At 41.8% G+C, this 121,896-nt stretch overlaps 1 protein-coding gene across 2 annotated transcripts; it reads right to left on the bottom strand.

Moving 5' to 3' along the window:
• Positions 1-1,942: 1,942 nt before the first annotated feature.
• Znrf2 (zinc and ring finger 2) lies at positions 1,943-71,968 on the bottom strand. Of its 2 annotated transcripts, none has more exons than XM_052173770.1 (5): positions 71,405-71,968; positions 27,507-27,602; positions 13,876-13,981; positions 9,626-9,707; positions 1,943-6,951 (listed from the first exon to the last, which is right to left on the bottom strand). In XM_052173770.1, the coding sequence occupies exons 1-4, from the start codon at positions 71,868-71,870 to the stop codon at positions 9,650-9,652; spliced, it is 726 nt and encodes a 241-aa protein (XP_052029730.1). In that variant the 5' UTR covers positions 71,871-71,968; the 3' UTR covers positions 1,943-6,951; positions 9,626-9,649. The 2 variants fall into 2 exon arrangements, with proteins under 2 accessions (XP_052029730.1, XP_052029731.1); XM_052173771.1 differs by having other exon boundaries at positions 1,943-6,932.
• Between the last annotated feature and the right edge of the window lie 49,928 nt (positions 71,969-121,896).

The raw sequence follows: 121,896 nt of genomic DNA, 5'->3' as shown, positions 1-121,896 counted from the left end.
GGTGTTGCCATGGATATGCTGATAGAAGACTGTCTTTGGGCCTCCTTCTTGATCCATACAGCTTACCCTGAGGTTGCTACTCCTCCAAGAAAACTTTTACTAGTCTCTCCTTTCCTTTGCTCAACAGCAAAGATCATCAAGCAGCAACCTGCAGCCTTCTGGTACAACTACAGAGCAGAACACAACCTATCTTTAACAGCAATCAATATCAGAACCACTGGCATTCACGTATGCTATCAAGAACCCAGATCAAATAGTGCCTTCAGTTTTGTTGTCAAGATTTGAAGTCAGGCACAAAAGAAAGGGTACAGAAAGTGAACACAAGACAATACCCTCAAGAGTGTTTTGGGGTGCATGCTGGTACTTACTAAGCAAGGGCCAAAGCAACAGGAACTAAGACAATGGGACCTTGAGAGGTCCAACCCAGCCAAGGTAGTGTAACTCATTCTCCAACTAGTCAGCTAGTGCTGACAGTGTCTGCAGCCCCGAGGCACAGTGACCCTGAAGCAAGGGCCCCTTATTCCTGTCTGGCTTTGTTCTCCACCCTTTATTCTGGCCTGCTCCGCCTCCCCAAATTAATTCATCTTCAAAGTTCCATAGGAATACTCCTGGCATAACTGGATTCTCCCAGAGTTAACCTTTTAACACATCATTATTAGAGTTGTCCTGGTCCCTCTCTACCCCTTTCTACAAAGATGGTTGCTGAGATAAACTGACTTTCCTTCCTGAGTTTGCTGGTTCTCCTGCCCTCATCTTCCCTTTACTTAAGATTTCTTTACTCTAGATTTCTTCATAGGCCTTTCTGCCTCATCTCACCATCCCCAATCAGAAACGTAAACATGATTGTCCTTTAAAGTCCTCTCATCACAGACGTACACACACTGCACGATCTGTTGCTTGCTCGCCTCTCTAGACAGTGAAGGCCAACTTTCTCACTGTCTACTGTGCACATCCCTTTACCTACTTTCTCTACAGCTATGAATCATATATTTTCATCTCTCTACAGCACATTACTCTCTAGTGTAAATTTACATTAGACTTAGTTTTGTAGAACAAAATTAGGCTCCTAGAAGTGCGCTGTCTTTCATTATTGTGTAGCTGGTACAAGACACCATGAAATCAAATGCTGCTCAATGTAAAGTTGCTTGAACAGCACTTTCATAGTGTGGATGGGAATCCAAGCCCAGATGCTGTTACTCCATGGCTTCTTTTAGTGCATCAGTTCTCATCAGTTATTACCATCATACTTTTATGGTAAACATATTGATAAAAATCATATAAATGGGCACAAATGTTTTTGTCTAATCAATCAACATTTATGTGTACCACATATCTGATTGTGCACGCGCGCGCACACACGCACGCGCACACACACACACACACACACACACACCTTCTTCCCTCATACAAGACCAAGACAAGGTATGAGGAATAAAACCCATGGCCACGGATGTCAGAGATGAAGAGATTCCACCCTAAAGCATAGTTTCTTAATCACTTTTCTACAGAACTCAATCATGTTTAAATCTTGAAAAGTGATTCCAAAAATAAAGGCAAGTTCTGAAACAGAGTCTCCAAAGGGTGACTGCACACCTGCAGTGTCCAGTACTTAGTGCCCAGGTACATAGCAATGATAACATTAGCAGGTTTACCTGAGGTATTTCAATGTACATCTTTACCTACACAGTCAAGGAAGTGCGAGTCCCTTTTTTCCATTATCATAAGCTAGTAAGAAATTTCACAATTTTGAAACTAGCTTTGTCATTATGGGTATAAAAAAAATAGGCAATAACCTCAATTAAAGCATGGCAACTTTTCAGCATTTAAATAATCGTTTTATTGTAATACACTGTCAACTAAAAGTTATAAGCTAGAAGAAAGGACAACTTCCCTTAAGATCATTTTACTGTCTATTTCTAAAGAACATGAGAGCTTAAAGAAATCATTTGGAAACTTTATTTATTAAAATATCAATGATGAATTGCTCTGTTTCTGTTCAGAAAACACTAATACAGGCTGTTCCTAATACATTTTCTCTATTTCTTATAATCAATGCTTTTAGGGCCTTGTTTAACAAGAACAGAATACTTTCTAATAGAGGAAATTAAGAGGTATTATAGAAGAGTTATGGAAACCATGAATAAATCAAGAGGTAAATATTGTGATTTTTCAAGCAAAGAAATCCATATAACAAGTCATCTGCAAAGCGATGCAATGACCCGTTACTTGAAAGTCCACTGTTCATGTTGTTTCTTCCCAGACCAGTCTCCTAACCATGCAGCATACATCCAACACTCTAACATGACTACAACCAAACTTTGAGACAAGCTCTCATGTTATAGCTCAGGCCTGTCTCAAACTCACTGTATATAGCCCAAGCTGGTATCAAACCCATGATCCTCTGCCTCTGCCTCAGCATCTCTGGTGCGGGGATACCAGCAGTGCACAAGCTTGGCTGATAAAGTAGTTCTGGTCCCACAGTAACTGCTAACAAAACGCAGGCGGTTATTACAGCTCCCAAATACATGATGGATATATGGCAACTCCAACATACAAAATCAAAAATGGCAGGCATGGGCAGGCAGTGATAAGAGAACTGTTACTTCTGATGTCCAATCTTGAGATTCTCAGGGCCAAGGGACAGAGCTAAGAAACACATACATTAGTAAATACTACAGTATCACATTTTTCATTTTTTTTTTTTTTGTGGAGATGTTAGCTCATGCCACACTGCTCATTGCTTCTCTATGAACACACACACACACACACACACACACACACACAGTCAAAAATTAAGAATAGTCTGAACATCTGATAACAATCCTGTGAGGACAGTGATGTTAAACTGAAACTAAATATTAACATTTCTGGTGTTCAAGGACTTTTATTTCTCACAGAAAGTCAACAGACTTAGGAGATCAGGTATTCCCATTTAAAACAGAACGCTTTGATTTTTTTTAAAGTCTATTTCCTAGCTTAAGTGCATTTACAGAATATGGTATAAAGTATTAGTTGGGTACATTATCACCGACAATTTTATCAATGATTTCAGGAGTACCCCAGGCAACAGCCTTTCATACCCAGCAGGAGTTGTGGGATGGAGAAAGAGTAGGGTAAAACAGGTAAGGTAACTAGTTATATCACACAGCTAAGAAAATATCAGAAGTTATATACCCTAGGAAAGACAGGAGAATGGACTCCAAAGGACTGACATGCTACAATTTTAAAGTCAAGTTAAAATCGCTGTATTCTGAATAACAAGGGACACTTCATGTCTCACCTCTCACTGTCAGTGAATGTGGAGTTTAGTCCAGGGTAGACCAAACCTACAGAAAAATGACTAAGCGCAGCAGAGACCTGCAACCAGCACACAGTGCTTGTGACAACAGCACCTGAGTCACTTTGTATGCTCCGATGATTTTGTTTGGTTTAGATGGAACCTCCTCTGTGAAGAGTAAGCTATCTGGATTATAAGGTCAAAGCACGGTGTGGCTATCAGTCAGATGGCAAACTCAACCAATTCTTGAATCTTAATAGCTTTACACTTCGCTCACCTTTAGCTTCCTGGTGTGGAACTCCTCTTACTTCCCTTAAGTTAATATAGAAAAAGCAGGTACTATTTACATTGAATTCACAATCCTTCTTACTAAAAGGAATATATCTTGCTGTAGCATAGTAAAATGATTTTTTTTTTTTTTGAGACAGGCTAGCCTAGACCTCACTATATGGCCCAGGCCAGCCTGGACCTTGTAGCAATCTTCCTGCCTCAGTTTCCTGAGTATTAGCATGAGTCACCATGTCCAGTAGGAAATGAGTGCTCTGAAACCTCACTATACCCACACTTAGAAACACAGTATGAAATATGCTCTGGAAAAGATTCTGCCATTTCTGGCAACTCAGTCAGGTGGCTTTTCTGTGCATACTGCAGATATGCTAAGGATGGTTATTCTGGGCTGCAATCTAGTATCGAAGTGGAAACCAGAATAACTATGTAAAATTTAAGAATGCAGACTTGCACTGGAAAGCCCAAACCTATATACTCCAACAGTCACCAGGGCTTTGCCACTGTGGTTTCTGCTGTCATGGAGACAAGCCAAGTAGAGACCATTGCTTATATCTTAGTCATAAATATTCTTCTTAAAACAATCTTACAGTCCGATCTGTAACTAGGTTTGAAAAACATTGTCTACTTCTCTAGAGAGGAGCCAAAGAAAGAGAATGATTTTACAAAGAAAACAGTGCTTCTCTTAAATATACTGGCAAAGGAGGAACGAAAAGGTTAAAGAAGGATCGACACTGGCAATACATTCACTATGGACAGAGTGGACTGGAGAAAGCCAAGCATGTGCCTCATTCCCTACACACCTGTGACCTTATCTGAAGAGTATTTACAAAGATTCTAGAAGGCTAGGACCGGCTGGATAACTGATAACTGAGGCTTTCAATTTTTTATTTTGTCTCCATATTCAGTAGTTTCAGCTGAATACTCTAAAACTTTATGACAGATGCTACTCAGTGTCTGCATACAGACTGATAAATATTATAAGCAATATTATATAAAGTATCACTTATAGAACATTGCCAGAATAGTAACTGCAACATCTAAGCTTCTCTCTTTTCTTCTATTTCTAAATTATTCCTTTTAGAAAATCATTGCAGACAAAATCTAAAGTAAAAATGTCAACTTTATAAAATTTGACCACATGAAAACAAAAACAAAGCAGGCTGCCTGAGAGGGTTTCAGCACCCACTGTCCAGACAGACAACGGCACAGCCAGTGTCCACGGCCTTGCATGGCAGCAGCGCGCCCTCTCACACTACAGGAGCTTGGAGGCAGCCATAGCACAGGAGCCATGAGGACCGCCGGGACGGTGGCCTGTGCCGGGAGGGTGAGCTCAGGCCGAGACACCAAGAAGTTGAGCTCAGCACGAAGCAGGCCATCTTCCGGGGAGTCTAAACATTAATTAGCACAGCTGCACTCCGAGAAGAGAAGACAGTAGAAGTAATTCTTCTCCAGACAATGTACCAGTAGTAAAGAGCAAAGTGGTTATTTACATTCTCAGAGCTCTTCCCTGGAGAAATCAGGGGGAGAGGAAAGCTTACAAACTGAAAGATGAAGTAAAATGGATTCAGATTTCATATTAACAGGAAAAAAACAAAACCAAACAAAACCTAAGGAAAGACTACTTCCCTCGAAGAAGAGTAACCTTCCTACCTTTGGCTGAAAAGAATACCTACAGAACTGTGTGGGCAGCTGTCACACTGGATCAGACCACTGGCCCTAATAGGTAACCAGAGTGTTAACTGCAGACATACTATCTAGCCTACAGTCACAGAAAGCAGGTAAGTTCTTCCCAGCAGGACAATCCCCACCGCACCCCACCCCACCCCAGCAGCAGATGCTCCTGCACTGCCCATGTGAACAGGAAGAGGCAGAAGCAACAGGGCTGGGGAGCAATCAGCTCTAAGAGCAGAGCAGCACTACAGACTCACCCCTTCTTTCCACACCCAGGGCAGCTCAGCAGGAAAGCAGGGCTGTGCAGCCTTGACTGGACCAGGGAAGCAATGCTCTCCCCAGAGACTAAACGTGAGATCTACTTAACATTTTCACAATTATTTAAACAGACATTCACTGTTGTAGCCCTGATAACTCTCTTCCAGTATTCTTAACCATTAGATGTATTTTGGGGGAATATTTATTCACATAATTTTGCTTAATACAGTTCTTTCTACAAAGACTGAATTTAAAAGTATCCACAACATTTTCAATTACAGTAACAACACATTAATAAATTATAAATTAACAAAATCTTTATATTTGTTTAAAAAATCATTTATCAAATGCTAACTTCCAGATTATCTGGAAAACTAAAGATGCAAGTTGCTAGAAATCTGGCATCCCAATTAAATTCTGATTTTTAAAAGTATATAAAATGTCCCTCAGATTACTCCAAGTCCCACTGCAGAAGTGTTTATTTCACCCTTTTTCATAAGGTGTTATGTTTACAACTTGCTAAACATTTTACCCAAACATAGGGAAACTGCCTGGAAATGCAAAGCACAATGAAGTAATTACAGGAAAGGAACAAAAAACACCTGTTAGGACAGAGTCACTGTGGCCCTAGAGCGGGGACCATCAAATCTGGACTTTTCAAAGTTGCATAGCTGCGAGATGGTCACTGCTAACAAGCTATTGCACAGTTTCATTTTAGAAGAAACAATGTATTTCAGAAACTGCAGTTCAGTAGACAGCTCTGTGTAATGAACTAAAAGTAATTATGTACCTTGATTTACTCTTTGGATGGCACTTTTATATTAACCTTTAATTCACACTACTAATTCATGTAGTTTAGCTCTCCAACCCAGAAACCTACTTTTCATACATGAGGGGGAGGTGGAGGTGAGGGTGGAAAAACTTCAATTATACTCTCCATTCACAGAATATTATACTGCTTTGATTACATTTCTTAGTTCACATTGAAGAGTTTGTAAGAAAGAAATTGTGTGGTTTTCAAGTTAAGAATAGGTGAATGCAGAAACATTATGTTCAGGGAAAATAAAAAGTCCCCAAACTAAAAAAAAAAAAAAAAATTAAAAAAAAAAAAAAACCAAACAAACCAAAACCAAATACACTAAAACAGCAGCTCTACAGAACTTAATAAAAAGTAAATCAACTTTGAAATGAGTTAACTTTGGCGTCTGAATACAAAATGTTTATCAGTGTCATCTATGCAGTGACTGGTACAGGATGTGCAGCATTTTCAAAATCCCTGTGTGTCCCTTATATGCAAGTTTGGTACGCTGAGTTCTGTGGTTCCTGTCCTTCTCTGGACTACCCAAGTGTCCCAGAACTCAGATCCTGGCTGAATAAGCCTGCAGTTCTCATTTTCTTCCAGAGACAGATCTTCAAATCTTCTAGATTTCTCAAGCATCTTGAAAAGACAAGAAAACCTGTATAAAAATAGATTATCCTAAGTCATGGTCAATAATCGTAATGCAATAGAAATAAATACAATATCTACTTCCCCGTGAACAGAATTTTTATCATGGTAGCCTTTCACACCTCCCCTTCTACTGCTTCAAAAATGTATATAACTATTCTGTAGAACAAAGCAAGAAACAGAATGATCAGTTAAAGCTTAACAGAGTCTAAAAAAAATTAAAAAATCAGCAAAAACTTAAGTCATTCCTTTTCCACAATAAATGTTGAGAACTAAGTACACCCATGTACACACACATGTACACACATGTACACACACACACATACATATACACACCTTCACAATCATAAAATCATCTCCCCAAATAAAAATAGTAAGCAACTTCATAATTAATCAAGACTATGCACCTTCATGTCTCTATTCTGAGTTGGTAAATTCTTATGCTGTAAATATAATGTGGGGTATCACTACTTAAAAAATAATTCCTTCAAGCTTTTGGAAACAGACTCTGTTGTTTAGATTTCTGCAAGAAAGATCAACCTCTCCTGTTTATTTCAAAGCTCAGGTGTCAGGTGCAGGACCCCTAACATGGATGAACTAAGATTGTTAAGAACACAGAGATATTGTTTGAGGTTAACATAAAGATGCTGGTAACTGAGATGGGATGTGTTCCAAAACTCCCATAAGGTTTCTGTTGACACCAAAAAAAAAAAAAAAAAAAAAAAAAAAAAAAAAAAAATTTAGTGATGAGACCATGACTGAAAAGCCTAGGTTTGTGGTTTCAGTGTCTCCTAATCTCCAACACAGCAGCAGCAGGGTCCATTAGGGTTCTGCCATTCAAGGACACCCAGGGAGCATCATCCCAGACACTGTCTTCTGGCACCTTGATCTAAGTAAGACCTTGTCCTGTACAGAACTGTAATTTTTGTTCATTAGCCATTTAAAGTACTTTGTTGGACCACCTTCACTGTGCTAGTGCAGACTAAAAGACACATATTTATCTGCAGGTTAAAGTTAAGGGATATAATTGGCATATTAACCATTAAGTTAAAAATACCTCCCTTTTAATATAGCTCAGGCCGACCTGGAACTTCTGCCATCATGCCCAGTAAAACTCTCATTTTATTAGCACTGGTTTTCTGTATCTCTTAAAATGCTTCAGTAATTTTCCATAATTGTGTTGACCTAGACACAGGGCAACATTTGACAGCATCTCAAAGTATCCTCTTCATCCAGAAAACTTTTTTTTCAGGCTGGGGATTCAGCTCAGTGGCATGGACCGCCCACCCCCCCCACCCCCACCCCTACTCCCCTGGCCAGCACATGTAAAATTTTAGGTTCAAGCTTTAAAACAAGCACAAAAAACCTTCATAAGGACTGTGGATGTACCATGGTGTAACTGCTGGCATGTACAAGACTATGGGCTTGACTTCCAATATCATCAAACAAGACAATAAAATCTCTACCTTTTTAATAGTGAAGTAAAAACAGAGATGTGCATGTGCCCCAATACAACTTCAACATATCCCACTGCTCTGACCAGAAGAAATCTTACTATCCCATTTTTACTCAGGCTCCCACTAGCTTCCCAGGTGATGGTCTTTTCGGGCCCCAGGCTCCCAGTGCCTCTGCTTTCACATGGGCCCTGCTACAGTCCTCACTTCTCAATCTGTTAACTTTAAAATTATCATCAATGCTGCAAGCAAGTTTCTTAAATACTTCACTTCAGCAACTAGACTTCAAGACTAAAGAGCAAGAGCTACTAATCGTATCATCCTTTATTTATTGTCTATGGGGGCAGACATGTGTGGAGGCCAGAGAACAAGATATGGGAATTGGTTCTCTCCTTCTACTATTTAGGTCCAGGTTTTCAGGTCTGGTGACAGTCACCTAAACCCATTGTCTTAGGGTTATCACTGCTGTAATTAAATAATTTATGTGTTTTATACTTCCACATCACTTTTCATCATAAAAAGAAGTCAGGACAAGGATTTGAACAGGGCAGGAACCTGGAGGCAGGAACTGGTACAGAGGCCACAGAGGGGTGCAACTTACTGGCTTGCATGACATAGCTTTAGCCCTCTTTCCTTAAAGCACATGACTCAGATGTAAATGACATACAAAGTTGTGCATATGCCATGTAACTGGATGAGTGAGGTACAACTTGCTTTTTAAAATCATGGGTCTTAACTATTAACTACTCTGACCCTTAAAGAATTTTTCCTGGACAACGTGATCATGATAATGTACACCTCACTGTCTGGCTGTTTCCTCCCAGCATTAAACTTTAATTAAATAAACAAATGTGTTTTAGAGTACCAAGAGTATTCTAGTTACTCAATACCTAACTGTATTCCTGAATCCAGAACAGCTGCTGTCTTTTCTTTTTGCTGTTGGTTTGGGAGTGGTGGAGTGGTTTTTGGTACTGGGAATTAAGCCCAGGATGTGTTAAATGTACATTCTAACAATGAGCAAGACTCTTAAGCCTCCATAGTGTATCTTTACTATATAAAAACTCATCTTTAAAGATACAAAATATCTAGAAAACACACACACACACACACACACACACACACACACACACACACACACACTCTCTTAAAAAGCTGAAAACAAATGAAGATGAAAACAATAATCCAAAATAACATTTTACAAACCAATTAAAACAAAAAAGGGACAATTACCCATAACACAGGAATCTGGTGTGCTTAATCTGAAGGGTGCTCTGGACAAGATCTATTTACTTCAAACCACTCATCTATGCAGCTAGAAAAGAACAAAATTAGAAAAGTATAAATCCTATGTATAATTATATCCTAACAGTTACAATAAAAATACCCACTACTTGACTTTACTGTCTTTGGAGGGGGGAAAATGGTATTTTTACTTATTACACCTAAAAAAAAAGATGTTAATTATACTTCAGTTATTCTACATTATTAAGGTAGAAATCCTCACAACTATGCAACGAAGTACTTTCACTATCATTTCATCAATATTTAAAAATCAAGTAAGAGTCAGAAAAATATTTCCTTTTCAAAATAGTTACATACAGGCCTGCTCAGGTTGTCTATCAGTATAATAAAAATAGATTTAAATTTTTAGTTCTTGGCATTACTGCATAACATTTAAAAAGTACACATTTCTGTGTAATTATTGAACCTTTAATTCTATTCTGCTCTGAAATCCATAGATACACAGACAAAGATACCAGTTATAGTGCACTCATGGACTTACTGGAAATTATATACAGGGTATATATAAGTATCCTTTTTGGATTTTTGTGTGTGCATGTGGGTATATGAACATGTGCATACATGTGGAAGCCAGGCACAACCCTGGAGGGCATTCCTTGAGTGCTGCCCATCTTTTCTTATCCAACAGGGCATTCTCACTAGCCTGGAATTCACTGGTAAGGTCGTGAGGCTAGCAGAGCTGTGGTCCCAGGGACCCACCCACCTCCACCCCTAGCACTGAGATGATAAGTTCTGGTCACCACACTAGCTCTTTTTTGTGGGTTCTGAGGATTGAACCCAAGACCCCATTCATGCAAGACAAGCACTTTACTGAGTTGTCTTCAACAGTCCATAATTATTCCTAATATAGATCTGCACTGCCCAAAGCAGCAGTTATGTAAATTCATTAGCTTAATTAACAACAGAATCCCGTTTCTCATCCCATTTCAAGTGCTCACAATAGTGATACCTGCAATGGCTGCTCTGCTATCAGCATAGATGTAACACATCCCCTCACTGTACAAAGTTCAAAGTCACAGAGCTGTAGCAAATAAACAATCAATGTCTTCAAAGAACAAGTAACTTGGCCCAGCAACCTGTAAGCAACTAAAGAAGGATTCAAACATTCTCACTGTGGGCACATGTTAATTTCTGAACGCTCATAAAGCCAGGTTAGCTAATGCTAACATAAAGCTCTGTTGTCATGTTCAGAGCCACTGGCACCATTTCTACCTGAAATGTAAATATGCTTCAATCTGTAACACTTTTATCAGTCATCTCAGTTTATCTTTTAAATCTGACTGAGTGTATGTAGGTGACGCACATGTGTACATGAGCTCTGGACGTCAGGAGGGACAGGGTTAGAGCCTCCATAGCTGGGATCACAGGAGGCTGTGAGCCACCGTGTAAGTGCTGGGAACAGAAGCCAGCTTCTTGGCTGCTGAGCCATCTCTGAGCACTCCTGAGGCTTATTTTGGAGAGATGGAGAGAAGAAGGATATATCTTAAGCGAAAAGAAAGTTCTTGTAAAAAGGTAAAAAAATTTCCTCATTTTTTCCCTACTTCCTTAGATGCTGAATTTCACATGTATTGCATAGACAACCTAGAATTTTTTTCCCATTTCCTCTTCACTGAACTTTAATTATGGAAATAGAGGGATGCATTTCTTTTTTATCTTTAATCTTTTTTTTTTTCAGCCCAGTCGTTATCCCCCTCCTGGTAATGAGGTCTGTCCTCAGTTCCTCATCCCATTCCTCACCTCCCCCCACCCTGCCACTCCCCAAGGCCTCAAGTCTCTCCAGGGTTAGGCTTTTCTCTCTGAGGCCAGTTCTCTGCTGTATATATGTCGGGGGCCTCATATCAGCTGCTGTGCTGCCTGGGACAACCTAGAATCTTTAGTTTAAACTTTTTTTCTTTTTTTTTTTAATTCAATATATTCTTTATTTACATTTCAAATGAATACCCCTTTCCTGGATCCTCCCTCCAAAAGCCCCCTTCCCTCCCCCTGTTCCCCCATCAACCCCTTCCCATTTCCCTGTCCTGGTATACCCCTACACTGCTGCACTGAGCCTTTCCAGGACCAGGAGCCACTCCTTCCTTCTTCTTGGACATCATTTGACATGTGGATTGTGTCTTGGGTATTCCAAGCTTCTAAGCTAATATCTGCTTATCAGTGAGTGCATACCATGAATGTTCTTTTATGATTGGGTTACCTCACTTAGGATGATGTTCTCCAGCTCCATCAATCTAAGAACTTCATGAATTCATTGTTTCTAATGGCTGAATAGTATTCCATTGTGTATATATACCACATTTTTTGTATCCATTCCTCCGTTGAAGGACATCTGGATTCTTTCCAGCTTCTGGCTATTATAATTAGGGCTGCTATGAACATAGTGGAGCATTTATCCTTATTACATGCTGGAGAATCCTCTGGGTATATGCCCAGGAGTGGTATAGCAGGGTCCTCCAGAAGTGACATGCCCAGTTTTCTGAGGAACCGCCAGATTGATTTGCAGAGTGGTTGTACCAACTTGCAATCCCACCAGCAGTGGAGGAGTGTTCCTCTTTCTCCACATCCTCACCAGCACCTGCTGTCTCCTGAGTTCTTAATCTTAGCTATTCTGACTGGTGTGAGGTGAAATCTCAGGGTTGTTTTGATTTGCATTTCCCTAATGACTAATGATGTTGAACATTTCTTAAGGTGCTTCTCAGCCATCCAAAGTTCTTCAGGTAAAAATTCTTTGTTTAGCTCTGTACCCCATTTTTTAATAGGATTATTTGGTTTTCTGGGGTCTAACTTCTTGAGTTCTTTGTGTATATTGCATATTAGCCCTCTGTCAGATGTAGGGTTGGTGAAGATCTTTTCCCAATTTGTTGGTTTTAAACTTAAAAAAAGGAGGATTCAACTGGTTTGTTTTGTATCTGTAACTGATTGATCCCAGCACCATTTACCAAATGCTTACTCTGTCTACAACACTGTGACAGTAACTCCCTCCAGTCAAATGGTTTTATTTACTTAATTTTATTAGTGCTAACATTTTCCAAATTTTAATGTATTTAAATCCTCATAACTAAATAAGTTTGTACTATTATCCTTACCTTAAATATTCAGAGACAAGGAAACCAAACCTGTCTAAGATCACAGAATGAGTTACTCAGAGGAAGGACTGGCAGTTCTGATAGCAGCTGGCCTGTCCCTCGGCCTCATGCTGTGAATGCCCCATGCAGGCTCAGGTGCTTATGAACTCAGTTCCGTGCTTGTTTTATTTCTGCATCTCTCATGATACGTGCCAACAAGATTATTGTTCGGGAGTATGCTTACTGCTCTGTCTGGCCTTTTACTTTTAGTCCATATATATTTTTAGAAACACTGTGTCCAGTTACAAGAAACTAAGATTTGATTGGGGCAGCATTAACTATTCAGATTAATTTGGGTATAAATATTTTTATAATACTAAGTTCTTCTATATACAATATGATTTATATGTATATTAATCTTAGATACCTTATGTTTCAATAAGGTAAATATAAAAAACATTTACATTCATCAGACTGAATCACAGAGCTAAGGATGCAGCTTAGTGGGAAGGATCAGCTGGCCCCGGTAAACCCTGACTCCATCTCCATCTGAGAAGTAAAAGCAGATGCAAGAAGTGGGAAGTCAGGCACAGAAAGTCACTTGCTCTCAGGAGGCTGAGGGAGGACACAGCAGTGAGGGAAGCTTAGGCTACAGGACACTGTGAAGCTATCCTCCTATGCTATACAGTTAGATTCTATCTGCACAAATAAAGTCTAAACATGGCAAGCTACAACTGCTCAACTCTTTTGTATCTTGACTCACTTATTTTTTAGTCAGGAAATTTTTTAAATAATCAAGGTAGTTTATATCAAGATAGACAGATAATCAAGAAGAGTTTTCTGTATTTACCATTACATAGTAATTCTAGTCTAATGTTTCCTGTGATGGTTTACTTTGTGTGATGTTAGTATACATTGTTAGTTTAGTTATTAATTGCCTAGATATAGTTCTCTACCCTTTTAATTTTGTACTCATCTGCGTAAGGGAGAGAAACGAGGTGGAGTGTTATTAAGAGTTTGCATGAAGAGGAAACCTTTTAGTCCTAACTACGATGCTTGAACTAAGGAAATAACCACTTTGCTGAGACATCAGATGAGTCAAGGGACCAGCGAGCTCACCCTTTGTGATAGATGCACAGGCAGGGCAGCCGCGCTATGGTGTCCCCCTGCTGCAGTTCTTCAAGGCATATTGCACATTCCCCAGCATCCTTACTCAGCACATCCTCTGTGAAGAGAGGAAGAATTTAGTACAGCAAAACTAGGCATCAAACTGAAAAACTAAAGATAAAACCAAAGCCCACCAATGAATGACATACTGCACCTGTACAGCTATACATAAAACTCAGCGCCTATGTATCTTGGAGAGCTGTTGACTACGACCAAGGTGCTCACCACACCTGCCTCTGGATGGCTTACATTCCCACTTCACCGAGGCTTGAGTAAGCACAGACATGTCACCATCATTCTCAACTTGCACAAGATGCTGATCCAAAGCCAACAACTCAGTTATTTGTAATTTGAAGTTCATATTCTTTCCCCTATGTAACAATATTAGTTTGGTGTCTAAAATAGTTCAAAAAATTTGGTGTAGTATGGCTAAGAAGACATGAATATAAAACACCATTCTAAGTTTTTGTTTTTTTTGTTTTTAATTGAAGAAAATAAAAAGAAACAACACCCTACAGGGAATTGCTAAAAACAGTGCTTATCTCAGAGAGGGGGAGGGGGAACAAAGAAGACTATAAATGTTTTTGTTTAAAAATTCCAGGGTTGGGCTGGAGAGATGGCTCAGTGGTTAAGAGCACTGACTGCTCTTCCAAAGGTTCTGAGTTCAATTCCCAACGACATGATGGTTCACAAGCCAATCATCTGTACAGCTACAGTGTACTCATATACATAACTAACTAACTAACTGAATAAATAAATCTTTAAAACTCCAGCATTTTGGAGATTAGACAAAGAGAGAAAAAAAAGGAAGGAAGGAAGGAAGGAAGGAAGGAAGGAAGGAAGGAAGGAAGGAAGGAAGGAAGGAAGGAAGGAAGGAAGGAATTTTAACTTTTCCCAACAATGGCATGCCAACCCCAGATAGTGGTCTAAGTGGTTTCCAGACAGCGCTGAAGGTACTGTAAAAACTCCATGATGTTTAAGAACACAAGGGAAAACCCCTTACTACAAATCACATGTTCCTTTAAAAAAATTCAGAAATTGTAATTTAAACCATTGCTGTTTTTGTTTGTTTGTATGTATGTATGTATGTATGTATGTATGTATGTATGTATGTGTGTGTGTGTGTGTTTGTATGTATGTATTTATGCATTTATTTGTTTTTGAGACAGGGTCTTACTATGTAGCCATAGCTGGCCCAGAGTCACTATGTACACCAGGCTGGCCTCGAGTGTACAGAGATCCTTCCTTGCCTCTGCCTCCTGAGTACAGGGAATAACAGTATACACACTACTTGAGCTCAATGTTCTATATTAATGTTTAAAGGGACCCTGGTCGAAGTTCATGTTAGTTACATATCCTTTGTGTTCCTTTAAAAACGCTGAAATCCTTAAGTATGCCATCAGTATCGAGTAAGAATAAAACCTTTAGAGACTATGTAGCTCCCCTCAATGATTTATTCTGATGAAGCCAACTCAGACTAGAAGCCTGGTAATGAACAATTTCCATGAATAAAAAGGTATCAGCATTCATAAATTAACATATACCATGATCAGCAGCTAACACGGAGATAAGGACAAGTGCCACAGCATTCTCAAGTTCCTGTACTGCACTGTTTTTCTGTTGACCACAGGAGCCACTATCATCAGCGGAGACTGGACCGAAGCCATTCTCTTCCTGTTTTCTCTCTACAATGGCGGTCTCCTTCTATTGCCACCTCCCCCTTTCTTCTTTTCCACTGAAGTCTTAGTGTCTTAGTGTTTGGCCTATCATTTAAGGACCCAGATTACAGTTAAAGTTAAGGACCCAGTTAACAGACAGATAACAGGAAGAGCAAAAGATGATGGGCTTCGTCACCAGCACTGCAAAACAGAGAAAACCACTTAATAAAGATTTCTAATTCTTAAAAAAAAAAAAAAATATATATATATATAGTATATTCCTACCATGTAGATTTTACCTGCGAAAATGAAACCAATTTAAGCCTAATAAAGGTGTGAATGAGTTTTCTAATAAACTGAAGCACTACTTTCTATGCAGCCCATACATGACTATGAGATATATCACTGGTTTTTATATCCCAATTAAAAAAAAAAACACCTCCATAAATTATGACACACAATGCCAGCATGGGAAGCTTCAGGCAAGAGGACTGCAAGTTCATAGTTACCCTGAGTTATACAGAATGACCCTGTATCAAAAGAAACAAAAGCAAACAGAACTGCAGCACACACTCATCTTAAAATAGACCCGCCTCCTCCAGCTGACTGACAATGTATTCAGGGCTCAGGAGACAGACATCGGCTCTCAAGCTCACTCATCATGACAGGACAGATGAGTGAGATGAATAGCTGAAAAACAAATCTGTTTCCTAGAAGTCCACACAACAGATTCAATAGGAAATAGCATATGAAGAACCAAATATATTGTTGAAAGAAAAATACCTGACTTCTCTAACACTTCTATATTGACCTATAACCAGGTTAATGCCTTAAAAAATTTTGCTATGATAATTTTAATATTTATTAAAGCTAAAATATCTAAAATTTCATTAAATATATTTCTAAATGTTATGCTACCCATAAAATTTGTACAAAAGGCAAATCCAATCTATAAAATTATATTTTAAGAATATAAGAGCTGGGCAGTGGTGGCACACGCCTGTAATCCCAGCACTCTGGGAGGCAAAGGCAGGCGGATTTCTGAGTTCCAGGCCAGCCTGGTCTACAGAGTGAGTTCCAGGACAGCCAGGGCAATACAGAGAAACCCTGTCTCGGAAAAAAAAAACAAAAACAAATCCAAAAAACAAACAAACAAACAAAGGACCAAAGAATATAAGAATAAGAATTGTATTTTAAGAATTCTATATGTTTTAATACTTGATGAGGCAAGTATGAACGTCAGACACTTTGAAGTTTAGTTAAAAAAAAAAAACTGTCCTACCTTAATTCAAAATGCTATATTTAAGGCAGTTATTCTGATTTTAAATTCTTTTAAGCTCCAGTACAATGACAACTATATTTTCAATATTAAGAAACGTGCACCCATACACAAACACCCCAAACAGCAGCTTAAAGCCAAAGATCAAACTCTGCTGGACAGGGTTTCCTGTAGAACTTTTACCAGATCAGACAATTAAAAGCCAATGTTAATACTTGAGATACTCAATGCTCAAATGATATCTGGCAAGCAACCAAGTTAGAATGTAGCTCATTCTTAAAATAAAACCTCATAATCACTGTCTCAAAAAAAAATGCCCAGTTTTACAAAATTTAAAGTCCTCTCATAAAATCTACATGAAAACACTTTTATAGTTAAAAAAAAAATTCACTGTGCAATATGAAAACTGAACTGCATTTTTTCAGTGTTCATCACTGATCTAACACATTTGGAGTAGTTGGCACAAACACCATTCTACCTCTCTGGTACTATTGACGTATGAATTTAACTATGATGTAGTATGTGTGTGTGTATATATACACACACACATGTATGTATGTATGTATGCATGCATGCATGTATGTATGTATGTATGTTAAAATTCACTTTGGGGCCCATTCCATTTCAACATATACTTGCCTGAGAAAGGAGATTGGTGGGGGAGGGGGCTGTGCAGAAAGAGCAGGTAAGAGTAGGAAGTGCATGAGGCTTGGAGTTGAGCCGGGCATGGTAGCACAGTCCTACCTACCCCCAGGAGGTTAAGGCATTCGATGAAGCTAAGGAAACAGTGAGAAATGGAGCTGGGATGAGACCACCCACAAAAATGTAAAGATTTATGGGCTGGCATGGTGGCATCCACCTCTATGCCCAGCACCTGGGAGGCAGAGGCAGGAGTATCTCCTCTCCTTAAGTCTGAGGCCCACCTGGTCTACATAGTGAGGACAACCTAGAGTACTATGAGAACCTGTCTCAAAAAAACAAATAAGAACCCCCAAAAAATAACTTAAAAAGTTGAAAATTGAAAACTTAATACAGATTTCCATTTTGCTAGTAATCTAAGTCAACCTTTGAAACAGCCTATTACTTGTCTTCAATAGTAACAAAGGGAATGTACTAAAAATATTGTTAAGATTTTAAAGAATTCTGTAAAATATTTTGTAAGTTACAAAATTTGTATAAGTTACCCAAACATTTTTATTAATAGGAAATACTTTACAGACTTCTTCAAGAAACAAAGCCAATTATTATCCTATTTCTTACACCTCATCCTGATATTGCAAGCTGCTGTGGCACGTCTAAGCTCCTTCTGAGCTTACACACCGCTTCTACGGGCAGACTCCAACAATCGCATGCGATGTTGCCCAACACTGCACACCGTGGCTCATTCACATAAGGCAATACAAATAAGCACATTATTGCATTCTTTTGGACATACTCGTACATGATGTTGATCTTACACAATAAGACTGTTATCTACATTTACATGTGAGCAAAAAGGCTTGAGGAAGTTAAGTAGCTTATCAGAAACACTAAATTAGTTGTGTTTTGGGACCATAACTTGGATTTAGGTTGGCTAATTATGATTTTGCTTACTTTGTGAATTTTGTTAAGAAATAACTTCATTCCATTTTTTAAAAATCTTCTCATGAAACTAGCATAAAAATGGATGCAAAGGAACAGTTTCAGACCTTAAGTGTGTGAAATTCTCAAGCTGGAGAGGAGCACATATTTAGAGAGCACACACTGTGTGTGCTAGTCCTCTCAGGTTAGAGGTGGGGGGTTCTCTGTCCTGCCTGTAATCACAGGCAGTTGTGAGCTGCCCCATATGGTGCTAGATATTGAGCTGGGGTCTTCTGCAAGAGTCGGACATTCTTAATCACTGAACCTTCTCTCTCCAGCTCCTGGGGCAAAGTCTTGAGGCTGACCACACTCCACTGCCGGGAGTTTAGCATTGTATTATAAAGGTAGAGAGCAGCTCACACCCTACTGCGTGAACAGCTTTAAGCAATCCTGGCCAATAACATGTTCTGTCAGAAAAGAAACAGCATCATCTGTGCTATCTACAGTGGCCACAAGCCAACTGCAATCAGCTCTTGAATTTTCAACTTTAGTTGTAAAATATTAAACCTTAAAATATGTAATAGCTGAACATATATTTATAAGCTAATTATAAACTTCTGTAAATTGATATTTCACTTATAGCTTCTCAAGCTCTTTAAGTTTGCATTGTCCAAAGAGATTACTTACAATTCAAGCAGCCAACTATGCAAAATTAAAAAATTTAGCAGTTCCAAGCACATATCCATAGAGTTACTGTGAATCAAGACAACATGAAGAAAAGCAGACAGCCAAAAGTCTCCAAAAGCCAAAACAACAAAGGCCGAGTGTCAGAGGCAGCCAGGGCTCCATGCACAAGTCTAACCACCACAGTCACTTTCAGACACGCATCCAAATAGTGGGTCATCCTTCCAGCCAATAGATGCCGAGCACTATCACAGATCAGGCATTTTACCTGAGGATTTACTTTTTCTTGAACCCTCAATGATAGCAGAAGAAAACAAAAGCAGCTGAAATGTGAAATAATCCCTAGAAAAATCAAGAATTAAAAAAAAAAATCACAATATTAGTAAAAAGCAGTTACTCAAATAATGAAAAGTGGGGATCTCTTACTAATGTTTTCAGGTATCTAAGTTAGTTTAAAAGGAGTTAATGTTAACATTTGACATTTCAGATACACAAGGGGTTGCTTTACTCAAATACTGTAACACAGCTTATATTTAATAAAGGGAAGCTGATTTTGAAGTTAAATATATCAATATAAATATGGTATCAACCTTTATTAGTCTGCCTCAAACTGCAAGCCCTTGTGAGTGTTGGTTTTCATCTCTCTCAGAATCACATTCTGGCTCACCCTGGAATTACAGGCTTCTCTGCCTCAATGCATATGCTTTTGTGTGTGAATATAACAAAGAATTGATTATATTAATCATGCAGCTACTGTTCAACTATAATGTTACAAACAATATAAAAATAAGATCAACTTCGAGGGATGGCTCACGTCTAAAATCTTAAGCATGCAAGAAGGTTACAAGTAGGAGGCCAGCTTGGGCCCCACAGTTCATGGGTCGCAAGAGCAAACAAAAAGACTACTGAGAAACAGAGTTTTTAATAATTTAAAAATCATGCCTGGAAATATTTTGGAAATGCATATTTGGCATCTCCTTCAAGAAAATGTGACCAAAGTGAAATGGACTTGAATCTGGAATGGGAAAATTGGAACAGAAGGGAAGAAAAGATGGCTTCCAAAGCACATTTCCATTCCCAAGGTGACCTCACAGCAAACTCAAACAACATACTAAGAAAAAAAAACTCAAAAAAGTACTAAGAAAGGTAAGGCTGCAAATAGACATACAAGCCGCCTAAGGAATTAGTATATACAGAATTACTTCCTAATCTTCCAAATTTTCAATCTATTCCCCATTTGTCTCACATTCACAAAAAGAAAACAAACAAACCTCACAATTTGCTATACCTAATCAAATGTTGTCCTACATGGACCCTTGCCCTCCAACAACTTAAACTGTTGAATACAGTTTAAACTGTAATCAACTATGCTTTGAATTAAGATTCAGGCTCATTCATTTTGAATCACTACATGGGGGGTAGGTGAGAATCAGTTACTAAAAAACAAAAATGCTATCATTGCTACATGATTTTCAAACATTATTTATTACTATGTACTTTGAAAATCACAATAATGCATGAAGTTATATGTTAAAGGTAGGCTCATAATGGCAATAAGAAAGTCAAACAATTTGAATACAGAAACAAACAAAAACCCAACCCCAAAGCCATAAAAACCGTATAGCATGTGTATAGCTTAGACAGCTTCAGGTCTGATTCTAAATTTCCAGTTTATTTAGGAACACTTAGGCGTGGCAGCTACTTCCTAAAGCAGTAGTGAGACATAACTTGTACCTGACTGGTACTAAACCTGGCATGAGACAGGTTATCCTGAGATGATCAATTACTAACAAAAGCAAAATGGGAAGAGAAACCAAACCCAGAAATAAACTCTAATCCTCTAAGGCTACAATATATGTCTACTATCAACAATACAAAAATATATACAACCTTGGCTGGGCATGACTGTAAGATAGTAGTTCCAAAGACATTCTCAGCTTTTTACATACACAAATCCCCTTTCTCCAATGGAAAGAGTGCAAGAAATTCAAGCTACCTCTGAAAAGAACCCAGGACTTGCTAAGGTGAGAGGGGACTTTTCATTGGGCACTTTCTGCCTTTGCACTGTAACCATGCAAACATATCAAGTCAAGAAGAGTTAATTCTAAAATGAAGTAAGAACAAAGATGGCAGGCAAAAGCAACCAGAGAAAGCACACGTGGAAGGCTGGCCATTCTCCCTGCTCTTACACAGGAGGTTCTGTGCCTTGGGGAATCTTTTCTTTTCTTTTCTTTCTTTCTTTCTTTCTTTCTTTCTTTCTTTCTTTCTTTCTTTCTTTCTTTTTTTTTTTTTTAAGAAATTTCACTCTTTTTTTTTTTAAATTAAATTTTGGTGTAACATACAAAATAATGAATGTTGTAGATAGCCCTGGGCTTGTATTTTGATGCTATTTCCACTCTTCAGAGGGGCTGCAGATGAGGAGTTGCCTTGTGAACCTTCTCCCCACCTTAATTTTTCTTTTTTTTTTTAATAATTTTATTTTCTATATTCTTTGTTTACATTCCAAATGATTTCCCCTTTCCCAGATTCCCCCTCCCCATATGTCCCATAAACCTTCCATTCTCCAATCACCTCCCTCCTTTTCCCTTATATTTCCTTATATTTCCTTTGTCCTTATATTCCCCTCCAATGCTAGATCAATCTTTTCCAGGATCAGGACCCTCTCCATACTTCTTCATGGGGATCATTTGTTATGCAATTTGTGCCTTGGGTATTCAGGGCTTCTGGGCTAATTAATATCTACTTATCAGAGATTGCATTCCATGTGTATTCTTTTGTGATTGGGTTACCTCACTTAGGATGATATTTTCCAGATCAAACCATTTGCCTAAAAATTTTGTGAATTCATTGTTTCTAATTGCTGAGTAGTATTCCATTGTGTAAATATACCACATTTTCTGTATCCATTCCTCCTTTGAGGGGCATCCGGGTTCTTTCCAGCTTCTGGCTATTATAAATAGGCTGCTATGAACATAATGGAGCATGTGTCTTTATTGCATGCTGGGGAATCCTTGGGGTATATGCCCAGGAGTGGTAAAATAGGATCCTCCAGAAGTGTCATGTCCAGTTTTCTGAGGAACCGCCAGACTGATTTCCAAAGTGGTTGTACCATCTTACAGTCCCACCAGCAGTGGAGAAGTGTTCCTCTTTCTCCACATCCTCGCCAACACCTGCTATCTCCTGAGTTTTTGACCTTAGCCATTCTGACTCCTGTAAGGTGAAATCTCAGGGTTGTTTTGATTTGCATTTCCCTAATGACTAATGATGTTGAGCACTTCTTAAGGTGCCTCTCGGCCATCGGAATTTCTTCGGGTGAAAATTCTTTGTTTAGATCTGTACCCCATTTTTAATAGGGTTATTTGGTTCCCTGGGGTCTAACTTCTTTAGTTCTTTCTTTTCAAGGACATCTGCAGTGCACAGGTTCCTTGAGTGCCTCTTCATTGCAGCTGCTCACTGATGTGGGAAACAAGGCTTCAGGACCAACAAAGGACTTTTTATTTCAGCTGTTGTTATTTCATGAGTACCAAAATCCTTTGATTCTTACCCCAAATCAGAGGTTTACATATTATACCAGAGTTTACACAACTAAGGGCAGGTTAACTGGTTATGGAAGGTAACCAATCTCAGCAGTTCAGGAGGTGGATGGGGGTAGGGGGAATCCAGGTCTGGCTGCACAGTGAATTCTAGTACAGCTTTGGTTACATGAGACCTTAAAAAGTTCTCGTCCCCAAAAGTACTGCTCAAATAAATTACACAAATATTTCTGCAAATAACATAGCTATGCAATATATAAAGCCAAAGGCTACGAGGTGACCCAGCGAGTAAAACACTTGGTGTGCAGGCATAAGGACCTGAGCCTGGATTTCCAGCACCCTTGTAAAGGCAGGGCCTACTAGCAGGTATCACCCAAGTGCTTGTGAGGCAGACACAGGCAGATCGGAGCTCTCTGGTCAGCTAGTCTAGTGGAATTGATGAGTTACAGGTTCACTGAGAACCTGTCTGAAAAAACAAGACTATTTTCTCCTTTGAAAATATCAATACTTTAGCTTGTCTAAAGCACAAGTACAAAAACACACTTTACAATGAAAAAATACAATTTAAAGAGAAAAAATCGAGTAAAATGTTATAATAATGCAATTTAAAACTTACAGGAAAATATTATTACTTTGGGTGCTCCTGATTCTCCTGCTCCTCCCTGGGGGTCATTACACCACACTCAGTTTTAAAAAAGGATTATTTTCAAACAAAATCCCCAGAATGCATTGAAATAAGGACTTCATTGATGAAACTGTCAGTAATCTATCTTTAAAAGAGTAGATGGTTTCACAGTATTGCTGTAGCTGATGGAGTATCATGAATTCAGCCTCACAGTATCATGAATATCCTACAGTAAGCTCAGGAGTGATTCAGTAAGCCAAGGAATAAAACCCGCAGAAACGCTTGTTAACAATTCACCTGTAGATGACACATGCTCACAAAATGCAGACTCACGAAAGTCAGTATTAGCTCTCATTCTGTGCTGCCACTGTGTGCCAATGCTTGGTGCCAACACTGCAGTGCTACGGTAGGTGAGAAGGGATCACTGCTGAAGAGTGCAACAGAACCACTGCCACATCCTCTCTTTTACTCTCTGCTTCCTGGCCACCAAGAAACAGGAATCCATCTCTTCTGTCACACAATTCTACCTTCCAAGGGCCTAAGCCACGGGACCAAAGCATGAAGACCTGAAACCATGGTCAAAAACTAATCTATCAAGCTGGCTCTTTGGGTTCTTTTGGTCACAGCTGCTGAGAAGCTAACTAACAGTATGGAGAACGGTCATTCTTAACCCCAAGATTAGGAGTAACCTAGATACCAAGGACACTCGGAATCCAAACCAATGCTGACAGAAGCACGTGGAGCATCCACCTCTGTGGGATGTTTCTGATGCTGTCATCAGCTCACATTCACAGGTCTGGAACTCATCCTCTCCCAGAGCTCCAGCTGTCTGAAAATAAGCCTGACTATTCTGTGAATTTTTGTAGATAGTTAATATATATTTTACAAATAAATTTTAAAATGTCAGACCTAGCTATTTTTGCAAGTCTGCACAAGATACAATTACTAAATATATTGAAAGACAATTCTTGTTTAAGCATTAACATGATTCATACCAACCCAGCTTAGCTGGTGTCAACATTTAGGAATTCAAACATGAAACTGCAGAGTCATGTGACCAAATGATTCAGCTCATAGTCTCTGACTCACCTGTCCAAACTTTATGATAATATAACAAATGCTTTACTTAGGCATTAAAAAGGCCACCTCCAAAGAGACTCACCACCAGTGTAGTAAGTGGTATTCTGGGCTTTTGCCTTTAAAGTCGTTACAATTCTCCACACCTAAGATAGGGAGGCACATTATACACATTTCCAGAACCCCTAGATCAACACAGTCACAGCTCCTTTCTTCATCATCACAGCCCATAGGCTAGTTTTAAAATTAAAATAACATAAAAGTTTATGAAAACTTTTGCTTCTTGCTGTAGACTACCCAGGCCTAGTTTTCAGAATGGCTTTAACTTTGTTTCCAAGCACAGGAGGGAGAGGGAGAGGGAGAGGGGGAGGGGGAGGGGGAGGGAGAGGGGGAGGGGGAGGGGGAGGGGAGGGGGAGGGGGAGGGGGGAGAGGGAGAGGGAGAGGGAGAGGGAGAGGGAGAGGGAGAGGGAGACGGAGACGGAGACGGAGACGGAGACGGAGACGGAGACAGACAGAACACACTTGCGTGCCTGCCTGCCTGCCTGCCTGTGTGGTATGTTTTGATGTCAACAACTGTCAGGTAGAACAGATATCATTAGGAGCAAACTCAAGGCTGCTGTTTTTTAAAGACTTCTAACGTGCCTTTCAAATTGTTTTGTTTTGGGCTTCTTTTTGTTTCAGTTAGAAATCTACAGGGAAATTTGAAGGTCTCATTAAGTTCAGAGTCACTTTGACTCATTCTTTTAGACAACCTACAGCAAACCTTGTTCTTATCATACTAAATAAATGGTCTGCACAGAAGACTCCACCTTACAAGAGCACTACTTTGAGAAAAACCTCGGACCCTCCTTATTTGCTGCGAGTTACAAGCCTCTCTCTCTCCATTCTCTATCTTCCATTGTACTCACTGGCTTAGCACTCAGCAAGTCAAGAGCCCACTGCATTTAGTTTACTTTGAAACAATCTAGTAGACAAGTTTAATAAATTAAACAGTTAAATCAGGAAATAAAAAGCAGTTGAGTCATAACATGTGTTATGTTCTGGATAGGCAAAAATCAAATGTACAGAATACTGAGATTATATACAAATATATTATTCTTTTCAATGTAACAAAAGGCAGCTGCAATTTTTAAAAAACAGGAGTTAACATTTGAAGAAGTTAAAGATATACACAGTAAACATAATGACAGAATAGCAAAGTATGGAAACAAACTGACCCACTTTTAGCCTCAAATTCTGAGCTTGAATAAAAATCTTAAGTGACAGATTTTCAACTAGATTATGTAAAGACGACAATTTTATAAGGCAAAAAGGTCAGGATCTAGCCAACACATAGAAGCTATTACTTCCTATACATTGGTAAATGAAGGGAAAGAAATGCTTCATTGCCACTGAGATACTAAATCTGGAGACAATGTATGAGGAGAGTCTTCCTAAAGCACACAGCAGTTATCTGAGGAATGTATTCATCATGTTATTCTTGGTAGGCCGGAAGTTCTACCTGTCTTAGTCACTGATCTTGGCACTTAGCAATAGTGTCTTAGATAGGACACAAAAGACAGCTGCTGAATTTAGCTAGTTACTAAGACTTTTGCCACTCATTTTATTTCAAACTAACTTCTACATTTGGAAAAATTTTTTAAGCCTCGAATGTCTTTTCTTCTTTTTCTTAATGGCATTAGTGTAGCTAAGTTCTTTATCTACTTATTTCTTTGCATTAAAGACAGGATCTTAGCTGGGCAGTGGTGGCTCACACCTTTAATCTCAGAATTTGGGAGGCAGAGGCAGGCAGATCTCTGTGATAAATAAATAGATAGATAGATAGATAGATAGATAGATAGATAGATAGATAGATAGATAGATAAATACACAATAATAAAAACAAAACAAAACAACACTCCCCCGGGGGGGGGGGGGGGATCTTAATACATAAATAGCCCAGGCTGGCTTCACTTATACTAAAGTTACGGAAATAACACAAAATTTTTCTTATTAGCCAAGAGGAAACTATTTGATTTTTAGTTCCCAAATCTATTACACTTGTTCAGTGATGATACTGAAGACCATATGACTAGGGTTAAGATAGAATACCCTAGTGCAACATACCAGACCCAAACCAACTGCCAGTTATTGCAAAAATGAAATTCTTTTGTGAGTAGATAGGGACAAGGACATGATAACAGGAAGTTTCTGTCTCTGTTTTCTGAATTTATTTTCTCCCATTAACTATCTATTATATTCATGAAAAAACTTTGTCCCTACTCTTAACAATGTATCATTTATTATAGATTTGTTTTAACAGTTATTTACTTTTATGCATATAGGTGCTCTGCCTGTATGTATTATGTATGTATGTATGTATGTATGTATGTATGTATGTATGTATGTGTACCACATGTGTGCAGTGCCCAGAAGCCAAAAGAGGTCCCTTATAACTAGAGTTACATAGAGTTGTGAGCCATCATCTGGGTGCAGGAAATTGAACCCAGGTCCTCTGGAAGAGCAACAATGTTCTTAACCATTAAGATACCTCTTTGGTCCCTCACTTATGTTCTTAAACACATTTTTTTTCTGAACACAGTGATCACAAGCATTCCTTATTTTTTTTAGGCCTAACCTAAAAGACTTTAGTGAGCACAACAGTTCTCAAAGTGTAATCCAACAATCTAGAGTCAGCAAGTGAGGACGTCTTGGCCATTCCAGAACTAGCTCTATAGACCCAGGATGGCCTCAAGCTCACCTGCCTCTGCTTCCCCAGGGCTGAGATTAAAGGTGTGCACCCCTACCATCACCTGGCTAAATCTATTGTTATGGGAACATCATCTGCCTTTTTTATCCTCACTCTCTAGGTACCAGTGGAACTTCCCAGGACATCTGATGTGTCCTATTATATAGAAGAGTTTTGATAATTCTTTGTCATTAAGCCAGATATTAAGGGTTAAAAAATACAAGACGATGCCAATTTGCCATTAGATGTCTTAGAAAATATTTTTTTTCACTTATCAATAGATATAATCTAATTAATAGATTATTTTTTAGACATGTAAAGGTATCTCAAGATGAGAATTTGAGTCCTTCGTGCCATTTAAATTTTGCTTCAAACATGAAATTCACATTATTTATGGTAATTCTAAATTGAAATGTTATCTTAAGGCAGTGAACTTACCATTATACGTTATTCTTGGCTTTGTTAAACACATCACAAGATGCAAATCCATTTCATCTGAGGGTACAAATTTTGAGCATACTGGGCACTTAAATCCTAAAACATAAAGGAAAGCCAGGTTACTTAACTATTATGAATATGGAACTATAGTTTTTAAAAGGTGTGTAAGACCAAACGCATTTATAAATTCAATGTAAGACTAATAATAATGCAGTATAATACTTACATACAACTCAATTGTGGAAAAATGTTTGTGACTACAGTCATTAGGACTTAAATCAATGTATAAAGCAAATTAATAAGAAGGACATTCACTGAGGTCCCACACATTCCTGTTTGAGTGAGCTCCACCATAAATTCCCTTATCTATTTCTATTACTTAGATTTTCATTTTAAAATCTCAATCTCTCTCTTTCTACACATACACAGACACACACACACACACACACACACACACACACACACACACGATTTCATGTTAGAATAGGTTTCTATGTTGATCATCTTTGTGAAAACTATCTTCTCCAATTTGATACATTAGCAGTTCTTTATAGCGACACAGTACCGATGTTGGTTTGAATGAGAATGTTTCCCACACATTCCTATTTGAATGCTTGGTCCCAGTTGTTGGAACTGTTTGAGAAGGATTAGGAGGCATGGTCTTCTTGGAGAAGGTGTGTCTGTCACTGGGGGTGGGATCTGAGGTTTCAAAAGCCCATGTCATTCCTGGCTAGCTAGCTCTCTGCCTTGAGGTTGTTACCTCAGCATCTAAGCTCTTAGCTACTGCTTCAGTACCATGCCTGCCTGCCTGCCACTGTCATGTTTCCCACCAAGGAAAATGGACTCACCCTCTGAAACTGTAAGCCTCAATGAATTCTTTCTTCTATGTTGTCTTAGTCATGATGTCTCTTCACATCAACAGAAAACTAAGAAATATCTTAGCAAATATTCTCCCCAGCCAATATTTTAAACACACATGTGATAAAGAATGCAAAAGCACTGAGAAGAGCAAAAGGAGGTTTATCATCTACAAGTCCTGAGGTCTACGTTAGCAGCTGCCTCGCTTGGAGATGCTTGGTGTTTGCACTTCAAGAGTTCCTATGTTCAACTCATCACCAACTTGTTTACATGCAGCCTTTTCAAATGGGGTTCTAGTATGTGGATGTTGGGTCACTGAGGACATGTGCTCCAAAATTAAAGGCGTTTCCATGGGATTCTAGAGCAATTTTCCCAAGAGCAAATTGCTGTGTTAAGTCTCAGCCTGAGCCTTTAATGGCTCCCCGGCTTCTTGTCTGGCAAAATAATGCATCACCTCCACATGCATACCTGCCACTGTGGTGCCAATCACCACGAGCCTCCAGAAATGTGAGCTAAGGCAGCCTTCCGAAATCAATCATGCTTGGATACTTCATTACAGTAATGGGAAATGACTAGTAAGTGGCCTTTCTGCCATACCATACTAACTCCTAATGCAAACAAAATAGCAACAAATCAAGGGAGGCACTTTCAGTCGATTTTGGTAACTTAAATGCTAGATTCTTTCCTACAATATTCAGTGTGGACTACTAGTTACCTGAAGTGCTCTGTTAAACTAGCATACTAAATGGACGAATGCTATCTATCTCTACTTAAGCAGTCATCACACATCTTGCTGTCTCATTCCTTCTACCCTCACAGTTTTAAGGTAGTGAGACAGAGAATCTGGAAACTTTTGATCTCAGATATGCAATTTAGTTTGGCCAGGAAAAATCTGAAATAAAACAAAATGAAGGGCCAGTGTGATCAATTTCTCCTGGACATCAGACTCCTCTGACACAAGTACACCTGTCAAAGGTCAGTCTGGAATGTTCATGATGGCTCAGATATAAGTTGAACTGAGAAGAAAGAAACCAAGACAAGTACAGGAAAGAGGGCCTCCAGGAGGCCCTGGAACCAATGTGCAGACAGAAGCTGAAACACTCTGAGAGACCAATAACCAGTGATGAGAGCCATTCTACACCTATGTCTAGGATGTGAAGGTTCCTATAGGAACTGTCTTCTCTCAGTTGTGATATCAAAGTCATGAACAGCCAGGCTCATGGCTTAGACTAGAATCATAGCTTGTATATAAAAACTATATAAAGCCAGGGAGAAGATTTCCTACACTACTCATTCAGGAGTTCTGTTTCCCTAAGTGAGATATATCATTCCAAACTTTAAAAGAGCTTATTTACTGGGGCTGGAAAGATGGATCAGCAGGTAAGAGCACTGGCTGTACTTGCTTCTCTGCACTTCTCACTCGCTAAACTGAAGAGCAAATAAAACTTCAAAAGGGATAAATGAAGAGCTTGAGATAAGTCAGCAACAAGAGTGAGAAAATACAAGGAATTGACAGGATTTGCTAAATGGAATCTCAAGTGCTGTTAATACCTTAACAGCCAAGTCTCACTTCATAATTCTCAAAGGCCAAGATGGCTAAAAAGGGTGCCTATGGCTTCCCTAACAACGATGCATGAAGCTAAAATTTATGGCTACAGGGACTAAAACACAGGCATTCAGGCTCTAGTTCATGGCATACAACATCAAATGTTTGAAAAGCAGTGGTTTCTATCAGTCACTCCTACACATGAAAGAGCTCCTTGGGGAACCAATGTTTCACAATGTAGGTAGGGAGAGTAGCCAGTAAGCCCAGGATATGGTCTATTCCAGTTTTAAAGGGCTTAGAAACTGACACAAGAGCAGGAAAATAAGAGATTTTACTATAGAAAAACAACCAAAGAAAGTCAGAATTTCTACCAGGCAGTGAGTGTCACAGTTAGCTTCACCAGTCAACCTATAGTCACCAGGGAAGAAGGAACCTCAAATGAAGAAATGCTCAGATCAGGCTGGCCTGTGCCATGGCTGTCATGTATTTTCTTAACTGCTAGTTGCTGCAGGAAAGTCCAGCCCACTGTGGGTGGCGCCACCCCTGGGCAGAAGAGAAGGGAGGCTGAGCAGCCCGGAAGCAGAACTTCTGAGGTTCATGGCATGCCCTGCCTTGGCTCCCCTTCAGTGATGGACTGTAACCAGTGAGCCAAAATAAACTCTCCTCCCAAGGTGCTTTGTCATAACAAATCCTCCAAGTGTTTGTCATAACAACAGAAGACCAAAATTGGGGTGGGTGGGGGGTGGGGTGGGTCAGGGGGTGGGGGGAAGAGACTAGGGGGAAAAGAAGCAAAAAAACAAACAAAAACACCAACCAATGAAAGCACAGCAGGCAATGCACACCTGTCAACTCAGCACTGAAGACAGAGACAGGCAGATCTCTGAGTTGGAGGCCTGTCTGGCCCACATAGTGAGCTCCAGACAGCCAGAGCTACACAGTGAGACCCGTCTTTAAAAAAAAAAAAAAAGAAAGAAAGAAAAAGGAAAAAAGAAAAACCAAACACCAAGGGTTCTTGTCTATTATTGAGCCCTATCTTCCCATAAAACTGTCAATCAGGGTTTTAGAGGGACCTTTCTATTAGGCATAATGCAAAACAAACAAACAGAAACACACCAGAAGCAAATTCAAAAGATAGCTGACAAAAATATTTGCATTATCTATCACAAACAAATGTGCAGTATCTTTACTATACAAAGAACTCTTTAAAATTCAATACAAATAAGCACCAAAACTATAGTTTTTAAAAGGGCAAATTTTCTAAACAATACCAAGCACTCCTTGGTGTGACATACTGAGGACAAGAAGTGCCTACGTATATTCCTGTGAAATATAATTTTAATATAGTTACGGAGTTGAGAAAAAGCCTTTAACATGCAAGAGACCTCAAAATAATAAAACCGTCTATCTGGAAAACAGAAGGAAACTGAGCAGCTGAAATTCTGACCACTACCCTAAAGACTACAACTGACTTACAGGAGATGTTACTAGTTACTTTCTCTGGCTTCCATCTTACATGGTAAAGGCATTTGTCCAAATGTTCTCAATTGTCCAGTTATAATTTAGGATGACACTGCATCCGGGAGCTGAGACACTAGAAAACAGTGATAGAGAATGGAAGAAGGTATTAGTGCTGGCAAAATGACTCCGCTGGTTAAGGCTCTTGACAGGCAGCCAGAGGCGCTATGTTGGTCTAAGGAGAGAACAGACTCAGTTGCCCTCTGATCTCTACACACACCAGGGCATGTATACATGCATGTCTGTCTGTCTGTCTGTCTCTCTCTCACACACATACACACACACACACACACACACACACACACGCACACACGCACACACGCTCACACACACTAAATCAAAGTTCAAAAATATAGAAATTAAAAATTCTCATAGAAAGATGGCTCTTAATTTAAGGTAATACTCTCAATTAATAACAATCATTTACTATGTATGAGAAGATTATCTAGATACTTTGAATACAACAGTTTACCCCTGCACACTTTGAATTCAGTCTTGACATCTTAAAGGTAAAAGCAGACAGGCTAAGAACATGGTTATATCTAGAAATTGACCACAAGAGGATTCCAACAGCCCTTCTGGCTCCAGAGTCCTCATCACAATGTGACACAGCCTCTTCAGTCTCCCAGGAAGTAGGACCAAAAGTCAAGGAAGGCAGATAATAAAATAAGATCAGTTCAGGTGCTCTATTATCCAATTAAAATGGAACCAGAGAACTGAGGAAAGAGGAAATTCAGCATATTTTTCTGAATTGTACTTAATGAGTATACAGAATGGAAGAGTGCAAAAAAATAAAACAGATAGTCATGCCAAAGTATATTACTGTGAAAAAAAGCAATAGAAACTTTAAAAAAAGGAAATGAAAAAACTAAAAAACTAGAATGTTCAAGTTCAAAAGACAGTCAAAGTAAATTATCTAAAACTCAGGTGTTAGCATCCCTTCTAGTCTCTGCCCAACAGTTTCCAGGCAGTAGCCAGCAGGCCTGACTGCTCTAACAGGGACTGTTTGCCCCCTACAGTTCTCTGTCTGCTTCTACTCCCTTCTCAACTCCCCTTCCTATGCACCTAACTAACTCTATTCTACACTACACTCTACATATGGCTGGTCCCTCAGGGGAGGGGAGGGATGCCTCAGCACGTGTTCGCCAGGGCATCCCTTCCACCTCACCCATACCTCGCTCTAAAAAACACACCCTGGTCCTTAAATAAAACCACCCCAGGCCTTTTGGTTTCTGGTAGAGAGGTTTAACCACTTTTCAGAATCTGGGCAGCATTAGTCTTTTCAACAGAGCTGGACGCTCCACAGAAGACCAGTCAAACAATAACTTTCAAATTCTTCACTTATGATTTATTTAAACTATTACATACTTCCATTTCATTGAAACATGCAGTTTTTTTTTTTTCAGATAGGCAAGGCTTCAAAATCTTTACCTCCTATGACTTTTCAAGATGCTTCCAGAGCATGAAAACCTCTAATTCAAAGGAGCAAAGAATGCTGGGAGAAGGAAAATCTTAGATGAAAAGCCACATTGCTTACAAGAAACTGTGAAGCTGGAAAAGCAAAGTGAAAGGAGGGTGTTTGGTTTTGAACCCTCAGACAAAGGATTTAGGTACATAGTTTACATATCAAAGCAGACATCTCAGGCAGGTTCTCCCAGCATTCCTCAGTTCCTACCTGGCAGACACAGTCCCCAACCCTGAGTTCTCCAGCCCAGAGGCTGGGCTGCCCTTTCCCCAGAGGTTCTTCCCTACCCTAATCCAGACATTTGGGTCTTAGCTCTTCCTCTCTTGTCTGCAGGAGCACTCGCCCTTTCTGTCTTTCTCCCATCTCCCACACAAACTTCCCTGGCCTTGGTCCTTGGGGCCAGTGAACTAGCCTTGAGAGCAGTTTCTCAACAAACTTGCCTTTAATGTATTCTAATCTGGCTTTAATTGGCTCATTTCACTGGCACAGAAATATCCTATCAGGTCTCAAAATTATTCAGACTAATACAATTATTAACTGAGATACAGTGTGGAAGCACTTAACAGAACTCTTCAGAAGGAAAAGCTGAGAATAAAAAAGTGTATCTTCAGATATTCAAAGACTCAGGACCCAACAGATAAAGACACAAAAATCTAGGTATGAACAATCAATGAATTCACTTGGTATGAATAACCTGGAGAGATGGCTCAGCGGGTAAGAGCAGTCACTGACTGCTCTTCCAAAGGTCCTGAGTTCAAATCCCAGCAACCACATGGTGGCTCACAACCATCTGTAATGAGATCTGATGCACTCTTCTGGTGTGTCTGAAGATAGCAACAGTGTACTTACATATAATAAATAAATAAATCTTTTTTTAAAAAGTATGTATTTAACTACACTTCCTAATTAATGTCTCTAGAACTCCCTTCCAAATGTTAACCCCCAATCTTCTACCATAAACAACTGTAAATTAATAGTCACCAAAAGCTTCATAAGGTGGTGTCTTTCTATAGTAATCTTTCTTAAAATATTCCTTCTCCACAGTAAATTTAATCAAACTCACTTTTGTGTTTTTCCTGGACTTCAATAATATTTCAAATATACAGCAGAGAAAGGAAAGTATTTGCTACATATTTATCATCCTCTTAACTTAGTAGTCTAATAAAACTTAATTTTGAAGCCCCAAAAGTATTTAGGCTAAAGGTCCCTGGATCAATCCCAGGTTTTGGCATCAGATGAATGAAAAAGTAAAATATTAAAAGGAAAGGACATGACTGTTCCTAGCTATAGAAGAGTCGGTTTACAGTAGATAAAAGGGCGATCCTAGCCAGAGGCAGGGACATGGGGAGAATCCAGAGAGAACATGACCCTGAGCCAGGGGAGCAGAGAAGTGCTAGGAGGGGAACCAGGTGAAGCATCCTGGAGGTCAAAGGTACAAAAAGGGAGGTCAACCAGAATGTCTGGATTATATGAGGAGGGGGGCACCAGCCCCAGGGCTGCACAGTTCAGGGTAAGGAGTTGAGGGTAGTGAGCATCACATGCCAGCTGCAACACAAACGGAGGGCTGGAGAACCTGAGGCCAGGTGTCCCTGGTTTGAGACCTAACATCTGGGTACAAGTACTAGTTGTACTACAAGCTATGATGATGAAAATGTTGATAATGGTAGGTACACACTGACATCCTGATGAGGATCCTAAAGCACAGGATTCAGCAAACAGTGGCTGTTCTTTTCTTCTAGAAACCAACCAATGACTAGTACAAGACCGATGCTCAGCTTTAGCCTTGTATTATTTCAGCGGGACTGGTAATGGAGAGATTTCCCCATCCCCCAAACAAGGGCAAAAATCCCCCTTACCATCCATCAGAACCTATAGCAGAATGGCAGAGAGGGTAAGTACCCAGGCCCTGCTCAGTACAGTCAGGAGCCAACCCCAATGCCTCCAGGAAAAAAAGGCAAGCCTTATCAGTAATGCAAAGTCCTGGTGAGATTTACATATCAATGCATTCTTCTACAAAAGGCATTAAGCTACGCTGATGCCACGAGATTCACCATAGGAGGTCTTAGACAGGCAAAGAAGCTATCTTCTCCAAACCAGGGTCCAGGCAGCAAGAAAAAAGGTAGCCCAGGCTCAGTGTGGATGGCACTGATCCAGGCTTGCAGGTTCTTGTATTTTAACCTTTATGTTTTAATTGGCTAATAATTTCTAGAAGGAAATAATAGATAGGCTTACACTAAGCATATATGAACTGAATATAAAAACAGAATAAATTAATGATAGACAAATGTGTTTACAAGACTTTTAACAAAGTAGTCTCCATTGGCTATACCAGGTAATACAGGCCTTCAAATACGGCAGCTGTCCTCTCCCATCTTCAATCACGGAAATATAAAGAGAATGGATATAGGTCCAACTGGAAAGACATCCAAAGTAGCAGACCTGAGCTCTGCTTCTGCATCTTGGCTCCTGTTGTGCATGATCATTACTGTACACACATGCCATCTGTCTTTGGACTTGGCTTTTCATATTATTTCCCATTATTATCTTAACACAAATTTAGTGAAACCATTTCATTCTTTTCCTCCAAGAGAACTATGTCACCTGTTTTTGCTCAAGTAAATATACTTTGTTTTCTGATATTTGTTAAACACCTATTTCCATCTCTTCAAGTTCAGATCAAGTTTTATCACATAATCTTTCAAGATCTTAAACCCCAAACACTCTCCATTGGCCCGTGAAGAGCCAGAGTAATTCCAGGTATAGGTCTGTTACCCTCATCTTACTGCATGCATGCTATCAGGAAAGTCTTTTCAGTTGCAGTAACAGCATGAGGCCCACAAAGGCCGAGGTAAGACCTCTACAACCTTAGAACAGCCTAGAGCCAGAACCAAAATCCTCCTATCTGCCACACCCTGCACTCCAGAACTAACCACCATATGAATTCCTTTATTGTCCCCAGAACACGTTTCAAAAGGAGACTGCTTGAGCCCTTTCAAGGTCATTGTGTCAGTTCCTAAGCCTACCAAGACCCTAACTGGTTAGCAGCATTTTCCTATAAAGTAGCTTTTGATTTATTTCTGTCTTTGGTGGTTCTTTTATTATTTGTGCACCATGCTAGGAACTAATTCAGTTAATTATAATATTAAATTTTTTTGGTCTCCTGTTTTGTTTGTAAAGTACAGTTTAAAGCAAATAACTAGGAACAGACCAAGATGGTTTAACTCATATATACTAAGTATGTACTAGCCCTCAAACCTGTCAGCAATCTGCTGAATATGGCATTTATACGTTTAAACTTACTATGACAGAGACTCCCAAATACTAAGTGTGATTCCCCCAAGAAGAGAAGGACACAACAGCTGAGGATACCACCTGGACTGTGTGTGGTAGGGTAACTACTGGGCGTAACTGTGTCAATGCATGCCTGTTGCCAGGGCCTAGTTAAACTGTCAACAGAGGACACTGGAGAACTGACTACCACATATTGCTTCAGACAAGGTAAAGTAAGCTCTCCCAAGTTCCTCCTCTACAGAAAGGCCTCTTAGATTTGTGAGGCCTGGCAGCTGAAGACTGATCCTGCCCTGGGACCTGTGTTACCAACAAAGCCATTGACACCACAGGAACTTAAAGGGCTGGCAGTCTGGGTAATGGGTAAGTCTGTCATTTTAAATGACACACAGGCCATTTACAGTATAATTTTTCCTTCTCAAGTCCCTGATTACACTGCCAGTTAAGCTGCCTGTAGCTTAGCAGCTAGACCACCACCGGCAACTAGCTCCTTATCTCAAGGTAATCTCCCACTGTGTAGTTAATTTATATGAGGAGGAGAGAGAGGCGGGGGGGGGGGGGGGGGGGGGGGGGGGGGGGGGGGAGGGACTGAGACTCTACCAGGTCTCTTATTTAAAAGGCAAACAGGTTTGCCTTACTCACAGGCTTCACGTTAAATGACTGCTTTCAATAATCAACCACCTGTGTCTCATGGTAAAGTATTGGATAGGAAAAGTTTATGTAAGGTCTGAGGATCTGAAAGCTTCTAAGGCAATGTTTGAAAGTCTGGGAAAGTCACTGAGGCTGGAAATGCAAGTGATCAAGTCTAGTTAGAAGACATGAAAAAACTTAGATGATAGGAAAATGATTTCAGATAGAAGATGTTTTTTTAAATTTATTTTTCATGTTTTAAAGATTTATTTATTTATTATATGTAAGTACACTATAGCTGTCTTCAGACACACCAGAAGAGGGCATCAGATCTTGTTATAGATGATTGTGAGCCACCATGTGGTTGCTGGGATTTGAACTCAGGACCTTTGGAAGAGCAGTCAGTGCTCTTCTTAACCACTGAGCCACCTCTCCAGCCCTGGAAGATGTTTTTAGGTTTGTAAATTCAGGTTATTAATGTTGGAGAGTCTAATAAGGTGTTTTAAGGTTGGAAAATACAACTGGATGGTCTAAGAAACTTGTAGAAGTATAAAAATGATTTAAGGTATATAAAAGGGATGTGTTTCACATACACCCCCATGCTACTGTTAATACTAAGATTTCAAAGTTCAGAATTAACACTGACCAGTGGAATTCTGATAAGCTAGTGGAGCACTGGCTGCTTACAATTCTCACAAGCTCAAGACTTTAAATTCCTGTTGGTTGTCTCCTAAATGTAGACTCAATGGTGTTTGGGGGTGGGGGGGGGGGTGGCACATACCTTTAATCCCAGCACTTGGGAGGCAGAGGCAGGCAGATTTCTGAGTTCAAGGCCAAACTGGTCTACAGAATGAGTTCCAGGACAGCCAGGGTTACACAGAGAAACCCTGCTCAAAAAACCAAAAAAGGTGTATCGGATCATGCTGAAAACATCTCTGTTCAATCTGTGTATCCAGCCCTCTAGCTGAGAAAAGAATGTTCCCTGCCTTTTAACACAAACCTAATAGTTTTCACTAGGTCCCAGTGGCACTAGCCTACTTCTGTTGTCCAACAGATACCTGTTAACTACTTTTGTATACTAATGTATATCCTTTTGTAAACTATAATTCACAAAAACTTCAGGGAATCAAAAAGTCATTAAGACTTGGAGCCACCTGCCACAAATCAGACTCCAGCTGAGTACACACCTACCTGTTCTTGAAAATGGGATTTTCCCCTTGGTCTTGGGATTCCTTGCCTTATCTATCCAATTACCAGACAATTTTAACTTCTGTCCCTAGTCTATATTTGTCTCAGCAGATTTTCACCTGGCTGGCAAACTCCACCCAGTGATCTCCTGAGGACTACAAGCTGCTGATCTCCAGACTTGCTGAAATGAAAGCTGATGTAAACCAGTCTAGCCAATGTGATTGCTCCCTGTCTTCTAGCTGGATCAGCCAATCAGATGCGTCTGACAAATGCCCTATTGCCCAGTCAAAAAGGAAACCCCACTGGGCCCATGCTGAAAAGATCAAAACTTGGATTCAACACTGTCATATCAAGCCAGTTCCCGATGGAAGAGCAGACATCCCAACATCAGATGGAAGCCTCAGCACCCTGAAGAACCGTTAAAGATCACACTCAAAGCCCAACATTCCGTGGGTCTCCCATTCTTAGCCCAGCTATTCTTTCACACACACACACACACACACACACACACACACAATTTGCTAGTTAATTCCAGCCCCTCTTCTCATGGCCCCCTGGCTCACTACCCTAGTTTCATCAATGACAGAACCATTACTCTCTCTACTCCTTGCCCTAACTTGTAGGTGCTGCCCATAAACACCCTCCTCTGGTTTTTCCAGGCCCACATTTTTGGCAGTAAAACTTATAGTACCCCCTTGGCCAATGACTCGGACCTTGAGAAAACTAACAAATCTAGGATTTGACTCAGTTACAACTCAGAGGGTGGACACGAAGAGCCCAGAGTAATTCCAGGCATTGGTCTGTCTACCCCCTTCTTACTGCACACATTGTCCTCCAGCCCTATATTCTTTACAGTTTCAGTAAAAGCACCGGGCCTGCAGCCCCAGAAGGGTTGAAATGAAAAGGCTGCCTTAGAACAGCCTTGAGCCTATACCTCCACCCTGTTAGCCAACATGCTCTGGGCTCAAGAATAACCCTCAATTTACACATTCCTGCTCTATATCCCCTGAACACCTGCCTGTGGGTTTATGCTTCAAAAGAAGGCTGCTTGCGCTCTTTCAAGGATGTTGTGTCAGCCTAGAGCCTGACCACAACCCTAAACCAGTGAGAATAAAGTTGCTTTTTTGGTTTACTTCTGACCTTGGAGGTTCTTTCCTCATTATCTGAGCACCCTGTGAACCCAACAACCTGCATATTCACTCTATGTGACATCACTGCTTCTACATAGATTTTCTCTCTCAATTGGGACGCACTCTATGAGGCATAAGTTATACATCCTTATATATTCTGTGTATATACTCTATCCCCAATTCCTCTCCCACCTAGTCCTACAGACAACACGGAATACCTAAATCACCTTGGCTTCAATTCTACGGAGAGAATAGCAGCAAAATTAAGAGGCAGAACAAAGAACTATGGCTAATCATAATCACTAGCAGTCAAGTCCTAAACAGCTCAGGATTTTCCAGATTTATTTATAAGGAAAAACTGTTTCAAACATACAAATAAGAAGAAAAATTAATCAATTACTGTAAGCAAACAAGTTTTATAATGTACAGCTAAAGTTCTGAAATCTAACCTGAAAAGACAGCCATTTCAGCTGCTAGGGAGACCTATTAAATAGTAGGTATATGTAGGATTAACTGCTAAGAAAAAAAATTCTCCCAGAAATACAAGATAAACCACCTTCAAAGCCAGGACAAGACACAGATTACCTAAACTGCTCTGATTTTCTAACAGGAATAACTTCAGCTCAAGAGGTCAATGGAGGAAACAGCAAATGAAATCTCCAGCACTGAACCCTACTTCTGTAAAGAGCAAAATATGTGTAATGAAACACCAGAGCAAGGAAGAACTGACTGCATAATGTAGCAAAATACATTCCAAAATAAGGTTGCTTGCTGCATTGTAACCTTGTTCAACAAGTGCTTTATAGCCTAAAGATAAGATTCTCTAATGAATCATGCAAAGCAGTCTTGAAGGAACACACATAACTCATGTCAACAGAAATCACTGCATAACAGAGATTCTTGGAAAATGTATTTCATGTAGGTCCAAGTTTTAAGCGCATTAAGGACAGTCAATGTTTTCTATTGTCTGCCTGTGTCTGATAAGTCTTTGTTCATTTTTTTTTAGGTAGTCTTTATAAAATCATTACTTTTGAGATAATGGAAACAGGAATGAATGAAGCAAAGTTTAGGTGACTTATTTTACATAGTCCAAAAGTCATTAATACTACTTTTTTTTTTTTTGGTTTTTCGAGACAGGGTTTCTCTGTGTAGTCCTGGCTGTCCTGGAACTCACTCTGTAGACCAGGCTGGCCTCGAACTCAGAAATCCACCTGCCTCTGCTTCCCAAGTGCTGGGATTACAGGTGTGCACCACCATGCCCAGCAATACTACTTTTTGACACACAGTAAAGAGTATTCAAATATCTGAGTAATTAGAAAGCAATAACTGCCTTGACCAACACAGAAAATGAACAGAGTGGGATTTCTTTTTTTTTTTTAATCTTATGGGGAAAATGTTCAGTAAAATACAATTGCTTTCATCAAGCAGACAACAGAAAAGGGGAACAGAAACAAAGGTGGGGTGGAATGGTTGAAAGTCAAAAATGGTTGGGGACAGGCCAGTTCTATGGGAATCAAATCAAACCCCAGGAGACAATGCAAACATTTTTGGTGAATTACCCCAGGGAAGAAACAAAGATCAATGCTTTAAATGGTCCCCCAGTGAGGCAAGGACAGGATGATCATTAAAGGAAAACAAACAAAACAATAATTCAGGAAATGCTTTCAGTGTTTCCACCCACTGCAAAGCTTGGAAACCTGTGCCTGAGCTTGGCTGTGTAGAGGAGGTAGTAGACATTTTAAGCGGTGGGACCTAGTGTGTGTGTAATTCTCAAAGGGCTGTACCAGTTTCTGCAAGAACCTATGTATTAATTAATCCTTGAGCCCCTCTAAGCTCCTGTCTTGCCCAGGGATGATGATACAGGCTCCTCCCACTGTGGTATAGTTCACCAAAAGCAAACAGATGGGGCCTTCAGATTCTTGGATATGTAGCCCTCCAAACTGGACTAAACAACACTTTCCTCTTCATTAGATTGTACCAATTTTTGTTACAGGACTCAGGCAACAGAATCATGTGTAAAGGAGGTCACATGCCAAGACAGAAAGTCAGAACATATATGGGATTAATGTAATTACACAGAATGCTAACCACTGTCATCATTATTTATACTTTTTGGCTTAAAATAACACACTCTAATTCTGTATCATGGCTAAAGTTCTCCTCTTTTAAGCCCAATGTCTCAGAATAATTTGCTTCTTAATATAAATATTACCAATTCTTTTCAGTTACAGAAAATATGTGACCAAAGTCTAACAGCAAGTCCCAAGCTAAGCAAAGGCCCCTGGGCTCTGTTTTCACAGGTTACTTTAGTTTGTCTGACAAACTCCCATGATTGGGTCCCTATTAAAAATCTGCTGAAGGCTCTGCTGAAATTATCTCAAATCTTAAATCTCTTAAAATATAAAGAACTACTGCTTTTAACATAGTGTGACCAGGTAATAAATTCAATAGATTTAAAAATTTATCATGAACCAAAGGAGCAATTACAACCTTATTTAAATCACCAAATGCCTTTAAGACTTCAAAAATAAAATATTAAGTAACTCTAATTAAGAAGACAATGATCTTAAAGCATATCTTGTTTCACAAGAAAATATAAATTTCCTTTATATAGCTATGCCAAAGCAAGGGGTGCAGTATTACTGAGTGAACACAGGCTCTCTCTCCAGAATACCCTTCACCCTGCTCAGACTGGAAGACTATGCACACACGCTTTTAATGTAATGCTCCCATTAGCAAAAGCAGTTCTGAACAGACAAATGACATTTTAAATTGTGTACAATTTCATTATGTATTTTCTCCAAGAAGGAGATTTTACCATGCTGTCCACTATCAAAATACAGCCTGAATTAAAAGCAACAAAAGATGTACAATTCATTTCTATATATTTTCCTACTGGAGGAAGTGGGGGATGGTAGACACTGCAGGACTACACAGAAAAATTCTTAATGTAAATGTTAACTATTTGGTGGTCAATAGCTGGTGGCTTATACTGAAGTTTACAGGTAAGTCATATTTTAAATGATTTCACATTCCACTAACCTACAGGAATGTGAAGTCTTGAGAAAGTAACATAATGAAACAAACGATCTCCTGGTAAATGTCTGTGGTATGAATCCTCCCCAACTCATCATAAAAATATAGCTGTTTTTATCAAATGGGAACAACATAGGAAATCTTTACAGTGTACTCTTCCGAGGGTTTACCACCATTATCAGTGATCCCCAACTCCACTTCCTAACACATATGTCCTTAAGTCTGACAAAACCTGTTAGCTTTCTCTCCCATGGGCACTAACCTCTGGAACTTACTGGTATGTGTTAATTACCTTCCTAGAGAGGCTGCTCTTCTGGGAATTTACCCAGATATACTGTACTGGCCAGTAGTTTCTTGTTTATGTGTTTCGCCTTTTGGGTCCTCAAACTCAAACAGAAGAATAAAATATACCATACTATAATAACCATAAGGTCATATGACCCTTAGGGATCAAGGGAACTATCATCTCAGTCTTACTCTGTCTCCCTCAAAGTTTCTTGTAAAGGAAATGCACTTGGGGTTACAACTTGTTTTTGTACAGAAACTGTGTTAAGGACAACCTTTACACTTGCAAATGGATAAAGAAAGAATAATGTGACACATTAAAAAGTATAGGAAACTAACATTTCAGTACACACTGGTAGTTTTACTTTCATTTATTTTCTATGGCTCACTTATGGGGAGGAGGGGAGACAGCCAAAAACATTTGCTATATGGTACTCTCCTGAAAGTCTGTATCCTTCTACAAACTATTAGCTGCACAGAATTCCTGTTTTCAAACGGGGATCTAGGAAAATCTCTTCAAAAAAGGTTTCCTTTTGGCATGCTGTGAGTTACAGAGAATGTGACTAAAAGGTCCTCAGTCTCAGCAAGGCTGACAACAAGGGTGTAGTCAGGCGTGGGGTACAGTGCTTCCCACAGTACTGTCCATGCCCAAGCACCTCTCCACAATGCTAGATTTGACCTCCTAAGTATGTCACATTTAACCATAATTATCCACTGGAGTCTGCTACCCACCGGATACAATACAGCTATCTGCTACCTCCTGGACTACCTCAACAGAAGTCTGCTATCTGCTGCAACGCCACGAGAGATCCCTACTACCGGGGCTGCTCCCCTCACCCACAGACAGTTGTACACATTTGTTCTCATTTCTCCCTTGCATGGCACACACACTCTTTTTACTCATTGTACAAGGACTTCCTTTGTCCATTTACTCCTTCATCCCTAATCTACATTTACATTTTTAAATTATTTTATTATTGAGTTATATACATTAGTATTTTGCATGCCTGAGTGTATTTGTGAGGGTGTCAGATCCCCAGGGACTGGAGGGTCAAATAGTTGTGAGCTGCCATGTGAGTGCTGAGAATTGAACCTGGATCCTCTGGAAGAGCAACCAGTACTCTTAACTGCTGAGCCATCTCTCCAGCCCAACATATTTAAACATATATTACATACTATGATATCAATATAACTTAGTATTTAACTCAATCATTGTAATTGTAATTTCAAGACAATTACTAACTGCCAATCTGAACTATTTAATAACATAGCATATTTCTTAATTTTTGCCTTCCTAATTATTATAAAAGTCTCTCTCTCCCTCCCTCCCTCCCCCCCTTTAATCCAATGATCAGCATGGTGGACAAAAACAAATCCCTAGCCACCCATTGTTTGGGTTCCCCAAACACTAATATTGAATAGTTCAAAAGCAAGCCAGCAGCAGCTTGCGAGGCATCTGTCTGGGCCTTCCAGGAATTGTTTCTCAGAACTGAGTGCCATTTAAACCTCTACTGTACTTGATAACAAAACAATCACATATTGAGTTGGTAAATAACTAATGAACTACAGAAGATCTGAAATACTTTCTTATTCTTAAAAGAATCATGGAAGGGTGGGGGAACATGGCCAAAAATGAAAAATATAATTAATTTATATCATGGTAGCAAAGTTAATAACATTATTTAAGTAATTATTTCAAGAAGAGTAGATTTCTCACTTTGTTGGGGAAAGAGAAAACATTCAATCTGATCATGTGACTAATTGAACTTATTACAGTTAAAATTTTTTAAAGAATAATTTAACTCAAAATCTCCAGGCTCTAAGTATTTAAACAGATGATCACTTTGGAATTTCTAAACATGCTAACATACTCTTATGCTAACTCAAGCTAATAAAAATGCCCTTTAGTATGTAAAACATCGTGTTTACATCACGAAAATGGCTCTTATTTTAGATATTCATGATTGAGTACAAGGAGTGAAATGGCATCATACCAGAAAATTGGCTTAAAATATTCAAAGAAAAGCAATGAAGCAAATGTAAGAAAATGCAATGGATGTATAATGTACATGGCATGAAGCTTATTTGATTTGTTAAGTATACCCTTTAAACTTCAGAGTATGTTTTGAAAACTTTTCTAATAAAATTTCCAGAAAATTCTCAGTAAATTTGTCAGTTCTTTCAGTCAATATGAAAAATCAAAACTCAACTGTTGTTAAAAATGAACTCAGAAACTATTCAAATTCTCCTTACAAAATTAAACATTTAAAATAAGTTTCTATTACAGACTGCACAGGTACAGATGCCCAACCAACCCCCAGTGCTAAGTAAAGCTTGATAGACACAACCTCCACGGAAAAGTTAAACTTCCAATCTACAATAGCACACGGACTGCAAGTGCAAACTGCTGTGCCTAGAAAGCCTAATCCTAGGTCAGGGTGGCGGTCCCCTAGTTCCACCACGTGGAGAATTCATCTTGAGAGCCTAACTTCAGTTTTCTGAATCCCAGAGATTCAGACTGAAAGGGGTGAGGGGAGGCAGCTTGGGGGGAAGCAGTCAATGATTCTGCATTTCTAAAATGTCCAAAACATTTTGAGAAATCTTGTCCTAAAGGAGTATGGGCTTGGATGCAGCACCAAACTAATGACCCAGCAATAGTTTCTCAGGAGCAAAATGAAAACAAATGCCCAATTATGAAATGGTAAGATAAAATTCATCATGCCAGAACATCATCAGATTAGCTTCTGAGACCAGAAGTGGCTGTTTAAAAACAATGAAAAACAACATGGAAAAGAAATTGTAAATGTTAAAAAAAAAAAATCTCATAATAGGCAATCTTGTCTCCTATTTCACTGGGCTATGTTTGTTTCCTTAGTACATGTGACTTTTTCCCCCTAGAAAATAAATTCTGGCATATTCATAAAAGGGAATATTATAGACTCTATAATAGCTATGCTCAATATAAATGAATCTTATAAACAAGCCTTATAAATGTAATATTGGAGGGAAAAAAGCAAAATTCAAAACAGGAGTGTAACTTACTGTATTTATATCAAGGTGGCAAAATGTTACTTAAAATGTACCAATAATAAAACACAAAGGCAAAGGAATAATTATCCAGAAGCAAGGCTTACAATTACTCTAAGACAAAAGGGAGCTTTATAGTTAAAGGGTACACTTCTAGGTCCTTTATATTCTCCTTCTGTACAGTGACAGTTGGGGATTTGGTGTATAACAGTATTCTTTTACTAATTTTGCTTAAGTATATTTCACAAATGTGTAAAAATTATACATTTGATTTGATGACAGAATTCTATCAAAGTTCTTTCCCAAAGTTCACTACTTAAACTTTAGTCTTCTACTCCAGCCTGGCGCTCTGGTTTTCCTAATATATGTCATAATCTAAACTTAAAGAATAAAGAATCTGACCTGACTGTAAATGTAAATTTAATTACAACAGAGTCCTAAGGTAAATGCCTAACAAACTGCATAGTATGGTATGATAAACGCTAAAAACATGGGTACCTTTAAAAAAACACTTCACAGTGTATGATTTTTTTGACATTTGAATGAGTTATACTGCAACACAGATTTTGGCAGAAAATTTACCAGAAATACCAGTCAATGACTTTTCAAATGTATCATTAGTCTCCAGAAGAGTTTGTGCACACCTTTTGTTCCAGCACTTGGGAGGCAGAGGCAGACAGATCTCTAAGTTCAAGGCCAGCCTGGTCTACAGAGGAAGTCCAAGACTGCTAGGGCTACACAGAGAAACCCTGTCTCAAAAAACAAAACAAATAAAAGTATGGTTAGCAGACGCAGACTTGACTCTAAAGCTCAAAAACACTAGCCACTGTGCTTTGTGTGTTGTCCACTCAACAGTGACTTAGCTTCCCAGTACTGCAGCAGAAATACAGTAGTGGGGACGCAGTACATCCTTTCCCTCCCTCCCCGACTGAGCCCCCAAACAAAACACAAAAAAGAAAAGGGGGAGGTAATGCAAACTCCAAGAGAAACACTATGAAACACGATCAACAGATGCCTTTGACACAACATGCAAGGACGGGGACCTCAAACCAGAAATTTTATCAGCTTACACACAAACAAGGCAACAGTGAAACCTGCAAAACCACAGAGACCAGCTGGAGTCTGCAAAGTTTTCGCCAAGATAAGTGAGGGTAAAAAGATCCTCACTAGGTCAAAAACTTTGTAAGTCTTATTTAAATACTTACCATTATATTACAGGTTCCAGAAGGACTAGGGGTAGCAGAGTAGGAGGGGGAAAAAGAGGGAAAACCCAATCAATACTAAGGCTAAGAAGAGAGGCAGCTCAGTAGCATCCAATTTAGGTACCCGGAATAAATCATAAAGCGAAGACAGAGGAGGGGCCGTCGTCCGGCCCAGCAAGGCCGGGGAGCAGCTGTGCCCCTCTGCTTCACAGTCCTGCTTTACTCACTTGGAACAGATGTGGGGAGGCAACAAAGGAGGACCAACGGCCTTCCTGACATGGTGTGTGCAATCACAGTACGCAAAGGGGCCCAGCAGTGTCCTGCTGCCTCACTTCTCTCTCCAGTGCTTCAGCAAAGTCAGTGCTGTCTACACTGGATCCACACAGCTGAAATGGCTGTTCAACATTTCACTAAGCAAAATAATTACCTTTATTATTTACTGGTGTGATTGATAATGAACCATTATCCTGAAAAACAGTGAAAGGTCACAATACCCAACCCACTTGTTTGTCTGTATCTCATGCCACAGAAGGCTGCTTCAGGAACTTCAGTTATTAGGGCCATGTCTCTTTTGCATTGCCACCTTTCACACAGGGCACTTAACATAAATTGCTGGTAGAGAATTTAGTAAATATGATAAGATGATAGCTTTCATTTAAAAAGATTTTACTGCAAGCCAATAACATTTTACTAAATGCTTTTCTAATTCTTCTAACTTTATTATCATTATTGAGATGAAATGCTTATAAAGTTCAAATGACTTAAAGCACACATATAATTTGTCCATTATTTTTAAAAAGTATATTCCTTCTTGTTCCAATGAATTCTAATGATTATATAAGAAAGGTAAACTGGGGGGTGGTTATTTGGTATAAGAAAAGATTTTTTCAAAGATCCCTTTAAATAACATATATTTTAAAGACTATAGAGTTGTAACCAGGGTAAAAAGCTTAGCTAGTATGTTACCCTATTAGCACGCGCGTACACACACACACAAACACACACACACACACACACACACACACAAGTATAAAGTTTCATGGGGCACACACTCCTAATTCCAGTGTTTAGGAAATAGTGGCAGGCTAGAACATTTCAATTTCAGAGTGAGACACTGTCTCAAAAGACCAAGATACAGACAGCTCAGTGGTTAAGCATTTGTCAGTTGTGCTCAAAATCCTAATTTCCAATCAGAGTACAAAAAAGCCTAAAAGAACAAATTAGCAAAAAATGAAACAAGGTGCATTTTCTCTAATTTTAAAGTATCTTTTGAAACATTTGAAGAAAATTAAATTGTTTCATATTATCATGGAACTGCCTAAGCACATTTGCTAGGATGGTACATAAATGGTATCTAAAAGCAAGATGCTATACTAAGCAGCATCCTGGTAGATACTTATCAGCTTCTCTAATGCATGTGATTACAAGTTGCCAAACTGCCACTCTACATAGTCTCAAAGAGTCAGGTAGGTGGCACATTCTTATACAACATTCCCAAACAGACACAACAGTGCGGATAACCTCCAAGAACAGATAAAGATTGAGCACCCTACCCCAAAACTCAAAGTGTGTCAGGTGCAGTGATGTCCGCCTGAAATCCTACCACTCAGAAAGCAGAAACCCGGGAATCAGGAGTTCAAAGCCAGTCTCTGTTATCTCAAAATTTGATTATAAGACCCTGCCTCAAAAAGCAAAACCAAAGCAATCCAAAATCCCAAACTTTGAAAGTGCTGGCATGACACAAATATAAAAGGAAAAAAAAAAAAAGAATTCAAACCTGACCTAATGACAGGTTAGATGTGTGAAGCTAAAAAGGCTGCACAAAATTACAGTGAGCTTATTCATATATAACTATAAAATAACATTCAAGTTACATATTTGTATTTTTTTTTTTTGAAACACAAATGGGACAGTGTGCACACCAGTAATCCCAGCACTTCGGGAGGTGGAAGCACAAGGATCAAAGACTGAAGGCTGGGCTGGCTTCCCAGTGAATAAGAACCTTGCTGCACAGGTCACACAGCAGAAAGCCACAAGTCTGATCCCAGCACCACATAAGAAGCTGAGTAAGTGTGGTGGCTCCTCTGTAATACAGATCTCTGGAGACAGTAGAGTGGATGCCTGCCTTCTGCACATTTCCCTCATCTTCCTGTAACTTTTGAGTATGCAAGAAAGTAAATAGCCAAGCAATGGTGGCACATGCCTTTAATACCAGCACTCAGGAGGCAGAGGCAAGAGAATCACTGAGTTCAAGAGGCCAGCCTGGTCTACAGAGTGAGTTCCAGGACAGCCAGAGAAACCCTGTCTGGGCAGGATGGGGGAGTCATAATTGTTCTCAATCTCTTAAAAAGATTTCACCTAAGTTCATATAAATGTTCCTAATAGCACAACACACAGGTTGGCAATGTTGTCATACTAACACCTCAGTTTGCATTTTCCTAAACAGAAAGCTATTAAAAAAACTACTCAACAGAAAAGGCTATCCCAGAAATATTGCAGGACAGGTACTTGGACCTATCCTTAAACCAATACCCAAAATTAAAAAACGAGAACATCAAATGAGTTGGCAAGTGTGTTACACATTCCTGGAACTGAGAACAAAATGGAAACCCATACAGATATAGAGAACTGCAGCAGCAGTCATTTTGCTGCTAGAATGATGCCCTTAAAGGGCTTTCTTCGTTGTTACCATAACCTAGGTAAGATTCCTTTCCATAACCTCCAGCATCATCCAGCAAATTCATGATACTAGGTACAGAAGGAGTAGAAAATCACGAGAATGTAGAATTATAAACAGGTACCTGCAGTTTTTGAATCTGGATTTGTAATTCTTTGGTGGCTGTACTGGCTGGTTTTGTGTGTCAACTTGACACAGGCTGGAGTTATCACAGAGAAAGGAGCTTCAGTTGGGGAAGTGCCTCCATGAGATCCAGCTGTGGGGCATTTTCTCAATTAGTGATCAAGTGGGGAGGGCCCCTTGTGGGTGGTACCACCTTTGGGCTGGTGCTCTTGGGTTCTATAAGAGAGCAGGCTGAGCAAGCCAGGGGAAGGAGGCCAGTAAGAAACATCCCTCCATGGCCTCTGCATCAGCTCCTGCTTCCTGACCTGCTTGAGTTCCAGTCCTGACTTCCTTTAGTGATGAACTGCAACGTGGAAGTGTAAGCTCAATAACCCCTTTCCTCCCCAACTTGCTTCTTGGTCATGATGTTTGTGCAGGAATAGAAACCCTGGCCTAATGTCAGAACCACACGAGGCTCTATTGCAACAGACTATAGCTGTCCTGCCCTTTTATGTTTTCAGTGTGTGTGTATGGAGGGGTGGCAATAATCTGTATATGACCAGGTGATGATAACACTGCTGGTCTACAGGACACACTCTGCCAGAAACACTGATGTCAAGTGCTCCAAGTGTCCCAAGCTTCAGGAAAAGAAACTTCACTTATTTTATGAAATGGTTGCACTAAAGATGATAAACGGTGCTACTACAACTGGGTATAAAAATGCAGATGATTTTTTTAAAAAGACTGAACCCTACCTTGCATCTTGTACAAAAATGAGTCCCAGGAGCAGTTAAGTCTGAGTATGAAAGGCAAACTGATGTGCTTATATTTTCATCACTAAGAGTCCCTTTCAGACTGAGGAGAAAGGAGACATCTAAAGACCAGGGAAAGACAACTAACATTAAATAAATGACTATGTTGACATTAGAAATGATGTGTCTAGAACTTGCCTGGGGGTGGGGTGGATCAGATAACAAGTTCATGAACATTGAATGTATGTGATAAGGGTTTTTATGAACTGTTTTTCCTCAATCTTTATGTATATTTTCCTTATAAGAAGAAAAAAGCATTAAACTCAAGAGATATTTGGAACGAAACAAAAAACAATACATTTAGAAACCCTGTGAATCACTAAGAAAAATACTAACAATCTAGCAGAAAAGTACAAAAGACATGGAATCATGGAAAAAGAAATCATAAGCAGTAAGCCATCTATGATGGCAAGCATGTACAAACACAGGACTCAAAAAGCTGAGCAGGAGGATCAGAGATTAAAAGGCAGTCTAGGCTACACAGTGACCCCATGTTGCGAGAGAAAAAGGAGGGAAAAAAAAGAAAGAACAAATATGAATGTCAGACAGCATATTCCCACCTCTCCTAGTTAACGTTAATTGTCAATCTGGCACAGCCAGTACTAACCTGAGGGAGTTTCAACGGGGGCCTGCCTTGACTGAACTGGCTTATAAGCATGTCTGCGGAGCACTCTTGATTCTGAATTGATGTAGGTGTGCAAAGTCTGCTGTAGAGAGTGCTAGCCCTGGGCAAGTGATCCTGGGCTAAGAAATGGGCTAAGAAAGCAGGCTGCACATGAACCAAGGAAAGCTAGCCAGTGAGCAGTGCTCCTCTATAGTGCTTTAAGTTCTTCCCCTGATTTCCTACCCTCCTTCAAGGATGGATTGTAATCTGAAAGTAGAATCTAACAAACCCCTTTCTTCCCAAGTTGCTTTCACTTATTATTCTATCACAGTGACAAAAAGCAAATTAGAATACCATAAAGATTAGGAAATTAGAGAAAAGAAATATGAGAGCATGGAATTATTGGGTAACTACTCACTGCTAATAGCATTTAAATTGATAAACTGATCCCATAAAGTCAAGTAGTGGACTACAGCTGAAAGTACCTAAATTTTTTTCAGGTTATCAATTAAGTGTACAATCTAATAGTTGTCTCCTCCTCACATGGATTTCAAAGTATGGCAATGACCCAGTTTCCATCCAGGTCCCATTGTTCTTCTTCCACTTTATAAAGAAAGCTCTATCCTTCACTCATTACAATTATTTTAATATACAAGACAGAAACAACAAACAGAGCAAAACAGCAACAAAAATACCAGACACCAAAGAAGCACTGGACATTCTGACATTTTTTTTGATCGAATCACCCCATCAGTACATCCCTTAGCCTGTAGCATTAAGAAACACATGCATGAGGCCTTGGATTCTATGCCCAAAATTGGGGAAACAAAAATGAATTCACAATAAAATCCTATTTATGCTAAGTATATATTCAATTTTGAACAATTCAATTTTACTTTTAATTACCTTTGTATTATTAAAATAGCAAGTAATGTCTACTATGTAGAGCCTGATAAAAATTTTAATAAAATTTAAAATACATAAAGTCATATATAATAATATTATTTATATCTGGACATATTTAGATGGTTAATTTTTAAACTATTTTTAATGATTTATTTATTTTTATTTTATTTGCATTAGTGTTTTGCCTGCATGCATGTCTGTGTGAGAATGTCAGATCCCCTGTAACTGGAGATACAGATAATTGTGAATGCCTTGTGGGTGCTGAGAATTGAACCTGGATCTTTAGGAAGAGCATCCAGTGTTCTAACTGCTAAGCCATCTCTCCACCCCCTTAAAAGGTATTTTTAAGAGATTAGTATTTATAATAGACCTGATATTATATCTATTGAAATGCTCAATTACAACAAAACATGAAATGTAAATACTTCAAGGCAATCGAGTTGTGTTGTTTTGACTCAGGGCTGGGGACTGAATGCAGGGCATTAGGCAGGGTAAGGAAGTGTTATATCACTCACCTACAAGCCCAGTCTAAAAGGGCAGTATTCAAAATTACTTGTATTTGAAAAAGTGTGGAAGACCACTGCCAGAGAGGATATGTACATCCAAAGCCACCTCTCCACACGTTCCCGCAGTATGGTTTACAGTGCAAAACCAACCAGCAACCAAGGGATATTCATTCAGTGTACATATCACTATGAAACCAGTTAACAGGGACATAGCATTTAAAACCAAAGCCTCCTGTCTGACATCTGTGCTGGGATGTGCCCATGAGCAAAAAAACTGTAAACTTTAGGAAAACTTACCACAGGAGCATAGGAAACACACCAAAGGAATGTTACCAAACCACAAATGGTCAGTTTCTTAGCAGTTATGGTAAATGAAAATTCATTGGGGGGGGGTCCTATACTTTTTCTTATATATAAAAAAAAAAAAATTCAGCCAGGCGGTGGTGGCGCACGCCTTTAATCCCAGCACTTGGGAGGCAGAGGCAGGAGGATTTCTGAGTTCCAGGACAGCCTGGTCTACAGAGTGAGTTCCAGGACAGCCAGGGCTGTACAGAGAAACCCTGTCTTGAAAAACCAAAATAAATAAATAAATAAATAAATAAATAAATAAATAAATAAATCCATTTTGCAATACAAGTAATTTTAAAAAGTGTCCTATCCAGAAGCTCTTTAGAGATGACAGCCATCAGTATATTAGAGTATGTGAACAACTTGATCACCAGTAAAAAAAATTATAAAATGTATCTAATTTTCTTACCATGGAGTATTATGCATTTTTTAAAAATGTACATGAAGGGCTGAAGATACTGCTCTACTGTTTGGAGCATTTGTGCTCTTGTAGAGGACCAAAGTTCAGTTCCCAGCACCCACATTAGCTCACAATTGTCTGTTAGTCTAATTCTAAGAGATCCGATCCCCTCTCTCAGCTGAGGACACTGCATGTGGTACACACACACACAAAGCACATATACACATAAGAAAAAGTATGCCAAAAAGCTTTAAGCAAACTTGAAAGTAGTGAGACAAATAAGATGCTGATGAGGGTCTATAACATAATGTCAGCTCTGTAAAACAATGAGCACAAAACCCTATATATTTGTGCATTATTAAATTCATGTATATACTGTACAATGAATCAAGCAAGACCTGGTAGGTAGGATGAGGGATAAAGAAGGAATCACACAAAAAAGAGTGAGCGAGTGTGTGTGTGTGTACGTACTAGAGTTGTCACAGTCTTAGTGCTAGTTATCGCAGAGAATACATTTTCAGGCACTTTTTACTTTTATGTGTTACTTCAAGATTTAACAATAGCATGACCATTTTATAGTTAGGGAACATCAAGAAAGACAAAGTCAAAGTACTATGGGCTCTAAAATAAATAGTACATATTGTAGTACATATTTATAACATCATAGTTATGGAAACAAGCCAGCTTATAAAATGGATCAAAGTAACTCACATACTATATTAACCACGAGTTGCTTTTTCCCAGCATGTAAGTTACAGTGGTGCTCCTCACAAGGCAAAGTGCACATAAATCTATTGAACATTCTCAAAATTCAGACTTACAGCAGTCAGTCTGAGGTGTGGCCTGAGATTCCACATTTCTAGTAAGTTTCCAACTAACGGAATGAAATCTGGCCCCTTGATTTACCATCTGATTAGTAAGCTGTAACTAGAAGGTGAGGTGCCCTATATACTGTGGTAATACATCATTTAAACTTAACTAGAACCTTTTCCAAATAGGTTTCATCACTTTTAAGCAGAGAACTAAACTGAAGGTTACAGGGCTAGCAAAGACTTACAAAGGGGAATAATGCTAGCTAGGGTAATGGGTTAATTCAGACCACTTGTCCTAGGCCTTCTACATTTAAAAAAAAAAAAAAAAGGAAATGTTAATTTCCTAATTTTGTTTATGAGGCATAGCTTGGAATGCATGCCTAAACCTCTCAAGATAGGTGTGGCCACATCTAGCTTGCCAAATTTCAAGGTGCTGGCTTACTTTTTTATTACCATGACAAAACACTTTTACCGAGGCAAGTCTAAAAGAAAGCAGTCAATTTGGTGGCTCCAAATTTGGTGGATTCCAAGACCATCAAGATGGGGAACATGGCAGCAGGCAGACATGGTATGGGACAGCAGCTGACAGCTTAACGTTCTGAAGCAACCAGGAATCAAGGAGAACACCCTGGGAATGGCAAGAGTCTTTGGAATCCTCAAAACCAAACCCCCAGAGACACCTCTTTGAACAAAACCACATCTCCTAATCCTTCCCAAGCAGTTCTACCTAGTGCCGTCCATGTCTCCATGTGAGCCTATGGAGACCGTGCTCATCCACACCTTCCAACAGTCACTGTTCCAGGAGCTTACACCTCAAGGAAGCACCTAAGACATTGGGTGTGTAAACAAATAGCTGCAGCAAGAGAAGAGAGCAGAGGACAACTTGTGCTAACAGATCACAAGCATCTGACGCCCATCTATCAGTTTTCTCAATTCCTCTAGGGCAATGGTTCTCAACCTTCCTAATGTTGTGACCTTCTAACTCAATTCATCATGTAGTGGTGACCCCCAGCCATAAAATTACTTCACTGCCACTTTGTAACTGTAATTTTGCTGTTATGAATCATATTGTAAACTTCTGATATGCATCCCCTGTGAAAGGGTCATTTGACTTCAAAGCGGTCATGACCCACAGGTTGAGAACCGCTGCTCTAGAACTCTCAACAAGGAAAACTGTTGTCTTCACACAGAGGAAAGAGAGTGTCAGAAGTAGCTTTGTTCTCATGGGAAAGCAGGTGAAACTCTCTCCTGCTCCTCACAGAGCCCCTTCTTCTGGTACACACTACCTGCAGAAGAGCTTTTCCAGCAGACATAGAATGTGCATCTCAGCACCTTTGTGGAACAGCTCCACTGGAATTTTCCCAGTACTGGGTCATTAAAACACTGAAAACATGAACGTGGAGTCTTAAAAATAAGCCACATAGACATGGAAACCTCCAAAAAATGAGAAATGAAATTCTGACGTCAAAGCAAAATGGTCCCTCTTTCTATTTAGAGGGTAATATGCCAAAAGCAAGTCCACGGAACATGTGAGCACAGTCAGGCAACAAGCAGGGCTGCTGGGTCTGAGGCTGGCGGCCCTCACGGGAGCTCCAGGCCAGGCAGAGCTACAGGGCAGGACTGTCTCAAAACAAAGCAAACTAAGTGCAAGCAAATGCCCACAACCCGGATTCCCTTTACCAAGACCCTTTTCACTCTTTAGCCTTTCCAGAGCATCTTCTCCAGCCGCCAACCCCCTGCTCTGGCCCTTTCACCAGTTCCCACCTCACAGGCTCTAAGAACTGCCTTTTCTGGTTCTTCTTGTGTTCCAGTTTTTGTTTCAAATCAGGTAACTTGAACATAAAACAATATTTGACTCATTTATTTTTTTTCTCCACTTCTATACACACACACACAACAACAACAACAACAACACATACACACAACTACAAAACTGCCATTGCCTACCTGACTTTTAAAAAATATTAAGATCAAACTACAACTATAAATGCCTAACATGCAAATCTTTGTTCTCTTGTTGCTTCTATATTCCTGGAACAAGTAGACTTTCTCCTATACTTTGAAACATGGTCTTAAAAATAAAATTCTCTGAAAGAAATTTCCACTTATGATGATTTGCAACCTAACCTGAAAGTGAACCAACCACTATACCCCACTGTTGCAGTGAATTATCTAAAAGTTTAATGAGATCCTAAAATTTAACCAATAACTGAAAACTAAAGAATGGATTAAGTGGAAACAAGTTAAATAAGAATTTTGATTACTCTTACTAGAGATATCCACACACTTAAGTCTAAAAGTCTGTCATCAGTTAAGCACACTGGGTATTTTCACTCACAGGACAATGTTTCAGTGCAAAGAGAGAGGATTTCATGGTTCTTTCCAATGACTCTCCATCCTAACTGTTCCTTCTTCACATTTCTCCAAATTCAGGGGGTCCATGTGGTGTGGCTTCATTTATATGAAGTCCAAGAGCAGAGCTAGTTATTGTACAGCAACAGAAAGCATTAAGCGGACTCTCAGAAGGACAGGAAAAGTACTTCCCCTGTGTTACTGACATGTTCATGACACAGTGTATGCACTGGTTAAAATCATCCAATCCTACACTTCGGATCTGTGTATACACAGAGCTCAGCACACTCAATAAAATTATAAAACATTCAGGAAGAAAACACTGAAATAGTTTTAAAATAAAGTTTACAAGAAAAGCCTGACAATCATCAAGCTCTACAAAAGGACAGATTTCTTCCTGCTACTACCAGCTAGCACTTAAAATAAACCTTCAAAAGATTCCAAAAAGAATCACACAAGAACATCAGATTACCTCCCAGCCCTCATTCCAAAAGACTACTGACAAGGGCTAGAAAGATGGCTCCCTGGGGAGGGTGCTTGCATGAGGTGAGGGAGGACCAGGTTCCAGTCATCTCCAGATCCCACACCCCAGTGCTCCCACAGTACACTGAGAGGCAGCCTGCTGTACCTGAGCAAACAAGAGACCATGAGGCAGAGGAAGTGGAGGCAAGGACCACCATGCCAGGCTGCCTGCCCTCCAACCTGCACAAGTGCACCCTCAGACCTGACACACACAGTTAAAAAACAATCAGAGACAAAGAGAATCTTAGATCAATTGTGAATCAAGTTAGGGTTATAGATTCCCTTTTTAAATCTGATGTAATGTACCTTTTTATATTCTATAAAAAGTCAAGGTAAAACAAAAAACTGTATATCACATTTTCACGGATATTTAACCATAAAGTTCTACACGGTCACTAAGTATCCTAAGAAAACTTTGTAATAAACAGATACAAATTAAGCATTTTATTTAATATGAACAAAAACAAGACAACTCTGCTTTGGATTACTCAGGCTGAAATCAGAATATACATTTCCCCCCTCCCCCCCCAATGTTTCAAAATCCATCCATCTATGCTATGTTTCAGAGAAAAATCAAACAAACAAACCAAACAAGCAACTTATTTAGCTATCTTAAATTTTATATAAAGGGCTTTAGCTATAATAGCTTGGTAAACATTAAAATTTACTCAAATTACATTTTAAAATAGTAAACTTCATTCTTACATCATTTTTTCTTTCTCTATATTATATCAAAACCATACTTACATAGTAAGGCCATTCGAGAGTTATTTATCACACTAGGGAAGACAGAATGGATCCCTGACAATGTCTATACCCCAAGTCCTGGGACTACCTCACATTACATGGCAGTGAAAATTAAGGCTACACGTGGCATGTGGAGTTAGCTTGCTTAATTAGCTGATCTAGATTGCCCTCAATTTTCTGGGCATATCCAAGGTAATTACAACGGTCCTTAAAATGTAGAAGTCTAAAATAGAGAAATGGCAGTGTGATAAGCAATTGGCCTGATGTGGGTAGCAGTGAAGAATGGCAACAGGACCATAAGAAAAGAAATTCGAGCAGCCTCTAGAAGCTGGAAAAAGCAAGAAAAAAAAGATTACTCTAGAGATCTCCAGAAACACTCTGCCAACACCTTGATTTGAGCCCACTCACAGGCTTACTGCAGACTTCTGCCCACAAGCATTGTTAAATCACAAATGTATGTAGTTTAAAGCTACATTTGAGATTTGTTACAGCATCAATAGGAAACTAACCTCAGTGAAACACACACACACACACACACACACACACACACACACACACACACACACAACCCACTAGATTTATCCAGTCATTCAAAATCTGAATATTGCAGAGTCTTAGTTTCTGATTACGTTCCTTGTGCAAAGTGTTACTTGGAGACATAACTGTGAGTATATCCGTATGCTTTAGTATCTACAGACCGAAAACAATACCCACAAGGAGAAACAAAATGCTGCTAGCGTTACTGAAACTCTCTCTACTACATATTTCTCAGTTTTAAGACAAAAATACTTCAGTCTTTTAATTTATAGGAAATATCCATTAGAAATTGACAGACTTTATACTTTTAACATTTTTACTAACTATGTGGGTATGTGCAAGTGAGCACAGGAGCCTGTGGAGGCCAGTGTCAGTGCTGGAGTTACAGGGAGTTTGGGATCTATACACAGGTCCTCTGCAAGAAAAGTGCACTCTTAACCTTTGACCCATCTCTCCAGCCTCTGAGTATTAATTCTGTTGGTAAGAATTAACTCTTCCACTATATATTTCTATACAAGGATACAATACTACACAGCTATTTACAGAAATACTATTCACAAACTATGGTAATAGCCTCTCATAGTCTCTCCTTGATTTTCAACTTGTTCTTACTCTTAAACAAAAATATCCAAAAGAATGAGACATACATAGCTCCATATATTAAGAAAAAACTAATTTATGAAACTCAACATATGATTTATGTAGTAAAAAACCTAAAAACCCAAACCAAAACCAACCATACAGACACACCTCTATGACTTCAAGGCCAGCCTGGTCTACACTTCAAGTTCCATGCTAGCCAAGGACTCTTGCTACTTAGTGAGACCCTGTTCTAAGAAAAAAGGAAAAGAAGAGGGGTAAAAAGTAAAGATCTTTTCTTCAATTATAGGAACAAATTTATAAATACCATTTTAATTTAAATTCATAACCCTGTGTCTATTAAAGATCAATAAGTGAGCCTCACTCATAAAACTTTATTTTATAAACCAATGGAATGAGAAGATGTATTTGAAATATGTACACATACAAAAAAACACTATGTATTTGCATTAGACAGTGAACCATAATGCAATATAAAATAAATGTATCTGCTAAAAGATGAGCAAAGCTGATAAATAGGCAACTCAAAAACATACAAACATGGCTAACAATAAGCACATGGAAATGATTCTTTTCACTAGTACTCAAGAAATACAACTGAAAACGTTTTATTAGCACAACAGGAAAAATAGAAGCTTTCTAAAAAGAAGAAAACTATCTAACAGTAAAGTTAGCAGAAATCATACTAGTGGCACAGAATAAATTAGAATGCCTTTAGGGAGGGTTGATGTCTAATGAATATTAAATTGTGCATTCTGTTTAACTAGAAAACTGTATTTCTTGGTAACTGGTGTATAATAAAGAACTTTTCAGGGTTTGTTTATTTTTTGTTTTGTTTTGTTTTGTTTTTGTTTTGTTTTTAAATCCAAAGATTCCGGCAGAGCTTCTACTTTTTTTTTTTTCAGTTTCCAAAGTGATCGGGGCACACCTGACTTTAGGCTTCAGACACTCAGATGGAAGTTAGAAAGGACTCCTTGTGATTGGAGACTGGGGCTCTGAGTCAGCCCCACACTCCAGGACGTTAGTCGGTGAGCACACTGGCAAATTTCCAATTAATCATGTCGACATAATGAAATCCAAATATGATATGGCTATGGAGACTTAGAGGAGCTGTCCAGTGCAGGCACACAGAGCATATATTCTGTGGGAGCTACAGACCGAGGGGAGGCACTCTCCTTTCTAGCTCCTAGGGACCTTGATCCTAGGGATGGATGGCTCCATTTTGCTGGCCCTGCTCTAATTTTCATAATAAAGCTGCAATAATAATGGCAGAGTTCTCCTGAGCTGTGTAGTCAGTGCTGAGTTACTAAACTAGAGAAGTGGTGTGGTAGCACAGGCCTGTTAGCCCAGCTGCTCTGGAAGCTAGACCTGGATCATCCCAAGTTTGAGGCTTGTCCTAGGCCACTTAATGAGATCTTTTCTCAAACAGTAAAGAGAGCTGTGTTACAGCCCAGTGTTAGAGTACTTGCTTGGCAGACAGGAAGCCTTGGACTCAATGCCAGGACTTGGAAATAACCAAAACCCCGGAGAAGCCCGGGAAGCCCTGAAGCATGGCTTGCATATGCACGCAGCGTTCCTGGATCTAATACTAATCTTAGGTGGTTAATACCACACTATATTATACCTACTGCTGTCAAAACAGCATCCAGACTAGAAGAGTTTGTGCATGTACAAAGACATACTCAGAGACACTTACAACAACACTGGAAAGAGCTGGGAGCTCAGCAGGAGAGCGCTTTGACTAGCATATATATATGCAAGGTCCTACTTAATCTGTAACAGCCACAAAAACTAGAACCTTCCTAAATACCCAATAATAGGAAAGGTTTAAGGAGCTACAGTGCATATGTATCATAGAAATGTAAATACACAATAGCTAAAAACAAGAGTTGGGTTTATATGTTCTCTCACAAAAAAAAAAAAAAAAAAAATTCCCCTAAACACATTAAACAGAAAAGTGGGATTCAAAATTGTATGGGGACAGTCTTGTCAATTGTACTGCTGTGAAGAGACAGCATAAGCATGGCAATTCTTAGAAAGGAAGGCATTTAACTGGGGCTGGCTTACAGTTTGCGGGGCAGAGGGGATAAGGAGCGAGCTCTGGCAGATCTCTCTTTCCACTCTGTGTTCTGGGACCAAACTCAGGTTGTCAGGATTGGCAGCAAGTACTCTTTCTTATCAAATGATCCATCTCACCAGCTCCCAAAATAAAATATATGAAATTAATATACAAAATTAATCTAATGGCACAATGAGAAAATAGTATTCAGTCTTTGGAAAGCATGTAAATGAGTGATAATTTTCACATAAAATCAGAAAAGCAGAGGCAGAGTCAGCCTTTTTAGACTGAAGGTCTGTCCAAAGGACAACATTGCCCAGGTGAGGCAAGAAGCTGTAAGCTGCCCAGTGTGCTCCCTGGCTTTGAATGGCTAGGAGGAAATCCCAGCTCTGGCAGAGAGTATGTGTTTGGAGGTACCTTTCTGTACTATGAGACAACAGAATGGTCAAGGCACAGATATATTGTTTGATACTGAATCTGAGCAAAAAAACAACACTTTTTTAAAAAATCTTTCTTGCTATGCTCCTGTAACATGGGAATAAAAAGTTATGTCTTGGGGCTGGAGAGACAGCTTAGCGGTCAGGAGCACTTATTAATCTTGTAGAGAATCTGGGGTTAGTTCTCAGCACCCAAAGGCAAGTCACAGCCTCCCACAACTCCAGTTCCAAGGAGTATGACACCCTCCCTGCTTCAGCGGGTTCTAGGCATTCATGCAGCATACTTTCTTTCAAATATGCAGGCTAGCCATTCATACACACAGAATTAAAAGTAAGTATTAAAAAAACAAAATATGTCTTCCAGAGCTGGAGAGATAGCTCTGAGGTCAAGAGCACCTACTCAAATCATGAGGTCCCCGTTTGATCCCAAGATCCATGTACAAAGCAGGCTCACAAGAGTCCAGGAGTTCAACACCCTCCGATACACACCTACACACCCACCATCCATTACATATATCATCACCCAGACACAGATATAAACATACATAAAAGAAATCTATCTTTTAATTGTAATTCCAGCACTCAAGAGGTTCAAGATAGAGTATTAATTACAATTATGAGGCTGGCTTACATGCAGTCTTTGCAGAGGGGCATATGTTGATGATAACTTCTTCCATGTAAGAAAAGTCATTTCTGGAAAATATGACCAAGCCCAAGAGAACACAATTTGACATTCCTCAGATGATTATTTGTGCAGAAAGCTTCCAATTAGCTTACAAGTGCTTCAATTTAGTATTTACATGACCAGTCAAAACCACCAAATATTTTAGGAAAATGCCCCCCCCAAAAAGATCCAAAAGGCTAAACAAAGAGTAAGAGCTAGTAACTGAATAATCAGGAGGAGAGAAGGCACACTATGATACTAGTGTGATACTAGTATCATACATGTCTGCATATACAAAACACAATGTTAAGTACAGTATTAGGAGTCTCAGAAAAGGATGCTGTATCTCACAATAAAAAAATTAAAAAAAACAGAAACAAAAACCAAGCTCTAGGCACACTGCATTTTCCTTTCCTTCTAAGGCACCTCTATGCCCATCTCCTTTAAAGAGCTCAAATAATATCATCTTTCTTTGTTCAGTAAGTCAAGGTAACATACATTTTACACCAACAGCATACTACTTTTTTTCTAGAATACATTTTTATGTGATTTAAATATGGCAATACTTTTAGTGATCAGTAATCCTGTTTTAAAATATCAAAATGTAGCCTTCAAGTACATCTTAGGAAGCAATCAATATTTGCAAAGTTTTTACTACAACCCTGGCACAGCACATGTGCTATGAAGCGTAAGTCAATAATCTGAAGAAAATTATGAAGAAATTTAAACACATAAAGAGCGGCGACTAGAGGGATGGGTCAACCAGCCCAGTAGCCGTGGCACAGCATAAGAACCTGAGGCTGGTGCCCAGCATCCTTGGAGCTTGCTGGCAGCCAGCCTAGCCCAGCTCCAGGCCAGCTCCAGGTCCAGCAAGAAACTGTCTTAAAACATAAGGTGGAGAGCTGGGAAGATGGCTCAGTGGGTGGAGCTTGCTTAGTCTCAGCTAGCTGCTGAGGTGGATCTCTAGCCCACAGAAGAGTGAGTGGGCTGTACTTGTTACCCCACTGCTGACCGAAAGGAGACAGGTGGATTCTGCAGTGCTGGCCAGTTTATCAGAAACAGAAAGCTAGCTCTATATTCAACTAAAGGTGGACAGTGACAGAGAAAGACACCAGTGTCAACCTCCAGCTTCCACATGTATGCACACTCACATACATGCACATTACTCACCCACCCCGTTCAACTTTAATTTTTTCAAAATCTATTTTTAATGATGGTTCTTAAACTCTTTATAGCCCACCACCCACCAGAGGGAGCAAGAAAGAATACAGGGGAAGTGGCCCTGATTAGGAAGGTTCTTTGGAGCACCTCCCCTTCAATGTTGCCTGGAAATGGGCAGTTCAGTTCACAGGTTAGCAGTGGCGGCTCGATCACTCACAAACACTTCATGGATACACCAGCAGTCCAGTTCAGGAGAGCTGGCATAGCAAATAGGAATCAGCAGTGGTGGCACTATCTGGCAGAGACAGCCAGGCCTCAGCCTTGGCAGGAGACAGCAGGAGGGACCAGGAGGAACACCAGGAGAGGCTCTCAGCTGTGCCTCTCGGGGAAGGGAAGCATTGCACAGCTGGCTCTATAAGCGAGTCTAGCTCAGCTTCCACCACTGCCCTTGAGTCCTTTTTATATGCCCTCCAAGAGTCTTGCTCAGCATGTCTTGCATGTGCGGCTGCTCAGCTGACATCACTCTGCCAAGTCCACAGAAGCAGCAAAAGCCCAAGGCCAGAAGATTTTTGGTGTGTTTCTTTCTAAGGAGTCCCGACAAATAGAGCTCAACTACACAAAGTAAGGCAGACCGATACATTAGTATCAAGAGCAAAGAACCTCATCATCTGCTTTAGCAGAACATCCTCTCTCCTGTGTCTGCTTCAGGGAAACGTTCCTTCGTGTGTTTGTCCCAGCAAAACACCATCCAACACAACTGGCTTTCCAATGAACTCTGAAGTTTCCACTTTACCCTGTCAAGCAGGAATAACCCCACATACACAATATGGTTGAAAAGCAATAGAAAGTCATCCAGCATTGAACTCTGACCTCCACATGCACATGCACTCTCTGATACACACACACACACACACACACACACACACACACACACTGAAAAAAAAACTGAAGCATTCTAACCTCTAACTCACAGAAAGATCCACCTGCCTCTGTCTCCTGAATACTGGGATTAAAGGTGTATGCCATTACTGCCCAACAAGATTCATTTTTTTTAAATTTATATATTTATCTTATATTGGAGTTACAGGCAGTTTTGAGCTGCCACGTGGGTACAGGGACCCAAACCCAGACTCTTTGCAAGAATAGCAAGTGCTCTTCACCACAGTATGAGCTTGCACGGGCTTGCGTGTGCGCTCTCTCTCTCTCTCTTGCTTTCTCTCTTCCTTTCTTTCTCTCTCTCTCTCTCTCTCTCTCTCTCTCTCTCTCTCTCTCTCTCTCTCTCTCCTCTCCTCTCCTCTCCTCTCCTCTCCCCTTTCCCTCTCTCTCCAGGCCCCATTTACAGATTCTTAACATTTTCTGACCATGATGCAATCTACTTCTAGTTTATAGTGTTGCTTCTATTAACAAAAAGTGGGACGACAACAACAAACTGCCACCTACAAACGCTAAATAAAGCCATACTTTAAAACAGTTCACAAGTGCCAGCTACGGAGCTAACAACTGGCTTCTCTTAAGACAACAAGTGTGTGACGATGAAACCATGAAGCATGCAGATGCTATGGAAAGGATCAGATGTACTGAGCGGTGATTAAGTCCGACTGTGTTTGTAACATTAGAGAGGACATGAAAACAAGGCAGCTACAAAACAAATCTAACTCTAAAATGAAAATGAAAGCAATAAAGATAATACAGCTAGCGAAACAAAAATCAATAAAAATATAATGTATTGTTCAACCCCAAAATAGACATTTAGGAATAAATCACATGGAATAACCCAACACACACACACAGTATTTATGCCCCACCTCATTTTCATATATGCAAATAAGATAAATTAATGAACTATTCAGGTTAATCTTAGTTATTCAAGTTACAATTATTGATTGAATATATTTGAAATCTGAATTATTTTACTTAGCTTCAGATATAATTCATAATCTTGTTTTTGAAAAGCATACTCAAGGTGTGTTTACTATTCTATACTTATATAAAAAAAATTCTCATTCTAGGGAGATTTCATGAAGGGGAAATAAACAATCACATATCCTACCCCACTCCCCAAATACCATGCTTTAGGTTGTACCCTCAGAACAAAAATCATATACCTTGATCAAATGTACATCTTGGGTTCTAATAATTACATCTCTCTGGTAAATTTCCAAGAACAAAAGAAATGTAAAATTTGGTTTAGCAGGATGTTAATAAAACCAAAAACCAAAGCCAAACCTTGATTCTTTCTTGGCTCTCCTTTAAAAACACACATGACTCTTGCCACCGCTCACTACTCTCTGATGCTACACCTCGTCTACAGCCAGCACTGTCTTGGATTTTTGTCTACTCCCACACAGGGACCACAGTCATCTCTTAAAACCCACCAAGGTTCCATCAATTCTCCTCTCAAATCCAGTCTAGGTGGCTGTATCACTCTTTAGAGCAAAGCCAAGAACCCCTGACCGTGTCACACAGTGTTCCACTGGTGCTCACCTACCCCACAACTCTGTCCTAGACCAGGATACCTAGAACAGCCACATGGCAGGCCTTTATGTCTGGGCGTGGACTTGGGTGCACTCTGTCCCAGCCTCGGGGCTTGCTCCTTTCAATCTGCTGGAACGTCATCAGGTCAACTCTAGTGAAAGAAAAAGCACAGACAAGCCTCCATTCCACAATCCTCCCTCCCATACTCCAGCGACCAGCCCAGTTTTCCACTCTTTCAGCGTGCTATGCTCACCGTTCCTTCCCCAACTGGATAACCCAGATGGACTGCACAGAATTTCAAGCTTCTCTAGACTTTTACAAAGTCTATAGTGGGATTCCTACCAAAAATTCTAAATACTTCAAAAACACTTCAAAGTGATTTCCTTTGTGAAGTGTTCTTCCCACTCCCACAATATATACATAACTAAGCATTCTGCAAGTTGTTACATTGGTACAGCAGTAATCACCAGTCAGTCTTCTCAGCTTCTAGAGGGAACCAAGAAAAGGCAGCCTCAGGTTTATATTCTTGACACTACAAGACTCTTAAAAGGACTAACAGTCAAGGTTACTTATTACACTTGCCACATAAATGACCACACAGGGTTAAATCTCACTTTAGGAAGTAAATTAAAAAGTGAGGTTTATTTAAATTAAGTTATATGTTAAGCTTAAGTCTACTCAATGTGATAAACAGATTTAAGAATGACCATTTTTAATTCCTACTTTCTAGTGTTTAAACATTTCCCTCCCCCTTGAGTGTAGCCCAGGCCAAATTCACTAAGCAGTGAAAAGTGGTAAAGGTAATGGATGCCCTGAGCCTGAGATAGAATAAATAGGGTCTCCTCTGCTAAGACTGCCACTGACAAGCCACTGTAGCTACCAGTATCCTACTCCTCAGAAAACTCAAATTACAACCACCCTAGGAACCAGAACACTGCTCTTGGGAACATACCTGCACAAATCCAACACAGTGGATCACAGGGATATCTGCACATCCACAGTCACAGTAACATTGTTTGAGATTGCTAAGTTACGGTCTCCTTCAATAAGTGAGTAAAATATGACATATGCATGGAGGGGGGAATCTCTCAGCCATAAAGAATGTAATGGGGGGGGGGGGGGGCTGGAGACAGGTTCCAGTGGTTGACAGCACTTGTTCTTGCAGAGGGGTTCAGTCCCTAACATCCACACCACAGCTCCGAACTTCTGGCTCACAATTTTGAGTTTCAGGGGATCTGACATCCTTTTAAGAATTCCTTGTGCAGCAGGCACAAACATGTGCAAGACATATGAGCAATCAAAATACTCACATACATGAATTAAAAATCTTGTGACATGTCATTTTCAGAAAATGGACAGAAATGGAAAGCTATGGTTAAATGAAATAGGCCAGACTCCATACCTCATGTTTTTGAAATCCAGATTTTAAAAGATGAAACTAAAAGGAGAACTATTTGGGAGGAGGAAGGAGACAGGATATAGAGGTTGATGGTAGAGTGAATAGGACCAAAGTAAACAATATAAATGTATGACAATGTCACAAGCCAGAAGTGGTGGTGCACACCTTTCTATTACTAGCACCAGGGAGCAAAACGGCAGATCTCTTGTGAGTTCTGAGGCCAGCCTGGTCTACAAAGTGAGTTCCAGGACAGCTGGGGAAACACAGAGAAATCCTGACTCTAAATACAAAACAAACAAAAGCAAAAAAAGAGGAGGAGGAAGCGGGAAGGAGGGAAAGGAGGAGAGACTAGGAGAGGAGAGAAGGGAGGGAGGAAAGGAAATGTCACAACAAAACCCATTATTCTACAAGGTCTGCACTAAGAATCAGGAGTGGGGAGAAGAGTAAGGAACTGTGAACCTAACAACCACAAGGAAATAAGTTCTGTTGATGTTAATCCAGCTGAGAAAATCTGCAGGCAGATCCTGGCAGGCAGGCAAGAGCAAGCAACAGTTCCAGTGCCCACACCAACACCCTGGCCCACTAAGCTGTGCCCAGACTCCTGACCTACAGATATTAATGAACGTGTACTGCATCAAATAGCTGTATTTCTAATACTCTACTAACAAGCAACATAGTACTCTTACAACATAGAAGTTTTTTTCTGAACCTTTTGTTCACACAAAGTACCATGGTTTCTCCAATTTCTAAGCATGTTAATATTTAGTACTTATGTTTAGAAATTTGAACAAACTTGCATTTAAAAATGCTTAGGAATACTTATATAAGAGAGTAAATCCAAAAACAAGTCTTTGTTACATAAAGCAGTTCAAGAACTTTTCTCTCAGGCCATGTGCCCACATCCCAGATTATATGTATAGCCAGTGAAACTGGCAAGTAGAACGTTAGGACAATTCTCCACAAGAGACAGGTGGACAGACAGCAGTAAGATCCTCCTTACTGGTCACCAGGCGAAGCAACCAAGCAGAAGGGAGTCAGGCAGGCTTTCCAGGGAGCACACAGCAGACAGCCTCCCACCAGCCAAGTCTTGCAGCTCTCCAAGGGCCGCCCTGTGCACTCACTCTTCCACTCCTCCCACCTCAAGGTTACTTCCAAACAATTCCCAAAGCAGGTCCATTCAGGCCGGAAGCAACATGGGTATCACCTGTGATCTTCAAAGACAGACTGAGTTTACGAGTGAGAAATCGTAACCATCCAAGTGCCTTGGCAAGGACAGCAGAGTGGCTGTTACCAGCATGGCTTCCCCTTCACACCAGCAACTTCTGCCCCTCCACAAGAAAATCAACTGTATAATGGAAATCCAAGAATGGAGAGCAGATTAATTACCATCTCTCAAATTCAATATTTTGGTACTTTTTGTAAGTAATGACTGAGAACAACTCCATAAAACTTCATATCTGTGCTGAAAATTAATTTAAATAAATCTTCCTAGGAATACAAATCTCAACACACTCAATTTTAAATGATGGCTCAGTTTTTTTTTCAATATAAGTAACAGGAGACACCTGAATTACAGGCTGCGTAACTGCTCACAGGCACGCCACACCCAAATAAGCTCAAGACAATTAAGCAGCCAAAAGCAAGCAAGGAACTGCAGGCTCAATGTCTTAAAGTAATTAACTCACTTTACAATCTTACTACCAGACCCTAATACAGTACTCCAGTCCATAAGATTGCTCTAGAAACCACCTTCACTCATTGGGGTATAGTAACAGTCTAATTCACCTCCTTTGACAGCTACGTCAGAAAAGACTTACCACGCCTATTAACAGCGTTTATGAACACCAGCAATGTAGTGGGGAAAGATAGGCATAAAATAAAGTCAAACAAATCCTCTTTAAGATATCAAGGCTTTCAAATGTCAACGATGCTCTTAGAGACCAGTTTTAAAACAAATCTGGGACCAGAATATTATCATTATCGAAAGAGAAGACTTCTGTTCACGGTATATGCAGTATTCACCTCACTTGTCTAGGAGTAAATGAAAACAAGCCAGCCCTGCTTCCTCTAAAAACTCCACACAGCTTCTAACTATCTCCTAATCTCCATGAGAACTCAATGCCTACAAGCTGAAATGTCTGGTCACTCACCTCCCTTCCAGTCACTGAATTCTCTAGAGAGAAGAAAGAATGCTGCAGCCAAAACATACACCCCAAAAACAGAAAACAGCAACAATTATCACAGAAAACCTTACTGCATTTGGCAATTCACTGTGATAGAGCAGCTTACAAATCTACTGGCTATACTGCTCAAAGTAAAACAATTTAAAGAGTGACAGTTTAGGTTTTCTCTTTCAATATATAGCATTGAGAGTCTACAAGCAATACTTCTCATATTTTTAGTAGCATACTTTCTAGTTAAGAAATAATACAGACATCAGTGCTTTATATAAGTACTTTCCGGTAATTTAGAAATACTCTTTTTCTCAATTTTCAGTTGGAGTCCATTATGTATGCTCTAACAATTCATAACTCGACAAGCATTGCATATATGCTCAACCTCTAACTGTAACTGAATAAACACCCTGGTATAACACTTGATAAAATGAAGTTAATGTAAAGAATCAAGTCTGATTCCTTAAGACAGCACATCTACACCCCCCCCCCATCTCAGAGGCATTAGAAACATGCTCGATTAATTTTTCTCATGACCCACCCACAGACACACACATCCAAGTCTCACTATGTGAAACCACTAAGGACGGGCTTCACTGTTTGCAGCAACAAGTACTTTAAGGTTACCACAATTTTGACCCCTTCTCAAGTCATGTCATTCCTGATTGTCTTTAGGCCTTTGGCAGTTGAAGTTTCTCACAGAAATGATTACGTTTCTCAAATGTCCCAAGAATGACACATGTCTTTAACAGTTCTTAATGAAGTGGAGGAAAACGTTGAAACACAGTGACTTTAAGACTCAACCTCACCAGAGATCTGGTTAAGCAAATCTGTCCCAGGGTCCCAAGTGTCGCTGTCCTGCTAGCAAACCTATCTTCTTAACTCAACAAGACTACTAAAGAACTACACGCTAGGTACACAAATCTAAGAATTAGCTTAAAAAGAACAACAACAAAAAGGCTTGCATTCTAACACTTGGCAAATAAGTCTTGCCAGTTTTTTAGGAATAGCAGGAAGGCCAGCTAGCTGCCTTGCTCCAAACAGTTACTTTAACAAAATAAAAACATACATACTGACAACTCTTGTCAAAGAGAATTATCAGCCCTGAGGAAAACTGAATAAAAATAGTATTCAGTACATAAAATATTAACTTCAAAATAGACTTTTCCTAGTCCCTTTTCTTATTCCTATTTGTGATAACTGCTCAAGGAAACGTCATTTTAAAAAGATACATATTTTTAAAATGTATCATTACTCTCCAATTCTCAGAAAACTACAGTGCCTCAAATCAGTAAGGATATACTCTTTTCCTCAAAAAAACAAGATTTTTAAAAAGATGCTTCAACTTTCAGAAACACTGCTGTAATTATTGACACTGCAGAACTTACCATAAAGCAAGTTATTTAAGAGTTAGGCTACGTGTTTAGCTCTGTGGTAAAGAGCTTGCCTAACAAGCTCAATAACTTAGGTTATAGTCCCAGAACCTCAAACACAAAACAAAATAAACAAAAACACCAAAAAAATTAATAAAGGTAGCTAAAAGCTAGGTGCTTTCATACCAAGCAGACAAAATATCATTAAGATGGTAGAAACTAAACATGACATTCTCATGAACTAACACTAGGTTCTGATTGCTTTGTAACACAAATCAGTAAAGACTCTGCTTAACCAAATTTCTTACAGTTTCAAACACATGAATAAAAGGGTCTTAAAAACTGAAGGGATGGAGTTACACCATTCTGTGCTTTTAAGTGTGAAAGTATAATACCAGTCACATAATGAAAAGGGGTGGCAATATGTGACTGAGTTCACATTTTCACGATCAATTGCACCCGTTCTCCCGATTCAAACAACATAAAAGCACATCACTGACCTCTAAATTGTTCCTTAACTCTATAGTCAACACCGATCTTCCAGAGACCTTGTCCAGTTACTGCCTCTATAGGTAGAGTTGTGATCACTGTAAAGATTATCTCTTTAAATAACTGTTCTTGAACTTTTCCACAATCCGCTTCAAACTAAGCAGTAGTGACATTAGCCACACTGTAAAAAGTAGCACTTTCCTGGGGGGGGGGGGGGGGTGAGCAACACTTTGCATTAAGACATACACCCAGAAAGTAGCTAGGGCTATTTACAGAGACGCAAGGATCGCAGCTTTGTTAGGAGTCGATCCAAACGAGAGATAACTTCCTTTTTACAAACACTCAAACGTCCACGTGAGTCTCTTCTGGCTTTGGGCCTTTAAAATTGCTCGCCCTTCAGCTCCGGGGCAGAACTACACTCAGCCACTGATCTCCCCTGACTTCCTGGTACTAAAAGCTACAACCACGAGGCTGTTTCGTCAGTTTGTTTTAAAACAATACTTGTTCCGTTCATCGCGTTGCAAGGGTGGGGGATGCGTTTGGGGAGCTGCAGCCAAGGCAGGGAGCCGTACCTCCAAACAAGTGCGGGGAGAGGTGGGCCGGGAGCGAGCCGATCACCAGACGCGGCCCGCCAGGGCCCCCGCCCGCCGGCCGGTCCCGGTCCCTAGCGCCGACGCCGTCGTCTGGGCTGCTGTGCACTGAGTCCTGTGAGCCGTACGGGCCACCACCGCCGCCGCCACCGCTGGGGATGCTGAAGGCCGACTGCGCCGCGCGGCCGCCCGCCGCGCTGCCCACCGCCCCGCCGAGCGAGCGGCTACGGGGCGCTGCCGGGGCCGAGGCCGCCGCAGCAGCAGCAGCAGCCGCAGCCGCCGCGCCGGCCGAGGCGCTGGGCTGCTGCGCGCCGGACACCGGGGCCGCGAACCGGGCCGCCCGAGCGCCGTCCGCCCCGCCGCCGCCGCTGGTCCCGGAGGGCAGGTCCGAGCCCGAGTAGGCGCGGGTGCGGCCGTTGGCGGCGGGGCCGCTCTGCTTGGCGCCCATGTCCGCGCCGCCCCGGGCCGCGAGCGAGCAAGCAAGCGAGAGAGGCGGGACGCAGCTCGCGGCTGGTGCTCAGGTAGCCGTGCGGACGCGGTCGCTGCCGGGCCGCCGCGACGGGCCGCTGCCGCTTGCTGCCGCGCTCCGCGGCCTCCGCACCGCCTCCTCCCGGGCGGCCGCTGCCACCGCCGCCATCCTCCGGCTCCCCGGCGGCTCGGAGAGTGGGAGGCGCCCGGCCGGATTGGGGGCCGCCTCCCTGCGCGCCAGCCGCTCGCAACGGGAAAGAGGAACGGGCGGCGCGCGCCCCGGCAACCGTCGCCTCGCGGCCCGCACTGGAGGAGCGGCGGCGGAGTTGAGGCAAAGCGCGGAGATTGGGTCCCGCTGTTCTGGCTCTGCCCTGCAACTAGGCCGGCCCGCCCAGGCCCCGCCCAGCATGTGGTGATGGACAGGCAGGTGGCTCCGCCCTCCAGGCGAGACTCCGGGCACCAATCAGGAGGCGGCCCCTCCTCCCGCACGTGGCCTGTGAACGCTGGAAAAAGGCAAGTGCACCTTTTCCTGGCTGGGGCGTTCTTGGTGGCTGTACCCTGTGTCTGGAGCTTTTGGGTGGGTAGATAATGACCTTTGTTGGTATTGTATACACTGATTAAGCAAACAAACAATCTCAGCAATGTAGACGATTTAAAACAAACAAAAAAACAGTACTGGAGCGAAGGACAGAACAAAACAAGGGGGAGGCTGAAGCCAACTTAATCAGAATTATCTTAGCGGAAAAGAAGAGCACAAAATTGGAAGGACGAATAAAATCCAGCTTGACCTTCAAGGGTAGAGCAAAAACTGAGGTGCAGAAACTATCTTCTCCTTGAGACCCAGCTTTCGGGCCCAACACCAAGCCAAATTATGCAGACTGTAAATTATTTTACTTTTTTGGACTTTAGCTTCCTTGCCCAGAACTTTTGAATTGAATCTCCAGAGCAATAGCAGCTTTAAAATCTTGTGGTTTCTCTAAATGGAACTCAACGGGATTTTAAACGCCTTCCCTGTGTGTGGTGCTTGGTCTAGCAGGCTCTGACCCTCCCACTTGGAGGGCACTGGTAACATTGTCTCTATGCAAGTGTATTTGTACAAACTGCAGAAATGCACTATCACAGTTTTCCTCTTTTGTATTGGTGGTGAGTCATTTAAGTGGTGATTTTAGACATTCTTTCAAAAGATAAGGGAATGGAGGGTTTTTTAAATTTTTGTGTGTATATAAATGTTTTGCCTTCATGTAAGTTCCCCACGTGTGCCCGGTGCCCATAGTGAAGGTCAGAAGAAGGTATTGAATCTCTTGGAGCTGTAGTTATTGTTAGATGACTCGTGAATGTGCAGGGAATCAAACTCAGTGCCTCTGCAAGAACAGCCAGTGTTCTTAACCCCTGAGCCATCGCTTCAGCCACAGATTAGGTTTTGTAAATAGGAGAAATGAGGCTTTACGAACAGTTTTGCCTCTAGTTCCCAGCTTCTGGAGAGGCTGAATCGTGAGGATCACTTGAACCTTAGAATTCAAGGCCAGCCTAAGAAACAGCAAAATCCAGTCTCAATAAGGAGAAAAGGGAGGAAGAAGGAAGAAGAGGAGAGAGAAGAAATGTAGTTTTACATATATATGTTTATATGTGTGCATAACACATGATATATAGTTACTCTGAGCTTTTATATGAAATATCCTGTATTATACCTTGTGGTCAAATGTCTTGTCCCTGCAGATGTTACCAGTCACCTCATTCCTAGGACTGAAGACAGCGCTGTGTAACAATGGCTTCATAGCTCTGATCATGGCATTCATTAGACATGCAACAGTCTATGGCTGTATAGTAGCTTTTTATGTTTTCCAGTCGTACCAAAATTACTCTTTGTTTGTTTGTTTGTTTTTTGTTGTTGTTTTTTTTTTTTTTCCGAGACAGGGTTTCTCTGTGTAGCCCTGGCTGTCCTGAAACTCACTCTGTAGACCAGGCTGGCCTCAAACTCAGAAATCTGCCTGCCTCTGCCTCCCAAGTGCTGGGATTAAAGGCGTGAACCACCACCACCTGGCTGCTCTTTTATTAGAAAAAGAGGTTTTTACTTTTTATTTATTTGTATGTACGTATGTATGTGGCTACCTCATGGTATGACCTTGTGTGGTGTCAGAGGACAACTCGCAGGAGTTCTTTCCTTCTTCCATGTGGGCTCTGGGGGGTCAGTGCCTTTACTTGCTTGAGCCACCACGCTGGCCCTGAAATAATTCTTGAAAGTCACCCGTGCCCTTACATTATTACTCTTTGGCAGCAGCAGTGAAGAGGAGACTCTTCTCTGTTCTTTCCTTGGTCTGCTTCTCTCTGGGCCTTCTCTCCAAATAGTAATCCTATGAAGACTGTGCTTTATTGCCAAGCAGTGGGGACGTCACTTACAATCTGTCACCTTGTCACACCCCACCAGTTCTTCACACATAAGAAGTTGTTCCTGTGTGTTCAGAAGTGTCCCTTAAGAGAGCATCCTTCCTCTGACACCTCCATTGGTTCTTTAATGAGAAGCAGCAGACAGGAATCAGGACGGGATTGTAAGCACATGTAAGTAGTATGGTCTAGCTGGGATGAGATCTTGATTCTTTTCAGTGCTGGCTTTGGGACAGGGTGGGGGTGGGGGAGCGGCAAGCCAGGCAAGCCAAGCCCTTTGTCTTAACTAAGCCTGTTTCTTGTTAAATGTGTAAAATGCACATGACCATAGGAGCAGTCCCAGAGCAGCTGAGTCTCAAGATCCACTGTCCATTTGAAAATACTTGGAAATTCCTTATTCCTTATTACATATGGAATATAATTCCTTATTATATATGGAATAATAATATGCATATTGCCTGTAGCATACTGTGATACTGTAAAGTTTCGAGTATCCTAAAATTTAGTGGACTTGATCTCACTATTTTGTACACTTGAAGTACATTGTTAAGCCTTCAAGTATTATTTGTAATTGTTTAGTAGTCATTACTAGTATATACATCACCATACTGGCTTGATGGGATTAGCATATATAGAAAAAACAGAGGTTATTTGAAATCTTTGTAGTTAAAGTTTTCTTTTTTAAATGAACTTTTCTTTATTTCATGAGGTAGCTAGCTAGCACTTTGAACAGTCTTTGGTGTCCTAAATAGGCTTCAATGTGTCACAGAAATGCTTCATGTTAATCAGCTGTTTAGCAAAGCCCAATGTTATATTTAACATAGATTTTGGAATCATTTTCATTTCTAAAAATAGCTAAGACAAAATGTCAGCACCTGCTAATAAAAACAACTTGATTCTTGCTTATCAGACTAGTATAAAGTTATTAATAAGAGATTAAATATGTGTATTATATTTCAATCTCAGTTCACTTTGGCTTACAAACAATAATTAAAAAAAAAATAAACAAAAAACAGCATCTTGGGCTAAGGAAATAGCTTGGTCTGTAAAGTGTTTCCCATGCAAAGGTGCAGACCAGTGTTCAGACTCCAGTACCATGAGAAAAGATAGGCTTGGGAGTATGGTTTGTAATCTGGTCTCTGAGGAGATGGACATAGGAGGATTCCTGGGGCACACTCAGCCATCCTACCCTAATTAGTAAGCTAAGCTCCAGGACTCAGTGAAGAGACTCTGGCTCAAAAAAAACAAAAAACAAAAACAAAAACAAAAAAAAAAAGTGAGCTGGGCACTTGGAAGGCAGAGGCAGGCAGATCTCTGAGTTCAAGGCCAGCCTGGACAGACAGGGCTTCCCAGAGAGACCCTGTCTCGAAAAAGAAAAGCCAATAATTATAGTACTAACAACAATAATAGTGGCAGTAATAACAATGTGGAGGGCTCCTACTGAATGACAACCAGGATTGATCTCTGCTCTCCACGTACATGCACAGACCCCTGAAAATATCCATGAACAAACATACACTCACACCCCAGACACACACAAAACCCTTAACACCAAACAAACAGAACCTATAATGCTTTTCCTGCATTCTTACATTCCGTAGTGGTGAGAAAGACGTTACTGGGACCATCCTGTTTCAAAGACATAAAACACAGTGAGAAGAGTAACATGGGCCCCATACCAAGGGAGTTCCCAGCCTATAGAAGTGAAAAGGAGCTTAGAGGAAAAAATAGCTCTCTACTACATAATGCATGCGTTCTCTTCCCCTCCAGTGCTGAAGTACCATCTCCTTGGTCTCAGCTACTTTCACAAATCCCTATGGTAATGCATGAATGATTAAAAAGTAGTATAAGACATTTCCCAATAGCACCTCCTCCCTAATGGGTAGCCAAAAGCAACAGTAGAGAGGCAAGCTCTGCATTTGAGGCCTAGGTTGTCTTAACCTCTGAAGCACAGGAGCTCTAGTCTCCCGTATCTTTAACTCCCCACAGTGACTGATTCTCCAGGGCTCTGAGACAGTCTTTAGGCAGGAGGATTTCAGGGCCTGTTGTGGATCATAATGGCAGAGTAGTAATGAATGCATGCCCTGGGCTAGCACTGACTTAGCTAGCTGCTCTTACCATGCCAAGTTTGTTGCCCTCTACATTTTTCTACCCTTCAAGTGGGCAGCTCCCTTGCAGTGGTACCTGAATGATCTTTGCCCCCAAATTAAGGCAGGTGGGAAAGAGTAAGGTCAGCAATGCCAAGAATGGGAAAGCAAACTGGGTGGTAGGAGCTACTGGTCAACTTACCACACCCCGTTTCCCAGAAGCTAGATGGTCTTTGGCTGAACTCTAGAGATCCAAGTCTGAATCGAGAGTTCTGGAACATAGCCCAGAGCAGGGTCATCCCTGGTACACAGAAACATTAAGAGGCATCCGGACCCCTATGGAGGATGTCTTCATTCGTAAGCAAACATTGGCTCCCCGTGTGTAATGTCTTCCTTTGCACTAGATACACAAAGTTAATCAAGGACCCACAGATCTGTATGGCCTGTAGCCACCGTGCCTAGATGGGGCTCAAGCACAGAGTCATTGCACCCTGGAGCCATAGGATGGAAGTTGGGGGACGCACATGCGACGTCCATATCTTGAGACAGTTGGCCTTATGCATCTGCAGGTGTCCTAGGCTGTAGGAGCCTGAACGTGAAGGAGAGTTTTGAGCATCTGAGGAGCTACCAGCCTTCCACTGGCTGGAATGAAGAGGAGGAGGCAAGGAAGGCTGAGAAGAGTGGTCTGGGACAGAGTCCAGCTGGCTTGGCCGGCTGGCCAGGCAGGCAGGCAGAGATCCAAAACCCAAAGGAGAGCTGTTCCCCTAGGCAGCCCCAGCATGGATGTGTTTAGATCTTTCCAAAGGATAGCTTATCTCCAGAAGCATTTTGGAGAATGGATTGATGGGAGAGAGGAGAGCACACCCCTTAGGAGTGGGTGTAGGTGTGGAGACGAGAGAAGTGGAAGGCTCCGAAGCCTAGTGACAGGCCGTTGAAAGAAGTAAATGGCCAAGGTGCTCCATGAACTTTCTGGACAGTGCTCTCGGTGCCGGGTATGAATATGGAGGGTCAGACTGCTCGGGAAGAGGATCTACACTCTGCTCTATGCAGGCAGGAGGACACCAGCCTTTGGTTTTCGGCAAGGCAAGGGATCAAACTGAGTGATTTTGTTTGTTGTGTTGGGGGCTGAAACCAGAGCATCCTAAACCAGCGCTCTCCTACTGAGTCACATCCAGCCCTTCCATTGGCCTTGGGGTGGGATACTCATCTAGCCTGCTCCCCCCCCCCCCCACCTTCCCCCTGGCGCTGGGGTTAATGCTTCTCATTGCTGTCCATGCATGTACTCACCCAATTATCCTGGAAGTAAGGGTCACCTGGGGCCCAGGGCTAGTGTGACGAGGCTGGAGAGTGACTGAATATTAATAGTGGATATAACATTTAGTTTTTTCCATTTTTGAGATTCCATGAGCTAAGCCAATTTAGGCCTTAAAATTTTCTGACAGTTTGTGATATAAAAAACACCTGTCAGAGGCACTTGGAATTGCATCGTATGTTTTTGTTTGTTTGTTTGTTGTTTTGGTTTGGGGTTTTGGGGTAGCTCTGGTTCTCCTGGAACTGGCTCTATAGACCAGGTAGGCCTTGAACTCACACAGATTTATCTGCCTCCACCTCCCCGAGTGCTGTGCTTGAAGGCTTGTGCCGCCATCACCCTGCCTTAGGTGGTTTTTAAGTTAATTACTGTGGTAGAGATAGAATCCTCCCCACTGCCGAGCCCATGATGTCTATCTATATAGACATCATGAAATCTGTCAATATGTTCCCTTATTTGATAAGATGGCCTTTGCAGGTAGAAGGGGCCTGAGCTAGGAAGATTGCCCTGAATGAACTGGGTTGGCTCAGTTCTTCATAAGCAAAAGAGGCAAACAGGAGAGGCAGGCTAGAGTGGTGTCAATAAAAGGCTAGCTAGAGCCAAGCTTGGTAGCCCAGATCTGTAATTGAGCTGCTACAGAACCTCAAGCAAGAGCAGCAGTGTTCAGGGCCTGTCTGGGCCAGTCAGTCAGCTAGTGTTCAAGAAAAAAGAAAAAAAATGGGGTGGAGGGCGGGGTAATTGTGAATGTACCGTAGGGCTTCTACGTTCTACTCCTTCCCAGGGGTGGGAGGACTGGATTGATGAGTGTTGGTTTTGGAGACTGAGGGAGGGAGTAGGGGTGAGGGGCAAGCCAAAGCCCAGAGAGGCTCTTCAGGAGCCTCTAGCAGGAAACAGCTCTCTGCCTGAACCTTGATTTGAGCTCAGTGACCTTCAGAAGCTGTGAGTTTGTGCTGGTCTAAGCTGCTCAGTTCCAGATAACTCCTGTGTCAGTGATAAAGGAGACTTTTCCTCAAGGCTGCAGAAACCTCCTGATTACTAACTATCTCAAAAAAAAAAAAAAAAAAAAAAGACAGCTAAAACCCCAAAACTAGTAAACAAGGCCACTGTACCTCATGTGTTCATAAACACTTTACCACAGCTTCCTGCCCCCTCTTTGAGAACAATGGTGGCAGGGGAGGACAAGGTGGCTTCCTGAGGCTGGGCCCATAGGTTTCTGACTGACAGTGCTACTTTTAAGACCCCTGAGGGGCGGAACTTTCCATTGCCTGCCTTGGGAGTCCTTGCAGGCTGCCTTCCTGAGCAGCACTGAGCTTAGAAAGTTGTGTATTTAAAAGAGTGACCTTTAACTTAGAGCGTCTGTTTGAGTTTTTGAAGGTGCTGGAAAATGGAAATAGACAAACTACTTGGTGAAATGCGGGCTCTGAAGACAGCCTGGTGCTAAAGGCCCTAAGCTGCTGTCTTCTACATGCAAAGGTGAAAATGTGGCAGCTGGGAAAGCCCACACTGACATCTAGTGCTACAGAGTAGCACTGCCAAGGGCTTCCGGAGAAACTGTTGGCATCCTCCTCCTTCCTGGTGCCTCCCATGGGACGGGATGCTTTGGATGTGGACTCTGCTGTGGACCTGCCGACCAACCTCCTGCTTTGGCTGAGGCAGGTCGCGCTTTCCAGTCTTACTTCACATGGCAAGAGTTGGCCATGTGAAAGGTTTAGCTCTTCATTACCTTAAATTTAAAACTTAAGAATTTGAAAATCTTATACACGAATGCATTTTGATCAAATCCATCCCCAACTCTCTCCTCTCCAACTCTTCCCCTGCCTACACTTCCCTCCCAACTTTCTCCTGTGTGCGTGCATGTGTGCGTGTGTCGTGCATGCGTGTGTGCCTATGTGTGCGTGCATGTGTGTGCATGCATGTGTGCCTGTATGTGTGCCTGTGTGTGCGCGCGCATGTGTGCGTGTGCGTGTGCGTGTGCGTGTGTGTGTGTGTGTGTGTGTGTGTGTGTGTGTAACCCACCATACACACTTAGTGCTGTCGGTATTGCATGGGGGTAGGCCTATCCACTGGAAGCACTGCCAAGGGCTTCTGGAGAAACTGTTGGCATCCTCCAACTCCTCCTTCCTGGTGCCTCCTATGGGACGGAGATGCTGTGGATGTGGACTATTTTAACTATGTTGAAATAATTTCTTCTGCATATTTTAAAGCTAAAGATTTTACATATAAATCAACTTTTGTGAGTGTATGCTTTGGGTGGCTAGGCCTCTAATGGCAATGAGACTTCTAAGAGCATTTATGACTTCTATACATTATAAAACAATTTAGGCTATGCTGTTCTGAGCTGAAACAACATAAATGCAGAAACAGATCCTATGTAGCCTGTACTTGTGCTTCCTAGCCTGAGACCTTTGCTGGGTTGGATTTTAAGAAGTCTGAAGACCAGAGCTGACAAAGAGTGTACCTTTTCTTTTCCTTCTGGACAACAGTCAGAAGCCAGCAGAGACTTCTGTTTCTCTCCTTACTGGGACTATGTCAGAAGTCAAAGGGGATTCTTGTTCTGTTCTATTTTGGTTTGGACATTGGGGGTCAAACCAGGCACTTCATCCATGCCAAGCAGGTGCTGTACCACAGAAATGTACCCAAGCTTCCAAGCTGTATTCTAAAGACTGTTGCAGTGACCTGAGAATTAAAAAGGAAAAAAGATGCTGCGAGATGGCATGGAGACGTAAATACTTGTAATGCCTCTGAGCTGACGCTTAAAATGCTTAGAGTGATAAATAGTATGCATTCCCGTCAAATATTTTAAAATAGGATAAATGGCTGTGCCATGGCGGCAGCAGAACTGGGAGACTCACCAGGACTGAGAGGAGGCTCACATCCTCATAGCATCCTCGGAAGCGACGCATGCTGATGGAATGCAAGTGACCAGACCCCTCAGTTCTTTAGAAGACTCCTGCTAAACACTCCTATGGCCGTCCCCTCAAAACAGATAGACCTTGATATCATGAAATGATCAGATTTCACAAGGAAGCATCGTTTTTTCTCCGTGCATTTAGAACATTTTATAGCAAATAAGTACCAGAAGCCTTGAACAAATCAAACAGAAGGAGAAAAATAAATTGTGACACTAAAAAATTCAGATTTACCAGAGCAACCCAAAATCAAAAGGATGAGGTGAAACAGTGAAGCGTGTGTGTGTGTGTGTGTGTGTGTGTGTGTGTGTGTGTGTATGTGTTTGCATATGTGTGGGAACACTTATGTGGGTACATGTGAGTGTGTATATATGTGGAGGCCCAAAGATAATGTCATGAATCCTCCTTGATCATTCGTCCACCTTATTCAATGAGATGGGGGTCTTTCAAGCAAACCTAGAGGTCACTAATGTAGCTAGTCTCTCTTGGCACCTTCCTAGGGTGTTCTTAGAGACCCTGTCTCAGCCCTCCAGGCTGGAATTAAAGAGAGGCCCCTGGGCCCTCCCAGCATTTACATGGAACACAGATCCTCACACCTGCTGAGGCAAAGGCTTAACCAGTCAGGCAGCTCTTCAGCCAGTTTTGACCGCGGGGAATGTAGGAGGAGAGAGGTACCAACATTCCCAGAATTTGGCTGCTTCTATAAAGCTAGCAAAAAGGACAAACCTGAATGCCTTTTAGGAAGCGGTGACCTCAGACTTAACCTGTGCACACAGCCCCTGGGAAAGTTTCAAAATGATGATTTTGACTCCTTAGAGTTGGCAATAAACTAATGGTTATGCACTGAGATTCCAAGGAGGCTTCAGACAGCATCTGGAATCTTTTTGGTAAAAGGTAGTTTTGGCTGTTTGTATATGCTTAGAACGGGGAATGGCACTGTTAGGAGATGTGGTCTTGTTGGAGTAGGTGTGTCAATGTGGGTGTGAGCTTTAGGACCCTCGTCCTAGCTGCCTGGAAGTCAGTATTCTGCTAGCAGCCTTCAGATGAAGATGTAGAACTCTCAGCTCTGCCTGCACCATGCCTGCCTAGGTGCTGCCATGTTCCTGCCTTGGTGATACTGGACTGGACCTCTGAACCTGTCAGCCAGCCCCAATTAAATGTTGTCTTTTATAAGACTTGCCTTGGTCATAGTGTTTGTTCACAGCAGTAAAACCCTAAACTACTAAAACAGTAGTCTTTCAGCAAGTCTGGCTTCTCAAATATTGTAACAGATGAAGCTTCCTGTTTCTTCAAGCCCCACAACCCACAAATAACAATGATTGCTAAGATCAGTAGTGGCTTTGAGAATGACAGCTACAATTGGGATTCCACTTTAGACCAGATTAAACGCCAGTGTATTTCCTTCTGATGATAACTCATGCATTGCAGTGGCAGGCAAGAGTGTCTTTTGGAGCTCACAGAGAAACTTAGGATAGAGACCTTGCAAAATACAGTAGAAGCCAGATGTGTTAGAATCTTCCTGTGATCCCAGCTACCAGCAGGGCTGAGACAAAAGGAGGGCTTGATTGTTGGAGTTCAAGATCAGCACCAACAATACACACATACACAAAACTAAATGAAAACACAAGGTCCTAGCATGCACACAATGCATGTAGCTTGACACAGGTGCTTGCAAGAAATAAAGGCTTTGGGGAGCCAGGCCAAGGCCTCTAGTGCTCTCCTGCAGATGAGAAAAAGGAAGCAAGTGTCCCTTGCCTTCAGTGACCAATTCTAGAACAGTAGTGATTAGTAGACAAGGGCCACTGGGTTGATAAACCAGATAATAGGAGCTGTCTTGCTTTTCATATTTAGTATAATCTGGTTAATGGCTTGTGTATAATTTTCCAAACCACTTAATGATTTTTTATTATTATTATGACTTAAAACAATTATCCTTCATTTTGAGCAAAGCAGAAAACATTCAAATTTCCTCATTTGAGAGTGAGTAGCCTCGGGAAGAAGTTTATATCTATCCGAGCAATAATTCCAGGACTGGTTTACACACAAGCACATCTGTAATGAAGTGTGTTCCCGGGGAAATGAGGACAGTATGGTAGTTGTGATATAAAAAGTGCTAGATGTAGTCAGTGTTTGATTGATCCATCATCCAAGCTGATATCTCTTCTGTTTTCATGATTGGTGATAGACGGGGTAGAGGCATTGATGATCCATCCCTGCCACCATGTCCACCACCACCACCTCCTCCTCCTCCTCCTCCTCCTCCTTTTTCAAGTATTTCCTTACATGGGACAAGGAAAATCTGATATTGATTTCTAAACTGTTTTTTAATTTGTACTGATTAATTAAATCCAGACAGTACCAAGCCATTACTCAAGAGGCCGATGCTCCCTGCCTTTGGCTTCTTTTGCTCCATCACACAGCAGTGTTAGGCTGCACCCCATCAGCCAGTGCCCCATGCAACTTGTCAGCTGCGACTGTGGCTCCCAGCAAGAGAGTTCCTTGGCAGAACAGCTGGGAGATATACGTATCAGACCAAGACCCTACCTATGCAGTCCTAACAGGCCCTTTTCTCCCCACAGGTGGCATTTCTCATGCCCAAGCCAAGCTTAGCTGAGAATTCCTACTCAGAAGTAGCCAAACATTCAATGTGTCTTGGAGCTAGAAAAGACCTGGATCCCTCACTTACTAATTAATTCATCATCTTCCTAAACAAAGGGACTTCTGGGGAAGGCAAGTCCTAAAATATCCAATTATCAATGGGTTCTCTGTTTTGAAACAGTCTTGCTATGTAGCCTAAGGTGGCCTCGTTCTTGCTGTAATTCTTCTGCCTCAGCTTCCCAAGTGCTGTTAAACACATAAACCACCAGTCACGGCATAAGAATTTGCTATCTCTACCGCTCATCCCTCAAACTAGAATGTAAATGTCTCTTTGCTTTTCTAGGCAAAGTCATCTCATTATTCTGGTTCACTGCTTCCTTAAGGAAAAAAAAAATCAAAGGACAGAGGTCAAATTCTTTCAAACTAAAGCTTCTATCCCATTAGTGAGTCAGGAAAATCATCAAGTCAAGCATAACCAATATACATATTATACATGCCTCTCTCTACATGTATATGTATACGAATCTATATGCCTATATGTATGTGTGTGTATTAATAAAAAGAATAGTTTTTGAAACACCAGACAGTTTAAAAGTGCTTTCCATTTGTCGAAGATATTGTTTCATAAACAATATATGTTCTGAAACCTAGCATATTTCTCCTAGTGTGAGTTAGAACCTGCAAACATATGATGATCATCAGATTAATTACAGCAGTGGGTTGGAGGGTTTGCTGGAATTGAGCACAGGTTTTGGCCATGTTCAGCAAACATTTCGCCGCTGAGCTACCCCAGCCCTCCGTACTCAAGAGGTGAAATCTATAATATCGTATGCCCACAGCTCTACGAGCTTTTACTACGGGTCTCACTTTGTAGCCCAAGCCAGTCTCTCCTGTCTCGACCTCCTGCGTGCTGCGACTGCAGGTTTGCAGGACCATAATGACTGTATCAAGCTTATTTAACGAGCATAGAACCCTTCCTTCACTACAACAGCTCAGCATCACCCTGGGCAGGTTGAGGAGTGCCTCTTCATCCTTTAACCCACCTGGTAGGCATCGGTGAGCTTAGCTCAACTTCCCCAGCTGAGCTGTTTTGCACAGAAAACATCCTGCAGAACATCATGCAGCTTAATTTGATTCCTGTGTGGTAGGGACCTCCCTGGTGCCTAACCTATGGCTATGATTGTTTTTTCCTGTTGTGTTCCCTGGCCTCTGGTATATATTGCTGGTCTCTCAGTAAAAGCTTTAGCATTCTCCTTACAGAATGACCCGTGTCTGTGTTTTTTATTAATTCCCCCAGGCCTACACCCAATACTCGGTACCGTGGCAGCACCGGCGCTGTCACCCGCCAGCCAGCCAGTATCCTCCAAACAATCTCTGCCTTGACTCCTCAAGCAGAGTGGGTGTCAGGCTGCCTCTGGGATGCCCAGGATGGGCAGTGGTGCATCCAGTAACTTATGATATGGTTATTGCTTGCCATCATCTAGACTTACACAACGTGCCACTGACACATCTGAGAAGAGCAAGGGAAGGGAGGGAGCAAGCCACAGCTGTATTTAGCCATCTGTCAGATCGAGACTCTTGTGTTGCCTTCGCTCCACATGGGCCCTGGGCTGTAAAGATGGATGGCGGGGCATAGAATGTCTACATCACTCCTATTTCCGCACAGCACTTCAACAGCAGGGCTTGTTTTCATTACCCCACAGAGTTCACGAGGGCAGGTTTTGGCAGTAGCAGTTTTTCTCTTTATTAGTCCACAGATGAAGAAGAAATAGATTTGGCTCTGACATGTTAAGATTTTTTCTCGAGCAGATCCCACAAGAAAGGTAAAAGGTTTTCATTCTAATCAGAGCCAGCTGTAAATACTCCTGACTTCCCGCTTCGTCAAAGCCCCCTTTAAAAGACACTTTGAGGACATGTCGTCTGCCAGGTGCTGTACCACAGTCACACTGGGGGATGTGAGAGAGAGCTAGAGAAATTGCTACAGGTATGGGTGGGGGAGGCTCCTCTTTGCAGATGGGGAGAGCAGCAGGTAGGATATGCAGTTCCACAGAAGAGAGACTGTTTGGCTTAGTTTGGAAGAGTATGGATTTAAGAAATGGCAAAAAGCCTTCAGGATGAGAGGATGACACGGAGGGTGGGAGCATGGGGTAGCAGGTGGCAGAGGCCATACAGTAAGATAGGTAAATCTAGCTTTTACCCTGAGAGGATGGCCACTGTCCTAGGTTTCTATGGTTGTGATAAAGACCATGACCAAAAGCAATTGAGGAAGAACATTTCATTTTGCCTTACACCTCTCAGGTCATACTCCATCGCTGAGGGAAGTTAAGGCAGGAACCTGGAAGCCAGAACTAAAGCAGAGCCCATAGAGGAATGCTGCTTATGGATTGCTCCTTGTGGCTTGCCCTGCCTGGTTTCTTTTATCATACAGGACCACCTTCCCAGGGTTAGCATTGCCTACGTTGAGCTGGGCCCTCCCACATCGTTTGCTAATTAAGAAAATAACCCATAGACTTGGCCTCAAGCAGTCTAATGGGGGTGGGGATTTTCTTATTTGAAGTTTCTTTCCCCTAGATATGTCTAGGTTTGTATTGAGTTAATGAAAGCAGTGCTTCCGCATGATTCATCATTTACACAGACCACTTTGGAGGATGAATTGGTATGCCTGCCAGAATAAATCATCTAGAAGGAAATACAACATTCTAAGGCCAGAAGGGACCTTAGGTTTGGGAAACTTCTAAGTGCAGACCCTGAACAGATCTATCTATTATAGAAGGGATTCTGGCAGCATTTCTGTTAGAAAGGGGGTGGGGATGCCCACAGTCCCAGAGGAAGCTAAGAAGGCAGGTAACGAAGAGGAAGAAGGTACAGAAAGGGTTCTGCCAGAGGTAGGACAGATTGGACATGGAGGCGCACTGAAGAGAAATAGTTCTTAGTTACTGTGATGGTTTGTATATACTTGGCCCAGGAAATGGCACTATTAGAAGGTGTGGCCATGTTGGAGTAGGTGGGGCCTTGGAGTAGGTGTGACATTGTGGGTGTGAGCTTTAATACCCTCATCCTAGCTGCCTGGAAGTCAGTATTCTGCTAACAGCCTTCAGATGAAGCTGTAGAACTCTCTGCTCCTCCTGCACCATGCATGCTTGGGTGCTGCCATGCTCCCACCTTCCTGATAATGGTAGACAAGCGCAGCTCTGGATCAGTAGCTAAGAGCTCACACCAGATCCATAAACATGAGACAGAGAGAGGGAAACAGAAGGAATGCACCCCTTCCACGTGTGTTAATACCTCCAAAACAGTCCCACCAAGTGGAGACCAAGTATTCAACTACATGAGCCTGTGGGGCCATTATTATTCAAATCTTCACAGGTAACTAACAATGACTCCAGATCTCCAGGCTGAGAGTAATATGAAGACTTGGAAAGAAAGAGGAGAAATGACTCTTGTGGGACATGTTTGGTTATAGATACTGCTAAATATCCATGCTGGCATGAGTCGGCAGTTCTAACTCAAAATGTGAAACTCAGAATTGGGAGGTCAGAACTAGGGCCATGCAGCTCACAAGTGGAGATCAGAAACACAGCTGTTGACCGGCATGCTGCTAGATAGATGGTGCAGAAATTACCACTGGAAAAGACAGAACACCCAGAAGCCAAGGAGGACTTCCAAAAGTGGCAAATAGCTGGTGGGAAGAGTCAGGGAAGGTCTAGGTACAGTTAGCATTGTAGGAAAAAAAATAAGAGTGAGTATATACCAGAAGGCAATAGCACGAGGACATTTTAGGGATGAAAATCATTTCATTCATTCAAGATTGTCAAAAGTAGCCAAAGGGTACAGAATAATGAATGCTGGCAAGCACAAAACCAGGCGGAGGAGACCATCTGTCACTTGGAAAGGAAAGACTCTTCTTTCCCCGAGTTGGAGAGGTAAAACAGCCTGCAGCACAGGAACGGGGTGGCCTATTAGAAGGTGTGGCCATGATTAGGACCATCTTTTCAGAGGCCCCAGTGATAGGCAGGGGAGGGAGTTTCCAAAGCCTGACAGGAATGCAACGTTCCCGACTTCATTTTGCTCATACTGTTTACTTTTGTCTTGTGTGAACATGCAGTCAGAAAAGGAAAGGAGAGGTAGCAGAACCTGACCCAGGTCACCTGGGTCACACTTTCACAGTTCTGAGAGCTGAACTTGGAGTGCTTTTCACAGTTGCAATTGCTGAACCAGTGTGAAGTGGTTGCACAGGGTTTCCAAGCCCTACATCTGGATATCTTGACTTACTTTCCCATATAACCTGACAAGACATTTGAATGTTGTATTAATCACTTTTCTGTTGCTGTGATAAAACACCATAAAAGTAAATTATAAAAGGAAGAGTTTATTTGGAGCTTTCCGTTCCAGAGGGACAGGAGTCCACCCCCACTGTGGTGGGGAGCATGGTGGCAGGCAGCCAGCCATGGTGCTGAGCAGCGGCTGAGAGCACGCGGCTTGATCCGCAAACAGAAAGCAGAGAGAACTAACTGAAATGCAATGAGTCTTTTAAAACATCAAAGCAAGCTGGCCCACAGTGACGAACCTCCTGCAACAGGATCACAAGTCCTAATCCTTCCTAAACCGGCAAACATATGAGCCTATGAGACCGTTCTCATTCAAGCCACCACAAATATATAATGCTTTTTGCATGAGTGTTGGAAGTTGAATCTCTTATGATGATAGCTAGTATTCATTGTAAAACATCAACTAAAAGAATTTTACACAGCCAGACATACTGGCACACATCTTTAATCTCAGGAGGCAGAGGCAGGTGGCTCTTCATGAGTTTGAGGTTAGTCTGGTCTACAGAGTGACTTTCAAGAAAGCCAGAAGAACTACATAGTGAGAACCCATTGTGGGAAAAAAAATAAGATTTCATACTGGGGACTCTGCCTCTTGGTGCAAACCCAGCTTAGCACTTTCCCATGGACCTCTCAGACGTCCCTTGTATGAGCTTGTGCCAATAATCAGAAACACTTTTTTTTTTTTAACCAGAGAATCCCAGTAGCCACACTATGCTAGCAGTCAGGTAGGTGATCTTCATTATCCTTCGTGTACTCCATTACAGCTTCTCCAGCCTCACCTGCTTGCAGGTGCCTCTTCTTCCACCCCAACTCTAATCACCTGAGACTCCACCTTGGTATAGACACAGGGATACACTAGCCCTGTCATCCTCATCTCTCCAGAAGTATTTTTATCTTACTGCAGCTTGCTTTCAGGAGCCCCCTCCTACAACCTCATCTCCACGACCTAGGGACCCTGCCTCTTGGTGTGGACTGCATCTCCCCAGCTCTTTCCCACAGCCTTTAGCACTCTTTTCTTCCAAGCCTATCTTTCTTCCTCTCAGCCATCCACCAACATGTAGTACTCCTCTCTACCAGAACTCACAGCTGTTACACTTACTGCCTAAGATTCTAAGAGAGCAAAAACTGGAACACCAACACAGCAAAGACAAGACCAGATACCAACACCTACAAATACCTCAGTCATCCTAACTCCAGATACCAAGACCCGAAAGCAAAAACACAAACTGAACAGCCAAGACAATTTACTTCCACCAGAGCCCAGTAACCTTACCATAGTAGAACCTGAGCAATGTAAGACAAGGACTTCAAAATAGCAATTATGAATATATTCAAGGACCTGAAAGAGAATACAAATAAATCTCTTAATGAAAGTTGAAAACATAAAGAAATCATTGACTAAAATAATGAAAACAATTCAAGACATAAAGGAGAATTTAATAAAAACTAAAATCATTAAAGAAAACCCAAACTGAAATCAAACTGGAAGTGAAAAATTTAGAATGTCAAACAAAAACCCTCAGAGGCAAGCCTCACCAACAAATTACAAGACATGAAAGAGAGAATCCCAGGTGCTGAAGACAAAGCAGAAGAAACAGATTCCTCAACCAAAAATTGTTAAATCTAATAAAATATGGACATAAAGCATCCAGAAAGTCTTGGATACCATGAAAAGACCAAATCTATGAATAGCAATAGAGGAAGTAGAAGAAATCCAGGTCATCAGCACAGGAAATATTTTTCAACAAAATTATAGAAGAAAATTTCCCTAACCTAAAGGAGATGCCTACAAAGGTAAAACAAGCATACAGAACACCAAATAGAGAGGTCCAGAAAAGAAATTCCCCATTACACATAATAGTCAAGACACTAAATGCACAGAGCAAAGAAAGAATATTAATAGCTCCAAGGAGAAAGAGACCAAGTAATATACAAAAGTAGTCTCATTAGAATAATTCCTGACTTCTCAATGGAGACCTTGAAAGACAGAATAGCCTGGATGGGTGTTATACAAATTCTAAGAGATCATAGATGCCAGCCCATACTACATAGATAGCAAAATTATCAATCATGGTTTCCAGAGGGGGGAAAATCCCATGATAAAACCAAATTCAATAAAATGTATACAAGAAACATCACTATATAAAAAAAATTAAATAGTCACCCTCCACCATGATAGTGGGTGTGATTGTTATTTTTGGTTGTCAACTTGACTTCATCTGAAATTAACTAAAACCTAAGAGGCTGGGTACACATGTAAGAAAATTTTCTTAATTAAATCACTTGAAGTGGGATGGATTAGTATGCTAAATGCGGATGTTTTGAGGCAAGAAGATCCACCTTAAATTTGGTTTTATTATGGGATGTTTTTCTTTCTCTGGCAATTGTGATGGATAGTTTAGCTGAGTATAATTGTTTTTGCTGGCATATGTGATCTCTTAGAGTTTGTAGACCATCCATCCAGGCTATTCTGGATTTCAGGGTCTCTATTGAGAAGTTAGATATTATTCTAGTGAGTCTACTTTTATGTGTTATTTGATATTTTCACTCTGGATCACACCTTCTAGTAACAGCCTACATAAAGGACATGGGAGAATTAAGTGCTTTTACTTTGCCTTCTTACCTTCACTCTTACTGCATTCACTCACTGATATTAGAGCCTACTTCAAGATTCTAGCATATATTTAAGACCAGCTGAAAGTCTAGCCTTATGGGCTGAACAACTACTAGATTCTTGAACTCTTCATATTGTGAGACTATTGTTGGAATAATCAGACTATCTGTAAGTCAGTCTCACCAATAAACAGGTCATATAGACAAAACTAAACAGAAAAATGCTAAAGTTAAATGACACCATGATTCAAGTGGACCTGAGAGTTATCTGAATGTTTCACCTAAACACCAAAGACTATACCTTTCTCTCGGCAGCTCATGGAACTTGCTACAAATTGACCACATACTTGGACATGAAGCATGTCTCAACAGATAGAAGAAAGCTGAAATAGCACCCTGCATCCTATCAGACCCTCATAGATTAAAGCTAGATATTACCAACAACAGAAACAAAAGAAAATTTATAAACTTCTGGAAACTGAACATCTCATTACTGAATGAAAAATGGGTTAAGACAGAAATCAAGAAGGAAATTTAATTTGTTTTTTTTTTAGATTGAATGAAAATGAAAATACAACATATGCAAATCTGTAGGGCACAATGAAGGCATTTCTAAGAGGCAAGTTCACAGTACTAAGTGCATATATATGTACTCAGAATCTGTGTATAATTGCACTTGGGAGAGATCTCTTAATAGCAATTTAAAGGTCTATCTGAAAGCTCTAGAAAAGAGAAATGACACCCAAAAAGAGTAGACATCAAGAAGTAATCAAACTCAGGGCTGAAATCAATGAAATTTTTTAAAAAAGGAATCAATGAAACAAAGAGTTGGTTCTTTGAGAATATCAACAAGCCAGCCAAACAAACCCTTATTCAAAATAACGAAAAGGCACAGAGGGAAGTTCCAAATGAATAAAATAAAAGATGGAAAGGGGAGACATTATAACAGACACCAAGGCAAAGAATTATAAGGAAGTACTTCAAAAACATGACGTTATTGCCTCCCCCCCCCCCAATGACAGGTTGTATCCTGCGAGACAAATAAACTTTCCTCTCCAAGTGTTGAGTCTCTACATCGCCCTTTTGCATTGACTCTGCACTGTCTCTTTAACACCAATATCCTTTCTGTAACCTATACATAATTGTGTAATTGTATGTGTGATTTGAGTGTCATAGGTATCAGTAAGACTGGAATAGATAAAGAACTTGGAACTGCTAAAGTCAAGATTGCAATCGAAGCCAGAAGTAGTCCATGAATTAAAGCTGAAGTAGTTTGTGAGTCTTGTGCTATTCTGTGAGTTCTGACACTGTGGAAAGACATGAATGTGTCTGTCTACACTGATGGCATCACTAACTGACCACTAAGAGCAATAACCTTACTGGCCTTATTCCCATTATCCAGCTTTCCCAGATCTCTGCTAGCTGTAGAAGGCCACAATGCACAGCTCAGTGATGAGAAGACTCGCTCCAGTCGACCTTTCTGGAAGCTCTTTAACAATCCAATTGAGAGACAATTTTATTTCACTTGACTTTGAGGTTACCCAGTAAGAACTCCTTTTCTTTGGGGGGATTTGTTGGAAATATTTGAAAGTAGTGTTTAAGGGTGTCTTGAAATATGGCATAGCAGTCACAAAACAACAGACTGACGGAACACTTAAAGGAAGGGCTACAAAGTCTTAAAGGTGCTTTGAAAGGCTACTATTTACCCCTGAGAAACGAAAATAGCACCTTTATTCAGACTGCACATAACCCAGGACCTACAGCCTCTCTGAGGTATATAACCTTACCCTGAAACTCCGTGCAAGCCTGGCTAGGCAAGCACTGTACCACCAACCTACAGCACCAGCCCTTTTTTGAGAGTTTCACTTCAACTGCTGAGGCTTATCTTGAACTTTCTCTGAAGCAGCTCAGGCCAGTCTTGATCTTGTGATTCTCCTTCCTCAGTTTCTTAAATGGCTGGGGCTATGGTCCTACATTGCCAGTCCCAGCTGATATTTTTTAAGGTGTATGTCACCCTGACTAAGACATCTGCTCAGTCACATATTATTTATTATTGGTGTGTATGAAGAATATCCTCTTGATTTCTTCAACAGTTCTTTTTTGTTGACTGTCATCTTCTCCTCTGTCATAGTTCTCCTCTCTCTCTCTCTCTCTCTCTCTCTCTCTCTCTCTCTCTCTCTCTCTCTCCCCCTCCCTCCCTTCCTGTGTGTATGCATTTATGGAGGTTAGCTATCTACATCTGGAGCCTTCCTGTTGCTCAGTTGCCCTTCCCCTATGTTTTGAGACAGAGACACTCACTGAATCTGCAGCTCCTTGATTGGCCGGGCTGACTGATGATGTCATTCCCTACCTTGCCAGCTTCAGCCTTACATACTCACTGTTGTACTGAGGTTTGTTTGTGTTGTTGGTTTTCCTGTGGTCTGGGGATTCAAACATACTAAAGTCCTTTTGCTTATAAGGTAAGTACTTTGCGGCCTGAGCCATTTTCCCAGCCCTGTTTTTTTTTCCTTTAAATGCCTTATGATTTTTGGCTGAAACAGGGACACCTGAAATTATATCAAGTTGCCCCTTGGGGAGTTGGTACTGGGATCGCCTTCGGATTCCAAAGCCCATGTGTAGTCGCCTTTTATAAAGTTTTCGAATTGCCTGTTGCCTCCCCTGCGCCTGCTCATTAGTCCCTGCTAAGCCGGGTTAGCTTAGCTCCTCCACAGGGTTTAAATTAGCCAGCTGCAGGAGGTCAGAGTCCACTTCAGCCGTAATGTTCCTTCCCACTGAAGAAGAAATGCTCCCTGCAATGAAGGCCTGCCTATCTCTAAGCTTTTCTCCCTCTCTGTCTCCTGTAAAACCCTTTTGTGCCATGAACACCCCCTGCCCTCTGAGGTAGCCCTTTTATATTCATCAGGGCTACCTTTGACTAAAACCTGACTCCTTCAACCAATGAGTATCTCCCAAGTTTTGTGGTTACTTTAAGGACACGTAATGAAAGTAACAAATAGCATACTATTTGGATATAGCCCATGCTGCCTGTTCATCTTTATGTTGTTTCTGTGTATGTATTCTTTGTACTGCTAGACACCGAACTCAAGACCTCACAAATGCAAAGACGGGTCTTCACCGCTAAGTTACACTCCAATCTCCTCTGATGCTTTAAATCATCTAGATTATTTAAGATTCTTAAGACAATGCAAATGTTGTATAAATCATTGTTAAACTGTCTTGTTAAGAGAACAGCGAAAAGAAAATAAATCTGTGCACATTCAACCCAGATACAATTTAAACAAACAAACAAACAAACAAACCCAAGCATGACTGGGGACTGGCCAGATAGCTCAGTGGGCAAAGGAGCTCCTCGCCAAGTCTTAAGGGCTTAGTGTCATTCCTGGGACCCACATGATGAACGGAGAGACCCATCTTCTGCTAGTCGGCCTCTCTCCATCACTGGTTTTCCTGTGATGTGCACACGCTCTCTTTCCCTTTCTTCCCCCAATTTAAAAAAATATATACTTTTAACATTTCAATGTAATTTTTGAACATTTTTAATATTTTTTATCTACACTTGGTTGGCCCATATATGCAAAATCCATGGATCCAGCAAGGTGACTACAAAATGATAACTATGAAAATTAAATGATCATCCTTCCCTAGGTTTGTTATTATTGCGCTTAATAAGGCTTAATTATTGCCCTTGAAAAATATGCCGTTAAACATTTATTCTGGTTTGTGTTTGGCCACTGAAGTCTCTGCTTAGCTCAGTAGCCATGTAACTATTAGATAGACCAGGAGCCAGTGTCTTCCAGTCTTCACAAAGAGGTCCTTTGTAACCCTTGGCCATGCAATTGACAAGTCTACTCCGGCCTTTAGTGTCTGCTTGGACAGAGCTTGGACTGAACTGGATGGCTGAATGATGGGGGAAGAAGGAACCTGTGATAATGTTAGATTCACTTTTGAATTTTGTTCCACTTGAGAGCATTTAGTAAAAGTGTAAAGTAACTATTGGTCTCTGGTTTTTGTGGGGTTGGGGAGGGCGGTTTCTCTGTATAATCCCAGACTGGTTTCAAAGGTGTCTCCACTGATTTCTACAGTTCCTGTATACGCCACCTGCCCTGTAGCACCGTGTCTTTAATTTGCAGCTCAACTGTAGACTTTAAATCAAGGACATTAAATCAAGGAGCTCAGACATGGGGAGAATCCTAGCCAGTTAGTGAGACCACCCATTGCGGTCATCCAAGGTCTTAACCACATAACCCAATGGTTCAACATATTACTCTGCAGATAAGTGCTTACTGCTCTGCAGATTCAACTCCTGGCCCTGCTGGGGATCTGTGACTCTGGGCAAGTTACCTAATCCTGTGTGACTGTGTTTCCTCAGTTATAACTTAGGGTTGATGCTACTGCCGCTGCCACAAACAGCACCCACTCCACGAGGGTCAAGGATGTAATATAGCCAAGTGTTGGCTACTTGGTAGCCATTGTATAATTAACAAAGTCAGCAAATGAGGGAAGGGCTCTGTTTCTTAGCCCTGTGCCCTTGTCCTGTGCTGTTAATAACTAATGAGACAGATTCCCCAATTACTTTGCATGCGTTCTCATGGGATCTCTTGCTCAATGAGTATCATAAAGAAGGAATTGATTAGTACCCAAAGCTGGGCAGTGGTGGCGCACACCTTTAATCCCAGAACTTGGGAGGCAGAGGCTACACAGAAAAACCCTATCTCGAAAAACCAAAACCAAAAACCAAAAACCAAAAACAAAACAAAACAAAAACAAATCTGAGGTTTAGAAAGATCAAATGACTGGCCCAAGGTCTTGCTGCTCCTGACTGGGAGAATCATGAATTGAAATCCGTATGTCTCCCAAGCTTCCACATGGTATCAACAACTCAACAAGCAGAATTGTCATTTTTCTTACCAGGAAACAGCCTAAACAGTGCACTCCCCACTGCCACCCCACTGCTGGGTCCTGTGTTCATTACCTAGTTCACAGAGACATTTTTCTGCTGAGTAATAACAGTAGCTCAGCCACCCACTGCTCTCTGAAAAACTGGAAAGGGAGAATTGTCTTTATAAATTTTGAAAATATTTTGAGATAATCTCATTATGTAGCCCAGACTAACGTCAACCTTAAGGTCCTCCTGCCTCTGCCCTAAACTGCCGAGATCGCCAGTGCATGCACTATGTCTGTTTTAAGTCTCAAGATTTTTAAGGCTCTCTCAGTACTGTAAGCATCCTCCTCCAAGCACAAACTTCGATGGAAAGGCACATCAAACTTTAGTGTTAGGGAGTTTGGTTGCAAGCATGATGACTCAGACCTCTGATCCCAGATCTTGGGTGGTCGAGACAGGAAGACCTCAAGTTAGAGCCCAGTTTCAGATATGTGGCAAAACATTGTCTCAAAAAACACACCTTACAGATAGGAGGACGCTATGGAATGTGTATCCTGATGCTATAACCCTCTATGTGAGGCACACCTTATAGATAGGAGGATGCTATGGAATGTGTATTCTGATGCTGTAACCCTCTATGTGAGGCACACCTTACAGATAGGAGGACGCTATGGAATGTGTATTCTGATGCTATAACCCTCTATGTGAGGCTATTTGGTGATGGTCCTCTGGGCAGTAGGTCAATTTAATGAGGTCACAGGACTGGGCTCTTGATGGGACTAGTGTCTTTGTTAAGGTGAGGAGGGAGCAGTAACTCCTCCACCACAAGGACACAGCAAGGTGCCTGTTTTCAGACCAGGGAGCTGGCCTTTGCTAGAACAGGCCAGCAGGTACTTTGAGCTTCCAGAACTATGAGAAGAAAATACCTGTTGCTGAAGTCATTCCCTCTAGGGAAGTTCATCAGAGCAGCCCAAATACACCAAGATGGAAGGTCTCTGAGCACAAGACCTTTTAATATTTAACAAAAATACTGATTTTATAAAAATGACAGAGAGCCAGGCAGTGGGTCAGTAAAGGAGCGGGTGAACAGCCTATCGGTGCCGTGTTTCACCCAGCAGAACACAGCCTCCTGTGCATCAACGCCATCAGGGAGCAGGGCTTCTAGACACTTGGTTGTGACAAAAAGTGCCGGTGGTTACCCAGTCACAGTTCATGCCACTGACTGTGCCTTCTGTGACAAGTGGAGTGGCAGATGTCATGGATTCTGCCTCGGCCATGATCTACTCTGGGGAACCTGAGGGCAGCAGTTGGTTCTGGGGCCTGGGAGAGCCTGATGCGCTGAACATCTGTTGCAAAGGAAAAGAGAAAGCTAATTTGTGGGGATTTCCATTATAGTTCTTAGAGACATATGTTAAGTGGATCTTACTGCTCATTATCCCAGACGGCCAGGAAGAGTTTGCCTAAACTATTGTAAGTCTTTTGCCTGAGCAGTATCCAGTGTTCATGAGGAAGAGGGTGAAAGCTTGTATTTTTAAAAGAAAAGAGAAATAAATGCTCAGAGTTTAAAATATAGCCTCATGTCAACAAGCCTGGAACTGACAACGTGTGCCACACACACACCCATTCCTAAGCAGTTGACAGACATCAGTAATCGACCACCGATGGTCGTTGCCGAGAGCATGCTGCTGTTCCAGCTCAGGGGCCACAAACCATCCTTCAGATATGATTCTCCTCCAGATACTTAGTTGGAATTTCCCCTAGCCCACTGACGACACCACAGAGGATACGGTTAGCTGTAAACCTGTTCTTCCGGCTTCCACCTCACCTCTGCTTCAGCTCTCCATCCCCACAGCACACTGACACTTTTTGATCTCCACGTTTTTCAATGGCCAATTAGTCCATGCAGCTCTGGTTAAGCCAGGAATGATGTTCAGTGTATTTAGCAATGATTAGTCAGCCAGAATCTCTCCCTGCCCAAAGACGGCCATAGACATCTCTGCCCATGCACAGTGTGCTCTCCCTTAGAAGAGCATGGCTGTCAGCCAGAATGGAGCCACTTTCAGGTAGCACTTGAAAGATCTGCTGACTTGTATAGTTAATAAAACCAGAGCCATCTGGAAACAGCTGCATCTAGATTCAGGAGTTGCACACTGACAAAGTACAGCATATTCCTTGCCCTTAGAGGGCATTTGAAAGGGCATCGGGACTGGAGGGAAGGAGGCCTTTAGGATTCTTTGTTTATCACCCTTCTTTTGGCTCTGTCCAGAACCCTCCATGCCTGAAGAATTTTCTCTCTAGACCATTTTATATTAAAACATCCATGGAAAGGAATGGCTATTTGGAGGCTGTGCAGTTCCCTCTTAGCACACAGGGTCTAAAAGCTCTCTTACCTCTGTCATCTGGAAAGAAATATAATAAACAGAAAGGCCACCTGGCTAGGAGTTGTGTGTAATGTGATTCAGAGCACTCTTTTCCAGTGTCTGCCACACATCTTTTACCTGCACAAGTATCTCTGGTCATTTGTTGTAACACTGACTTTAGAACATTTGACCCAGCCTACCAGTGTGTGTGTGTGTGTGTGTGTGTGTGTGTGTGTGTGTGTGTGTTTGTTTGTTTGTTTTGACTAATGTCTGCCAACATGAAACTTATATGTTTTTCATTGTTCTGCACAAAGTCGTGGTCTTCTCTTGAACTGATTTGTGTGTGTGTGTGTGTGTGTGTGTGTGTGTGTGTGTGTGACAGTTCTGCCTGCAGGTATGAGGTATCATTCTCCAGTGCCAATGAAACTGTAGCTATAAATGGCTCTGAGCCATCATGGGGGTTCTGGGAACTGAACCCAGGCTCCCTGCAAAAGCAATAAGTGATAGCCTCTGGACCATCTCTGCAGCCCCTTGAATTGCTGTCTTTATGTGTAAGTCTTGAATGATCCAACATTGACTTTTCTTAGTTACCTTCACAGTAGAATTTTTAGTCTCAGAAAAAGCAGCTATGACATCTAGGAAGAATCACTGCACAGGTCACTTGCTAAGTACAGACCTGAAGGACAAATGATTCATTTGCTTCTGTCTTTCCCATTTAATCAATATTGGCGATTCCTGTAGATGGCAAAAGAATCCATAATAGATGACCCCAAGGAACTTGGGGGCATGACATGACTTGCAGCTTGGTCTATAGCATCCCTTCGACTATACAAATTCAGCAGTTGGCCCTGGGGCCCAAGTCCCATTCCACCTGGGACTCTCCTAAAGCAAACCCCATGTTCTGAAGTCTTCTGGAGTCTCTTTGCTAGTATCAGGAGAAGCCAACTCCCATGTGGCACATGCCTATAACCCTAGCACCCAGGAGGCTGAGACAGGGGGATCACAATTTCAAAGCAAACCTGGACGACACAGCAAGGTCCTATCTTAAAAAACAATGAAATGCCACCTCAAATTGGCTTTCTGCTGACAGCAGAATGTGCACCCTATATTGAAATTCATGCTTTGCAGTTCGTTTTGAGAACCAGTTTAATACAGTTAGAAGAACATGAGCATGAGCAAACAAGAACATGAGCGAATCCAGACTTGGTTGCTTGACCACTGGGATTCTGATCCAGTGACTTGTGCTCTCTGAGTGTCTGAAGTCTGCTATTTGAAATAACCATAGTGTTTCCAGTATCACATAGCTCTTAAGAGGACTTAATGCAGCAGTAGATATGGAAGCCTCATATACTTACGAATGCACACAGGATGTATTCCCTCAATCAACCCTGCCATCCAAAGCCAGGTAAATTTCCAAAGCTTTGTGTTATCTCTGCTAACCTAAGTCAGTTAATCATTGACAAAAGCAGGTCACAGAAGACCTGGAGGCTCTAGGGCTGTCCTTCAGCTCACTGTTACCGAGCAGAATTTAGAATTTTATACATGAGCACATTGTACAGATATTAAAAATTGAACACCAAAAATAATATGAGAAAGAACAGCCAACAGTAATGTGCACATTCACACAGAAACATATTTGACTTATTTATCTTGAGTGTCTTCATTGGCCTGCAAATAAGGCAGTATTGTGAGTTGGTCTGATGATGTTTGTATTCTGATGTTAATTCTGCTTCCTCAAGAGCAGTCCATCACACACTCAGGTGATCTCATGTGAACCTTCTCCCCATTTTAACTGGCCAATATTAGTCTAGAGCCTGTGATTGGGCAATGGAGGGGAAAGGGAGGTTTGAGAGTGGGGGCAGGTAGAGAGACAGAAGAGGACCAGAGGGGAAGGAGAGAGGATGGAGGAGGGGGAGAAGGAAGCCTCAATGGAGCAGAACCATATGGCCAGGAGAAACTACAAGTAGCAAAGGGTCTTATAGCTGGGGAATAAATTATTATAGTGTTAGGTCCACCCAATATAGGCATATACCTTATAATTATAATAACTGGATTATATTATATTGTGTGTTTTTTATATGGGTTTATTGCAGTTGGAAATTCCAGCAATACAGTGTAGACTTGGTCCTTTGGGAGCCACTGCTTCAGAAGTAACTAGGCACAGAACATGAGTTAGTTAGTGCCTTGTTCTAGACATCTTCCCGGGGCCCCTACAAGAGAAGTGTTGCAAACCTCCAGTGAGCAGAGGTCAGGTAGGGTGTCACCTGGCATGGTGACAGTCACGGGTTTCAATATCCTTTGCCAAATTCCTCAAGACACACAGAGCCTGGCTCAGTTTCCATTTCACAATAAAGCAAAGACATGGTAGTACTTTGGCATAGTGAGTTCAGGATAGAAAGTGTATTTTAAGGTTGGGTCCGACATTCAAACCCTGAGGGTAACAAGCTTAGCTCCTGCATACCCACTAGGAAAGAAAGACAAACAGCAGGTGAGGGACGCTCAAAACCTCCCAGCATCATTCCAGATGGCAAGAGAGCTTAACACCTTTATTATGTTTCCAAAAATATGTCATCTCTAAGTCAATTACTTTTTTAAAAGCTTACATTGGGATGATTTTTTACAGCTATAAATATGAAATTTAAAGAATAGCTAAAAATGGTAAATATCACAAGGTTGAAGAAATTATGGTTCCATTAATTAATTATCTGATACATACTTTTATATTCTTTTTTTGTGTACATGAGAGACTTGGGTGTTACTGATGTCAACAAGTTAAATTAGAGTGTCTACTAAGAAGCAAAGTAAACAAAGGTAATAAATCTAGCTGCAGAGGGAGAAACTGAAGTCTAGAGTGGTAGAGCGACTTGCCCAGCAGCTGTGGTTTGGATATGGTTTGAAACAGGCTTGGTGAAGTTGGAAGATGGAGTCTTGCGGAAACAATGGGTCAAGAGGCCTCTGCCTTCATGAGTGGATGGATTCGTTCAAAGATACTTAAAGGATAATCTCAGGAGCAATCTTTTTATTCTTTTTATTTTTTACTTTATTAAATATTTGCTTTATTTACATTTCAAATGGTAACCCCTTTCCTCGTTAGCCCTCTGAAAACCTCCATTCCATCCCCCTCCCCCTGCTTACCAACCCTCCTCCCACTTTCCTGACCTGGCATTCCCCTACACTGGGGCATTGAGCCTTCATAGGACCAATGGCCTCTCCTCTCATTGATGCCTGAAAAGGCCATCCTCTGCTACATATGCAGCTGGAGCCATGGGTCGCTCCATGTATACTCTTTGGTTGGTGGCTTAGTCCCTGGGAGCTCTGGGGGTGCTGGTTGGTACATCTTATTGGTACATATTACATATTGTTCCTCCTGCCAGGCTGCAAGCCTCTTCAGCTCCTTGGGTCCTCTCCCCAGCTGCTCCATTGGGGACCCTGTGCTCAGTCCATTGGTTGGCTGTGAGCCATCCCTCTTCTGATCTTGTTATAGGGGAGCTCGCGGGTGGCTGGATCTGACTCACCATGTGACCCCATCCACCTTGTTATGATGCAGCAGCACAGGCCCTCCTCACAATCTGATCAAAGCTGGAGCCCAGTTCTTGGACTTCCCAACATCCAGAGCAGCGAGATAAATAGACTGGTTTCCACAGTAAATAACCAGTCCTATAGTATTTGCGTTATGGCGTGGGAAACGGAGCATAACACTGGCAAAAAGAGATTGAGTCTGATTTTTATTCCGCCAAAGAAGAAACAGAAAATTCTCCCGGTACAAGACGGGAATGAGTATAAATTTTACTCTCTCAACCTGAAGTTTATACAGTTGGGCTTCATGTTCTAAGGCCTACTGTCACCAATGTGCAACGTAAAATGACTTAAGTTCGTGTAAAGAAAGATTCGTGGTGGGTCAAAGCCCTACTGCTAGCAACAATTGTAGGTCAAATTAAAAATGCCAATGTTTTATGTTGCTGACATCTGTCCTTCAATCATGGCATAAGACCAAAATGAGCTGCTATGTGACTGACTATGCCCTTCCTCAGTGTGGACCCAAAGCACTCTAAGTCAGCACGCCACAAACATACTTGCATGTCCATGTTTACTGTAGCACTGTCACAAAAGCCAGGAAATAGGGACAAACTACATGCCTATCTACAGAAAAATAGATAAAGTGTGGCGTGCATACATGATGGAAGTCTCTGCGTAAAGGAGAGGGAATCTCAGGCCACTTTGATGGAGTTGAAGATTTAGCACTGAGTGAAATGAGAACAATTCAGAAGGACAAACGCTACATGTTCTTCATAATGTGTACTCTGTGTGTGTATGTGTGCATGGGTGTGTCTGCATCTATGTGAGTCTGTGTATGTTGTGTCTCTGTGTGTTTGTCTCTGTGTGTGTTATGTATATTTGTGTGTGTTGTATGTATGTGTGTGTTGTGTTTTTGTGGTGTGTGTGTATGTGTGTGTTGAAAAGAGAAGACAATGGGGTGGGAGGATGGTCATGGAGCCTACAGTTGGGAAGAGAGGGTAATGGAACACGTGTAACCCAGAGCAGGAGGGAGAACAATGGGGAGGTTAAGGACCAGCAACAGGGGAGTGGGGAGAGGTGAGAAATGGAAATGAGGGAGGAATGAGTGGGAACAATGTATAGTGATATGCACGTATGAAAACCCCCAAATGAAACCCACCTATTTGTATGCCAGCATTAAAAATAAAATTTAAAGTCACAGGAGCATTGTAAGTAGCTGGGAGAGACAAATTTCATTTGTCCAGCTTTCTGGACAAAGTGATGCATACCTGTAATCCCAGGACTTGAAAAGCTGAGGCAGGAGAACTGCCTTGTCTATAAGGCCAGTGTGAGCTACATAGGAGAAGCAGTCTCAAAAAGTACAACATAATGCAATAAAATAAAGTCTCTTTACTGTCAGGGAGTCAGGGGGTGGGGTGCAGTTCTCACTCTTGTGTTTGGGTTAGAACAGTGCTTTCGTCCATTAGTTTAATAGTCATTCCCTGAACCCCATGCATGCTGGGCACTGGGGCATGATGTCCTCTCCTGGGGGAGATGGAGATGGACAGCACACAACCACAGAGGCTGTGCTTTCTGGTACGATACGAAAGACAGCAAGTAGCAGAGGGCTCGGGGGAAGGACTGGGGGAAGGACAAGATCTGTCTGTGGCAGCAGCAGCACAGGCCAGCAGCCAAGAGCTGCTCTGTGCTGCTGAGTTCTGGGAACTGCCCTCAAGGCAGAAGCAAAGCAAGGTGTGGGAAAGGGAGTGGTAGGAAGCAGGTAACTTCGAACATGTAACTTCATGATTCAAGAATGTTACCTCGAAAGCTGAATTTGGCTGTATACAGCTACCATGGGGGAAGCCAAGGCAAGAAAGTCAGAAGTTCAAGGCCAGCCCAGGCTAAGTAGTATAGAGCATGGCAGATACAGCCCCTGGGAAATTTGGCATCCATGAACATGTCAAGTTGGCTGGTCTCAGCCTAAGAGTGACAGAGGACAAATATAAAGAAGGCAGCTCTGGGCATGGTGTGGACCTGGAGTGTCAAGGTATTTGCTAGAGACTGATGACACAGGGGTGTCGGACTGTACCAGTGATTGGCTGAGTTGCCAATTCCTAGATGGTGGTACTTAACTAAGGCTACCCAATCCCACCATCCACTTCTACTGAACCTGATGATGGAACAGAACTGCAGCCAACTTGGAACTGAAGGGACCCAAGGAGATCATCCAGTCCATGTTGCTTATGTTTTATAGGTTAGCATCTACACTCCAAGGGAAGGGAAGGCTCACCACCGATGGGGGTTAGCATCTACACTCCAAGGGAAGGAAAGGCTCACCGCCGATGGGGGTTAGCATCTACACTCCAAGGGAACAGAAGGCTCACTACTGATGGGGCTGAACTCCTAAGCCAGCTTCCTGACTCTTAGACCCTGAAGCACCTTATCAGCAATCATAACCTTCTTCAGGTACAGAATCATCAGTTCTCAAGCATATTATCTGGTCAGATAGTAGGTGCCCGAGAATAACTTGTTGAAATAAGCAATTTAGCTACATGAGTTTCTTTTAGTCTCTTCTTCAGTTTACATAGTTTTATAACCTTGGGATTCATCAACACTCTCTCAAGAAATTCCCAGAAACTTTTCCAGTTTAAAAAAAAATCAAAGATTAAGAATATTTAAGGACACAAAGTATACAAACTACATCTTTTTGCCTACTAAAGAAACCAAATAGAATCTAAAATAGGATCCATTTGTTTGTTTGGTGGTGCTGGATATAGAATCCAAGGCCTCGTGCATACCAGCGTATACCCTACCACTGAGCTAACACCTTTAGCCCCTATTCCTTTTTAAATTGAGCTATAGGTTGTGAGATCTCCAGTCTGTTCATTTAAAAGATAGAAGAAAAATTGGAGTCACTGAAGGGAGAGACAACAGATGAATTCATATGACTATGCTGAAGAAAAATTCCCAGTCAGAAACTTCTAAATTCAAAATAAGAGAGAAACTGTGGATAACAGTTGTATGATAGGAATGAGCAATTCTAAAAAACTCAAATGTATAATTTTTAGAAGTATAAAGAGACACCAGAAGGAGAAAGCATAAAGACACTTCCTTGAGAATATATTAGCATGCTGTGTGTGCATGTGCGTCCTCACAGCTGACACATGAGCGCAGCACTGTTTCCATGGCAACATGCAGGGGGGCTCACTGGGAAGCGATCTTCTTACATTCAGAGCCACTTCTAAAGACCCATGTGCTGAAAGCTGTGAGGAAGATATTTTGAACTCAAAGGAAAGGTTATTGTAATCTTCTTTGGGATGAACTCAAGCAATCACCCCGCCTCTTCCAGTCACACTCCCACGTTCAGACCTTCCAGTTACCTCAGATGCTTTGGGCCATTTTTCTCAAATAGTATCATTGTTTCAAACTCAGTGGTCCACAGCCTCAGTCATCTACTGTGTCCCTAGGGGATTCTCGAAGCCTTGAGGACCTTCATTATCACAGATCCCCTAAACAAACTCTTAAGCTCTTTCCTTGTTAAAATGTTATCACTGATCCTGTGTGTAGTTGTAGTATCAGTAATGCAGGGGAGACAAAGGACCCAAGAGGAGGCTGAGAAGGAGGCTCAGGGGGGTAAAGTGTAAGATGACAAATTCAATTCCCAGCAGCAGAGTAAAAGTGCCATGTGAGGTATGTGTGTGTGTGTGTGTGTGTGTGACCCCAGCACTGCAAAAAACTAAGACAGGAAGATCCCGGGAGCTGCTGGCTGGCCAGTCTAGCCAAACTGATGTGCTTCAAGCTCAAGGAGAACCTGTCTCAAAAAAATAAGGTGAAGAAACAAATGAAGAAGATGCTTGATTTTGACCTCTGACCTATAAACACATTAAAGCATGTGCATGCATACACATACACACATGTACACACACACACACACAGTGTAAGTAGTGTGATATAGGGAAATGATCAAAGTATACTACACAGTTGCTTGAAAATGACTTTATGTGATCCTGTGTAATTTTTCCATTTTTATTAATTAATATATTCACTTTACATCCTGATAGAGCCTTCCCCTTCCCTCTCTCCTCCCAGTCTCTCTTTCTCACCTCTTGTACTTCCTTTATCTTCAGAAAAGGGGACGTGTCCAGTGGATATCAACCTTCCTTGACATATCATGATGTTGTAGTAGGACTAGGCACATCTTCTTCTAGTTAGGCCTAGTTAGGGGAAAGGGATCCTAAGGCAGGTAATGGAGTTGGAGACGGCCCTTGCTCCTGCTGCTAGCAGTCCCACGTGAAGACAGAACTGTTACATGAGTGCAGCAGGCCTAGGCCCATCTCATGCATGCTCTGTTTGCTTGGTTCTCTTTGTTTGGCCCCTATGGGCCCAGTTATTTAATTCTGTAGGTTTTCTTGTGTCCTTGAACTCTCCTGCTCCTTCAGTCCTTCCTCCTTTTCTTCCATAGGATTCCCGAAGCCCCACGTAATGTTTGGCTGTGGGTTTCTGAATCTGTTTCCATCAGTTGTTGGGTGAAACCTCTCAAATGACACTTTTAAGTGAACATTAGCCACAAAGTATATGATAACCACTCTACAATTCATAGACCTGAAGAAATCAAATAGCACTGAGGGACCAAGGGGAGATGGTTGAATTTTCCTGAGAAGGGGAAATAAAACAGACATGGCAAGGTGTGATGGATGGAGGGAGAGCTCTGGATGGGGGATGGGGTAGAGAGGAGAGCAAGAAGGTTCGAGTGGGAGGAGGACAGGGAGAGTACTGGGAGAGAGAACTAGAATCCTGGGAAGGTATGCATCTCTAGAATGAGCTAGAAACCTAGGACGACGGAAACTCCCAGGAATCTATGAGGGTGGCTGTAGCTAAGGCTCCTAGCAATGGGGGCTCTGAAACCTGAAAATGGCCATTTCCTGTAACTAGAAAAGACTTCCCATTAGAGGGATTGGGACACCAGTCCAGCCACCAACCCTTCGACCCACAATTTGGCCTGCCTATGAGATATACAGGTGTAAAGATGGTGCAGAGATTGAGGGAACAGCTGACCAATGACTGGCCCAGCTTGAGACCCATGCCCTGAGTGAGAACCCACCCCTGACATTATTAATGATATTCTGCTCTGCTTACACAGACAGGCGTCTGTATAATTTTTAAGTGTAAGAAATGGGCTGGATCGCCAGGGCTCTTGCAGCAGTGGGTCTTTGGTTTGTATCATCTCCTTCTTGGATGGCAGAAGGATAAAGAAGCATAGGCTTCAGGTCTCCATTATTTATCTTGGACACAGAGCTCCCAACCCTTCCCTTTCTTCTGCTCTCTCTGTGTGTGGGGTGTGCATGAAGTCCTATATAATAAGAAATGGCTTTTCTTTGGCTGTTAGTGAGCAAGCTCTCTCCTAAGGTTCTGTTCACTGAGGGTGACAGAAAATGATTTCTAGCAGTGGCTCCTTATCAGACTTTCTTGTTTCTAATAATTCTGTAAAAATAATGTAATAATGTTAATTATTACTTCTTTGGGGGATAGGTCCTTGTGAGACTTGCTCTGTGTTTCATGCTGACGGTGGGCTCCCAGAAATTCCGCACCTGACTTTAATTCTTGCAAATAATTATATATATATATATATATTTTCTATATTCTTTGTTTACAATCCAAAAGCTTTCCCCTTTCCCAGTTCCCCCCTCCCCATATGTCCTCCCCATAAGTCCTCTTCTCTCCATCCATTCTCCTATCTTTACCCTTCCTTTTTCTCTGTCCTGGTACTCCCCTACAATGCTGGATCAAGCCTTTCCAGGATTAGGGCCCTCTTCTTCCTTCTTCATGGGAATCATTTGATATGCTAATTGTATCTTCAGTATTCAGAGCTTCAGGGCTAATTAATATCCACTTATCAATGATTACATTCCATGTGTATTCTTTTGTGATTGTGTTACCTCGCTTAGGATGATATTTTCCAGTTCCATCCATTTGCCTAAAAAATTCATGAATTCATCGTTTTTAATTGCTGAATAGTACTCCATTGTGTATATATACCACATTTTCTGTATCCATTCCTCCATTGAGGGATATCTGGGTTCTTTCCAGCTTCTGGCTATTATAAATAAGGCTCTTGCAAATAATTATGATTCTGTATTTCTTTTTTCCTTTTAGTGTCTAGAACATCTAGAAATAGGGATGCTATTTAATTAGCATGCCTCCACTGACTATGTATATTTTGAAAGGAATACACTTAGACAATTGTTTATGGTATCTTCTTGCAGGAAGCTTTTGTCATTTGCTCTCTGAACAGGAAGTCCAATGTCGCCTCTGCAGTTTAAAACAGGGCAATCATGAGGATATGAATCTAAGTAAGCCCATACTCGGTGTGGCATAATTCAGTGTCATATCCAGGCATGGCGGCACGCCACCTCCTGCAATTCCAACATTCTATAGTAGAATACAAGATGACTGAAAAGTCTGACTGGACATAGCGAGACCAATATCAAACAACAACAACAACAACAACAAAACCTCCAACCAACATACAAGAACACAATCCAGTACCAGAATCCATTTGAACCATCAGCCTAGCCAAGAGAAACATGCCCTTGCTGTGGGACCTTTAGGCTGCCACTGGGCAGAAAGCAAGGTCATTGGTCAATCCTGGGCACTAACAATAGTGCCACCTTTGTAAAGAACAACACTGGCCTTCATTAAAAGGCTGTACAGACACAGGGTGAATGAGGTAAACCGCAGAGAGCTGGCATGCAGGACGCAGTCCGTAAAGATGGCTGATGCTTACCTCTGGTCTGCAGATAAGATACCAAGTGAGGAGCCAATCAATTTGAGCAGCAAAGCACCTCCTATGCTATACAGAGAGGGGTCAGAGCCACCAAGCCAAAGATAGCTGCTTTCTTCATCCTGGACACCTCATCTTTCTCTCAGAGAGAAGAATGAGAACCCAATTCTCTTGGCCACTTTGCTTCTTGAATTAGCAACTAGAGATACAATCTGGACTAGCCGGGCTTCCGGACAGAAGGGACAGAATGAATATCGATTAAAGGAAAATTTATTAGCTCATCTTACATGAGACAGTCTAAGTAGTCCAACAATAACTGTCTTACCATGGAGAAGCCAGAATCCCACAGCTGTTCGGTCTCCAGGGCTCCATGTCTCAGCAGACGCAATCTGGAGCTAACGGTCTAGCAGGTCTCAGGGATGCCGCTGTTGCTCTTCAGTCCACATCAGAAGTTCAACGCTCGCTTGTGACATCGGACAAAGGAGCGCAGCAGTAACCACAGCACCACTGATGGGCCTGTCAGGGAGAGAGAAGGCGGGGAAATGAAAGAGAGGCTCAACCCCCTTCTTCCACATCTGTCACCAGCTGCCATTGGAAGGCACAGCCCACATTAGGGTGGCTCTTCCCACTTCGGATAATCTGACCAAGAAAATTCCTTACAGGAGTACCTAGCACGTGACTCCTAGTCATTCCAGATACAGACAAGCTGATGAGAAAAAAGAGTCACCGTACAGGCTATGAAAAGATCCCAGGCCCCCGATTCACCTGATCTCAGTACTTCAGCCTCAGGGATCAGGAGCACCTCAAGCATTGTCTTGCTTCCTTTTCCCCCTTGGTTAAGATGGAGGTCAGTGATGGTCCCGAGAGTACTGTCATTCTGTCTGTGGGCTCTACCTTGTCATGCAGTCTTAGGACATGGCACTGGTGTGCCTTTGCTGGTGAGGCAAAAAACAGCTGGTGGGGAGGGTGTGGAAAGAGGAACACTCTCGGCTAGTAGGAGGGAGTTTGCACTGAGGCAGCCACTGTGGCTATCGGTGTTTAGGTCCCACAGAAAGCTATGAATAGATCCACCACATGACACAGCTCCTGGGCATCCAATGCCACTCCTGGGCACCACCCAACTGAGGGCATGTGCTACCATGATGTACTTGCTCAGCAGGGGTTTGCTGCTGTCTTTACACTAGCCAGGAAAAGGAAGGAGCCTAGCTGACCATCACTAGATGAATGGCTGATGAAAATATGGTACATGTATCCAGTAGTTCTATCAGCTGTAAAGAGAAATGAAATCATACAATTTATAGAAAAGTGGATGGAACTAGAAATTCCTGGACTGGGTTAGGCAACCGAGGCCAAGCCAAAAAAAAATGGCAGGCAGTTCTCTCTTCCATGCAAATCCTGGCTTCCACGTTTTTTACATGTGTGAGTTTGTTTGAACGTGAAAGAGGGAAGAAGCCCCAAGATCAGGAAGGGCAAAGCGGGGATCACTTCCAACATAACAATGCCCCGTGGCTCAATCCCAGGAACCAGTGTCCATGCTTCAGTAAAACTTAAAAGGCCAGGATTGATTGAATTACTCTCTGTTAACTTATGAGAGATTTCAAATTCTTGACTATATTCCGTTAGAATTCCTACTCAAATTTACCTCCAGATGTAATTTTCTTCTCATCAGGAATGCTACTGAAATACTGTGATAATCTGTTCTCTGTGCATTTCTACACATTTAACTATAGAGTTTCTCTTTTATTCTTACTTTAAAGATTTGGATCTTTTATCAGTTCTCATTAGGTTAATTTAAATCCTCTAATAAAACCCTGAAAAACAATGGCATGTAGACATAATATTAAATAAAACAGAACAAAACCCAAAAGCTAAGAAACGTGTTGTTCTCCGCTGTATTGCCTTGGGTCTAAAGGTGAACCTTGTAAGCTCTCAGCGCTAGTCAGCATCTTCCACGGCCGCTCACGGATTCCAGGGAGCCATCCCTGTGTGAAGAAAACAGCCATTTCCACCAGGCTTTGGCTGGTTTCACAACCATGTCAACGAGCAGTGTGACTCAGTAACCATAATACACACAGAGCCTGACCTGTCCTCACACTACCACACCCCACAAGCAGCACTGCCTTACACTCGGATCCCTTCCTGGGTATGTCACCGTCTCCCATTCCTCCATCTATCCCCCACCCTCCCTCTAGTGTCACTTTAAATATCATATATATGCGTATCTATATATATATATACATATATATGTACATATATACACACTGTGTATACATATGTGTACGTATATGTGTGTATGTGTATACACATATACACATATACACATATACACATACACACATATACATATATACACACACATACATATACATATACACATATACATGTACATGTAAATTCTGTCTATGTATGTGTGTCTATGTGTGTGGCGGAGGTCAGAGGTCAATTCTGTGCAGTTTGTTCTCTTCTTCTGCCTTTACACACATTATAGGCTTTAAACTGAGGTCACCAGGCCTGTGCCACAACCACCTTAGCCTGCTGAGCTGTCTTACTGGCCTGTTTGTGTCCATTCACAAAACAGCAGCCAGAAGCATTCTTTAGTCCCAGGCATCAGAACAGGGCTGCTTGATGCACAGCCTCTGCCAGTGTTCACCACCTCAGCTAGCTAAAAACCAGTCTTCAGAGTGGCCCAGGAAGCCCCCAGGACCTGCTGCCACCTGTGGCTCCTGTTTGAATGGCCATGACACTTCCTTGCCTTCCTCCCTCCCTGCCTCCTTCTTCCAGCCTCCCTCCTTCTTTCCTTCCCTCCCTCCCTTCCTTCTTTCCTTGTTACTTTCTTTCCCTTTGTGTCCCAAGATAGGTCCTACCTCAAGATCCTGCTCCATCCCACAAAGCGCTGGGATTACTAATGTGTGTCACATGCCTAGCTTCCTGGCGATTCTTTGGACTTACTCATTTCCTCTACCCACACTGCTTCTTGTACGTTGGTACCATCACTTCCTTCCTTCCTTCCTCTTTAGTATTTGATGCCATCTTCTCAGCAAAACCACTCCTACCACACCCTACTTAGAGGTGCATATTGGAGGCTAGGTATGCATCCTAGTAGTAGAAAGCTTGCTGGCATGCAGGAAGTTCTAGGTTCAAGCCCTGGCACTGAATGGTGGCATGCCTACATGACATCACTTGGTTGTACTGATGCCTGAGACACTCCATCCCGTAGGGAAGTTTCTTAAGCAGGAAGGTAAGCAACTCAAAATAGCTTCAGGAAGTCCCTGAAACAAACCAGATTCTCTATGCCCCTCCCTGCAAGAGTAAGCAATTAAAAACTGTAAGTCTCTCTTAGAGGAGCCGAACTCAGCTGCAAAGAAGACTCTCAGACCAGACCAACTGCCTGGAAGAAGTGGAAACCAGTCGAGCTGCTGGGAGAGATTTAGACAGCCAAGGCACCTGGCAAGGACACTCTCCAACCTGCTGAGTTGCCAGCAGGCTGTGCAATGTGGTCCCAGGTTTGTGAGTCGTCACCCGTGCTGGGGTGGGCCTTGGTGATGCAGCTGTCTTTGAATCATTCTGCTCCTGTAAGTAACCCTCAGCCCTGTACCTGTAAGGAACCCCGTAAGACTCAGGTTTCACCAGTGTCTGCAGTGAGTAGATGCATTTGCTCTATCTCCCCAGGAAGTTTTGTCACAAAACACGTCCTTCAATATTCTTTGAGTTTTCTTTGCTTTGTAACCTTATAACAGATGTGTGCCAACTCCTAAGCACACTTGTCTGCTCCAGTGGGCAGAGGCTCCAGGATGCAAGGAGCTTTATTGCCTGTGTGTTTGCCCGCAGGGACAAAGCGGAACTCTGCAAATGGAGCACCCAGAAAGTACTGGCATGCTCACTGGTTGTGGGTTTGTTTTGGGCCTAGAGCTCTCTTTGGTGTAGGCACTTAATGCTTGCTCAATGTCCTTCCCCGACACCTGGGAGTCGGGACAGTGGCTCTACTCCAAAACCCTCCTCCTTTTCACCTGACACAGAGGAAACACAAGCATATGGCTGTGGGCATGGGGTGACTTCTGCACAGGGCCATTGCCACTTTGAAATCATTAAACTGTCTGCCAGTGACTTATTTCCAGGGCGCCTATCTTCCCCCAGCTGCTGATTAGCTTTGTAGCCCTAATGCATGCTTTCTCTCCTTTCCCACAGACTCTCTTTGTTTGCTGACAGCATCTGTCTGTACTGATCCTTGCCTCACCTGGCACCGTTCTCTCCAGTCCCTAGAAGAAACCGCATTCACCCACATGCTAGGGATAAAAATAAGATTTCTACTCAAAGTCAGAAGTCTTTCTCTGAAGCAGTGTCATCTATGGGCAGAAAAACAAGCGTGCTGTTTCTTCTTGGATGAAGGGAAGCCGTCTTCCAGACAGGCTTTTGACACGGGGAAGACTGAGGTTTGATTTGAGTATTCTTTGCAGTGAAAAACAGCACTTAATTGGACCAAGAGAGAAAGAAGTCAGTCGCCTTCATGATTATTTAAACACACACACCAATCAAAAGTGCTTCACTGTCTTGTTAAAAGAGAAATTGGATTGCTGCTACATTTTTTACTGGCCCCCTCTCCATACAAAAGAGGAGAAGAAAGACATTTACAAGGCACCAGAATCTATTCGCTTCCTAACTATGATGATTGCATGTCAATATTGAGAGCCTGAAAAATTCTAACAAGAAACATCACTTAAGCAATGAGGTCCAGTTTCTTATTACTCTCTCTGAAAATGTAATTTTTTAAGATGACCACAAATGCAAGTGGGTTGTCCATGTGTTAAGAAGAGACAAGTGACATGGTGGCTGAATTGGGGACAGTGGACATTAATGATGAGAGAGTTCAGTTTTGTATTGAAAAAGATTAAAATAACTCATCAACATAAAAATGCATTCACTTCTACTAATGGCAGACATCTGTGCTGGAAATAGTATCGGATCATTTGTAGAGCAGTTTATAATTGTTAAGGTGTGCCTGCATTTGCATGTGCGACATAGTGCTCCCAAGGACCCTGTGAGGGAGGAAATGGCAATTTCATATTTTACAGGTAATAAAGCAGAGTCAGAGTCTGTCTCAGTTTTCCAAGCTTGAATAAAACCATCTATAGTGCTTCCTGTTAGTTATGACACACCCAACCCCCCACCCCTCTGCAGAATTACAAATTCATTCACTTGAATCAGTGGTGAAGAAGCCACTGAGTGTGCCACGGGAGGAGAAGGGAGCTGGCAGCACCAGATCTTACCCAAAGAACTGTAGTCCATCTAATGAGATATGTCTGACTTCAGCTCCCTGGAGGACCAAAACAATAAATGTCTTCTGTCCTAAACAAGTTTCAGACTTAAGGAGAAATAAGTTGGAAGATCTAGCAGATGGCGCCAAAAAAGAGTCTTATTAGTGATAAAGGTGATGTAGAAGGTGTCACTTGGTGGGAGAGTGGAGTAGAGCTGCTGAGAGGAACTCCTCACACTGATGGGTGGTATGGCCTTGGCCAGCCTACCCCCAAAGGCCAAGGGTGGGGAGAACATCAGAAGTTGGCTTCCTGCCTACGACGGTTAGGTCTTGGCTGGGCAGAGACAGGAAAACTTCTCTTCTTTGGTTACTAGGACCACTAGTACCAGGAATGGGGGAAATGGCCAGCAGAGTCTATATTGTGATGAGGAGAAACTCTCTTCAGGAGAAACAAGGAGCAAGGTGTCCTTGTCACAAGACTAAGCCTGCTTTCTTTCTTTCTGGGCTCCAACTCTGAGCCTCAAGGTGGAGGGATGCACAGGCTCCATGGGCACTACACATACACACACACACACACACACATACACACACACACATACACACACACACACACACACACACACACACACATCTACATATATATAGTTTCTCTAACAGGACCCAGAACTCTATAGTCACCTACTGTCTGGTATGCATCTATCTGTTCTCCTCTAGGGATCTGGAGAGCAGAGATTTTTTTTTTTAGCAATGCCCAGCACAACTTGGATCAGGGGAACACACCATCACTGCTTGTTGAATGTCTCTATAACATATTAAGTCAACTCAGGTTACAAAAAGTCAGCTCTAGAGCCCCACAGCTCTGGCTCCTGGACCAGTAATTTTTGTATCCTGTTTTTGTCAATGTTGTATTGCTGAGAAGGGACACCATATCCACAGCAACTCTTATATATATATAAAAAAAAAACCATTTAATTAGGGCTTGCTTACATTCAAAGATCTAAGCTATTATCAGCCTGGTGGGAAGCACGGCAGCACCGGCATATCTTAAGGCAGGTCACCATCGTAGGCTGTAGGGTTCGTAGCCAGATGGATGAATACCTTTCTCCTCTGCAGCATGCAGAGCAGAGGGCCTTCTAGTGACAGGAATGTTAGTCAGTAGGGATGAAGCCTCTAGTCAAGAACCTGCTCAGCTTCTATGTGCTTGATGAGAGATATTAATTTTGCCAGCAACAGAGAGCCTTACCAACATTTTTTGAGGAGAGCATCCAATAGCCCTGGGAATAACCTGGGATGTTTGGGGACCAGTGACTCAACAAAATGTACTCCATTCCTGGTACTGGAGGCTTTGATAAGACATTGTCTCTTCCATTATTTGGTGACTCTATTTAGATTACTTTTGCATATGTATATTTTAGGAAGCTTCAACAGTAGCAGACATGGCTCCTGTGGCCCCTCAAATTGCCCTGGTGTTAGTTGTCCTTCTCTATAGTTCCTCCCTTCTCCTTCTCAACTTTCTGTCTTAAAAACAAGAATTTAAGTATTCTCTGCAGATGATAAGCACTCCCATCTGAGTCCAGGGCAGGCAGGGCCCAGCCCCCGCTCAGCAGGTGCTGCTGCATCCATATATCCATTCTGTGTGTCTTATAGGATTGAAGATGACTTTGTTTTCAAGAGTTTCAAGGCAGGCTGGTCTCCTAGATGCTATAAGAAAGCAGACTAGGCAAGCCATGTGAGCCCACCAGTATGCAGCACTCCTCCATGACCTCTGTATTAGTTCCTGCTTCTGAGTTCCTGTCCCGTTTGACTTCCTGTTCTGAGTTCCTTCACTGATGAACAGAGATGTGGAAGTGCAAGTTATATAAACCTTTTTCTCCCTAACTTGCTTTCTGGTCCTGGGGCTTTGCTTCAGCAATAGAAACCTTAAGACAGCATCCCAAGCTGGGTGATGATGACACATGCCTTCAATCTTAGCACTTGGAATGCAGAGGCAGGAGGATCTCTAAGGCCAGCCTAGTCTACAGAACAAGTTCCAGCACAGCCAGGGCTACAAAAAAAAAAAAAAAAAAAAAAATCCATGTTTCAAAAATCCAGAAAACAAACAAGAAAACCAGTGTTCCGGGTTGGCTTCTACCAACTACTCTGCTGCTGGGAATATTAACTAATTTTTCTAAGCCCTCAGTTTTCTTGTCAATAAAATGGGATAATTCTATCAGCATTTAACAGTTATACCCAAATAAAGTGGCTTTAAAACAATGGACATGAACTGTCTCACGGGGTCTGGGAACCAGGAACTTAGAGGAGACATAGCTGGGTCTAGCTCCTGTCATAGCTCACAGCTGTCAGCTGGGGATATGGTCATTTGAGGCTTTGGGGTATGGGTCTGAGGTCGCATGATTGTGTGGCTGGTATGTTGATGGTAGTCTTGGACCTAAGGCCTCAGTGTTTTGTTTTGTTTTGTTTTGCTTTGCTTTGTTTTGTTTTGTTTTACCACATGGGTCTCTAAAAGGATTTGGTGCAATATTTCTAGAGCATGGTGGTGGGCATGTGATCAATCGGAAAGACTTAGGCAGAAGTTGCAACACCTTTCATGATACAGCTGCAGGCTGTTCATTGAGTTCTGCTGTCAACAGACCAGCACTGGTGGAGCACAGGAGGGCCATGCTCTGGAGGGAGCCTGGAATTCAGGCCCACTGCCAGCTGTCTTAGTTACTCGGAATCACACAATGGCTGGCACCTACAACTGTGCTAAATGATAGCTGTTGATAGATGTCATCGCTCCGTGCTTCTTGTCACTTCATGAAGAGAGAACCTTTCCTGATGCCTTGTTCTAAGTTGCCAGTGTCAGATCTCATGACATACCCGTCCAATGGTGATGTTTAAAAAAACAAAAAAACAAAAAACCCCAAATCAGTAGCAACCACTGGTCTCCCAGGCAATGCGAGCAGTTTAGAGAATAGTCTAAATTGTTTCTTTTCTTTTTCTGATTGCCTGAAGACCATGATGAGCCTCCCTCAGCTTCAGTGATCTGTGTGCTGTGGTCCATCAGGGGCTGGAGGACATGAAAAGTCACTGTCACAAGAAAGCTGCTGAGCTGTGGTTTGTGGCCCAGCTCTGGCAGACAGTGTAGTGACCAAGTCTATTCTAGTGGCAGCAGTGGGGACTGTGCTAAAAATAGAACAACCATCATCAAGGATCAGCTAAAGTGTCCCTTCTGTTGGCCAGGACTGTCACCACCAGTATCTTCCTAGTGGCTGCAGGGATGGCCATACTTCCTTGCAAAGCCATCGCAGGGGCTACCTGTGTGATCTCAGTCAGCGGGAGCTGCTGGATACTCCTCCCTCTCTCCCATCTTCTTCGTATAGGAACAGAAGTCCTATTCATGAGCTGGAACAAGGTACCCAAGACCAAAACCTATATTTGCCTGGCTTTCACATCACGGCAAGTTGCCAATGGGATGTAAATAGAGGTGGTGTGTGCAACTCCTGGACATGGAGTGTGCCTTTCTTCACCCCTTCTTCCTTCCTGATGAAGGAAGCTACGGGATAGCTATGATCTAGATATGATCAGATATGATCAGAGCTACGGGAGCCACTGGGGGTCATAAGTGACTTTGGCGACAGAAACCACTTAGGGCAGACTAGAAATAGACAAGAAACCCAAGGGGGATCCCTTTCCCACCCTAGGCTGGCTGCCTGCCTCTAGATTCCTTTATTATTAGGGAGTTATAGGTGTAATTCATTTCCTCTCTCTCTGTCTCTCTCTGTCATTGTCTCTCTATCTCACTGTGTATGTGTGTATATATTTGTGGTTGCATGTGTGTGTGTGTGTGAGTGTGTGTGTGTGTACATCAAATGTCTTTCCTCTTTCCTTTTCTGTGTTATCCAAGAGTGTGTCTCTCATTGAACCTGGAGTCTGCCAATTCGCCTACCCAGGCTAGCCAGTAAGCCCCGGGACCTGCCACCCCTTCCAGTGCTGGGTTACAAAGTGCATTACTCTACCTGGCTTTTACGTGGATATCGGGGACCCAAGCTCAGGTCCTCATGCTTACACTATTAGGCCTTGACTCATGGAGTCATCTCCCCAACCCCCAATTTTCTAGAGCCAATCCTGGTTTCTGTTTGTAACAAACATCAGTCCAACTACACAGTTTCCTACTGCAGTGGCAACGTTACTTCCTGTACAGGATATTGTTAGGGCGTTCTGTTAGCAGTAGTGCAAACTCTGTAAACATGGTTCCTGGAAAAGGAAGAGGACTCATCTTTCACTGTTTCACATGACACTTATTGAGTTCTGACTATAGGACAGGGGCTGTGGTGCTCAGACATCAGGGAAGTTCACTGACAAATTTTCTCAGAAGAGGAACTCTGTCTCATCAGTAGTCTGGTAGAAGGGTTGTAGATTCTTCAAGAGAGAGGCTTCCAGTCCAGTGCAGGGAGAGGCAGCTGGTGGCCTCTCTCCTAGTTCTGTTCCCTCCTTTCCTATGAGAGACAAGTCACCTTCAAGACACAAGTCAAGACCTCTACTCTCTAAGTGCCAAAATTCTACACACACATACATACATACACACACACACACACACACACACACACACACACCTTTCTCTGGTGCAATAGCCAAGAAGCCCTGAACACTTTCTGTTACAAAGGGTGATATCAATTCAGTTGAAAACAAAACAAAACAAAATCTCAGAAGCTCAGTTGTACGCTAAAATGTGGATGCTTTATGACCTCTATGATACATTCTCACACATGTACACACTTTTTTAGTTATGCAGGAGCTGGTGTGTGTCTAATAGAGAGACACATAAGCAAATGTGTATACATACATGAAAGATACAGATGACCAAAATTTAGAGCAGAAAAATATAATGCCCTCTTTTGAAGGCCCAGCTTGACATATATATTCTTGCAGTTCTGGGGATCAAATTCAGGGTCTTTTGTGTGCTAGCTAAATCTTCTGTCACTGAGCAATCTCATCTTCAGTTTTATATCTGTTGTTTTTTGTTTTCTTTTTTACAACACAGTTATACCTTAAGATGCTCTGCAATGGGAACAACCAACCAGGGGTGGTGAGTGTTAAGTTTTAATCTCAGGGGAAATGAAAAAAAAAACTGAAATAAAAAAAGGAAAGGACAGGACTGCTTCTAGGTGTGGTGGAGGAGAAAGTCTATTATAGATATGTAGGAGAGCACAGCCAGAGGAAGACATGTCTGGGAGAGTCCAGAGAAATCCCAACCCTGAGACAAGTGGGAGATGAGTCATGTAGGAAGGGGGAGGGGAAGGGAGAGGGGAGGGGGGGGAACCGCATACAGCAGCCAGGAGGCCTAAGGTACAAAGGATAGGTAACCAAGATGTCTGAATTATATAGGGAAGAGCCCCTGAGGGGAAAGGCAGCCCAGTGCCTGGGCTGGGGAGTTCCAGGTAGAAGAGTGTGTGTGTGTGTGTGTGTGTGTGTGTGTGTGTGTGTGTGTGGTGGTGGTGGTGGTGGTGGTGGTGATGGTGGGGTGCCAGCCAAACTCTGTATCTTCTTTCCGCTCCTAGTATAGCCAAGTGAACCAAATGCCTCTGATTGAGATCTCCTTGGAGACTCGAAGGATCTTCACCTGCCCCACCCTGCCTCACCCCACCCCGAAGGGACTGAAGGATGCTGGGAGAACCTGGAGGCCCGGTCTGCTTTGGTATGTTCCATCAGCACCTCAAACTGCTAGTCCTGGGTTTGAAACTTAAGTTAGTTGTCAGATGAATCCTGACAGCCAGATTCATGTTCCACACATCCTAACACCTTCCTGACCCCCTAAATACAGAGGCGTGGTTCTTCCATCCTTCCATGTGGCATCCATACACTAGACATAAAGAAGTTGGTATTGTTTTCAAGTGTGCCCTGAGGGTTTGAGATGATAATCAGACTCTCTGGCTTATTTACCTCCAGGGAGGCTGAGCCCTTCCCAAACATGAGTTCCTGCATTTTCTGATTTAGAGTGCAGCCTCTGGGTCAGTGAATCACAGACCATGCCGTTGGATAAGAGTGCCCATCGCCCTTCATTTGCTGCTGCTGTCTACTCCAACTCTAGCAAGGCCAGCTGGCAGTCAAGTTCCTCTGGCCTCCTGGAAAACTCACAGAAATGCAATTTAGCTGTAGCAGAGTCCGACAGCCCTGAGGTTTCGCCGGACTTGGAGCCTGGTACACCTGCTGACAAGGACAATTCATGGGGAAACCTGTGGGGTCCCAGTTCCAGCATGTGAGGTTTGTCACCCCTTGGCAATGGCAACCAATGGCTGGGATGACAGCATCACCCAGACCAGTCACTGTCATAAAAAATGGAAGTAACAGGAAAGGATTTCAGAAATTCTCAATGCTAGGTTACTGCTGTTGTTGCTACAGTGACTTACTTGCCAGACAAAGGAGAGCAGGGGAGAGACTGATTCTGTCCAGGTAGCTGCTCTTACAACAGTAGCCTTCGGTCTGAGCAGCCCACCTGCAGTTCAACCTCAGGGGACCTGGCTGTGGTCACTGGCGACAGGAAGACAAGAAGATAGGATCCACCCAAGTAAACACTGCAGGGTTTAAACATCTGAGTTATCCAGACATCCTTTCTGTATCTTCTTTCGGCTCCTGGTATAGCCAAGTGAACCAAATGCCTCTGATTGAGATCTCCTTGGAGACTCGAAGGATCTTCACCTGCCCCACCCTGCCTCGCCCCGCCCCGCCCTTCAGACTCTTTCTTGAATTTCTCTACTACTGTTTTCTTCTTTCCTTCCTCAGAGGAGAGGGAAAAGGAAGAGGATAGTTCACACTTATTTGAAAAGAACGCCAAATTTTTATTTTGCAAGCAATTCTAAAGATAACAGCAAAAACTAAGATTCAGGATGCCATGAAACAAGACATCTAGACAAGAGATATGCACATGCTGCTGGCCACATGGTACCTCCAGCAGCTGATCCAACTGTTCCACCTACTGCTGGGGGCAGGCCTTGAGAAGGCACATAAAAAGACTCAAAGAAGCAATATTCAGCAAAACCAGAACGGGGAAGCGGGAAGGGGTGGGTGGGAGGACAGAGGGAGAGAAGGGGGCTTACGGGACTTTTTGGGAGTGGGGGGGCTAGGAAAGGGGAAATCGTTTGAAATGTAAATAAAAAATATACCGAATAAAAAAAATTAAAAAAAAAAAAGAAGAAATGCAGAGTGGAGTTGGGGAGAAATGTGGTGGGGGACATGAACAAGTGTGCGTCCTAATGTCATCCTGTTGTGTCATATGAGGAATGACATGTATAACCAGACTTTCTAAATATCTTAAACCTTTAAGAGTTCTTTAAACAGAATACCTAATAATGTGAAGGTGGGTTGCTTAGAATCCAGCCAACTTTAGAAAGATAGTAAAATTTAATATGATGGATTTTTACTTGTACTTTCAAAAATATTTATCTACAAATATGAAGAATAAAATGCAAACACCTTCACAAAAAAAAAGAAAAACAAAAAAAAAAAAAAAAACGAACAGTGAGCGCTTCAAGCCAGTTAGTCCTAGGATTTCAGCTCCTGCTACTGGGCCAGCAAGGGGAGGATCCAGCAATATTCTGCTTTCTAGAATCTTTCCTTGTAAGACTTCCAGTGCTCTGATGGAGTTAAGCAAATAGGGGTCAGGGCAATCTGCTACTGCCATCCGGATCTCATACAGACAAATAAAAATAAGTTGTTCTTCCTGTTGTGGCTTCCTGCCCACATGTGAGGGACTATGTTAAACATGGGAGGCGCCTTTGTTGCACCTTCCTGTTGCACCTCTTACCCTCTCAAGCAACATAGAGGCCTTTGCTCTAGACTAAGGTCCTACATTCAGACCCAACACACAAGGCAACCCATCAAAATGGAGTTTCTTGTGTTGAAATTCATATCACCAAGTGTATGTCTTCGTGAAGGTGTTAGGTCCTTGGAAGTGTGCTATAGACAGGTGTGAGCGACCATGTGGGTGCTGGGAATTGAACCTAGGTCCTCTAGAAGAGCAGTCAGTGCTCTTTACCACCGAGCCATCTCTTCAGTCCCTCATTTGGGACATTTTTTTTTCCTAGCCTTGTCTAATCCCCATATTTGAACAAAAATTTCAGCATACTCAGAATTACATATCCACAGTTTTCCACTGCACAGACACCAAATACATTTCTTGATACTGTTTTATAGCTGTTTTAAGTATCCCTAGTAAGCCGGGCAGTGGTGGTGCACGCCTGTAATCCCAGCACTCTGGGAGGCAGAGGCAGGCGGATTTCTGAGTTTGAGGCCAGCCTGGTCTACAAAGTGAGTTCCAGGACAGCCAGGGCTACACAGAGAAACCCTGTCTCAAAAAAAAAACAAAACAAAGCAAAACAAAACAAAACAAAACAAAAAGTATCCCTAGTAATTAATTGCCACAGATTATTCCACCACCCCACCACACATCCAGATATTATCTTATAGAATGTTTTATTCTGCGATAGATCACTTTCACTTTCTAAATAGCTATACTATATAATGGGTACACAATAATTTGTGCAAATTCAAACATTCACTTTGACAAGTTTAATGTCTATATAATGTGTATGCATCTATGTGGGTATATGTGTAGGCCTGGGACATCATCATTACAATCAAGATAAAAATTCTCCCATACCTTAGCTTCTATCCTCTGCACACACTTCCTCATTCTTCAGATCTCACCTGCCTCTTGTGGTCACATTTGTTTGGTAGGTGTTATCTGGTCCCCAGGGTCTTGCCTAAGTATTCATACACTTACAGTGACAGAATGTGATGAATTTCATTTTATACCGTTTCAGACCTGAAAGCACACAAGTACCAATCTGTCTCTGTCTCTGTCTCTGTCTCTGTCTCTCTCTCTCTCTCTCTCTCCCTTCCTTTTTTCTTTCTTTTTTTTTCCAGTGCTGGGAATGGAACACAGAACTCTCTCTACTGTGGGGCAACAACGCAGCCTATGTTGAGAGCATCTACCTGTGTGTTGGATTGTTTCTTCTCAGAACCTCACTGTC

This window comes from Apodemus sylvaticus, chromosome 2, assembly GCF_947179515.1.
Source record: "Apodemus sylvaticus chromosome 2, mApoSyl1.1, whole genome shotgun sequence".
Classification (NCBI taxonomy): Eukaryota; Metazoa; Chordata; class Mammalia; order Rodentia; family Muridae; genus Apodemus; species Apodemus sylvaticus.
The sequence above is the reverse complement of the archived record's forward strand: the minus strand, read 5'-3'. Positions and strand labels throughout refer to the sequence as shown.

What these genes read in the sequence shown, in the direction of transcription:
- Znrf2 (XM_052173770.1), bottom strand. Translation starts at nt 71,870, where the DNA reads ATGGGCGCCAAGCAGAGCGGCCCCGCCGCCAACGGCCGCACCCGCGCC. An exon ending in CTCCCCGCACTTGTTTGGAG is followed by an intron (nt 27,603 to 71,404) that starts GTACGGCTCCCT and finishes TTTATGTTTTAG; the next exon opens with GATTTAAGTGCCCAGTATGC. An exon ending in CTGTGCATCTATCACAAAGG is followed by an intron (nt 9,708 to 13,875) that starts GTGAGCTCGCTG and finishes GTTCTTTTCTAG; the next exon opens with CTGCATAGATGAGTGGTTTG.